The 121896-nt window shown below is 41.2% G+C and overlaps 3 protein-coding genes and 1 non-coding gene across 9 annotated transcripts; 1 reads left to right on the top strand and 3 right to left on the bottom strand.

Moving 5' to 3' along the window:
* Positions 1-2740: 2740 nt before the first annotated feature.
* On the top strand, positions 2741-15423 carry KLRG2 (killer cell lectin like receptor G2). The gene is made up of 5 exons (XM_047096696.1): positions 2741-3488; positions 9316-9417; positions 9853-9998; positions 14198-14301; positions 14804-15423. The coding sequence occupies exons 1-5, from the start codon at positions 2741-2743 to the stop codon at positions 14922-14924; spliced, it is 1221 nt and encodes a 406-aa protein (XP_046952652.1). The 3' UTR covers positions 14925-15423.
* Positions 15424-35950: 20527 nt separating this feature from the next.
* Positions 35951-93899, bottom strand: LUC7L2 (LUC7 like 2, pre-mRNA splicing factor). 6 transcript variants are annotated; one of them, XM_047094683.1, is made up of 12 exons: positions 93511-93592; positions 90475-90558; positions 80649-80719; positions 78980-79074; positions 59768-59866; positions 58662-58772; positions 54623-54766; positions 49211-49387; positions 47109-47200; positions 44396-44425; positions 40904-41095; positions 35951-37246 (listed from the first exon to the last, which is right to left on the bottom strand). In XM_047094683.1, exons 2-12 carry the CDS (start codon positions 90510-90512, stop codon positions 37069-37071), a joined length of 1227 nt encoding a protein of 408 aa, XP_046950639.1. In that variant the 5' UTR covers positions 90513-90558; positions 93511-93592; the 3' UTR covers positions 35951-37068. The 6 variants fall into 6 exon arrangements, with proteins under 6 accessions (XP_046950639.1, XP_046950644.1, XP_046950642.1 ...); XM_047094688.1 differs by lacking the exons at positions 80649-80719; positions 90475-90558; positions 93511-93592 and adding exons at positions 83469-83545; positions 87677-87763; XM_047094686.1 differs by lacking the exons at positions 90475-90558; positions 93511-93592 and adding an exon at positions 83469-83527.
* Positions 93900-101281: 7382 nt separating this feature from the next.
* FMC1 (formation of mitochondrial complex V assembly factor 1 homolog) lies at positions 101282-105062 on the bottom strand. The gene is made up of 2 exons (XM_047094690.1): positions 104824-105062; positions 101282-101772 (listed from the first exon to the last, which is right to left on the bottom strand). Exons 1-2 carry the CDS (start codon positions 104965-104967, stop codon positions 101569-101571), a joined length of 348 nt encoding a protein of 115 aa, XP_046950646.1. The 5' UTR covers positions 104968-105062; the 3' UTR covers positions 101282-101568.
* A 510-nt stretch (positions 105063-105572) lies between these two features.
* Positions 105573-105645, bottom strand: TRNAR-CCU (transfer RNA arginine (anticodon CCU)). The gene has a single exon. It is a non-coding gene; the product is annotated as a tRNA-Arg (tRNA).
* Positions 105646-121896: the final 16251 nt, after the last annotated feature.

Raw genomic sequence — 121896 nt, 5'->3', positions numbered from 1 at the left:
TCATCTCAGCACCAGCTCCCCTGAATGCGACAAAGCCGTATACCCGCAGGCTAGGGACTCTGCTCGGCGAGTGTTTGTGAAATGAAAGTGTGACTGCAGACAGAATCCAGAAAACAGGTGGGAGGGACTGGCCACGGCCACATCTTCAGTCCCTGCAGCTTCTGCTCATACTTCCAGCGGCCGGTGGTGGCTCCACCTGTGGCACTGTTGATGCCAGTGCCAACCCCGGTTCAAATTCAAGATGGAATTTAGATGCCCCTGGGTGCCTCTGAGTCAGGAGCCTAGCCCAGTTTAGTGGGCTGTGGCCAGAGGAGCCAGGCCTTGGGGTATCCCCGACAAGGTCACGGGAGCATGGCTAAATGGTAAGCACATTGTGTTTTCCTCACTGACATTGACTCTGAGCCCCAACACCTGGGACATTAGAGATGCTTGATGTTATAAACTATTTGATAATCATCATCCCAGGAAAAGATATGTAAATAGGAAAGCAAAGTCAGGTTGCTCCTCTCTTACCCCAGGTCACTCCAAAAATGGATAAGCAACTAATGTCAGCAGGGACAGTGGCTACCTCTGAGAGGGGAAAAAGAGGGGAGAGACCTTTCCTTTATATTTTATATACTTCTGGGGTGCCTGGGTGGCTCAGTCAGTTGAACACTGACTTCGGCTCAGGTCATGATCTCGCAGTTCACGAGTTCGAGCCCCGCATCGGGCTCCGAGGTCTGTGCTGACAGCTCAGAGCCTGGAGCCTTCTTCAGATTCTGTGTCTCCCTCTCTCTCCGTCTGTCGCCTGCTAGTACTCTGTCTGTCTTTCTCTCAAAAATAAATAAAAAACATTTACAAAAATAAAATAATATTTTACATACATCTGCATTATTTTAATTTTTATAGTAATCTCCATCAGCTCTAAAAGAACCTTACAATATGCCATCTTTGTAAAAATGGATTTTTATTTAAGAATATGCATACATTCGGGGCGCCTGGGTGGCGCAGTCGGTTAAGCGTCCGACTTCAGCCAGGTCACGATCTCGCGGTCCGGGAGTTCGGGCCCCGCGTCAGGCTCTGGGCTGATGGCTCGGAGCCTGGAGCCTGTTTCCGATTCTGTGTCTCCCCCTCTCTCTGCCCCTCCCCCGTTCATGCTCTGTCTCTCTCTGTCCCAAAAATAAATAAACGTTAAAAAAATTAAAAAAAAAAAGAATATGCATACATTCTCTTTCTAGAAAGTAGAAACATTATAGATAAGATTAAAGTCTCTTAGACTGTCTCCCCAAACTATCTACAGCAGCATCTATTATCACTTTGGTGCGTATCATTTCACATCTTTTAAAATGTATTTTCATGCAAGGATATGTCCCCACATTACATACATGGTCTGGATTTTTGAAGGGATTAAACGTAACATGTATTCTTTTTTTTTTTTTAAGTTTATTCATTTTGAGAGATTGAGGTCGTGAGTGGGGGAGAGGCAGAGAGAGAGATAGAAAGAGAGAGAGAGAGAGAGAGAGAGAGAGTCCCAAGCAGGCTCTGTGCTGGGCCAAATCTCATGAACCATGAAATCATGACCTGAGCTAACATCAAGAGTTAGACACTTAACCTTCTGAGCCACCCAGGAGCCCCTAAACATAACTTTTTCATCTAGCACTTTCTTTCCACTGACTTTTTCTCTCCATTACTTGTCTTCTGGGGTGGGGGTGGGGTGGACATCTGTTCCTAGAATCCCTCTTCCACATTCTCCTTCCTTCCCTCTCCCCTAGGAGTAACAAGTATCTGGTCTTTCCAAATGTTGCTCCTAAAACCAATTCAGTAGAAGCCCTTGGGGTAAGGTTGCCGGATTTAACAAATAAAAATATAGGAGGCAGATTAAATTTTAATTTCAGATAGTGAATAATTTTTAAATAGAAGGACACACAGTGCTTGGGGTGCACTTATACTAAAAACCTAACACTTATTTTTCTGAAATTCAGATTTAACAGAGTGGCCTCATCACCTTAGGAGATTCAGTAAGTGTGGGTGGAGCCCAGCCCAGAATATGTGTATTTTTAAATGGTATTCAGATCACTAGCCAGGTTTGGGCACCCCATATTGCACCACACCAGGCTGACTGGGGACCAGGATTCTCTCCCCGTGGAAAATACACATTCATGCTTATACACCCCTCAGTTTTCAACGAGTTAAGCTAGTAGGAGTCAGGCCTTCAGAGTAGCTGTCCCGGGGACTTTTGCTGTGGCGGAGTCCTCTCAGGTGTGGTGCCCCTTCCCCCACTACACTGTCAGGACAACCAGCTCTGCTCCTTTTCCTCAGGCCGCCCAATTTCCTTTGCACCTGCTGACCTGAGTCCCAGGCTCTCTCACGGGTTTGGCCAACCGCTCTCAGCCCAAAGCTGTAACCCTCAAAATCAGCGCAATGGCAGAGGGCCGTGGGACTGGGTGCAAAGAAGAGGGAGGAGTCAGGCGTGGCTCTGGGTTTTTCCTTATGTCTCTGTTCCCAGCTCTGCCTTCTGGGTTACCCCTCCGCTAGGTCCACTGCCCCTCTCCATTCCTGGCGCCAGGTGAAGGAGGGTCTGGTAGCCTAAGGGGGCGTGGCCAATAGAATCCTAGCCACAGCCAATCCCAGCGGCGCCCTTGGGGTGGGCGGGGGCACGGGTGAGGGGCGTGGCCTGAAAACAATTGTCCAGGCTGGACCAATCCATACCGGGGAGGTGCCTACCTGGGCCCAGGTGCGCTCCGCTCTTCGTCTGTCGGTGATGAAGCGGGCCCGGGCGGCATCGGAAGGAGACCAGGCCGAGTTCCCAATGGAGCCCCTGGGGAGCCAGGTCGCGGAGCCGGAGCAGCTGCAGGTCCCCGCCGACGAACTACGGCTTGAGGGTCTCGAGAGCAGCGCGAATCCGGTCCGAGCCGTAAAGAAGGCGGCGGGCGCGGGCCAGGACCTCGCCGGCGGGAAGCAGCAGCCCCCGGCCCGCCCGGCGCTCACGCGGCTGCCGCCATCCAGCCTGGGCTACGGCGCCTTCCGCCGCCAGACGTCCGCGGACTCCGAGCCGCCGTCGCCCGGCCCTTCCGTGGCCGAGCGGCCCCAGGCCGGCGAGGCGCCGGGGGCCGAGCTGGTGTCGGGGGAGCAGCTGCCTGGCGCCTGGGCCCCGGTGGAACTGCAGGTGGACGTGCGCGTGAAGTCCGTGGGCGCGGCCGGGAGCAGCCGCGCGCCCTCGCCGGCGCCCTCCACGCGCTTCCTCACCGTGCCGGTGCCCGAGTCCCCGGCCTCCTCCCGCCACGCCTTACCCACCCACCCGCTCCTGCCGCGGACCCCAGCGCGGCCGGAGCGCGGCCTCGACGCCGAGGGCCGGGCCAGCCCCGCCGACGGGCGCGCGGAGCCCGCGGGCTCCCCCACCACGTGCGGCGGCCGCTGCAGGGAGCTGGGGCTGGAGAAGGAGGACGCGCTGCTGCCCCGCGCCGAGACGGACAGCGACGAGAAGCTGCCCCGGGCCATAGAGATCATGGGTAAGCGCGCGCCCGCCCCGGGGGCCCGCGCGGCCGGGGAGGGGGCGACGCAGCCGGAGCGCTCCCCTTTCCCGGCGCCCCGCCGACCACCCCGCTGCCCCGGCCCCGCCTGGCCTGTCCCGCCGAGCTGGGATCGGTAACGTTCGGGGCTAGTGGTTGTACTTGAGCTGTCTGCGATGAAAGAGTAAAACCACTGTTTCCACCACCACTCCGCCGTCCCACCGCAAGAACTTTCTCACTCCCTCTTAGTGTGGAAAAGTAGAGGAGGGAGGAATTCCGGGACAGGGGAGGTCTTCCAGGATCACGTGACGGTGGTGGCAACCCGGATGGGAACACAGGTCCCCGGACTCCCGACTCCTGGCTCCTCTCTCAGGCCCAGCCTCCCTTCTCTTGTCAGGGAACCAGAAGGAGCCTGGAAAAGATATAAACAACCCTGGACTGGGAACTGGGAGGGAGTGGTTGGTGAACCCTGGGGGCATGGGAAAGCTTCCTGGAACTAAGCGTTGAAAGGTGAGTAGGGTTTAGGGGTGGCAGAGGCAACCTTCTAGCTGGAAAGCTCAGGAACAGAGGCCGGGAGGGCTAGCCACCTGCCCAGCAGGCAAAATGCCAAAACCTTAGCCAGGTGAGAGGAAGACCAGGCCAGCTAGAGAGGCCGCAAAGCCCGAAGGTCTCTGCCATGTCTCGGTCGTGGGTAGACTTCAGGGACACACATCGTTCCTGGCTTTTGCAGTTTGGTGTGAGCACATTGCCTGATGATGTGTTTTCTATCGCTGCTGTAACAAATTGCCACAAACTGAGTGGTTTGAAACAACACAAAATTATTATCTTACAGTTCTGTAGGTCAGAAGTCTGATGTGGGCTCACTGGTCTAAAGCCAAGGTGTCAGCAGCACCGTGTTCCTTCCTGGAGACTCTAGGGGAGAGTCCATTGCCTTGCCTTTTTGTAGCTAGAAGACTCTGCATTCCTTAGTTCATACCCCTCAGAATATTCAAAGCTAGCAATGTGTGGCTGATTCCTTCTCCTGCCGCCCTCTCGGACTCTCCTGCCCTTCTGCCTCCCTCTTCTGTTTCTAAGGATCCTTGTGATTACGTTGGGCCTACCAAGAAAATCCAGGAGAGTCTCCTCATCTTAAAGCCAACGTATGGGGGCGCCTGGGTGGCGCAGTCGGTTAAGCGTCCGACTTCAGCCGGGTCACGATCTCACGGTCCGGGAGTTCGAGCCCCGCGTCGGGCTCTGGGCTGATGGCTCAGAGCCTGGAGCCTGTTTCCGATTCTGTGTCTCCCTCTCTCTCTGCCCCTACCCCGTTCATGCTCTGTCTCTCTCTGTCCCGAAAATAAATAAACGTTGAAAAAAAAAAATTAAAAAAAAAAAATAAAGCCAACGGATGATCAGCCTTAATTCCATCTAAAGCCTTAATTCCCCTTTGCCATGTAACCTAACATATTCACAGGTTCTAGGGATTAAGAAGTGGGCATCTTTGGGGGGGAATATTATTCTATCTACCACAATGAGTCTTTTAAAGTCAATAGCTTTTGATCAGATTAATAAGAATCTAGGACTAAAGCTTAAGTGCAGGTCAGCCTGGGACGGAGCCAGGAGGGGTCTGGGCAGGAGCCTTCTGGAACGGAGAACGGGAGCAGAGGCTGGAGTAGAAGGTGTCTTTTGGAGATGGTGGGGCAGCCTAGGAACTCCAGAGGTGGTTATAATTTTGGTGGGACGGGCAGGAAGAATGTACTCACCAGTGCTGGGGGCATGGAGGAAATGGGGCCCAGAGGGGATGATGCCCCAGCATGGTCCTGCCCAGCGGGAGGAGCAGGGCAATTGTGATAGATTTTACCTGAAGGCGATGACACAAAAGCAGAGCCTCACTGGCAGGAACCCTCTGAGTCCTATGCCAAACTTTGTATTTGGAGGCTTTTGTTATATTTTTTAAGACCCCTTCCCTCACCCACCAAATTGAATAAATTTTTTTAATGTTTATATTTGAGAGGGAGAGAGAGAGAGAGAGACAGTGTGGGAGCAGGGGAGGGGCAGAAAGAGACGGAGACAGAATCCGAAGCAGGCTCCAAGCTCCGAGCTGTCAGCACAGAGCCTGACATGGGGCTGGAACCCATGAACCGCAAGATCATGACCTGAGCTGAAGTCGACGCTAACCAACTGAACCACCCAGGCGCCCCTCCAAAAAAAAAAATTTTTTTTAAATGTTTATAGTTGAGAGAGAGAGAAGCAGTGTGCAGCAGGGGAGAGCAAATTGAATAAACTTGAAGCCCCGCAAAACCTGGTTCCACCCCCTGATACCCGGATTTGGCTAGGAGGGAGGAAGCAGACAGTGTTTCAGTTGCCTGTAGGAAATATGGCAAGTTAAGATGGAGTTCGAAGTGAGAGAGTAAACAGAGGGTGTAACATCAGAGATGGTCAGTCCAAGATTTGGAAACGGAATTGGGTGGAAGCTAGAGAATGGGCCAGAGGGAAGGACTGTGTGTAATTACCATGTGGGACTGGGTAGGTTTGCAGACCCTGAGCAAATTCCATTTAAGCAGGTCCAGAACTGGAAATAGGGAGAAGACGAGTTTAGAGGGGACTTCAGCAGGCTGCCTGGGTGGCTCAGTCTGTTAAGTGTCAGGCTCTTGATTTCAGCTTAGGTCATGATCTCATGGTTCATGAGTTTGAGCCCTGCCTGGAGCTCTAGTTTGGCTGAGTGCTGACGGTGTGGAACCTGCTTGGGATTCTCTCTCACTGTTTCTCTGCCCCTTCCTCCCTCCATCTCTCTCTCTCTCTCTCTCTCTCTCTCTCAAAATAAATAAAGTAAAAAATAATAATAATTGTTTTTGTTTTTAACATTTATTTATTTTTGAGACAGAGAGAGACAGAGCATGAATGGGGGGAGGGTCAGAGACAGAGGGAGACACAGAATCAGAAGCAGGTTCCAGGCTCCGAGCTGTCAGCACAGAGCCTGACACGGGGCTCGAACCCACGGACCGCGAGATCACGACCTGAGCCGAAGTCGGATGCTTGACTGACTGAGCCACCCAGGCACCCCAAAGAATTGTTTTTGAAAGGGGGTAGGTGGGACTCCTGCCTGGAAATTTGGGGAGGACCCTGGCTCTGTGGGAGGCCATCCCCAAGGTCAGCACTGCAGCCCAGGGTGGAAGGTGTGTGAGACTATGTACCCTGCTGTATTTCTTTTCTGAAAGGTCAGAGCTGAATTTAGTGTTCAGTCACAAGAGTTACACTGACGGAGGTGATTGGTAGATTTGTTCTCCTTTTCTTCTGCAGGCTTTTCTGCTTTTAAGGCTATCAATGTATATGTATTTTTTATTCCAAGCATTTTCAAATCACTTTTTTTGGTAACAGCTTCATTGAGTCATAATTCATATACCATAAAACCCATCCATGTAAAGTGTACAATCCAGTGGTCTTCAGTATATTCACAGAGATGCACAACCATTATAGTTGGTTTTAGAATATTTTCGGGATGCCTGGGTGATTCCGTCAGGTAAGCGTCCGACTCTTGATTTTGGCTTAGGTCATATCTCGCTGTTTGTGAGTTCGAGCCCCACATCGGCTCCACGCTGGCAGTGCAGAGCCTGCTTGGGATTCCCTCTCTCTCTCTCTCTCTCTCTCTCTCTCTCTCTCTGCCCCTCCCCCGCTCACTTGTTCTCTCTGTCGCTCTCTCAAAATAAATAAATAACCTTAAAAAATGTATTTTTTCAATACCCTAAAAGGAAACCCTGTATCTTTGAGCCATCACCCCCAGCCTCTCCCCAGCAACCACTGATCTACTTTCTGTCCCTGTGGGTTTTGCCTGTTCTGGACATTTCATAAATGGACTTGTACTATGTGCCCTTATGCGACAAGCTTCTTTCTCTGAGCATAAACTTTTCAGTGCTCAGCCACGTTGCAGCCTGTATCGGCACTTCCTACCTTTTCATGGCTGAATATTGCGCTGTACGGATATACCGCATTTTGTTTATCCACTTATCAGTTGATGGAAATTTGGGTCAAATCCCTTTAAGAAGCGGATTATGTGTTTAAAAAAAAAAAAAAAGAACAAATTCCTAAAAGGTCATAGATGGAATGTGACTCTTCACAGATCACCGTAACATACTTCCCTTTCCAGTCTTTGAAGCAAGTGTTTTTCCTAATGGAAAAGGGAAGTCAAAGATTTCAAAAGTGCCTTTGCTTTTAAAGTTGAATTATGATTGCAAACATGTTTTCTTAAAAACCTTGGAAGTGTGTCCCAACTTTCTTTGTGTATAAGTTGTGTGTACCATACACACATGTGTGCATTCATATGGGGGGGTGTATCCTGTGCATATGGTTTTAAAAATGGCATTAGTCGTTTCAAAATAGTAAAATATTTGCTGGAGAATTATCTCTGCTGTTTCAGGCTTTGACAAATACGATGACTTGTGTTCTTGGGACCCTTACACTGAATATGTAGCTTCCCCAACCCTCATCCCCGAGATGTGGCTGGGTCCCATGGCCCCTTGCGGCCAAGTGCCTGGGAGAGGAGAGGCCTCTTCTTACATTAATTGATTTCATGCTTCTGTGTCCTGGCAGAGGTCAAATTCAAATTCAGGAGTACTCAGTCACTCGTTTATTTATTTATTTTAAAGTTTAGTTGTTTATTTTGGTGGGGGAGGGGCAGAGATAGAGAGGGAGAGAGAGAATCCCAAGCAGGCCACACTGTCAGCACAGAACCCAACGCGGGGCTTGAACTCACGAACCTTGAGATCATGACCTGAGCCGAAGTCAGACACTTAACCAACTGAGCCACCCAGGTGCCCCAGGAGTGCTCAGTTACTTTAGACGTTTCTGGGTAGAAAGCCGCCGTGAGCTGTCTGAGGCCACGATTAACCATTTACTGTGTTTTATTCCCCACGTTTCCCCCCTGGCCTCCCTGGTTACTCCATCACCGGGGCGGGATGATTCAAATATGTTCTCTCTCTTCTGCCTGCCTATCTCTGGAGTTCCTTTCCCCTCTGCAGCCTCGTTCTAGTTATCTGGTCCCCTGGGTCCAGCTCACAGGAGCTGCTGACAACTCATGTCTGTCTCCTGCTCTATGGCCTGCAAAGCACACTCTGCACGATGCCTCACCAGTGGCCTCCAGTGGCCTGGAGAGATAGGAGAGGCAGGTGGGAAAACACCAAAAACACTTGGGGGACCCACAGAGCCAAGACTGGAAGCCAGGTCTGCCAACGTTTAAACTGAACCCCCATCCCTCCCGTTTGGAGCTTTATCTCCTGGTACCTTGAGCCCCATGAGTGCAGGGGTCTTGCCCTGTCCCTGGTGGTATTTGTGCCCTGTGTCTAATGCATGGTTTGTGTTCAGCAGATGGTTGTCAGCCAATCGTTTGTTCTCCTTGAATGGATTCTTATGTTTTCTATTTTTTAATTTTATTTTATTTTTTATTTTATATTATTTTTTTTTTTTAGCGTTTATTTATTTTTGAGACAGAGAGAGACAGAGCATGAATGGGGGAGGGTCAGAGAGAGAGGGAGACACAGAATCTGAAACAGGCTCCAGGCTCTGAGCTGTCAGCACAGAGCCCGACGCGGGGCTCGAACTCACGGACCGCGAGATCATGACCTGAGCCGAAGTCGGCCGCTTAACCGACTGAGCCAACCAGGCGCCCCTGTCTTCTATTTTTTAAAGAAGCAGAACATCTTCTAGTGATTTCTCCTCAATAATAATTTTCTAACCTAAATTGAGTGGGTTTCTGTGGTGTCTTGGGCCAAGGTGAGGGGGGGTGCTAAGGCAGGCGTGATGCTGGTGTACGAGTCTTGGGTTCTAACCTGTCTCTCCTGGTTGTCCCCTCCCCCAGGGCTGCCTCTGTACATGAAGTCCCTGCGCTGGGCCCTAGTGGTCATGGCTGTGTTTCTGGCAGTGTCCGCGGTCACCATTGTGGCCCTGGCTTCTAGAGTAGGTATGGTGCCTCCTCCTGGTCCCCTCTCCTCCTCTGGCCACCACCAGGGTGTGTAGTCCTGACAGCAGCTTTCTGAGAATTAGAAACACACACACACACACACACACACACACACACACACACACACCCCTGCCCCAGGCAGGTGCAGCATGAAGACATGGGGCTTGTTGAGCACAGAGAGGGAAAGGAGCTCCTTCCTCCCACTGGACACAGACTGTGCTCTGACGAGCAGTGGGTTGACGGCCCCCGCCTCGGGCGGCTTTGGCCATTGCACAAACTCTACAGCCTGCCCAGGTCCTTGCCCATCCCGCTTGCCCTTCCCAAGGCTTACCACTTCCATGCTCCGGATCTGTCCCATCAGTCAAGGCCATGGCCAGACTTTCATTTTTTACCGCGCATCCGTTCAGCTCTTTACAGTGGTCTCTGTGCTTGCAGGGGCCACTTGCCAGCCGTGCCCCCCGGGCTGGATGTGGTGTGAGGAGCATTGCTACTACCTCTCTGCCGAGGCTCGGGCCTGGGAGGCCAGCCAGGCCTTCTGCTCGTCTCACCATGCCACCCTCCCCCTGCTGGGCCACATCCAGGTGAGAAGGGGGCGGGCGGCGGAAAGATGGACGTATCGTTACGGATCACCCATTCCTAGCGCTGGAAGGAATCTCAAAGATCTAGTCCAACTCTGCATTGCAGAAAAAGTCACCTAGGCCTGGGGAAATAAAGTTACATGCGGGAGGACCAGACATCAGGGCTCCCAAGGTCGTCAACCTACTCTTCATTCTAAGACGCAGAGGTGGAGCTGGGAACACGGGCGCAGGCGTGCTCCCGTCCAGCCTGTGCCAAGCCCTTCACAGTGAGGGTTCCTTCGGTCAGTGATTTTTTTTTTAATTTTTTTTTCAACGTTTATTTATTTTTGGGACAGAGAGAGACAGAGCATGAACGGGGGAGGGGCAGAGAGAGAGGGAGACACAGAATCGGAAACAGGCTCCAGGCTCTGAGCCATCAGCCCAGAGCCTGACGCGGGGCTCGAACTCACGGACCGGGAGATCGTGACCTGGCTGAAGTCGGACGCTTAACCGACTGCGCCACCCAGGCGCCCCCGGTCAGTGATTTAATAAGTATCTATTGACCACCTACGCTGTGTTTGGCCCTGGGGAGTCAGTGATGAGCCAGAACAGCCCATTCCTTAAATGTTAGCATTTAAGGAAGTTCCTTTCTAGTCCCATTTTTTGAAGAGTTCTAAACATGAATGAGTTTCATTTCATGGGATGCTTCTTTGTGTGTGTTTCGAGATGATACCGTTGTTTCCTCTTTAATCTCTGTGGTGAATTACGTTGGTCTGCTTTTATTTATTTATTTTACTTTTTGTTTTTTATTTTTTATTTTATTATTTATTTAGAGAGAATCCCAAGCAGGCTCTTCACTTCAGTACAGGCCTCTTGTGCTAGTTGACTTAGCCGTGATGTTTTCTTCCTCAAATACTTCTGGATTTGACTTGTTAATATTTTACTTAAGGTTCCACATACATAACATTCTGTTTTCTTGGACTGTTCCTGCCCAGTCTTGACACAAAGCTGTTCTGTGCTGCACAACAGGGAAGGTGGTTCCTGCCTTCTTTCTCTCAGAGAGTTCCCTGGAGATGGACAGAAAACCATGCTGGAGAAAATGTTTTACAGTGAACATGAGTTATTTCATTACCAGGAATAGCACTGACGTTTCAGAAAACATGGAGAGATGAGAAAGATACAATGTAGATTGAAAACCATCGAATCTCAGTATGGTAAAAATAAATATACAAAGGAAAAACAGAAAGGAAATATGTATAGTAATATCCTAATTGTGGTTACCGCTGGGGGCAAGATTACGAGTGATTTTTTTTTCTTCTTTAAAGTTTTAATTTTTTCTAATCTTCTAAATGTTCTGTGAATAATGTGTGCTACGTAATTAGGAGGAAATGCTAGAGGGACGGTAGCCCTGTAAGCAGGAGGTCAGTATTTAAGCGTTTTTGTCGGGGGCCTGCGTCAGACCTGAGTTCTTATATTTGTCAGATAAGAACATTCTCAGGCCCCTGGTTGCGTCTGCAAAATGGAGGCCAATGGGAATGGAGGTGGGTCCCTAGAGAGTGGCTGGAGCTGGGGAGGGGACCCAGCTGGGCAGTGACCCACTGAGCACAGCAAGTGTCCTCGGAAAGCCTGTCCCTGCCCTCCAGCCTCTAAGCAGACGGGTTGAGTTCAGAATGACCTCAGCCCTCTGAGCAAAAACTTCCCTGTGGCTGGTGGGTCCTCCAAGGGGGAGATGAACTTCACCAAATTGCAAGCTTCAGATAAAGAATTCTTTTAACTTTTTTTTAACATTTTTTTTAAAATTTTTTAATTATTTTTTTTAATGTTTATTTCTGAGACAGAGAGAGACAGAGCATGAGTGGGGGAGGGGCAGGGAGAGAGGGGGACACAGAATCCGAAGCAGGCTCCAGGCTCTGAGCTGCCAGCACAGAGCCCGACACGGGGCTCAAACTCATGGACCACCAGATCATGACCTGAGATGAAGTTGGACACTCAACTGACTGCGCCACCCAGGCACCCCAAGAATTCTCTTAAAACTAAGCATACGAGATCAATTATTTGAAACATAAGTTATATAGGAAACATATCATGAAGTCTGGATAAGCCCCTTGCAAGAAGACAAGGGTGAAGATTTGGGTCCCGGGCCGTTCAAATCTGGAACGTGATGACTGTGGAGCTCTCCACGAGGACAGAAGCTTCGGGAGGCACCGGGCGAGGAGGAGCAGCTGAGGGTTGGCAGGCAGAGGGAGCTGGCAAAGGCCAGGCTCCAGGAGCTGGGACACACACACCCGGGGACATTCCAAGGTGCCAGTGACACACACAGCCCTGGATCAGCAGGTCTCAGCCTCCCCAAGAGCTGATTTTGCTCGCAGTTAGAGAAAAGGAGAAAGTTTAAGTGTCATCGGTCAGCAGACTCACTCGCCATTGGTTTAAGAACGGCTGTGTTTGTGGGGTGGAGGGAGGAAGAAGCCACAGTTGACTACAGAAAGGTGAAAAAAAAAAAACCATGAAAAAATCTCCATCGTAAGATTACGAAGATTAACCAATTGGAGCATTTGAATATGAAAGCTGAAATGTATGAAGGCAGGAAGTAGAGTGGTGCTCGTCAAGCAGGTGGGGGGATAGGAGAGTGTTTAATGGGCCTGGAGTTTCCATGGAGGAAGATGAGAAAGTTCTGGGGATGGACGGTGGTTGCACAACAGTGTGAATGGACGTAATGCCAGCAGCTTGTACACTTAAAAATAGTTAAAATGCTAAAGTTCTTGGTATGTATTTTATTCACAATTTTTAAAAAAGATGTTTGAAGACTAATTTAGCAGATAATTTAGCTCACTTTTAAGATGGAAAATATGGGATTTCGAGGAAATTCTGCTGAGGGTCATATTCCCCCATGTTCCCAAATTGGTGGCAAAGTTGGAGAAGCACCAGCTGAAGGCCGTGGAGGCCCTGGGATTTCGGCGGCCTCATACACAGCAATTCTTTGGGCCATAAGTGACTCAGAAGTTTCTGGAACTTAATCTATGGATGATGCTTTCCCCAGGCCATATTTTTGCTCTTCTGCTCTTCTTTGCTTTGCGTGTTTTCATATTTACATTTTCTGGCATTACATTTTCTACGTACTTGTCACTGTTACCAGCATTGTAATTTTCCATCGTGTTGATGTCCCATAACGTGCCTAGTTATTTCCTTATTACTAAGCAATTGGGTGGTTTCCATTTTTTCTTTACAAATAACACTGTGTTATCTTTGGAGAAGTTCATTTCCTCCCCCTTTATGTTCTTGGGTTTTTCCTCCAAAGTGGAATCACTCACTCAAGTGGTCAGAAGGATGTCACTGCTCCTGTTAAGGTGGCACCAAAGTATGTTCTGGAAGATGCACCAGCATCGCTGCCCCACACCGGGACTTACAGCACTGAAACATCTTTTTCCAAGTTAAAAAAATTTTAATGCAATGTTTTCGTTCACCCTGTTGCCAAAAACAACATGACCTCAAGGACAAATACTCAAAGGAAAAAGAAAAACGGTCTCTAATAGCTCTCCAATGCACTCCCGGCTTTTATCGTTCCTTGCGTGTCTGTGTTTGTGTGCGTACGTGTTTTGTCATGACGGTGATCATGGCGCAGCTGATTGACGTTCTGATTCACTGTAACCCTGTCTGATGACTTTCCTCATACCGCTCCGTGGCCTTTGTACTTGTCTCCTTTTTGTAAATGGTCGTGACATCGCGCCCAACTGGTGCAGGGTACATTACGCTCTCGCTGACAGGTGCGCTCTTGCTGGCCATCTGCTCCCAGGCCCCCTCCAGGCCGCCTCAGCCCTGTCATCGCCTCCTGCACAGTCAGGCTGTTTGCTCCCCGGATGTACTCTGGAGTCTCCCAGCTTTCTCCCCGCCTCTCTGGCCGCTCAGTATCCATCTCGCGTTGCTGGGTGGGGACTGGCATTCGCATCCTCTCTCCCCGTGAAGCGGAGATGGGGTCACCCCCATTTCTGGTCCCCAGTCCTGAGCACAGTGTCTGCCAACCCACGAGCATCCAATACAGCTTTCCACTTCCTGATGTTCTGGGAGAGCCGGGTTGAGCCGAGTCACTTCTCTGGTCACTTCTCTGGCTCAGTAAGTTGGGAATCTGCAGGAGGTGGGGCAGGGGTGGGGCAGGGTGGGGCACAGAATTCCCGGGGAGGAGCCTTACTAGTGTCGGAGAAGGGTGACCAGCTGCTTGTCTCCTTCAGGACTTCCTGAGCAGATACCCAGTCACCAAGTACTCCTGGGTGGGGGCCCAGCGAGGCCCCCAGGGCTGGCACTGGATTGATGGGGCTCCACTACCACCCCATTTGTAAGTGACCGTGGGCCTGGGTGGGCGGCCTCTCTGTCCCCAGTGTGACCAGAATGACATCACGGCAGGCACCGGAGAGGGGTCGAGGCCTTCCTTTCCGCTGACACCTCCCCCACTGTTGATCTGGATCTTCCTTCCGTTCCCAGTTTCAGCCCCCTGCTCCACCACCAGCCTGGGGTAGCTCTTGGGAGACACCCCTCCCCCACTGCCCCGCTCAGGGCCTGGCTTCATTTAGCCCCAGTCACCCCATCCCTTATTGGGCCCCCTAGCGCACCCACCCGAGCAGGAGCGTCACCCTGTTCGGTAGATAAGGGGCACTGCACGGAGGGGGCAGGTGGTTCTCTCAAGCTATGGGGCATCCTCATTCCAACCCCAGAGCCCTTTGCAGACTCTCCTGGCTCTGTGCAGTGGTCACGCAGCCCCCACACCAGCCCTGGCATCGGGCGCACCGGCCGGCAGAGCCCGTCATCCTGAGCCCGGCCCCTCTTCTCACCCTCCCCAGACTCCCGGAGGAAGACGAGGACCAGCCGGATCTCAAGTGCGGGGGCCTGGAGGAAGGCAAGATTGTGGCTTGGGACTGTGCCTCTCCAAGATCCTGGGTCTGTGCCAAGGGGACCAAGTGATTTGGGTTCTGCCCATCCAGAGACATCAGGGCCTGTGGCCCGTCAGTGGAGGCCAGGGTGCCGGCTGGGGTAGCCGCTCCCCTGGACCCAGGCTTCCAGGTGTCCCTGCCCTGTGCTCGAGGGGCCCTCCCTGAGCGAACCCGGGACTGGACTTCTGGTGCAAGCAGATCACGTCCAAGGGAAAGGAGGTTTCCTGTGGCCCCGGGCAGAGTGTATTTTAGTCTCCGGCTCCCGAAGCGGACTTGTTCGGTGACCGTGGGATGGCTTCTTAGCATCTTGGAGCCTGGGTTTCTCCCTCATTAAAATGGCCATTTCCCATCCTATCCCTGTACCTGTTTGGTCACACGTGCACACCCTTTCGGTCTCAAGGACCAGGAGGACTTCACGATCACAGGTGCTGCCCGTCGGTTCTCGCCCGGGCCCGCAGAGCCCGGGGACTTGGCAGCCGCCGGAAGCGCCATCCCCGGGCACTTGGGGGCACACCACCCCCCAGCAGTGTCTGCAGGACAGCACATGTGAACTGTCCCCCCCCCCCCCCCCCCCCGCCCCGGAGGCGGGAAGAGGGTTTCCTCCCGGTCTGGCACAGGGTGGGTGCCGGGCTGGCGGGGTTCCCGAGGCAGGGAGGGTGCAGCTCTCCCGCCCGGGGCCGGAGATGCCACGCGAGCCGCAGAGCGTGGGGTCCCAGTGAGAAAGGAAATCAGAATTGTGGGGACACCGGCCTGAAGAGGTCTGTGTTGGGGTTCAGTGAGGGGCCTTTGGGCCGAGGGAGTGGCCGCAGGGTGAGCCGGAAGGACTGATTCAGTGTCTCCAGCCCGCATAGACCTCTCTCCAAGTGACAGGAGGCTGTACCTGTGTCGCATCTTGGCGCTGAACATCCGACGCGACTGTCCCGTGCGGACCGGCCTTCCTCTCTGGAGGTAGGCCATGCATTCGGGTTCCTGTCAGAAGCCTTGAGGGGTCCGTTCAGACCAGAGGTTTGCGCGGCACGGATGGGCCGACCGGCGGAAAGGGGGGGGGGGTCCTTAGAAACACTGGGGTTTCTCTTGGCTTGCTTATTCCAACTCCAGTTGAACCTCGCAGCCTGGTAACAGGTTCCGCTTTCACACCGCGGAGCCCTTCTCCGCAGACGTCCTGAGTCCGGCGTGTCGGGCCGGCTTAAGGCGGAGGGCCCGGCTCGCAGCTACCGCGGGCCTGCGGCTGCGGGGGCACAGGTGCCCAGGGCGTGGCGGTTTGGTGGCGGGGCCTAGAAATTGGCAAGTGTTGTAGCTTCCCTTGGTGAGGCAGGGCAAGAAGAGTGAACGTGGGATCTAGCGTCCTAAGAAGCTGCTAGTTCCTGCCCAAAGCAGGCAGACCCGGAAATAGCAGTGTTACTATATCATTTAGAAATACAGAAACAAATGCTAGAAGAAAGGACAAAAACAATTTTCTTAAAGTTCGTTCACTTACAGAACCAGGGGGAAGGCGGGCAGAGAGAGACGGGGCCAGAGGATCCAAACAGGCTCAGTGCTGACAGCACAGAGCCGGATGTGGGGCTCAAACCCATGAACCGTGAGATGGTGACCTGAGCTGAAGCCTGACGCTTAACTGACTGAGCCACGCAGGCGCCCCATGACAAAAATAATTTAGAGTGGTTGCCTTGAAACTTACCAGTGGTGACAGAAGTCAGAATAGTGGTTGTCTGGGGAAATATGAACCGAGAAGGGGCACCTAGCAAACACTCTAGGGTGCTGGAAACGGTCTGGGTCTTCGTCTAGGCGGGCTCGGAGGGGGCACACATGTAAATATTCATCAAGCTGCACACTTAAGAGTGAAAAGCTTCTCAGTGTCTCCAAGGAGCAGGAATAAGGTCACAGAGGGGCCAATCTCTTTTGATTTTTAGTGTTACTAAAGCCATATTCACATGTTTGTTTTTTTAAGACCCTGTATTTATGTACTACTATGATTAAAAGAGGAGTTGGACGGGGCACCCGGGTGGCTCAGTCGGTTAAGCGGGTCACGATCTCATGGTTCGTGGGTTCGGGCCCCATGTCAGGCTCTGGGCTGACCACGTGGAGCCTTCTTGGGATTCTCTCTCTTCCCGTCTCTCTGCCCCTCCCCTGCACTCTCTTTCTCTCAATAAATTAAAAAAAAAAAAAAAAAAAGAGGAATTAGACTTTTTGAAAAGGTCCCCAAGATTCCGAGGCACAGCCTGGCTGGAGAGCGGCGGGCTTCAGAAGGGAGCCCCGTGGCCCCCCTTTCTCGCAGCCCATAATTCCTTCCTTCGCCGGGGGCCCTTCTCACAAGTTCCAGCCTGGCCTTCAGAGCCTGTCTTTCCCTTTGTACAGAACAGAAGCTGGCAAGTTAAGCGGCAGGTTGGTCGGCCTGGGATTCCTCTCGAGTCATTTCTCTAGTCTCTTTCCCCACCGGGCACCACCAGCTGCTATTGCGTGAAATCCAGACGTGGCTTGTGTCCCCGAGCTGTGACACCGGCCTCTGGCACGGGCGGCTCAGGCAGCCTCTGGGGTGCCCGTGACTCCTCCCCACCCAGTCCTGAGATTCTGACTCAGTGGGTCAGATTTCCTGGTGAGGCTGATGCACAAAGCCCAGAAATCATATTTTGGGAAACCCTGTCTGAAAGAGCCCATCTCACCACTGGAGCGGGGAAAAAAAGATGTGTAAATGTGTTTTAAGTCAGCTTTATGGAGACAGAATTTGCCCGAAAGAAAATGCACCTGTCTCGAGAGTGCTTTCGGACAAACGCAGGTTCCCACGTGACCACTGCCAGACAAGATGCGGAATTTGTTCCACAGGCCCCAGAAAGTTCTCTCGTGTCCCTTTGCCGCCAATCCTTCCTGACCTCCAGTCCCAGGCACATCCGTTCCGTCTCTATAGGTAGGTCCAGCTGGTTCTAGGAACTCATATAAAAAGAGAAGCGTGTAGTGCGTCCTCTCGTGGTTGCTTTCAAACACTCGCGTTCCTGCACGTGTCTATGCGGGGCTGCCTCAGGGTTTATCTGCACTCGGGTTGGTGACACCCTGCACGGCTGTCTCCAGGGTCTGCCCGTTGTCCATACAGCTGCCGTGAACACTGGGATACGAGTCTTTGGACGTAGGTTTTCATTCCTCTGGGGACCTGAGAGGAAGGTTGTGTGGGCAGGATACGCTGAATTTATTTATTTTTTTGATATCTATTAATTTTGAGAGAGACAGAAAGAGAGCGCGTGCACGTGAGCGGGAGAGAGGCAGAGAGAGAATCCCAAGCAGGCTCTGTGCTGCCAGCACACAGCCCTACGTGGGGCCCGAACCCATGAACCGTGAGCTCCTGACCTGAGCCGAAATCGAGTCGGATGTTTAACCAAGGATATGCTGAATTATTAGAAACTGCCACATCGTTCTCCCGAGTAGCTGTACCATTTTACAACCCCCCGTACCACAAAATACAGGCGTTCCTGACACTCCGTATCTTCACCGACACTGATGTTGCGGCCTTTCTCTGTTCGGCCATTCTGGTGGGCGTGTGGTGCTTTCTCAGCGTGGTTTCCCTTCGCATTTTTTTCCCATTGACATATAGTCGACACGCAACGTTACATTAGTTTCAGGCGTATGGCACTATAATTGCATTTGCATTTTCTTGACGACTGATGCAGAGTTTCTTTTCATGTGCTCGTTGACCATTCCTATATTTTCTCTTGCGGTTCTCATACTGATGGCGAGAGACCGTACTTGGAGAAACCCTACCTGAAAGACCTACGTGCCTGCCAGGACACAGCATTTTGAAAGTGATTTTTTTTTTTTAAGTGTATTTATTTATTTTGAGAGAGAGAGAGAGAGCACGCGCTGTCAGCACAGAGCCCGACGTGGGGCTCTATCTCACAAACTGTGAGATCATGACTAAGCCAAAAGCAAGAGGCAGACCCTTAACCAACTGAGCCACCCAAGCACCCTAAATGGAAAATCTAGGATATCCCTCCACTTTGTGAAATATTTCAAAATGGAGAGTTGGGGAAAAAAGATATGATAAACACCCGTATGCCCTCTCCCTAGATCTGATAACTTAACATTTTGCCACATTTACTCTCTAGTTATGTGTATGTGTTTGTATATAAATTGGTTGAACCATCTAAAAATAAATTGTAGACTTCGACGCTTTGACACTTCACCCCTAAATACGTTGGCATGCATCCACTAAAAATAAGCATATTTTTTTGTGTAATTGCAATTCCACCATTACTATACTTAATAAAATTAACGTTAAGTTCACATTCAATCCATGTTCCAATATTTCTGGTTCTTCCACTAATGTATTTTATTTCATTATTATTACTTTTTTAATGTATTTTAAACAAAGATCTAATTAGGGTCTAAGCACTGTTATTGGTCCCTTTAATCTCTTTAAACCTAGAACTTTTTTTTTCTTTTTTCATAGGCTTCTTTCTTTCTTTCTCTCTCTCTTTCTTTCTTTCTTTCTTTCTTTCTTTCTTTCTTTCTTGTAGGCTTCACAGCCAGTGTGGAGTTTGAACTCACAACCCTGAGATCAAGACCTGAGCTGAGATCAAAAGTCAGATGTCTAACTGATTGAGCCACCCAGAGCCCCAACACTGACTCTTTGAATAGACAAGGCCAGCTGTCTCATAAAGTGACAAATATTCTGGGTTTGACTTGTTTCCCGTTGACTGTGGGAGTTAGGCTGAGATTCGGTTATAAACATTTTTGACAGGAATACGTTGTGACACAGGGTACTTCATGATTTATCACTGGATATCTATCTATCTATCTATTTATATAGATAGATATAGATATATAGATATAGATATAGATATAGATATAGATATAGATATATATCACTCGATAGATTTTTAACACTGATTTCAAGTAATTTGTACCAAAACCTTCTCAAAAAATTCAGGGGACTAAAACAATTCATATATCCCATTTTGGATACATACAGGCTTTTCGCCTGTTATTCTCAGCTTTAGGGTCAGTGTCAAAGTAAAATGAGCCTAAAAGGTTTCAGAAATAATACTGTACTATACATAGGTTTTATTCTACTTTCATTTGTTTGGGCCTTTTTTGTTCCCTCTTGGGATGTTACTTGGTCCCTTCTTGCTTTTCCCAGCCCAAGACATACCTGTCTTAATGTTAGGATGGGAAGTGACTTGGGGTCACCGACAAAAAGGTGTCCACTTTGTTGTGACTTTGGTCACTTGGCATGGCTGAGTTTCCTACCCTGTAAAGTGAGTGTGGTGATATGATACAGTGACCTATGGATCCATTGAGATCATGTTGGTAATGAGACATTCCATTCATTCCACATTTATTTGAACACTGGCTGGGGCTCTGTACCAGGCTCACGAGAGGATGCAGAAAACAAGGTCCGTTCTGTGCCCCAGCACTTGGTCTGACTGCCAACACCACGCCGTGTGTTCAAGCGAAGGAATCACCGGGAACGTTGGGGTTTTCTCTGCCTCTTCGGCTCCACCCTTCCACCCCCTCCACTGTGGAGCGCCCGTGTGGTCTGGCAGTGACCCCAGTTTGGGAGTGGGGAGGGGTGGGGATAGTTTGGGAGGCACTTGACACACCTGAGTCAATCCTGCCAACCTCGCAATCCCAGCCCCCCGGCTAACGTTTGGCTCAAGAGCCCAGGCCTAAGCCGGCCGGAGATGCCATTGCTCTGCTCACTTTGGTTAGTTCCCAGAGGGGAACACAACCCAATCTGGGCCCCAGAGGTAGGAGGAAGTTTTCCAAAGGCTTCTGGGAAAAGATGCCTTGGTCTTTGGGACACAAAACTGGAATGTTTTCTCGTCATGTGGATAGAAGGCTCAAGTGTTAAACCTACAGACGGAGCTGTTAACGTGGAACTCAATCACGTGAGCCAATAAGATCCCTGTTTAAGCCCATTTGAGTTTAATCTTCTGTTACAGGCAGTCAATAGCGTCCAGATTTGGGGGTACACACATTTGGCACCTGGGGGCCACTCTTCCAAAGCAGCATTCGAGCAGATTCTGGTGCTGGTGCCAGCTTTTGTCTCCTCCTATGTGGCCTTGTCTTGCTGGGTCCTTGACTGCGAGCCCAGTTCTGTGAGGCTGAGGGCCTTGCTTTCAGCCTAAGCCCTGTTACACTGGTCATGAGTTTGGACTGGTCTCCATAAGTACTTGCACACCAAGAACATCTGACTTCCTGGGTTTTGTGGGTGCCAGTATCCCCCGCCCCCAAGCCCTGCTGCACCACCCTACTGGTAGGCCCCGTCTGGTTGTTTCCCCCAGGGGGGCCTCTGCTGTGAAAACCCTGTTCCCTTGGCTCTCTCCTGCCTTTCCTAACTCCCCTGAAGCTGGGATTTTTTTATTGAAAAAAATTTTTTTTTCCAAATTAGAAAAAGCAATGGAGAAGAAAACAGGCCTTACTTATACTCTGGGAAAATTTAAATCTCCACAGTCAAGGTGTAATAAAATCATGATGTAAGCAGCTTTGTGTTGTTTTTGTTTTTGTTTTTTTTCCAGATGGGAAGAACAGACAAGAATGTTTTTCAAAATACTTGAGTCAGGATATAGCATGTTGTAGTGGACCAGTATGCCAGACATCAACCTTGAGAGATGTGGCATGGACTTGGGTGGGGGTAGGCATCGGGGAGGAAGGAGTTCAAGGCCAGGGCAGCAGCTGATTACCGGTTGGAAGGGCACGTTTGAGTGGTTTAACAGTCCTTACCAGTAAATTCCAGCTGAGTATCCATCTTGGATATGTATACATTTGTTAAACTCTATAACACTTACTTGGATTTTTTTTAATGTTTATTTTTGAGAGAGAGGGAGAGCGTGAAGTGGGGAGGGCAGAGAGAGAGGGAGACACAGAATCCGAAGCAGGCTCCAGGCTCTGAGCGGTCAGCACAGAGCCCGATGTGGGGCTCAAACCCACGAACCTGAGCCGAAGTGGGACACTTAACCGACTGAGGCTCCCAGGCGCCCCTTACTTGGATTTTTAATGTGGAAAATCCTATAAAGGTTTTTGATTTTTAAAACTGTCACCAACATTTATAACAACTTATGAAAAAGTAACTTTTGAAAAGTAAGTAGCTTATGAAATGGGCCATTGCCTAAAACTATCATTTTACTAGGTACCACACGGAATGACAAACTATCACACTAATTGTCAGAAGTATTCACACCGCGTCGCAGGCTTGGCTGTGACTCCATGGGATAATGGGATCATGCAGAAAGCTACTGTTAAATAGTTTCTATAAAAGCAGACTCTTAAAATCAGACTTGGCGGGGGAAAAAACAGGAAGTTGGAAATGATCAAGAAAAGTCCACCTTAGCTTTAGGGTTATCGGAGGAGCGAGCAAGTCTTTCTTGAAAATAAAAACAAGTCTACTTAGAAATGGAGGGTTTTTTTCCCTTGAGTTTCAGCTTTGGGGAAAATGCCTGGTTACAGCAAAACCCAGGCCCCCATGAAGGAAACGCGAAGCATGATGTCCCCGGAGGACCAAATAAATGTTTTAGCAGCTGTGACTAAACTTCTCTCTGCTACGGTCCCCAGATAACACAACAGGGCTGAGAACTGTGCGGGAGAAAGGTCGTGTAGGAGTGCGGACAGCCTGACTCCGTCTTGGGCCCTCCCACCTTGTTCTCCGCTCTGCCACACAGGTGGGACCACGTTAGAGCCTCTGGCGCACAGGTGACACCACTCGAGGTAACTACCCTGGGTCCTCGCCAGCTCGCTTCTCGTTCCGTAAAAGCTAGGGATTAAGGTCTGGGTGGCTTCGGGGGATATGGCTCAGAGAGCAGCAGTGGAAGATCCCTGCACGGCGCCCTGGACCACCGCCCGTGTCAGTAAGTGGCCGTGAGGAAGACAGTGGAGTGGCCTGTTTCGGTTTTCGCTCTAAAAAGGCCGTCTAAGGCTGGAGGATAGTGACCCTCCTCTACCTTTTAACAGTCGGTGTAGTCAACAGGATGCCCAAGACAAAACGAGCTTGGGTAGGGGGTCCATGCAGGGATGGGGGAGAATGGGTTGTCTGGAGGAGGGGGGGGGAAACACAGGGGGGTGGGGGGAGGAGCCAGACGCCGGGGTTCAAGCCCAAGCTGACCAGCCCTGGCCGCAGGGGGAGACTTGGCTCTTTGGAGCGTTTCAGACCAGTGCGTGAGTATGGGGACGCCTCAAAGTGGCCCCGAGAGTTGTTAGGTATTCTGCCTGACGTGGCGGGGAAGCAAAAGGGCTGAGAAGGGGTGGCAGCTTGGGTGTTACAACTGTGGGATACTGGGGGAGATGGTGGTGGGTTCAATGGGTTAAGTGCGATATAAAAAATAGCCTCAGTCACTGCAACAAAGGTTACGTGCCTCAAGCATGGGTGAGAAATGCAGGCACTTAGCTCGGTTGATTGACTGGATAACTTAGAGCATTAAGATAACCTGGCCTCTATGGAAGGACTACAAGAACTTATACGTGAACTGGGAACGAAACATGCCATTTACATGCAGCGTAAATGAGAGGCCCAGATGAAGAATTCTTTTGCTCTGGTATGAAGAACTGTGGCCTACAGTCAGCCCCAAGGGCGTGGTATAGGACTTCGGCATCTGTCCTGGACCCTGTGGTAAATCAGCCCCTTTCTCCAGTAGCTTCATGTTGACTGACATAAGTGAAACTGAAAGGATCCCTCAGAAGGGAAGTAGGTTGAAAATCAAAGGACCCTGACTACGACAAAATGGCAGAGAGGGGGGCCCATCAAGGTTGCTTATGAACAACTGTGGCAAGATCTAATATTATCTGGGACCCCAAGAGAAAATACACACAGCCCAGTTCAGTCTTGCTGGACCTACTGAAGGCATCACCTAAGGGAAAGTAGCTTATTGCCTTGATGCCACTGCCCTACTGTCACCGACTGCCCCTCTGAGAACTGGGGGGTTAGGCCAACGTTGTCCTCTAGTGCTTTGCTCTCTAGTTCCTGCAATAGGTGGCGACCAGAGGATCCAGTTTAATTCACTATTTATTGGTGTCCCACTAACAGACTGTACTAGCTCTAACAGACAATGGGGCTGAATGTACACTGATCTATGGAAACCCCTCAAAATTTGGGGGAGAAATAAAGGCTACTGATGGCCATGAGGGACAAATTATCAAGGTTAGACCAACTAGTCTCTATCTACAGATCAGCAGGCTTCCTCCCTGATGTTTTCTAGTGCATAGTCCCCCCCCCCCCCCCTCCTTTTCTGGAGTATATTTTGGGTATAGAGATCTACAGGATCTGGATCTAACTACAACAGGTGAATTCAGGTTGTGTAGCTGAGTTGCGAAACCTATCCTCGTGGGTCATGCAAAATGGGAACCTATACAATACAGCTGCTGGTCCCTGGAGAGCAATAAATAGGACGATTGCCTGAGGCTATGGTGCTCTCTCATTATGGAGATGATGTTAACCTGTGATGATTTATCCTCCGACTCAAGCGGCTGTGTACTTAGTCCTGAAGATGGGGGAGGGAAATAGCTACAAGATGCAAGGGCCAGGTTAATTAGTCAAGTTCCTGGGCATCATCTGGTTGTGTAAGACAAAAGGTGGTTACTGATAAAAAAAAAAAACAAACCTTCCCAATCTCTAAAACGGGAAAGGGATTACAGGCTTGTTGGTTTTTTACTGAGTTACTGGAGACCTTTTATTTCCCATCTAATCCAGATATCAAGACCTTTAAGGGATGCCTGGCTGGCTTAGTCAGTACAGCATGTGACTCTTGATCTTGGGGTAGTGGGTTTGAGCTTCACGTTGGGTGTTGAGATCTTAAAAATAAAAAATCTTGAACACCCTTTATATGCCTTGGCTAAGAAGGGAAGCGGACTGGATTGAGTTGCTAACCAATAAGAAGCTTTCTTAAAGGAAAAATGATAGTAAAACAAGTACAGGACCTAGGAGTCTTAATGCTGGATGTGTTGTGAATTTGAGGGAATTTCATATCCAGAAGGGTATGGCTGGGGCTTGCAGCAATGACAAAATGGGAAATCAATTAAAGTTACCCGAGCAAATCCAGTAAGAATCTGTTCTCCTTGTAACAGGACCCCACTGGAAACACTGGTCATATTGTCAAGGCTTTGACTGCAATGTCCTATTTGAGAGAGGTCTGCATTGGCTCAGATACGACCAGACAGCATTAAGGCACTAAGGTTGATTTTATGGAGCCTATGAAGCCCCTTGGAAACAACTGGCCTGGTACCTTGCTTGTGAGTGTTCCCAGGAACCCTATCAGGTGAGTAAGGAGGGTCACTTCCTGGAAGGCTCAAGAAGTTCAGGATATCTTGAGGACCTCGTGAAAGAAGTAACCCAAACCTACAGGTATTGTAGGCAAGTCTGGTGGCAAGTATTTGGTTTGGCTCTTAGCCTTGAAAAGCTGTTGCAGGGGCACCTGGGTGGCGCAGTCGGCTAAGCGTCCAACTTCAGCCAGGTCACGATCTCGCGGTCCGTGAGTTCGAGCCCCGCATCAGGCTCTGGGCTGATGGCTCGGATCCTGGAGCCTGTTTCCGATTCTGTGTCTCCCTCTCTCTCTGCCCCTCCCCCGTTCATGCTCTGTCTCTCTCTGTCCCAAAAATAAATAAAAAATGTTGAAAAAAAAAATTAAAAAAAAAAAAAAAAGAAAAGCTGTTGCAGGCTCAACCTGAAATTCCTTATGAGAAGCTCTAGCAAAGCAGATATAAAAGGACCTAATCAATCACTATTCTTGCTGCAATTGGGTAAATAATTTGGCCAAGTTTGTTAAAACTGGATTTGCTTTACAAACAACTGACTCTTAATTTGGCTACCTTTGACAGAGTGATTTTTAGAGAGGAAAAATGGAAATTGTTTTCATATGTTTTCATATGGGAGTTACATTCTAGTTCTGATTATCCTTGAATGATTGTTTACCTATAAAACTAGGCTGGATCCTGAATTCTTCTGGTTTCCTTGCATATCTGGCTAATTTTCTACTTGACTGCATGTGCTAGGGTTGACTTTGAAAGCTGTCAGGACAGCCTCCTGAAAAGACACCACTGTTTCAATGAACTAACTTACCTGACCTCATTACAAAATGCAGAATAAGAGCTTAGGTCTATTACACCAGAGTTCCAAAATAATGGCTCTATGAAGGATGGGGATTCAACTTAGTACTAGGGAATGTCTGCAGTTAGATGCAAGGCAGTTTCATTTGTCAAAGCTATCTACGTCCCTTTTCAGCAGCAAGTAGCTAGACTGTTCATAGCCCCTATTCCTCAAAAATGAAAAATGTTGAAAAGCCAGAGCTGCTATTAGCTCATGAGGACCAAACAGCTACTGCGTTACTGCTCACGAAAAATTTGCCATGTCTATGGTCTGTAAAACCATGAGTCTTATCGCCCCTAGTCTTGCACTAATGTACCTTCCTCTTGCATCAGGAAATGTCTTCCTGTCCTGGACCATTACGTAAGCTAAAGTTCACAATCCCTCCAACTGTTGGGTGAGGAAAGGACCTCTTGACCAGGTGGCTAGGAATCTCCTGTTGGCTGTTTATATAGTTGCTGTAGCTTGGGGCTGCAACGGATTTCCCAATATCTAGCTCCAGGGTCATAGAGGAAGAATGGCACACAGGTGTTATATGGGCCATAAAGATGTCAGGAGTAAAGTGTAGGAGTGTTGGCAACACCAACTCCATCTTTGGTCTTCCATCTTGTTCTACCCTCTGGTGCACAGGTGGTGACACTTGAAGTTTTTATTTAAATTCCAGTTAACATACAGTATAATGGTTTCAGGTGTACAATATAGTGATTCAACACTTCCATATATCACCCAGTGCTCATCACAGGTGTCCTCCTTAATCCCCCTCACCTATGTCACCCATCCCCCCACCCACTTCTCCTCTGGTAACCATCAGTTTGTTCTCTATACCTTAAAAGTCTGTTTCTTGGTCTGCCCCTCTCTCTCTTCCCTTTGTTTTGTTTCTTAAATTCCACATGGGTGAAATGATATGGTGTGTTCCTCTCATTTCTCTTAGCATAATCATTTTTAGCTCCATCCATGTTGTTGGCAATGGCAAGATTTCATTCTTATGGCTAAGTCTCACATCTATATCTATTATCTATATCTATATCTATATCTATCTCACATATTCTTTATCCATCCATCAATCAATGGACAGTTGGGCTGGGTCCATAATTTGGCCATTGTAAATAATGTTCTTATAAACATCAGATGCATGTACTGACTTAAAACATCAGATGCATGTATTCATTCCACATGCACTGGAATTAGTGTGTTTGTATTCTTTGGTTAAATACCCAGTAGTGTGATTGCTGGATGGTAGGGTAAGGGACCTCCATACCGTTTTCCATAGTGCCACCAGTATGCATTCTCACCAGCTATGCAAGAGGGTTTCTTTTTGTCCACATTCTTGCCAACACTTGTTTTTTGGATTTCTGAGTTTACTCATTCTGACAGGTGTGAGGTGATAGCTTGTTGTAGTTTTGATTTGCATTTCCCTGATGATGAGTGATGCTAAGCATCTTTTCATGTGTTTGCTGTCCATCTGGATGTCTTCTTTGGAGAAATGTCTATTCATGTTTTCTGCCCAGTTTTAATTGGATTATTAACATTTTGGGTGTTGAGTTGAATATGCTCTTTATAGATTTTGGACACTAACCCCTTATGGGATATACCATTTGTAATACCTTTTCCCATTTAGTATGTTCCCTTTTAGTTTGGTTGATTGTTTTCTTTGCTGTGCAAAAGCTTTTAATTTTGATATAGCCCCAATAGTTTATTTTGGCTTTGGTTGCCTTTGCCTCGGGAGACCTATCTAGAAAGAAGTTGGTACAACTGATGTCAGAGATATTACTGCTTGTGTTTTCTTCAAGGATTTCACATTTAGGTGTTTGATCCATTTTAAGTTTACTTTTGTGTGTGCTGTAAGAAAGAGGTCCAGTGTTTCCAACATTTGTTGAAGAGATGGTCTTTTTCCTGTTGCATATTCTTGCCTCCTTTATTGAAGATTAATTGACCATATAAGGGTGGGCTTATTTCTGGGATTTCTGTTCTGATCCATTGATCTCTGTATCTATTTTTATGCCAACACCATACTGTTGTGATTACTACAGCTTTGTAATATAACTTGAGGTCTGGAATTGTGATGCCTCCAGCTTTGCTTTTAGTTTTCAAGATTGCTTTGGCTATTCAGGGTCTTGTATGGTTCCATACACATTTACGCATTGCTCGTTCTAGTTCTGTGAAAACGACTTGACAGGAATTGCGTTAAATCTGTAAATTGCTTTGTGTAGTATAGACACTTTAATACTATTTGTTCTTGAAACCCACAAGCATGGAATGTCTTTCCATTTCCCTTGTGTCATTGTCAATTTCTTTCATCGGTGTTTTAGTTTTCAGAGTACAGGTCTTTCACCTCCTTGGTTAGAATTATTCCTAGGTATCTTACTATTTTTGGTGCAACTGTAAACAGGACTAATTCCTTAGTTTCTCTTTCTGCTGCTTCGTCATTGGTATATAGAAATGCAACAGATTTCTCTATAGTGATTTTTGTATCCTGCGACTTCACTGAATTTATAAATCCTAGCAGTTTTGGGGTGGAGTCTTTCAGGTTTTCTACCTATAGTATCATATTATCCGCAAACAGTGAGTTTGATTTCTCCCTTATGGATTTTGATGTTTTTCTTTTTGTTGTCTGTGGCTAGGACTTCCAGTAGTATGCTGAATAAAAGTGGTGAGCTGACATCCCTGTCTTGTTCCTGACAGCAGAGAAAAAGTTGTTGCTTTTTCCCTGTTTAAGATGATATTAGCTGTGGGTTTTTCATATATGGCCTTTATTACATTGAGTTATGTCCCCTCTAAACCTACTTTGTACCCATTATCCTGAATGGGTATTGTACTTTGTCAAATGCTGCTTCTGCATCTATCAAAATGACTGTATGGTCCTTAATCTTTTATTAATAGAGTGTAGCACGTTGATGGATTTGTGAATACGGAACCACTCTTACAACCCAAGAATAAATCACACTTGATTGTGGTGAATGATTTTTTAAATACACTGTTGGCTCCGGTTTGCTAGTATTTTGTTGAGGATTTTTGCATCCTTGTTCATCAGGGATACCGGCCTGTAGTTCGTTTTTTTGGTTGTTTTGGTTTTTTTTTTAGCCGTGTCTTTATCTGGTTTTGGGATCAGGATAACGCTGGCCTCATAGAATGAATGTGGAAGTTTTCCTTCCTTGTCTATTTGCTTTGCTGGAGTAGTTTGAAAATAGGTATTCTTTTATTCTTTTAGAATTAATAATTCCTTTAATTCTTTTAAATTAATTTGGTAGAATTTGCCTGTAAAGCTATCTGGCCCTGGATTTCTGTTTATTGGGAGATTTTTGATTATTGATTGAATTTCTTTACTGGCCATCAACCTGTTTAAATTTTCTATTCCTTCTTGAGTGTTGGTAATTTATAGGTTACCTATAGGTAATTTATAGGAATTGATCCATTTCTTACAGCTTGTCCAATTTGTTGGCATGTAATTTTTCACAATCTTTTTAAATTGTTTGTATTTCTGTGGTGTTGGTTGTTACTTCTCTCTCATTTGTGATATTTATTTGGGGTCCTTTCTCTTAAGTCTGGCTAGAGGTTGGCCAATTTTATTAATTTTTTCAAAGAACCAGCTCCTGGTTTTATTAAGGTGTTTTTTTTTTTTTCCAGTTTCTTTGTCATTTATTTCTGCTCTAATCTTCTTTCCTTCCTTCTACTGGCTTTAAACTTTGATCTTTTTTTAGCTCCTTTAAGTGTAAGGTTACATTGTGAGATTTTTCTTGCTTTTTGAGGCAGACCTGGATTTCTACATACTTCCCTCTCAGGACCACTTGTGCTGCATCCCAAAGGTTTTAGACCATTGTTTTCATTTTCATGTTACCGTAGATTTTTTTTCTTCCATTTCCTGGCTGACCCATTCATTGTTTTTGCCACCCCCATTTCATTGTTTAGTAGCATGCTATTTATTTAACCTTCATGTGTTTGTGGTCTCACCAGATTTTTTCTTGTGGTTGACTCGTAGTTTCATAGTGTGGTGGTCAAAAAAGGTACATGGTAGGACTTTGATCTTAAATTTGTTGAGGCTTGTTTTGTGGACTAATAGGTTATCTGTTCTGGAGAATGTTCCATGTGCACTTGAATGTGTATTCTGTTTTAGGATGCAATGTTCTAAATATATCTGTTAGGTCCATCTGGTCCAGTGTGTCATTCAAATCCATTGTTTCCTTGTTGATTTTCTGCTTAGATGATCTGTCCATTGATTTAAGTGCAGTGTTAACTACTAACATGGTATTGTTATCAATTAGTTCTTTTATATTCTTGTTTTATGTATCTGGGTGCTCCCATTTGGGTGCAGAAAGATTTACAATTGTTTTTTTTTTTTTTCTTTTTAAGTTTTTTGAGGGAGGGAGGGAGGGAGGGAGAGACAGAGAGAATGAATCCCAAACAGGCATGTGCTGACAATGTGGAGCCTGACATAAGGCTCAATCTTATGAATTGTGAGATCATGGCCTGAGCCGATCAAGAGCTGAAATCAAGAGTTGGACACTCAACCATCTGAGTTAGGTGCCTCTACGGTCTTTCTTATAAAGTCTAGTTTGTCTGATGTAAGTACTGCTACTTCAGCTTTCCTTTGGTATTCACTTGAATTATTAATGTTTCTCCACACCCTCACTTTGAAATGTGCAAGTGTCTTTAACTCTAGAATCTCTTGGGGCACCTGGCTGGCTCAGTGAAGCATGAAACTCGATCTTGCTTGGGTTGTTTGAACCAAATGCTGGGTAATGATTACTTAAAAAAAAATTTTTTTTAATTAAAAAATAAAACATTGGGCGCCTGGGTGGCTCAGTCAGTTTGTGAGTTTGAGCCCCACGTCAGTCTCTGTGCTGATGCTTGGAGCCTGGAGCTTGCTTCAGATTCTGTCTCCCTCTCTCTCTGCCCCTCCCCTGCTTGTGCTCTCTCTCAAAAGATGAACATTTAAAAATTTATTTTTTTAATATACATCCAAGTTAGTTAGCATATAGTGCAACAATGATTTCAGGAGTAGATTCCTTAATGCCCCTTACCCATTTAGCTCATCCTCCCTCCCACAACCCTTCAGTAACCCTGTTTGTTCTCCATATTTAAGAGTTTATGTTTTGTCCTCCCTGTTTTTATATTATTTTTGCTTACCTTCCCTTGTGTTCATCTATCTGTGTGTTAAAGTCACATGAGTGAAGTCCTATGATACTTGTCGTTCTCTAATTTCACTTAGCATAATACTCTCTAGTTCCATCCACGTAGTTGCAAATGGCAAGATTTCATTCTTTTTGATTGCTGAGTAATACTCCATTGTGTGTGTGTGTGTGTGTGTGTATCACATCTTTATCCATTCATTCATTGACGGACATTTGGCTCTTTCCATACTTTGGCTATTGTTGATACTGCTGGTATAAACAATGGGGTGCATGTGCCCCTTGGAAACAGCATACCTGTATCTCCTGGATATATACCTAACAGTGCAATTGTTGGGTCATAGGGTAGTTCTTTTAATTTTTTGAGGAACCTCCATACTGTTTTCCAGTGTGGCTGTACCAGTTTGCATTCCCACCAGCAGTGCAAAAGAGATCCTCTTTCTCTGCCTCCTTACCAACATCTGTTGCTGCCATGAGTTATTAATGTTAGCCATTCCGACAGGTGTGAGGTGGTATCTCATTGTGGTTTTGATTTGTATTTCCCTGATGATGAGTGATGTTGAGCATTTTTTCATGTCGGTTGGCCATCTGGATGTCTTCTTTGGAAAAGTGTCTATTCATGTCTTCTGCCCCTTTCTTCACTGGATTTTTTGGGAACATTTAAAAAAATTTTTTAAATTGAGTCTCTTGTAGGCTCATATAGATGGGTCTTGGTTTTTTTTTTAATCTACTCTGTCACCCTATGTCTTTTTTGATTATAGAGCATTTACTCCATTTACACTGAAAGTAATTATTGGTAAAAATTTATTGCCATTTCATAACTTGTTCTCAGGTTGTAGAGAATTTTTCTGATCATTGAGTCTCTTGTAGACTCATATAGATGGGTCTTGGTTTTTTTTTAATCTACTCTGTCACCCTATGTCTTTTTTGATTATAGAGCATTTACTCCATTTACACTGAAAGTAATTATTGGTAAAAATTTATTGCCATTTCATAACTTGTTCTCAGGTTGTAGAGAATTTTTCTGATCATTGAGTCTCTTGTAGACTCATATAGATGGGTCTTGGTTTTTTTTTAATCTACTCTGTCACCCTATGTCTTTTTTGATTATAGAGCATTTACTCCATTTACACTGAAAGTAATTATTGGTAAAAATTTATTGCCATTTCATAACTTGTTCTCAGGTTGTAGAGAATTTTTCTGATCTTTGTCTTCATTTCATGGTCTCTGGTTTTCTTCAGTGACTGTGATTTCTATCTCTTTATTCTTCCCATCTTTATTAGTTTTTGTGGTTACCATTAGGTTTGCATGTAACACCTTCTGCATATTGTAGTCTATATTAACTTGATAGCTGCTTAAGTTTGACCCATTCTTGACTCCTGTCCTCACACAGTTCAGGTATATGCTGTCATATTTTGCATCCTTTTATCCTGTTGTTTTGTGAATTCCTCGACTGATTTTTCTCAAAAGTTTTTTTAAAATATCTAATTATTAAAGTTTATTTATTTTGAGAGAGAGCAAGTGTGGGAGGGTCAGAAAGAGAGAGCCTAGCAGACTCCACACCATTGGTGCAGTGGGCTCATGACTTGAGACAAAATCAAGAACTGGATGCTCAACTGACTGAGCCACACAGGCACCCCTATTTTTATTTATTTTGAGAGCAAGAGCACAAGTGGAGGGAAGGGCAGACAGAATCCCAAGCAGGCTCTGTGCTGTCAGTGTGGAGCCTGACACAGGGCTTGATCCCACAAACTGAAATCATGACCTGAGCTGAAATCAAGTCAGATGTTCAACCAATTCTTGCAAGGGTGGTTTAGTGGTCATGAATGTTAGTTTTTGTCTGTGAAATTCTTTCTCTTACTTTCAACGTTAGCCTTGCTGGATAGAGCATTGTTGGCTGCAGATTTTTACCACTCAGTATTTGGAATATACCATGCCAGTCCCTTCTGGCTTGCAGTTTCTGATGAAAAAATCTGACAGCCCTAAGGGTTTTCCCATATAAGTAAGAGTCTTTTGTCTTGCTGCTTTTAAGATATTTTATCACTGTATGTTGAAAATTTAATTACAGTATGTCTTCGTGTTGGCTTGCTTTTGATTTTTTTTTTTTTTTTTTTAAATGGGAGTTCTCTATGCCTCCTGGATCTAGATGTCTGTTTACTTCCTCAGATTAGGGAAGTTTTCAGCTACAACTTCTTGAGAGAAATTTTTTGCCCCCTTTTCTCGCTCTCTCTCTGCCCCTTCTGGGACTCCTATAATACAAATGCTATTTTGTTTGGAGTCACTTAATTCCTTAAGTCTATTCTTGTTTGGCAGAATTTTTTCTCTTTTGTTCAGCTTGATTACTTTCCATTAGTCTAAGTCATTAACTTGTTGCTGATTGTTTCAGCCTGCTGTTGACTGCATCAAGCATATTTGTAATCTCCTTTATTACACTCATGTTCTTTTTACATTTTTATCTCTGTCATAAGGGTCTCACTGATCTTTCACGGTTTTCTCAAGCCCAGTATCCTAATGATCATTGCTTTCAATTCTTGAACACGTATATTACTTTTATCTATGTGGCTTAAATCTCTGGCCATAGCCTTAACTTGTTCATTTGGGATAAATTTGCTCATTTTGTGTAAGTCACTGCCTGCTTCTGTGGGTTAGCCAGTTAGGTCTCTGGCTGCTGAAAGTATTGGCGTTACGAAGACGTCGTGTGGTGTCCGGGGACTGGTGTTCCAGGGTGTGTCTCCCATAGGTGCTTTAAGTGTTCTGCTGCTGTTCGGGCTGCTCTGTCCTTCAGGCCTGTCATCTGCAGCAGCTCTCCTTGCCTCCTGTGAGCAGTGTTTGGTCCCTGGCCTGAATGTTCTAGCTGGCCAATTTCAGTTGTGTATTTTGGTCTGCTTGCGAGATGAAACCTGTTACCACCTCCAGTGAAACTGAGGCCCTGCAAAACTGTAGCTGGGAGACATGCAGGGGCAGGGCTTTGTGCTGGTCTTCTGGATAAGGGGGCCCACCAGCCTAGGACTGAAGCAAGCCTGGGAGGAGTTCTATTGGAGCGTAAGGGGGTAGGGCTGTGAGCAAGTTAGGTAGCCAAGGACTATACTTCACTGGTTCCTGCAGGTGGCTCTGAGTGTGTATGCTGAGGGGCATGGGAGGGTAACAGCACCAGCCAGTTCCTTTGTTATTGGAGAGGTGTCTCCGTGAACACTGCCTTTGGGCACACTCTGAGAAGAGCAAATGATCTCCCCACTGGGTTCCACTGGCGCTCTGCTGTTTCCAAGCTCTATGTCCCCAGATTGTTTGCCTACCTTCTCCAAGGGCAGCCCTGATGCCTATGGACTGGTCTCTCCAGGAGCCCAACCTGCTAACGCTCAAAAACTTCAGGCTTTAAACCCCAAAGCAGTGCAACAACTCAAGAAATTAATCCCTTCTCACTTTCCAAACCAATGGCTATGAGGAAACGTTCTCCTTCTGTGTTCCCCTAGTGCTCCTCTCCACAGCAGCCAGGATCCATTTCTCCCCAAACTAGATCTCTGTGCCTCCTACCTTCGATTTGGTATCTTCCTTACCTTTAGCTGTGGCGTTTCTTTTGCCAGTCTCAAAGTCGATTTCTGGGGGTATTTAAGATGATTTGCTAGTTACCTACTCGTGGGATGAGGCAAGCCCAGGGTCCTAGTATTCTGCTGCCATCTACCACCACCAGGTGGTGCCACTTAGGATAACACTGTGACCTTACCATCATGTTCCTTGCTTTAAAAAATGTGGGGATTAAGGTCTATGCAGCTGTGAATCATATGGCTTAGAAATAGGGGTGGAGGACATCTGCACAGTAACCTGGATCATCCATGCACCCACCCAATTGCCTCTTGTCAGTAAACTGCCCTGAATAAAACTGTATAAATAGTAAAGACAGGTTTGCTTTATCGGTCTTAAGTCCTTTTCAGTATGGAGCAAACCGTTTTCTGAAAGATAAGAGATTTATGGTTATTCTAATTCAGAGTGGCCACCCTGGCTTAAGGGTGATGATTGGGATTAAAAAAAAAAAAATCTACATTTCTTAAAGTCCAAATGCTAGAAGTACCTAAGCAACAGAATTGTTCTAAAAAGGATTTTTTAAATGGGATTGACCAGAGAATCCTGCAACTGAAGTGACCCATCATGGTAGCCCAGCCTGGGATGAGGATATTCTTTATGGACTACCACTGACCTGTTGATGGTTGTGTAGCCTGTATTGCCTATAAATGACAACTGTATTAACAACTAATAATTATACAGCAGGTATACAATTAGACAGCAGGTAGTAAATTCTAGCTACACAAACAATGGTAAGTAAAACCTATTTTCCAATGTTTTGTTGGGAGTTTGGTCACAATCTTCTTGCACCTACCATCTTAACCTGTTTGATCTTATTACAGATCTGAAGGTATTAAATCCACAGTACTTGTAAGGATTGAGAATAGAGCAGACCACTAGGAACAAAGTAGATACAAAACAGTTTCTCAGAAATCAAGAATAAAAGAGAATGGGCCACTGACGGAAGATGGGTCTCAGATAGTTAAACTCTGAATAAACTGGAATACATGGAACCAAATATGGTAGAAAACTTTCAGGTAAAGATGCACAGCTTGGTAAACCTGGTGAGTGTCCCTTTTTTAGATGCAAATTTGCCACTTAAAATTAGGTTCCCTTCCCCTCTATGGCCTACACACTTAGGGGACCGAAGACAGTTATTGGAAGGTGCTGTTTGTTAACTGTAACACAGACACTAACTTCACTGAATTATTTTTGTTCCTTGATTTTCTAGAATCACAAGTGATACCTGCCCACTACTGTTTAAAATCACTGGTAGGTACCTAGCTCTTCAGTGCAGAAATTGTTATGCTCATTACATTGATTACACCATGTTTTTATTTTGGTTGGCTGAATGAAAAAAACAAAACCAGAAAAACCCAATTTCTTTTGCAGGTCTAGTCCCTCTCTATAGCATTTGTTGCAGACAGCCCTAAAACAGCTGGAATACAGTCAGCAGGGGCCCGGGCTGGACCAGGCGCAGCAACAGTTCATCTTGGCAAGTATGTGTTTATTTCCTTTGGTGCCTTGCACAGTAAGGCACTGATGATAGAACAGAAGAAATGCCCACATCAAATAGTTCTAGTGACAATTTACTAGACAAGTTACAGTTTAATGATGGTGGTGGTGATTGTTTCATTTTATTATTTTTTACAATAAGGTTGTAGCCTTTATACTCCACACACACACACACACACACACAAAATAAAACAAGTGCTTATGAAAGAGTCCCTGCCCCACCCCCCTTTTCAAAACATCCTGAACATAGCAATTCAATAGAACAGAAAAATCAAGACATGTTGGATTTCAAAATTTCAATAAAAAAGCAAAGTATGTGATGCAACAGGCTGTTCAACTTCCAACTCTAAATAGGCACTGTAAAACAAAACAAAAACTCCGGGTATTGAAATTTCTCCAGCACACTTTCCAGTATAAATGCTCTGTAATCAGCTCATAATAATGGGAACAGAACCTTAGAACAGAAGTCATATTGCTTCCCTGCTCCCCCTTTCTCCTATAATTAGAGGGTGGAGGTATTAGGGGATACAAAAGTCAGAGGAAGAAGAATTAAAAAGAAAAATTCTGAAAGCTGTTGTTTGTGGACTAGAAAGGAAGACAGCATTTTACAAATGTTCAAAAATTCCCAAGGCAAGCAACACAATTCGTTCACTATCACTCCTACTAGAAAGAATAAAGATATCGGCATCTTATTATATAAAACTGTACTTTCAGAATCGCATTACAGGTTCACCAGAAACTATGGATGTAGTTTTAGGCTTCATCAGGGAAAACAAGTTCAGTTCAGATCGAGTTAGATACTGTGCATCTAGCCTACTTGGAGTCTGGAACTGCTCACTGTAACCCCCAATAGCTGTAAACTAAACAATAGTATGTAACTCCATAGGAAGCTTAAGGATTGAGGATATGTACACAGCTAATTATATCTCCCCTGCTTCGCGCTCTTCAGAGCTCCTCCTGTCTTCTGATCTGCCATTAGCGCTCTCATAGGACCGCTTCTTATCTTTTCGGTCTCTGTCACGAGGTGATCTGTCTCTTGAATTCCTGTCTCTGTCACGTGATGCTAAGTCTTGGTCTCTGAATCTTTCTTTTGAGGATCTGAAAAATATTAATTTGAGGAGCAAAATGTGTTGGGAAACCCAATATCCAAATCAAAGAATCGGATAAATATTAAGGTACTGATAGCTGAAGATATACAGACTACATCCAAGAAAGAGGAGCCAGTTTTCGGGCTGAAAAGAGCACTACCCAAGGTGACAAGGGAGATGGGTGAAAACAAGCAGGTAAGGGTCAAAAACCGTAAGCTAAAATAATGACTTCTAGGATATTCTCATTATTTCAGAGGCAATCATAAAATGTTTCTAATTCATGGCAAATGTATTTAATATGAAAATAGTACATAGACAGTATCTTTAAAAATCAAAGTGTTAAACCAATTTTTAAAAAATCTATAAACAGAATACAGGTTCCAAACTGGATGGAAATTTAAAACTTACAACTGAGGTCAGCAAATCTTATTTTCTTTGCTGTTGGGCCAGAGAGTAAATATTTTAGGTAGATATTCTTCTTCCTTTTCTTTTTATCAACCCTTCAACAATTTAAAAACCACCCATAGCTCACTGCCTATTCAAAAACCGGCTATGGGGCCAGATTTGGCCTGCAGGCAATAGTTTGCCAACACTCAACTTAGATAAGGAAGTACTCAATTAATGATATGGCTTCAGATAACCATTTATTATTTTTAAAATCTTTACTCCTCCTGAGTGAGCTCATTCAACCAACAGAAAAAAATAAGAATGGAAGACAGAAAGATGATCACACTACATCTTGATTAACCATAATGGCTTCTTTACACCATCTCTCCATTCCCATACCCAATTTCAATGAGAAAGGTAAGTGGTAACAAACTCTTAGCAGAGATTCAATCAGAAGGAAAACCAAAGGATATGATGGGATCAGAATATGAAATCTATACTTTCAATCTCTAGAATGAATTAATAATATATATTACATATATTTGGTTCTTTACAGGTGACATGGTACTTTTACATAATCATCTCTCTTAACCAGGCTTCAGATTCTAAGTGTGAACATGGGTTAGCTAATACTTTGAGCTTCTAATGCAGGAAAAAAAAAAAAAAAGGTAGGACTGAACCAAAAAAGGTTGAAAGATTAAAATGTCAACTTTGAGCATTCTACTTAACGTTAGAATAAGCTTAATTTTTAAAAGATGTAGGAAAAAAAAAAAATCACAGTGCAAGTCTGGTTACACTGCTCCTCTCCAGAATCTAAGAATGTAACATGGAGAGAAGATGCCTAAGAATTAGATAAAACGGCAGGTAAGTCTCAAAGGTCAGTAATAACTGGAAAATAACCACGAGATGAGCATCAACTAGGATCTTGTGAGAGATTACAATGTCCCTTCCATAAGCATTTTATTTACACTCAACATTTCATTCAAATTACCAATACTAATAACCCAAGTACTTAAAAGATGGGAGATGACAGGATAATTAGATTATTTGGCCACAGCCACCGAACCCAACTAATCTGTGAAGTCTGCACCATGTGTTTGAAAAGACCAGGATGTAGAAAAATGCAAGCCAAGTCCTCATTTATTAAGGTAACTGTTGCCAGGGAAATGTCACTAACAGAATTCAGACCAGTATTTCACAGTTGGGGTGGAGAAACAGTAAATCATTAAGACTTTGAATCAGGACTTTTACCTTGAAATTTAAACTGAAATATATAGCAGTAACTTGACGTTTTATGTACTAACATGTAGGTTTGAATAGCAATTGGCTGCTAATTTTTGGTAAAAACACAATGCTGCTTTGAAAGAGAATAAGTTGTCGAGATTAGAAGTGCTCTTGAGAAAAGCAAAAACTTTTAATGGTTTTACAAAAATAAACCTGTTTATGAACATGCTGAAAACACCAGGGGTGGCATGTAGGATAGTGGAAAAATGTCCTATACAACTTCATAAATGCAGGAACCATTTAGGACTAGGATAACACAATCCCAGGGGAGGAGACATGCCCCTCCCTTCCATCCCCACCACCAACAGACATCAGAGTTCACAGATACCAGAAACAATGACAGGTGGGCAGGTTCACAAGACAAACTCTCTAGACCTTCCAACAACCAATAGGGTGATTCCTTTTTTTAATGCATTTATTGGGCACTGCACTGTGGGTCTACAGTTTTAAGAGTATGAGATGAATGGCCAGCAAGCAAATCACTTTAGGAACTATGTCCCTTATAAAGTCCCTCCTCATTCTCTGCAAGTGTCTATGATAATCCATCTGGAATATCTTTCTCCTACCTGGTTTTACCTACTATCTGAACCCATTTTTTTACTTCTCTGGTATTTCCCTCATCTAAACTCCTGTATTATTTTGATGTATACTTTAGCACTTTATAGGTTAAGTATGAGATCAGTCTGTTTACTGTCAAAGATGTTAGTCTTGTGTTCTAACTTGAAAAAATTGCTCAACTGTTACACTTCTTTTTTTAGTAGGCCTAGTATAGAAGCAAGTATATGACTCTTACTGATTAAAAGTTAACTGAAGAACTACTTAATGTCCTAATAAGAGAACTTAAATCTTTTCACTGGAGAGAAAAAAAAAAAAAAAAAAGGAAAAACAGCTGAGGTGAAGGATAGGTTAATTAACCCATGGTGGGACCCCTTTTATAATGTGTGTATATATATATATATCTAATCACCACAATGTTCACCTTAAATATCTTATAATTTTGTGAATTATAACTCAATGAAGCTGGGGGTGGGGGGAGAGACCTACTTAGAACAAGGTAAGAATATAAGAAAATATTTAGTGAAATCGTATTAACCTATTAACTCTGCTTGTGAGTGATTTCAAACAAAGGCTTCCCTCCCTCCCACCCCACACCCAAACAAAAAATTTTTACCACCTTTATGTGGATTCTCTCATGGGCTTTATGCAGAGTAATTGATAGAAAATTTAAGACTAGTAGGTGCTAGGCACTCAAAAAAGATTTATCACATACATAGTTAAGAGTTCTCAAGAAAAAAGCAATTTTAAGCATGGGTTATGTGCCATAGAAATGACCTGGCTTTTAAAGACCATCTTGTGACCTGAGAAGTTTTGGGAGCTTGGTCGATGTAGCCTGTGTGTACTTAAGGCTCCACCACCACATACTAATCCTTTATCCTGAATATAGTTTCAGGTCCTTAAACACACCACATCCTTGCAACCTTTAAATTTCCATGCCAAGAAAGTCTACCCTCCTTAAGAGTCTAAGTCTGCCCCACCAAGCTAACTGTATATAGCAACGCATACCTAGAGTGCAGATTAAACAATATACCAGAATGTGTCTGCTCTGAAAAAGTGCACCAGCTCAAAAGAAGTTTGGAAAACAGAAGTCAAACAAAGATAAACTCTTTAAATGAAAGGACTTCTTAAAGCCCCTAATGCGCCAATACATACTGAAAAAAATTGGTACTGGTACCTAAAATTGTCCACAAAGTACTTTTTTTTCCCCAAGACACACTAAGCAGAGAAAAAGCAATAACCTCTGCCCATATCGGTTCCAATTTCTTTACTCTGGCTCCTAAGTGTATTATTTAACTACCCATATAATCAGGGGAAAAAATGTTACAAACTCACACACAAATGTGTACATGTTACCAGATGCAAGTCTCAAACCAATAGTATTCCAAGTGTAAACCTTTAATAAAGGTAGTTCCATATCCTCTTATGGACACCTCAGTACCTCCTCCTGGATCGCTCTCTGCTCCTGTCTCTAGAACTGTGCCCACTTCGCTGGTGGCTACGGCTGCGGCTTCGGCTGCTAGAGCGGGATCTGTGGCGATGGCGTTTCTCCCGAGATTTGGAGCGAGTTCTCCTCTTCCGTTCCCGTGACATGGAGCGAGACCGGTGTCTGCGATGCTCTCTGGACCTGGACCTACAAAACCCGTTTGCTTTAGTTTTTAGCTTTCTCAGCAATGCACTTCTCATTTGCTAAAGCCTCTTCTTCAAAGAGAAACAATCGCTCAGTAAGCTTGATGCTAGTTCTATTTCAAGTCAGCTACATCTACACCAAAGTAAAATGCTGGTATGTTAAATAACTACATACTGCAATTTCCAAATGAAACATTAGTTCTTAAAGGTCAATAAATATCGTATAAATTTATATCAAGAATATAATAAAAATTAAATCTATACCACTACTATATGCCAGGGATTGTACTATCTAGATGATTTATTAGAGATTTGTAGTTCATTTAAATAATTTCTAAAATTTTTTTGGTATACTTTGTTTCTAAAGTATGTATCTGATGGACATGGATAAAAAAGGGAGGAGAGGCATAAGAGAGATCAGTGTTTAGGACAATGTAACTCTGAATTTAAAAGGTTGTATCTTATGACCATCAAAATAAGTTTTAATGTCCACAATATGCCTAGTCACAGTGTAATCAACACAGTAAGGCTGTTCTCTTGTAAGCAGTACTTAGCTTGGGAAGGAAAAAAACATGTATAAATCATTTTAGAGAACTTTAATCATAAAAAAAAAAGTGTGAGTACATAGGACTATAGTCAAGGAAAAACATTTTGAAGTAGCTAGAAGGAAAAACACTTCTGGAGCTTCCACTGGGTCACAAAACTCACAACATGTGTGTGTGGTAAGTGACGGAAACCAAGCAGGAAGAAAGATATGAAACTTTGTTCTAACTGTCCCTTTTTAGAGTGATAGCAATGATCTAAACTTGACATGGACATTGCATAACTATAACTAATGGACTTATACACTTAAAATGGCTGAACTTACGGCATGTAAATTATACCTTAATAAAGCAGTTAAAAAATTGTTAAAGTCACTTTAAAAATATGTTTTCTCATAATTTAATAAATTCAAAAGCATATTATTCAGGTGATACAATTTACAAACCGAGCTCATTTTCAAGTGATTATTAAATCAAGTTTAAAAGCATTCAGCTTATGTCAACATTTATATTCAAAAGAAGGCATATAGAGTGGACCCAGCATCAACTACGGTTGAACGAATATTTCCACAACTGAATAAAATCTCTCTGAAAAGCAGCATAGGGAAAAGAACATAAAATTCATTCAATGCAAGTTTAATTAAATGGGATTTAGTCACTCATTTTGAGCTATAATGAATTTATGTCTTTCAATGCATAATTTCATTCCTCTTTTACAAAATTCTAGATAATTAGTCGTTCATTTAAAAAGTATTTACTGGGTGCATCTTGCACTAAGTACTAGGAAGACTGAGCAGCAAATAAAGCAAAGTCCTTAACCTCATGGAGGTTCTATTCCACACAGAATTCCACACAGATATGTAAGCAGTAAATACTGTAAGTCGGCTAGTAAACAAAGGTTATATTAAAAAGGTAAAGATGGACAGAGAAATAAGATTGTAATCTTTTTACAGAATAGGCAGGAAAGGCTTTTCTGGTAAAATAGCATTTAAGCAAAGACAAAATAAGGTAATCAGCCATCTCAAAGAAGGTTGCTTCAGGTAGAGGGAACACAGGGGCAAAAGCTCGGTCGGAGGTAGGAGAAAGTTCAGCATATTGAAGGACTAAAAGATCTGTTGGCTGGAATGAAGTCAGCAAGGGGAATAATTCAGGGTTTTAAGGGCAAAATGACCAAGTACCATATCATTCAAACTAGGATGCTTTCAATGGTTAATTATATAAAAAGCAAGGGCGAGCTATTAATAAATATGCTGACACAAGACATAAACTGGTACCTACTTACCCCAATCTCAGATCGATTACTTAAAAGCTATGGCAAGGATTTCCACTTCTCATTAAGTGAAATGGAATACCTTTTGGCTGACGTAATTTATTTCACTTTTTAAAGGGCATATTCTGATTGATGTATGAAAAACAGATTGAGGTAGAGAAGGGGATTGGCCAAGTATAGAAAAGTGCCTTGGAGTACAATGGTAGAAATTAACGTTCTGGCCTCAATATCTGAAGACTTTCTATGTACAAACAGTTTAAATATCTTTTCAACAAAGGGACTAATTTGCATTAATCAACTGGTAAACAAGAACACTATCAACATTTAATGTTCCTATTCATCCTAGATTTCAGAAACAACAATATAAACTGGCTGACACAACTGGTCCCTTTTATTAGTTTTTTAGTGTTTGGAGCAGAAACACATCACTGAAAGATCCTAAAAAGTACTATGGGGCATCTAAAAGAAATGCAGGTTTTTCTTTCATAACAGCAAATGCTCTAGTATACAGGGAAAAGTTCTTGAGAAATAATTAACTTTAGAGTTAAGAGTACTCCAAAGGTTTCAGAAAGTAGTTATCTGAACAAGAAAAATTGTAAGATTTGACAAAGAATGACAAAGGGCATTCTAAGTGGGGATGGCTCACAAGAACGACTCAAGGATAGGAATGAAAATTGCACACAAAAAATCTAAAAAATGACGACATACACCATGCTTCCCCACCTTTCTCAGAAAAAAATTAGCAACTACTAAAACTTTTAAAGAATGTCTTCAAAAAGACGTCAAATATTAATGTCAAAGCTTTAAAAAGAAAGTGTTCTCTTGTCCTCTTTAAAGATATAAGTGCCCCTCTGAAGTTTTTTGTGATCTCGGTACAAAGTTATAAGCAATAAACATATAAAGTGAAGACCAGGGTATAAACTAATAAACATTTCAGTTTCCCTTCAATATCTCACTATGGATCCCTCTTTCAAAAAGGTATTCACTATTCAACCTGCTTATATTTTCAACAGGTACACCCTACATCCTCCCTCCTTACTTTGATCTGTTTCTTACATGCACCACGAAAATTATTGTCGCATATTTAGCCTGCACTTCTAAAGATTTCAAAGAAATATTCTAAAATATTTTTAGCTTTCCCTTTTTTTGTTGTCCAATAGGCTCTATGCCCAACGTGGGTCTTGAACTTACAACCCTGAGATCAATAGTTGCATGTTCTACCAACTGAGTCAGCCAGGCGCCCCAATGTTTTTAGTTTTCCCTTTAACTCCAGGGCACTGTATATATTACTCCAATAAAATTAGGCTGTAGTTCATGAGTACCTTCTGACCAGTTTCATCTTAAAACAAAATGCCCATACTTGAACTACAAAAGAAATTAAGAGTACTACTCTATTAATTCTCATTCATTTTTAAAAAATATTTAATCTATGAAAACAACATCTGGAAAAAACCCAACTTCAATACTTATGTACATTTTGTGTAAAACTTACCTTTTGGGATTCTTGCTATGTGATCGAGACCTGAAAAAAAGAGTATCTATTTTTAGAAAAAAAGACTAATAAAAAGTTCAATGCACTGTTAAAATTACATTCTTCCTGATTTCTAATCTTTTAAAATGTGTATTTATTTTGAGGGAAAGAGAGTGCAGGAGGGGCAGAGAGAGATGAAGAGATGGGAGAATCCCAAGCAGGCTCCATAATGTCAGTGCAGAGCCTGATGCGGGGCTTGATCCCACAAATCGAGAGATCATGACCTGAGTCAAACAAAACCGAAAGTCAGATGCTCAACCGAAGGAGCCCCCAAGGCACCCCCTGATTTCTTACCTTTTCATTCTATAAATATGAAACACATATGAACGTGTGCAAATTTTTCCAAAATACACCACAAACCGTACAGACTTCCCCACCTTGGCATATGAGATCCCCTATCTAGGATACCTAGCTCTCTAAGAGAATACACTCCTAGGAGGGGCACCTCAGTGGCTTAGTCAGTAAAGCATCCAACTTCAGCTGAGGTCATGATCTCATGGTTTGTGATTCAAGCCCTATGTCAGGATCTGTGCTGACAGCTCAGAGCCTGGAGTCTGCTTCGGATTCTGTGTCTTCCTCTCTCTGCCCCTCCCCGACCCATGCTTTGTCTCTCTCAAAAATAAACATTAAAAAAAATTTTCTTTTTAATTACAAAAAAAAAAGAGAAAAAAAACATGATCCTGGGAGTAAAAACCACAATAAATAACCATTCACTAATTCCCCAGGAAATACTTCCCAGCCTGGAAAAAATTCGTTATTTATATCTCTGTCATCTTTTCTTTCCCTGTGGGAACAGGGTAAAATTTCTATTATCTGAGATATATTCACTTTTGAACTATAACCTCATAACGTAATCGCTACAACACCCAACTCAATCTTACAATATCTTTCTTAACATGACACATGATACCCTTATTAAAGCACTCTTCACATTTCTTGGCATATAATTAACACTCAATAAATAGTAATGGCTAGTACTGTGGTTACTAGGAAACCATGGGTGTCTTGTGGGGAAGACACAGCACAACTGAAGGATGAGCTTTGGACTCATCCTGATTCAAGTTTTAACTCAGCTGCATCACTACCTGTGACCCAGACAGATAATAGATATCTTCCCTCAGCTTTGTTTGCCATTTGCACAAGCAGCACAGCAATGTAAATTTCACAGGCAATTGTAAGGATTAAATGAACGAATATAGGCCAATTCGTAGCACAGGCCTGGTACATAACAGGCACTCAGTAAGTAATAGTAGTTTTTATCGTTATCCTTTTCAATACCATAGCTGGAATCCCATCTTGTATAACTCCGTACTTGCTTGTAATTTCTCATCTTTCATTCTTAGTTCTGATACTTCCTCAAGTTCACAGGTTAAAAAAAAGAAAACTTCAAACACATTTCTGAAATAGCGTCACATTTTACCATCGATGTTAAAAGAAATTTGCCAGTTGGCAACAAAGGAGTAAGATGTGGTACACTTTCTTGTCGGCCATAGATGTGAAAATGCAGTCATGGCAAAGAATTTTTGTTCTCATCCAACTATCATTTCAGTTGAATTATATAAATTAGTGGCACTATATTCAGAATTTTAAAATGAGATTTCTAATGCCATTTATACAGTCTTATAAAGCTAAGCAATATTCCCACAGAAAATCAGTGTACACAAAAGAGAACAGTGATAGAGCTATGAGGTAAAATTTATGGTAAATGAAGAACATATATATCAATGGATATACGACAGCACTCCCCTTAAAAAGGGAAGTGTAGTTTTGTTTCATTTCTTCACTGCAGTGCAAAAATATTACCTGCTACAAGTCATGTAACACAAAGTTAGTTTAAACATCTTGAAAGAGACTATGGTAAAACATGCTCAAAGCCTGGGGGAAGTTGCCATGACCAAGTCACATATCATAAAGGGTTTTAATTAGGCACAAAATCTGCTGGGAAGTATTTAACTTCCAGAGATGTGTAATACAATTAAGGAAACACTATAAATGAGAACTACACATAATTCTTTTGTGGCATATCTGTCCATCCTGAAGTTGTTAAAGAAGTTATGTACGTGAGTTCAAAGAAGGTTCCCACCACGATGCCACACAATTTGCTGCCAATGGGTAAAAGTGGCTCAGAACATTAATGTTTAAATGTTTACTAAATATGAAGAATATGACTTTATCAACTAATGAATACCAATATAAAAATTGCATACATTTAGCTATTATTAAATTAATACAATCTTAAAAGTTTATAGCTCCTAGAACTGAAGAAATATAGAATCAAAGCACAATGTAAGATAACCAATGAAACAAACAAAACCCAAACTAAGAATAAAGCAGATCACAAAAATAAAAATAGTTTTATACCAATCTGGTACAAACGCAGCCATTATGAAAACCAGAGGGCTAGAAAGAGCTTTGTAGTAAATCTTACAAAAAATAAGGATGTGACTCTTTACTCACTCTTCCATACATGTTGAAGGAAATCACCCTGATTTAAATGGCTGTAAGTTAACATTTTTATCAACACTGTTTCACATAGTAATACTTTTAAGAGTAAACAGAAATTTCCCACATGCAGATTTAGTAACACCGAAAATCCTGTATTAATCACATCTCTTTTTAGAGCCAGGGACATTCAACATCAGATAGTTGGACTATTCAGTTCATCACTCCATACCTCCTCAGCTTCTCCCTTTCTTCTCTCTCTCTTTCTTCTCTTCGTTTCAGGCGTTCCTGATTTCTTTTCTCCTGTTTCTCAGCTACAACTCTCTTAAAAGACAATGACAATTCAAATAATAAAAAATGAGAAGCATTAGTTACTGAGTCCATTCTTAATAAGAATTATCCTACACTCTACGACATGTGGTTCCCAATATAGCACAGGTAACATCAAAATCTGTTTAATTAACAGTTCAATTAAAAGTTTTACTGGGTAAAATCATTATGCAAGTCTAGTTTCCAAAATGTTTCTTCCCCCCTTCTGGGGAACATTTGTAAAATTTCATGTTTCTTCGTGACTTAATATTTCAAAATCATTTCTACAAGACTTTTCTCCTTTGAATATTTTCAAGCATTACTTTGTATATTTCAAGTCTTTTTTTTTTTCCAGTAATCTCTACACTCACGACCCTGAGATCAAGAGGAATATGCCATGCCAACTGAGCCAGCGAGGTACACCTATTTTGTATTTTTTAAAGAACATTAAGCACTATAAATCACTATAAGCTCCCATTCTCTATGATTTCCAAAATAAAAATGTCTTCTGTCACTTCCAATTACCACCTCAATTCTGCTGCTTCAAAAAGTACCAGTAAAAAGCTAAATAGTCCTGTTGCTAGCTCTGTATCTGCAAAGATTCCCAAACAGTACTATTTTTGAGTTTTAACTTAGACCCCAGTAACCATGTGAAATAGTGAAACTTAGTCATTTAAAAAAACTTACCCCAAATCATCCCAGTTACTCAGAATACTTAGAAGAGCTCACTGTTAATTACAAATACAGAGACGTCCCTAAGTGTTTCTGACTCCACATTATTTTAAATGTGAAACTATAGATCTTGGGTTAATTTCAGTAATAAAAGTCACTATCCAGTGATTGCCACCTTTGAGCCAGTCTCCTACTCATAACAAAATGCTACAGTGCCAAAATTTTTAAAAAACTAGCTGCATCAGGGGCACCTGAGTGGCTCAGTCAGTTAACTGTCTGACTTTGGCTCAGGTCATGATCTCACAGTTTGTGAGTTCAAGCCCTGCATCGGATTCTGTGCTGACAGCTCAGAGCCTGCAGCCTGATTCAGATTCTGTGTCTCCCTCTCTCTCTTGCCCCTCCCCCACTCGCATGCTTGTCTCTCTCAAAACTGAATAAATGTAAAAAAAGAAAAAAAACAACAAATAAAACTAGCCACACCAGATTCTTGAAAAGTAAATGGACTATATCCATTTATTCTGATCTTTAACCTCTTTAGAAATACCCTGTTTGTTGTTTTCCTGTCTTCTCAAAAGAATTCAGCACAAGTAGGAACTATACTGCCTTTCTCACAATAGTGGTATACATATGTTAAGTGATAATAACTGTCCTTTTTTTAAAGATAGGTTTCATTCTAATTCCTTTCTGAAACAGGAGTAGGAGCATAAAATAAAACTAGAGGTCCTACAAGCTTGTTATGAAGAACTGCAAAATATTTCAAAAAAATACTAGACTCATTTTCTCAATCTTCCTTTAAAGTAAATATTATAACGGGGCACCTGGGTGACTCAGTTGGTTAAGCATCCGACTTTGGCTCAGCCATGATCTCACAGTTCATGGGTTCGAGCCCTGCGTTGGGCTCTGTGCTGATAGCTCAGAGCCTGAAGCCTGTTTCGGATTCTGTGTCTCCCTTTCTCGCTGCCCCTCCCCTGTTCACGCTCGGTCTCTGTCTCAAAAATAAACATTAAAAAAAATTAAAGTAAATATTATACTGTTTATTTTATAGAAAATAGAATAAAAATTTTGGGGGAATTTGTATGAAACAATTAGTTCAGAACTCAGTTTGCAAGATTCCTAATTCAATGTCCTATCCAACACAAAACACTATCCCCCAAAATAAGGGGACAGTATTTAAAGTCTGTTTTTCAGACATCATCCATTAAACCAGCTGTTATCTCCATTTATAATCCTACTCTATTTGGTATGAATTGTTAGCAGAATTTCAGCCAAGATATTACACAAAAAGATAACTAATACATATCAAAACGAGTGATTAAATTAGATAAAGTGAAGGATATTAATTTACCAATGTACCTTTAATTCTTCAAGTTTCTCTCTTATTTCAATAAATCCCAGGTGCAGTTTACCCCCAAAATGATCAGCCAGTCGTCTATCATTATCATGAAGACCTAAATAGGCAGAGCAGACTTCACAGACTCGAAGTTTCTGTTGTTGGAAACTGGAAGCCGGCATAGAATTCCTATAAACTTCCTGAACAAAAGTGAGAAAAACAATATTCATATAAACCTCACTGAGTCATATCACTACACAAAATACACTATGTACATATAAAGAAAAGTTTTCTGATGAATACACAAAAGTATGGCTATTTTGTTATGAAAATCATGGGTTTTCCATTACCCTCATCCTCTGTCCTTGGGACCTATCCAATGGAAGTAAACTGTATTTTGCCAAGAACTACTGTAAGAATTCTACCATGACATAGAACACGACTTTCGGAAAGGCCTTCTCAGTGTTCTGGGTTTTCTTTTCTGCAATTTTTGTTAAAAATGAAACGAAGCAACCCCAAAACTATATACATCAGTGAAGGATCAAGAAAAAAGTCACCCACACTGGCAGAGAGGGAATGAATGTCTTTGGTATTATTACAGTTTCCTTCTACTGCCTTCTTACCCACAGGTCATTTCTTTTCCCTTTGGAAATATGGACAGGGCATACAAATGATAACATTTCCACCAAAAGCAATAGTTCTATAAGCAATGAGAGGAAGTGCCTTAACAAGAGTAAGATGTCTTACACTCAATCATTTTTCCTTACTGAAAATATTCTGGTTATCGTCTGACACAGCCACCTCTCTACCTAAAAAACATTACATTTCTTGGGGCACCTAGGTGGCTCAGTTGGTTAAGCGTCCAACTCTTGATTCGTGAGATAGAGCCCCACATCAGGCTCTGCAATGATGGTGTGGAGCCTACTTAGGATTCTTTCTCCCTCTCTCTGCCCTCCAGCTCTGCTTGAGCATGTGCATGCACTCTCTCTCTCAAAATAAATTAAAAAAAAAACTTAAAAACAAAAAAATTCTATTTCCAAGCCTTTATGCAGCTTTGGCTTTAGAGATATTTAAGTGGACATTGCTGGAGGGAATATATAGAAAAGTTCTTTCAAAGGGAGTCAGTAAGCTGAGAAAAAAAATCACTAATGGCTGTTATCACCTGTGGATCAGAAGTGATGGGAAACAATATTTACAGTTTCAAAAATGTCAATACCAAGGGACGCCTGGGTGGATCAGTTGGTTAAGCATCCAACTTCAGCTCAGGTCATGATCTCACCATTTGAGTTTGAGCCCTGTATCAGGCTCTGAGCCTGGAGCTGGCTTCAGATTCTGTGTCTCCCTCTCTCTCTTCCCCTTCCCTGTTTGCATGCTGTCTCTCTCTCAAAAATAAACATTAAAAAAAAGAAAAAAGTGTCAATACCAAGACACTTATTACAAAAAGGAAAGCACTGTAACTTCACAGTCGAAAAAGAGGCAATATCACCAGAAATGGGACAAATTACTAGCATGTGCCTTCTGATGCATATAACATTACTTAAATGGTACTCCTGTCAAAATTCTAATCAAGAAGAAAATCAGACAAACCCAAACTGAAAAACATTTTACAAAATAATTAGCCTGTACTTTTCAAAACTGTCAAGATCATGCCAAAGACTAAAGTTCCACATTAAAGAGGGCTAGAGGAACATGAACAAATAAATGCAGCATATGATCTTGAACTGGACCTTAAACAAAGAAAAAAAATTTTTATGTTTATTCACTGATTTTGAGAGAGAGAGAGAGAGAGAAAGAGAGAATCCAAGCAAGATCCACACCATCAGCACAGAGCCCAATGCAGGGCTGGAACCCACAAACCGTGAGACCATGACCTGAGCCAGAATCAGGAGTCAGACACTTAACAGACTAAGACACCTAGGGGTCCCAAAGAAAAAAATTTTAATAAAAGAGAACATTATTGGGACAATTCAGAAGAATCTGAATAAAGTCTTCCAATTAATAGTATTGTATTAATCTTAATTTCTGATTCAAATCACTATACTGCATTTATGTAATAAAATATCCTTGTTTTTAGTAAATACACATTGGAGTATTTGGGGATAAAGAGGCTTCACAGCTATAACTTAATGTCAAACATTACACATACAATACACATACAATAGGAGAAAAAAAAGGAAATGTGGTAAAAATGTTAATATTTGGAGTCCACGTGAAGGATATAGGGGCATTCCTTACACTATTTCTTTTGCATCTCTGGAAATATTTCAAAATAAAAGTTTTTAAAAAAGATAAACACAAACACATGATACACAGAGGCAAGTCAACTCAATTTTTGTGCCTTACTATTCCTTTTTCTAGTTATGCAGTAGAAAGGCTTTAGGCATAGTGGCCATATTACCGCCAAAAAATGATAAACATAAAGATGAATCCATATAATAAAGATGGCTGAACATAAAGGTGTAAGTAACTTGTATACTAGATGGAATCATGGAGCTGCCATATCAGCCCTAGACTCCCTAACCACGAGTATTTACTAAAGGAGAACAACAAAACCCTTTTTTGGTTAACCCACTGTAAGTTAAGTTTTCTTTTATGTGCAGTTGAACACAATATAAAATGGGCAAGCACATTTTTTAAAGTACTGTCCTTAGTAAAAATCAAATGCAGACAAAATATAACAGATTAAAGACGTTAAGCCACTGTGTGATACTAGAAAATCTTCAAATACATATGCATGAAATTTCATGAAAACAAAACATGCAAGTAATAATATCACTATGTTCGCTACCAGAGTCTTTGGGGGAAATGAGCTATAAAATACTCTGCATTTAAAAATTGGGGCAACTGGGTGGCCCAGTCAGTTAAGCATCTGACTCTTGATTTTGGCTCAGGTCATGATCTCATGGTTCGTGAGATCAAGCCCTACATCGGGCTCTGTGCTAGCAATGAGAAGTCTGCTTGGGATTTTCTCTCTCTCCCTCTCCTTCTGCTCTTTTGCTCGTGCGTGCACTTCCTCTCAAAATAAACATTTAAAATACAAAAATTCAGTGTTTATTTTCTGGATTGGTATTAATTACATTTCAAGAAATGCTAATTTGAGAAACTTAACAGAAGACCATGGGGGAAGGGAAGGGGAAAAAGCAGTTTCAAACAGAGAGGGAGGAAAACCATATGAGACTCTTAATTACAGAGAACAGAGGGTTGGGGGAGGGGGGCGGAGGAGAGGGGAAAATAGGTGATAGGCATTGAGGAGGGCACTTGTTGGGGCTGAGCACTGGGTGTTGTATGTAAGTGATGAATCATGGGAATCTACTGACAATCAATTCTATTTAAAAAAAAAATAGGTAATAAAAATATAAAATCTAAGTTAAAAAAAATAATAAAGAAATCCTCAATATTAAGACTTCAAAAATACTAAGAAGGTTACACAGCATATTCTTTTCCATCCTATTACCTTTAATATATATTTATATTTAAAGTAGATTCCAGGGGAGACTAGGTGGCTCAGTCGGTGAAGCGTCCGACTCTTGATTTTGGTGCATTTGGTGCAGGTCATGATCTCATGCTTCATGGGACCAAGCCCCACGCTGGGCTTTGTGCTGACAGCAGAGACTCCGCTTGGGATTTTCTCTCTCCCTCTTTGCCCCACCCCTGCTCATATGCATTCTCGCTCTCAAAATAAACACTTTAAAGTAGTTGTTTTTTTTTTTAAAGTTTATTTATTTTTGAGAGAGTGCAAGCAGGGGAGGGGCAGAGAGAGAGGGAGACACAGAATCTGAAGCAGGCTCCAGGCTCTGAGCTGTCAGCAGAGAACCCAAAGTGGGACTTGAACTCACAAGCCGTGAGATCATGACCTTGAGACAAACTCGGAAGCGTAACTGACTGAGCCACCTACTGCCCCTAAAGTAGATTTATTATAGCTAGCTCTTGCTTTTTAAAAAAAAAAAATCCAGTCTCACAATCTTTGCCTTTTAGGTGGAATATTTAGACCATTTACATTTAATGTAATTATTGGTACACTGGGTTACATTTAACATAATTATCGGTACACCACTATGCTATTTATTTTCTCTATGTCCAATCTGTTGTTTGTTCCTTTTCTCCTGCCTTCTTTTGGATTAAGTATTATTTAGGACTCCATTTTATTTCTACTATTATACTTTTTTCCCCTCCAGTGGTTTCTCTGGAGTTTACAGTATACAACTTTAACATCTAAAAAAAGCTAAAAAGACCTTATTAATATCAGATCAAGATTTGAAAGCAAAAGACATTACTAGGACAGTTCAAAATAATAAAGGGCCCAATTATTCAAAAAGACACAACAAACCTAAAGGTGTATTAGCCTAATAATAGTTTCAAAATACATGAAGCAAAAACTGACAAAACTGAAAAAGATAAATCCACAATTAGAGGTAGAGACTTGAATATTCCTCTCAGTAAATAAACAGAAAATCAATAGGATGTGTAAAGATTTGAACAATTAATCAACCATCCTGACTCAACTGACATTTACAGAACACTCCATTTAACAAGGGAGAATATCATTCTTTTAAAATGCAGATGGAACATTTACCAAGACTAAATTCAGGACACAAAACAAGTACTGACATATCTAAGAGACCTAAAATCACACCAATGTTCTCTGACTGCAAGAGAACTAAATTAAAATCAGAAAAGAAAAATATTTAGAAAAAAACAAATATATAATAACACACTCCTGTATAACCCATAGATCAAGGAAGAAATCACAAGCAATATTAGCAAATATTTGCATTGAATAAAAATAAAAATACAACATGTGAATTTGTGGGATACAGCTACAATCGTGTGTAGAAGAAAATTTACAGCAGTAAATGGGCTAAAATCAGTTATCTAAAAGAGGACAGAATAAGAAAAATTAAACCATGGTGTGATACAGTTAAGAGCAATGGACACTATGGTAAAATGGGAGAATACAACCTCATCTGAAGGTATCCAGCTTTCTAAAAAACATCAGGTGGGCAAAACAAAATAGAACTTTGTCTTCAGACATTAGATTTTGACCTGTGCTGTGAAGAAAGCATAAGAGGAGGCTGCCAAAGTACTATGTTTGTACTGAGGTAGGAAGAGAAGAAATGCAATGGTTGCCATGGTGTTAAGCTGGGGGAGGGGAAGGTATCACTATGACATTTATGCACTCTGTGTGTTGTGTGTGTGTGACTGTTCTGTAAGACTACCTAGTTTAGTTCATTTCATTTACTAGTTACAAATTTCAACAGGTCAATGGCTCTAAAGTAAAACAAACCCACAACTTTTGATACATAATCCATTAGTATGATACCAGCTAATTAAAATAATTTTTAATTGGCTTTAACTTTTCAGCAATTTCCAATTAAATATATGTTAAGAAGTACGGACAGTAAGGCTCTAGATAATACTATAAAGAATTTCATTACCTCTGCTTCTCTTTTCTTTGCCCGTGCTTTCTCTACTTCATCCATTACTTTTTGGGATTCTTCCACATTTCCCTCAGCTCCTAGTTGTTCCACCTTGGCCAACAACTTACCAATTTCTTCATTTAATTCATGAACACGTTCTGCCTAGAAAGCAACAGAAAAGAAAATCATGAATAAAAAGCACAATTATCAAAGTTCAAAATATTTCACAAATGCTCAGAAAAGACAAGTTCTCTAAAGCAAGAGGAGTACAAATAATGCTTTCTGAGCATATAATACATGAACTGGTGGGATATGAGGATGTTTTGAGCCTGCGTGCTCTCACTACAGTGAGGTCAGGAATACAAATAATCTCAATTTAAAACTATTACTTCCCAACCTCTGCTTTGGCAGTATATTCCAAGTATAAAATATCTTTTTTCACACAATCTGGCCCTATGTACCTTTCCAAACCATCTCTTGCTGTTCCCCCACTTCACAACACAATATAGTAGTTACACCCAGTTACTCAAATTTACTCTTAATTTCTACCTCTGTGGGGGCGCCTGGGTGGCTCAGTCGGTTAAGCGTCCGACTTTAGCTCAGGTCACGATCTCGCGGTATGTGAGTTCGAGCCCCGTGTCAGGCTCTGTGCTGACTGCTCAGAGCCTGGAGCCTGTTTCAGATTCTGTGTCTCCCTCTCTCTCTCTGACCCTCCCCCGTTCATGCTCTGTCTCTGTCTCAAAAATAAATAAATGTTAAAAAAATAAAAAATAATAAAAAATAAAAATTTTCTACCTCTGTGACTGCAGAGGGATGTCATCCCTCTTCCTGGGATATCATCCCTTATCTCCCCTTGCCTGAATTCACGTATGTCTATTCACTCAACAAGATCCAATTATTCTGTGAAGCATTCCTTTTTATTTCTTGTTTATGTCTATTTATTTATTTATTTTAAGAGACGAGAAAACGCAACCAGGGAGGGGCAGAAAGAGAGGGAGGGAGAGAATCCCAAGCAGGCTCCACACTGTCAGTGCAGAGCCCGATGTGGGGCTCCAGATCATGAACCGTAAGATCATGAATGACCTGAGCTGAAATCAAGAGTCGGTCGCTTAACCGACTGAGCCACCCAGGTGCCCCTCCACGAAGCATTCTTGATCAATCAACACATTTCACCCTACTTAATCATAAACAGAGAGAGCCAAAGCCGCCTTTGTACCATCTTTGTATCTTTTATAACAACTACTTTTATATACATTACCACACCACTTTCAAAATAGCTATTTATATTTCCCATCTTTGTATTTCCAATGCCCAAGAAACAGCATAGACTCAAAAAAAAAAAAAAAAAGGAGTTACAGGAATGAACTGGTGCATACGCTTTAAGTCAAAGATATGACTTTAGAGTCCCAACAGTTTTAGCTTATTGCCCAACCGATTACCAGATGTGTAAGTTTGACCATATTACTTAACCTGAATCAACTTCCTCATCTGAGAAGCAGGAATACTAGTATCTCACAAAGTTGTGAGAAATGAGAAAATGTGCGTTGCACATACACTACACAGCACATTACTGATTTGTCACTATACGACCACAGCACTCCTTCTCCCTTAGCCTTAGTGAATGTTTTTTCACTGGGATTAATTCTTGCCTTGGGATTCTGTCCTTCTCCTCCTCCTCCTCACCATCATCCTGAGAGTGTAGTTAGTTCATTCCTACTGTTTTAATGGTATATGATACATACACCGTCTTTATTTTGGCCACAAAGTTAAGTATTCAGGCTACATGGCCAATTATATTAGCTAAGATTTTAATTTGATGTGGACATCCAGTCCCAACAAACTAGTGTGCCAATAATCTTTACTTCTCAAATGTCTTTCAATCCAAAATATTCATCCCTCGAAGAAATTCTCAATGTTATTATCATTTTCTTACCTCTTTAACAAAAGTGGTATTTTTCTTTCAATATCCATCATAGAAAAATTGGATTATGCCCCAAACTCTTTACCTTTCCTTGTATCCATTTCTTTGTTATGTAACTAGTAATATCATACACATTCTGATTCTGAATTTGGCCTCGTAACTGGCTTTAGCTAACGGGACAGTAGCAAACATGACAGAAGGAAAAGGCATGAAAAGCACTTGTATGACAGAGCTATGACATTTTTTTTACACCTCTACCACTACCATGAGAACATGGCCAGGCTAGCCTTCTGGGTTCAGTAGCCTCTGGACGACTGTAAGACATGTGAGTAAGCCCAGCTGAGATATGAAGATCCTCCCAGTCAAGTTCAGCCTAAATCACTTTTTCAAAATTTATTTATTTTGAGAGGAAGAAAGAGTGTGAGCAGGGAGGAGCAGAGAGAGAGGGAGAGACAGAATCCCAAGCAGGCTCCATGCTATCAGTGGAAAGCTCAACGCGGGGCTCGATCTCATGAATCATGATGTGAACAGAAATCAAGAGTCAGATGCTTAACTGACTGAACCACCCAGGCACCCCCAGCCTGAATCATTGACTGAAGACTCAAAGGCTAAATACTACTGTTTCAAGTCACTGAGTTTTGAGGTAATTTGTTAAGTAGCATTTTTGTGGTGATCAATAATCAATACAAGGCCATATAAACCAGGATAGCACTGATGGGTGTTTTTCAACCATGAGATATCAGATCCTTGCACTTTAGGATCCCATCTTTAGAGAATTTTCAGAAGTTCTCAGGGTGCCTGGCTGGCTTAGTCAGCAGAGCATGCAACGTTTGATCTCAAGGTCATGAATTTGAGCCCCAAGTTGGGTGCAGAGATTACTTAAAACAAAAGACCGTTCCTCAAAGAGGAGAATCCATTTCCCTTTGTACATACATTTCTTGAGAAGTGGATTTAATGCTGTCATCCAAACTATCTGGGTAACTCTGCCTCCATTCTACATTTTCATAAAACGTACCATCTTGAATGGCACAAAATGTTACTAAGTAGTAAGTCATCAAATCAAACTGTAATACAGGGAATTCTTTTGGATTCTCATTAGAACAAATCAACTCTATATATGAAAAATTAACACATTCTAGTTATTAAGGAATATTAAAAAATTATTGCTAGCTTTATAGCTTTATGGATATGATTTTATGGTTATGTTTTAGAGGTGGTATCATGTGACATACTGAATTTGCTTTTAAAATAATGAAATGAGCAAAAAACTGATGACTACAAATCCACTGGGATTTACTGTACTTTTCTTTCTACATTTCTTATTTGCACTTTTAAAGTTTATTTATTTGTGTAATCTCTACACTCAATGTGGGGCTTGAACTCATGACCCCAAGATCAAGAGTTGCACTAAAAATGGACTTACCATATGACCCAGAAATTGCATTCTTGGGCATTTATCCCAGAGAAATGAAATGCTTATTGCAGTTTGATTGGTGTTAACCCAGTAAATGGAAACAACCCAAACATCTTTCAATGTGTGGCTGAACTGTAATATATCCATACCATAGAATACTACTCAGAAAAAAAAAAAGGAATAAACTACTGATACATGCAACAACTTGTATGAATCAAGGAAGCTGTGCTGAGTGAAAAGAACCATTCTCAAAAGGACACATGATTCCATTTATATAATATTCAGTAAAATAACAATTATTGAGATGGAGGTCTCCAGAAGACAGGGGAAAAGGAGGAACAGGTATGGTTACAAAGAGGTAATATGAGGGAGTCTCAAGGTTGATGTTACAGGGAAGTAACATAATTATGATGGTAGTTACCCAAGTTACTTACACATGTGATAAAACTGCACAGAGCTATACACACATACACACACAAGTGCACACATAACTGGTAAAATCTGAATAAAATGTTGTGATTGGAGTGGTATGAGTATCTTGGCTTTCATGGTGTACTACAGTTGTATAAGATGTAAACATCTAAGGGGAGGCTAGAGGAAGAGTTCAGAGAATTCCCTATATATGTCTCTGTAATCTGTGCAAGTAATTATTTCAAAATAAAAAGCTAAAATTAGTGAGATGAAACTATACTTTGTACTAATGAAATTATTGACATTCTTACCTTTGCGGCCACTTCAGCACTAATCTCTTCTTGAGTCTCTGCTAATCTTTTCTTGGCCACTTCTGTTCTTCGATCACAATCTGCAATGAATGACTGCAGATGATCCATAGCCTGCAAAGTTTAATTAAAAGACAATTAGATATTTCTTAAGAAGTATCTTTACTAAAAACTGTATTTTTTAAATGCTAAAATAAAAGTAAAAAAGTAACAAAAGCAGATTCAATAATAAAAATACTACTCATCATCTATCAAACTGGCAAGGAATAAACATAAATAATTCCCAGGAAAGGTAAAGCCCCTGATTTTGGCTCAGGACATGATCTCTGGTTAGTGAGATTGAGTCCCAGTGTCGGGCTCCACGCTGACTGCATGGAGCCTGCTTGGAATTCTCTCTCCTTGTCTCTGCCCCTTTTGCCTTCAAAATAAATAAACTTAAAAAAATCCACATTGCATTTAAGATCCTCCCTCTTTCTATATAAACATATTTACAGACGCAAAAAACAAATATAAAAATTCTATAGATTATTAAAGGGCCTCATATACATTAAAAATGTGTTGGTTTTCATGTGCTTAAATTGATGTTTCTGTAATCATTATGGATTTACTGGAAAGATACTTTTCAAAAGAATATATGCATTGAATGAGTTTTATGCATTGAATGAGTTTTACGCATTTTCTTAAAACACCCAGTTTCACCTTATATTTTTAAAAAATGTTGCTCATTGGGACATCTGGGTGGCTCTGTCATTTAAGCATCGGACTCTTGGTTTCAGCTCAGGTCATTATCTCATGGTTTTGTGAGTTTGAGCCCCACGTCGGGCCTGCACTAGCAGCACAGAACCTGCTTGGGATTCTCTCTCTCCCTTTCTCTCTCTGTCCCTCCCCTACCTGTGCTCTCTTCCAAAATAATAAAGTTTAAAAAAAATAAATAAATAAAGTCTTAAAAAAAATGTTGCTAGTCAACAAAGCATCTTAATTTAGTACTGTCCTTCATATAACCAAAAAGATTAATTTGCTAAGAGCCTTTGCCTGTAGAGATATTAATCCATATTCAAAATGTTTTACTGCAAAAAATAATCTAACCCATTAAAGCAAAAATCACATACATCAAGTTCAAAGAAAAAATCTTGTTCTTTGGATGCAATTTCATAATCTGCTCTTAAAGCCAGGTCATGGACTTTGAGACACTCTCCAAGATCCATTCTCTAGGGGAAAAAAAAAGACATTATTGATAGAGCAAACACATTTTGCAAAAATTCATTAACAATCACAGTTCTCTTCAAATTACATATTAAGTCTCACAGGTGCTTCTTTATTTACGGACTTCCAAATTACGAAATTTCATAGACAAGTATAAAACTTGGTGCCAGAAAAAAATAACATCAATTCTGACCACCAGCAGATGGAAGGAGTGATCACTTTTGTACCTAAGAACACATGGACAAGGAAAACAGCCAGAATCTAAAACAAGCTTCTAGCAGCCCATTAACACAGAAAAGATAACATTAATTTAAAATCAAACTAAAAGAATATGTAAATCAGACTGCCGAATTATAGTCAGTATTCTTTGAAGAACATTCTGATTTTCAAATAAAGATGGAGTCCTCAAAACATGAGACCAGTAACCTCAATCTGGATTTCAGACAAGACTGCAGGTGAACTAGTAAAAAGAAATTTATTAAGACTCAACAGAAGTTCACAAAGAATCAGTACCTAACCCTATTAACAAGCATACGTAGGGGCGCCGGGGTGGCTCAATTGGTTAAGTATCTGACTCCTGGTTTTGGCTCAGGTCATGATCTCAGTTTGTGGGTTTGAGCTCCATATCAGGCTCTATTGTTGACAGCATGGAGACTGCTAGGGATTCTCTCTCTCCCCCTCCCCTGCTCGCTTGCGTGCCTGCTCGCTCTCTTGCGGTCTGTGAGTTAGAGCCCAATGTCTGGCTCTGTGCAGACAGCTCAGAGCCTGGAGCCTGCTGTGAATTATGTTTCTCTCTCTGCCCCTCCCCTGCTTGTGTGCTCTCTCTCTCAAAAACATTAATAAAAAATTAAAAATAAACTTAAAAAAGGTAATATTCAAAAGAATAGACCAGATAAAATTTAAAATAAATAAATATGAAGTCCTATAGTCATATCTAAGAAGACAAATTTACAAATAATTAGCTATGAACAGAAAATTAAGACAAATTTAAAAACATACCAGTCAGGGTGCCTGAGTGGCTCAGTCTGTTAAGTGTCTGACTTCCTGATTTCAGCTCAAGTCATAATCTCATGGTTTGTGGGTTCCAGGCCCTTGAAGGGCTCCAAGCTGACAGCACAGAGCCAGCCTGGAATCCTCCCTCTCTTCCTCAAGAGGCACCTGGGTGGCTCAGTTGGTTAAGCATCTCACTCTTGATTTTGGTTCAAGTGATGGATGGAGCATGGAGCCTACTTGGGATTTTTCTCTCTCTCTCTCTGCCCCTCTCCCGCTCATGCACGTACTCTCTCTCTCTCAAACATTAAAAAGAAAAAATCTTCCTCAAGAGTTAGTGAGTTCCCCGATAATGGAAAGATTCGAATATGGTTTAGACAACCAATTATCTAGGATACTGAGGAAAAGAATATCAGGTACTATCAGGTAGCTTCCTCTTTCCAAGTGAGACTTTATGACAAAAATAATAAGTTCCTCTGTAAAACTATTACCTCAATTTTTAATTACATAAAAAGAATGAATGGGAAAATACAGACAATATCTTCAAAGCGATCCTTTGAGAAATAATAAGGAATATTCACTAGTATAATAAAAGTCCTTATCACACTTGAAGACTAGCACGGATCACTGCACTGCCAAGGATGCTGAGATTTTTCCAAGCTCCACTTGTTACTCTCATTCATAAGTCTATGGGTTAGTTAAGAAGTCTTCTAATGACAATAAACAGCCAACTGAAACTTGTTGATGTGTGGAAATTCAAAGCTGCTTATCAAGTGGCATTTTTAAAAACCTATAGAAAAAAGTTTAACAGTCTTAAAATTGTAGGAAAGTAAGACAGAAATGAAAGAAGTTAACTGCAAAAGAAGGCTGTTACCATCTTTGCTACACCAGTGTGTTTCTTAATCGATATCTTAACATTAATCACTCCAACAACTCCCTTTATATGTGTATTTCTATAGCTATAGTGGTTAATGGGATGCTATACTTATTTCCTAAAATGTTATGATGTCACAGTTGGAAATGCCAATGATCCAATGCAGTGGTTCTTAACCTAGACCCAGGGTAATACAGATGCAAGAATTTGAAAATAGGTCCAAGCCCCACTGTCCAAAGAAAGAATTATAAAAGCCTCTCCGGTGTTTTTAATGTACAGTGTTGGGAACCACTCACTGATCTAGTTTTACTCCCATTCTCCAGACAAAGAATTAAGGCCTAGAAAGATGGCTTTATTCCAGGTACTTACTAGAAAATCTGGTTAAACTGATTTCTAGTCTAAAACCATGCCAGTTCCAATTAAATCGGTACTAACTTACCTTTTAATATTTCTAGGTAACAATCACTCCCTACAACCTCTACATACTGTAGATACTCAAAGCAGTTATCTACACTGCCTTTCCTCTAGTTATCTTCCTATCTTTATCCTCTGCTTAACTATATTTCCAATCTGTTCTCACAAAGATCTAAAAGTAGTGTATAAATCTTGTCTCACTGTGTTTTAAACATCTGTTACCCACCCATACTAAACATTGGCAGGAATTCCCCCACTCTTATCTTTAAATTTACATCATATAACCAACAAAAGGAAAAACCCCAACTATGTGGATCAAGACAAAATGAACACAAAAAGGACACAATTATACCACTGTAGTAAGGGTGGAATTTTGGTAAGAGGAGGAGAGTTGGATGCCTTGGAGGAGGATTTGTGGAAGGGGGAAATTTTTTAATACCTTACTAGAATGTGAGCTTCACAAAGACAAGGATTTTTTTTATCTGTTTTATATACTATGTACCTGTGGCCTGGTATATAGGAATGTTTAATAATATCTTTTGAATGAATCAAACTGGTAAAAGAGGACAAAGAACAACATTTGGCACAGGGAACCCTGAGCTTAACAAGCAAGGGTGGTCAAGATGCAACCCAGGACGTGGGGCTCCTGGGTGGTTGAGTCAATTAAGCATACAACTTCAACATCAGGTCATGATCTCATGGTTCATGAGTTCGAGCCTGGCACTGGGTTCTCTGCTGTTACCTTGGAGCCTGGAGCCTGCTTTGGATTCTGTGTCTCCTGCTCTCTGCCCCTCCCCCACTTGCATTCTGTCTCTTAAAAATAGACAAACATTTAAAAAAGGGGGGGGAGGGCACCTGGGTGACTTAGTTAGGCGGCTGACTTTGGTTCAGGTCATGATCTCATGCTTCATGGGTTTGAGCCCCGCGTCAGGCTCTGTGCTGACAGCTCGGAGCCTGGAGCCTGCTTCGGAATCTGTGACCCCCGCCCACCCCCGCCCCCCCCGCCCCGCATCCCCTTCCCAGCTCATGGCTCTCTTATAAATAAATAAACGTTAAAAAAATTTTTTTTTAAAAAAAGATGCAACCCAGGACAAAAGCTCCGGGTCTGAGCTCTCAAGGGGAAGGTCTTTGCCTCTCCATGGATTAACAACTTGGCTGGGACTCCTTTCCTTTCTAAGTATAAGTAGTTAAAGCTCTTCTCTCTTTTTTCCTATGTGCTACTGTCCTCCAGGAAGTAGACCACCTGGGCTTGATGCTATCCTCGACCATGAGCCCTACAGCTAGGCTTGCTTACAACAGCAGATTTGGGGGCCAAAACGTTAGGAAATGCAGTAGCTGTTTGTTTATTTATTTATCTGTATGTATGTATGTATGTATGTATGTATGTATGTATGTATATGGCCTCAGTGCTTATCCCTCAAGGATTTAGCAGGACAGTAGGTATAGGCAGAATTTTCAGAATTCTAGATACTAGTCATCTGTCTTCCTGTCCAGATCATCATGACTGAGCATGTACATGCATGCAGAGAGTATTTAAAATGAAAAACAAGCAAGCCAAAATAAACACAAGTACCTGCTACTGTAAAAGAGAGTGAGGGGTAAGTATGCCCATGTTAATGCTCTCCAGGACACCAGTCATCAAATTAAAAAGCCACTACAAAGGGAACCATGGTAGAACCACACTATGACCAACTATGAACCAATCCTCAAAAGCCAAATCAATCCCAGGGCACCTGGGTGGCTCAGTTGGTTAATCATCCAACTTTGGCTCAGGCCATGATCTCACCGTTCCCAAGTTCAAGCCCCGAATGGGGCTCTGGGCTAACAGCTCAGAGCCTAGAGCCTACTTCAGATTCTGTGTCTCTCTCTCTGTCTCTACCCCTCCCCCACTCATGCTCTGTCTCTCTCTGTCTCTCTCTCTCAAGAATTAAACATTAAAAAAAAAGGGCAAGATAAATAAAAACCAAATCAATCCTGACTTCTTCACTGATGGTTCAAGAGTACTTTGAACACAAAGTGCACAGATATTTGCCCCTGCTTCTCTTCTGACATAATTAAGCTTCAAAGTGAACAAATAAAATGTTTGGCTATTTATTTTAACTTATAATGGCTCTATTTGTGATGAAAGCCATAGGAAGAGATTTGAGTTTTAAATTTAACAAGTAATTTACTTCATAATTAAATTCTTCCCACAAGTTTATTATTCTTGGTGTTTTAATTAAAAGGCATCTAAATTCTCAGATTGTAAATGGGAAAAATGCTTTTTAATTTTTTTTATTTTAGAGAAAGAGCACATGAGTGGTGGAGAGGGAAGGGGGAAAAGAGAGCAAATCCTAAACAGGCTCCACACTCGGCAGAGACTGATGCAGGGCTCAATCCCACAACTCTGATATCATGACTTGAGGAGAATCAAAAGTCGGACACTCAACTATGCCACTTGGGTACCCCAAAATACTTAAACTTTTAATTGAATAAAATCAGTTCTGCATTTTGTCTCCTCCGTCTTAAATCTACTTCCTCCATGAAGTCTTGACCAAATAACTATATATGATTCTGGCAACTTCTCTTACAACCTCTCAACACTTTGTACTACCTTTCACTGTTTAACAAACTTGATTCTGTTAAGTGCTTTGTTTTTTTTTTAACGTATACATATATTCTTTAACGTTCATTTATTTTTGAGATAGAGAATGCGCGCAGTGGGGAGAGGCAGAGAGAAAGGGAGACACGGAATCAGAAGCAGGCTCCAGGCTCTGAGCTGTCAGCACAGAGCCCAATGCGAGGCTTATACTCACTACTCATGAATCACAAGATCATGACCTAAGCCGAAGTCAGATGTTTAACTGACTGAGCCATCCAGGCACCCCTGTTAAGTGCTTTTTTAAGTGTTGTTTTGAAATTCCAAAAATGAAGGTTATCTCCTTAAGTGGACTTTAAGCTTCATGAGGAAAATGGCTTCTCTCATTTTTCCCTTCCTACATAAAAGACCAGGTTTTACACAACCCATGACTACTAAATAAACTTGACGATTTAACATAAGGAATTCTAAGAACTTGGAAAAACAATGAAATAAGTACACAGAGGTTAAACAGACAGAAGTTTAACAATGATATTTTTGATGTAAAAAATTAGAGACATTTTAAGAGCCTAGGAACAGAAATTTGATTAACTGAATTATGGAACAGCCATATAACACATTATATAGCCAAGAGAAATGATGATCTTGATACTAAGTGTAGTAAAGAGATGGCAAAGAAAAATGCAATAAAAATGCCATTTTTGTAAATTCATGGAAGCACTGCTGTTTGATATTGGCTGAATTAAATGCAATGAACTAGTATTATTCTTAAAGTCAGAAGAAAAAAAAAATCAATGAAGTCACTTTAATTTTGGACCAAAAAAATCTACATAATAGGAACAGAAGCATGTGGAAATTATACATCAAAATCAACAAACATGGTATTATAGTTATACGTATATATTATATACATTTTAGTGTGCTGCCAGGTGTAAACGAACGGCAGTAATAGGTTAATGAATAAATCTGTGATAGAAACTAGGCACAGTAACTACTTCAAGAATTGCAATATTCTTGCTTTGTTGTATTTAGTACATTTGCTCAGGCCCATGAGCTAGATCCTAAGGGGAATTATAAAACAGTATTATCATTCCTTCTATCAAGGAATTTATACTCTCTAGACATCAAACTAAAGCAACGGTTGCAAAGATACACAAAGAAGTACAAAGATTTCATTGCCACACTGTGCACCAAAACCAAAAACTATTAACATATTAATAATCACTGAATAAATACTTTAGGAAACAGCCATATTATGAAATATAGAGACATGTTTTAAAAACATAGACCACTGGGCGCCTGGGTGGCTCAGTTGGTTGAGTGTCTGACTTCGGTCTCACTGATCTCACAGTCTGTGAGTTTGAGCCCTGCGTCGGGCTCTGTGCTGACAGCTCAGAATGTGGAGCCTGCTTCAGATTCTGTGTCTCCCTCTCTCTCCACCCCTCCCCTGTTCATGCTCTCTCTGTCTCAAAAATAAATAAAAACATTTAAAAAAATTTTTTTAATAAATAAAATATAGACCAGTAATTTGAAACTTCTCCAAGTTAAAAAAAAAACAAAAAACTGGGGCGCCTGGGTGGCGCAGTCGGTTAGGCATCCGACTTCAGCCAGGTCACGATCTCGCGGTCTGTGAGTTCGAGCCCCGCGTCGGGCTCTGGGCTGATGGCTCGGAGCCTGGAGCCTGTTTCCGATTCTGTGTCTGCCTCTCTCTCTGCCCCTCCCCTGTTCATGCTCTGTCTCTCTCTGTCCCAAAAATAAATAAACGTTGAAAAAAAAAATTTAAAAAAAAAAAAAACAAAAACAAAAAACAAATCAAACAATATAATGCCATTTGTTAAAACACACTCACACATACTTGTAAATGTACAGAAAAGAGAGTGAAAAAGGTTTAGGTTTGGGATGGGGGATGACATCTAATAGTAATTATTCATATTTTATGTTTTCACTTATACTCGAAGACTATATTGTCTAAGTAATTAACAAAATAAGATACAATGGGTACTCAGCAACACACAAGACCTCCCTTTACATGTCATTATCCATTTAACACTGGTAAATTCCCTAAGTCTGTCCAAACTTGTCTTTTCTCAAACACTTCAGGATTGCTTTATCAATCCAATTACGAACTCTGACTAGATCATGGGAAATTCTGAATACAAATCAACATGTGGAATTTGCTCTATTAGGCAAACAGGAATGCTTGACTACTTGGACAGAAATATGACGTGATAAAATCTGTATTTTAAAAGCATTAACACCACACTACTAGATGGACTGACCAGAAGAAAGAGATCAAGGGTGGGAAAGGCTAATATAAGCCAGAAATAAATCCTTAGTATCAAATCAGAAAAGAAAAGAGAAGGCAGGTAATGGAGGTAAAATAAGGGGCTAAAGAGGAGTAAAACCATTTTAAAGATGGGAAGGATCTCTGAAATCTATTGCACGACTACCTTCCTATAAAAATGGAAATCAAGGCTCAGAGAAATCTTTTTTTTTTAACATTTTTTTTTTCAACGTTTATTTATTTTTGGGACAGAGAGAGACAGAGCATGAACGGGGGAGGGGCAGAGAGAGAGGGAGACACAGAATCGGAAACAGGCTCCAGGCTCCGAGCCATCAGCCCAGAGCCCGACGCGGGGCTCAAACTCACGGACCGCGAGATCGTGACCTGGCTGAAGTCGGACGCTTAACCGACTGCGCCACCCAGGCGCCCCAAGGCTCAGAGAAATCTTAAGATCATAAGGCTAAGATTATAAGCTTAGCAGGAGTAAAAATTTAAGTCCAGTCCTTAATATCACTCAATATTCTTTCAATAACACAATGATTCTCAAACAACTAATTAAATGGAACTACCACCTAATCAATTAACTAACTGGAAATGAAGTGTGGAGAGGAGAAAGTCAGGAATCTTAACCAAGGCTTCAAGTATTTCAAACATGAGCAAACAATGACGCCACCAAAAGAAAGAAACTAAATAAATCGGGAGAGCTGGTCTGTGATGGAAAACATTTGTCTGGACATGTGTAATGTGATATAATAGGACATCTAAGTAGCAGTGTCCAGTATGGGCTTTCTTTATCCAATTAAGTTTTCCAAACAGACAGATTGACATATTTCTCCTTAGAATTACATCTCAATTATTCTTCTAGGAGACCCTCTTTAAAAAATTATATAGAAACCCACATCTGACCTCCCTAAGTCAATTTATTAACAAAATTCTGAAAACTATTTCTAAAGAACAGTACCACCTGCAAGATAATAGTATACTGCCACAGGAAAATTTAAGGAAGGTGAGCAAGAATGCTGGGGAAGAACAGTATAAATTTCTATTATCATACTTAAAATTTAAAAACAAACCCCACTGCTTGGTAATTTTCTCCCCCACTGCTTGGTAATTTTTATTTAACTTTCTAAAAACCTGTGTTCATTAGAGCAATAGTTTCACTGTTATTTAACCTGGTTTTAATTCATTCACTTATTTATACTGCTTAGTCTGTTTAAAATAATTCTTCCTACTTGTCTTTTTATGATGTTGTCTTACACTATTTTAAGAGTCTCAAGAGTGAAAGACATAGAAATATGATAAATAATTCACAGTAGAAAAATAGCAAGGTATCAAAGAATAGATAGCAACAATGGTAAAGTGCTAAAAGGAATACACACCAGCTAGAGAACAAGTGAAACAGTGACATGACAGCAGGACAGAGCGCACAGGAAATACAAACCTGTGGCCATTTGAACCCTTCCATATACCTTCCAATGCCAATGCTATTTTCTAAAACAAATTGCCTACATTTTGATTCTTCTTGCACCTTCACTTTCTCTCTTCACATTTGTAAAATCTCTCTTCCATACATGTTCAATGTTTGAGTTAAGCCCCAGCTCAAGAACAAGAGAAAGTCGTCTAATATGGCAAACCCTTGAAATAACAAAACTTGGGTATGAGTTTAAGTTATGACATATTATCTTAAAAAATAAAAATTAAGTAGGGCGCCTGGGTGGCTCAGCCAGTTAAGCCTCAGACTTCGGCTCAGGTTATGATTTCCTAGTTCGTGGGTTCAAGCCCTGCGTCAGGTCTGTGCTGATAGCTCAGAGCCTGGAGAACTGCTTCAGATTCTGTGTCTGCCTCTCTCTCTCTGCCCCTCCCCTGCTCACACTCTCTCTCTCAAAAATAAAGATTTAAAATAAACACATAAATAAACACATAAATAAATTAAGCTTTTTCTTTCCTAATTCCAATCCTGGCATTCAAACTAACAAGTCCAACATGACTATTGGGTGAAGAGGGAAGGGGCACACTGTGCATGCAGAGTAGTTCCTGCTTTTTACCACTTCCTATTTAGTAACTACCTGTTCCCACTCGTATGTTCCACTTCCAAGTCCATTTTTCCCTGAGTGGATAAAGAAAAATAAAGCTCCTCTTCTAGCTTTTCTTAATATTGGTGGTTGCTGGATTTATTTATTTAATTTTTTTTTTGAGAGAGAGAATCTGCGTGCGCCTGCGGGGAAGGGGCAGAGAGGAGACTGAACCCCAAGTAGGCTCTGCACTTTCAGCACAATGAACTTGAACACAGCACTCAAATCACAAACTGTGAGATCATGACCTAAGCCCAAATCAAGAGTTAGCCATTTTACCAACTGAGCCACCCAGAAGCCCCTTGGTAATGTTTTTTGATGAACATAGCAGAGAATACTTTCTTATCCATTTCAAACCAACATATGCAAAGATATCTAGGTAACACTGAAACAAAAATCCTTGCTTTACAAAGACTATACTGTCGGAGACAAGACAGAGAGAGAACACACATATAAACAAGATGAACTAACAAGTGCCTATTCAGCAGTATGGAGAGCAGGTGCTATATGAAGGGGTCAGAGGCTAAACAGCTACAGGCTTAGGCAATCACACGTACTAAGCCAAGCAGGATTCAAATGTGTAAAGGAGAAAAGTTATCCCAGGAAAAGAAAGAGATGCAAAAATAAGAAGCACACTGGGGAAGGAAAATAGACAACAATGAATAAGTCAGTCTGGTAAATGGGGCGCGTGGGTGGCTCAGTTGGTTGAGCATCTGACGTTGGCTCAGGTCATGATCGCAGTTTGTGACTTCAAGCCCTGCGTCGGGCTCTGTGCTGACAGCTCAGAGCCAAGAGCCTGCTTCGGATTCTGTCTCCCCCTCTCTCTCTGCCCCTCCCGTCACACTCTGTCTCGCTCTCTCTCTCAAAAATAAATATTAAAAAAAAAATTTTTTTTTTAATCAGTCTGGGAAAAAGAGAGGACCAAACTGATTTATCCATTCAAGGAAGAGGTAGATTGGTCTAAGGATTTTACATTGGGGGCCGTATGTATAACAGGGAAACACCCAAAGTTTCTGTGGGGAAGCAACATACGCGAAGTTTATTTCCACTTAGAAATGACTGGCTTAAATTTCTTAACATTTAGATCTCTTTAAATGTCATTTCATCAAAAAAGTTTTCTCTAACCACCCTGAGTAGCTTCTGGACCACTGTCTCAGACTGTCTAAATTACCTAACCATGCGTTTTTTCCTCTGGCAACTTAAATCACTACCTGAAATCACATTATTTCTTTTCACTTAGTGTGTGTCTCCAACATCAGAATGCAAGCTCCTACCACTAAAGGAGAAACCCGTGTTCACTTCTGTATCCCCAACACCGCACATAGTATGTCCTCAATAAGTACTTGTTAGGCGAATGAATGAATGTTGTTCACAGCAATCAGTACCACTCCCAAAGAGATGAAAAAATAAATCACCTTTTGGAGAAAAATTTTTTGTTAATCTTTACTGTAAATCCTTTACCTTCTCCATTCAACCCTCACTAGCCTAGTATCTCTTGCTCCCTTTTTTCTATTTCTTCCTCCTCTTAATTTCAATATTACTTAAATGCCATTACTCCAAACACTGTAATAAATATCATAAAAGGGAAAAAACAGAAAAACCTAAATTTGGAAATTTTACAAATAAAATGATCCAAATAAATTAATATTTATGCCTATATTTTTTGATCCTGTAGACCAGCTATGTCTATGGGACAAAATACATTCAAGATATTTAACTCTATACAGGTCAAAAAACAAACAAAAATGCTTTTACAAGTTCCCTTAATGAGAATCGTCGAACTAAAAAGGATTTTTCTTAAGACATCTGTCTTTGCACATCAAGGTAGAATTCATCAATTTAAAAAATATTTCCAGGGGCACCTGGGTGGCTCAGTTAGTTAAGCGTCCAACGCATGATTTGGGCTCAGGTCATGATCGCACAGCTCAGTGAAATCAAGACGCATGTTGGGTTTCATGCTGACAGCACGGAGCCTGCTTGCCATTCTTTCTCCCTCTCTCTGCCCCTCCCTCGCATATGCATGGGCTCTCTCTCAAAATAAACTAAAAAAAAAAAAGTATTTCCAGTGAGAGAATCTGTGAGTTTGCTTGATGTTTGTAGTTTAATCCCCGTACAACAAATATTTGTTTCGAGTTTTCATTTATTATCATGGGCTTGTTCCATTCTGTGTTCACTGTCTTCATCCTCCAAATGATGCATTTATAACTCCATCCTCTCTTTTTCATTAAATAGCTTCAGAGAGACACTAGTTTCCTCAGACTTGTTAAAACGCAGTTTACAAAACTGTACCTATCTCTAAAACAGATCTGAAGAATTCAAGGAATACCTGGAGGATGATTTGAGGTTCTCAGGTAATAAGCATTTATTGAGAATCATTGTACAGAGAAGTAAATGTGACACTGAAATATGTTAATCATGTACCAAACTATGAAAAACAATCTGCTTAAAAAAAATTTATGTTTATTTATTTTGAGAGAGAGACAGAGAGACAGAGCATGAGTGAGGGAGGGCCAGAGGAGGGAGACACAGAATCCATAGCAGGCTCCAGGTTTTGAGCTGTCAGCACAGAGCCCAACACAGGGCTTGAACCCACAAACTGGGAGATCATGACCTGAGCCAAAGTCTGACGCTTAACTGAGCCACCTAGGCGCCCCCCAAAAAATTGATCTTTACTACTTTATACTGTTTCAAGACTCATCCTATCAGGTTAAGTCCAAGATTTAAAATTTGCTTCAAAAAAACAAACCAAAGGACATAAGTGATTATAAATAAGGCAGCTATGTGGTAAAAGATTTATTGAAGTTGCTGTATGGGTACATGAAATTCATTACACAATTATATTTTTATTTGTAGTTGAAATTTTCTATTAAAGAAGTTAAAAAAAGGGTGCCTGTATGGCTCAGTCGATTGAGCACTGACCTTGGCTCAGGTCATGATCTCATGGTTTGTGGGTTCAAGCCCCACATCGGGTTCTGTGCTGACAGCTCAGAGGCTGAAGCCTGCTTCGGATTCTGTCTCTCCCTCTCTGTCCCTCCCCTGCTCACAAAATGTCTCTGTCTTCAAAAATAAACATTAAAAAAAATTTTTTTTAATGAACTGCTATGGATCCACTTATATGTAGATTTTTTTATAGTACCATACTGTAAATATATCTTCATGACTTTATTAATATTTTTTCTGGTTGATTGTAAGAATACAGTATATAATACATATATACAATACATGCAAAATATTGCCAATGGACTGTTAATGTTATTGGTAAGGTTTCCAGTCAACAACAGGGTATCAGTAGTTCAGTTTTGGGGAAGTCAAAAGTTACACAGGGATTTATGCCTGTGCAGGGCTCAGCACCCCTAGACCTGTGCTGGTCAGCAGTCAACTGTGTATTTGTATTTTTTAAAATTTTTTTTTAATGTTTATTTATTTTTGACAGAGAGAGAGAGCACACGAGCAAGCATGAGTGGGGGAGGGGCAGAGAGAGAGGGAGACACAGAATCTGAAGCAGGCTCCAAGCTCTGAGCGGTCAGCACAGAGCCTGATGCGGGGCTCGAACTCGCAGACTGCAAGATCATGACCTGAGCCAAAGTCAGACGCTCAACCAACTGAGCCACCCAGGTGTCCCTGTATTTGTATTTAGCCATTAATCTAAGTAACAAATTTGCTGAGCAACCTCAACTAAAGTCATACTAAAACTATAACAAGATTCTAGAATACATGGTCTCTGGATCACCTTTTAAAAAAAAAAAATCACTTCAGGGGTGCCTGGGTGGCTCAGTCAGTTAAGTATCTGACCTCAGCTCAGGTCATGATCTCATGGTTTGTGAGTTCGAGCCCCACATTGGGCTCTGTGCTGATAGCTCAGAACCTGGAGCCTGCTTCGGATTCTGTGTCTCCCTCTCTCTGTCCCTCTCCTGCTCATGCTCTGTCTCATAAAAATAAATAAAACATGTTAAAAAAATTAAAAAAAAAAATCACTTCCACAAGCCTCAAGTGTATTATTTTAAGTATATAGAATGAATGACTGCAATATTATTCAGTATGAAAAAAAAAGGTTACTTCCCAAGGTTATAGGTACCCCAAGTTGAATAGTTTAGGATATTCATGTGCTACTTTGCCAATAAAGCTATAAACAATATTGAGGGCTTGGTTTTTAACGTTTTAATTATTCAGTGGGAAGCTTTTTTTTTTTTCAACGTTTATTTATTTTTGGGACAGAGAGAGACAGAGCATGAACGGGGGAGGGGCAGAGAGAGAGGGAGACACAGAATCGGAAACAGGCTCCAGGCTCTGAGCCATCAGCCCAGAGCCCGACGCGGGGCTCGAACTCCCGGACCGCGAGATCGTGACCTGGCTGAAGTCGGACGCTTAACCGACTGCGCCACCCAGGCGCCCCTCAGTGGGAAGCTTTTAATGTGCCTCTGACTTCCTGGACACCAAAGGTGTTTTTGGTTTAGGCAGTTTCTCCAAGTGCTTGTTAAAGAAATGCATATTTTTATAATACTATGAGAAAAAAGAAACGCATACTTTTTTTTAACAGACTGAGAAGAAAATACAAACAGCAAACCTGCTTGATATGAAGACATTATATATGATATACTTCAAAAGCCAAAACTGGTAAAACCTAGGTTGCAAAAACTGGAATTTTCACAAAGTGGGAAGGCTCTAGAAATGTTATGTAAATTAAAAAAAAAAAAATCAAGTCAGTAATGTGGGCTAATGTTAAAAACAATTGTTTAAAAAAATACCAAAGCAGGGGCGCCTGAGTGGCCGTGGGTTAGGCGTCTGACTTCAGCTCAGGTCATGATCTCAGTTTGTGGGTTTGGGTTCCACGTCGGGCTCTGTGCTGACAGCTCAGAGCCTGGAGCCTGCTTCAGATTCTGTGTCCCCCCCCTCTCTCTCTCTGCCCCTGTCCCCCCATGCACTCTCTCAAAAATAAACATTAAGAAAAGAAATTTAAAAAAATACCAAAGCAGCCCTAAACAAACCATTTGTTGATTTGTTTATCTACAAACCAATTTTTCACATCTGCATGTGAAACTACTGCTTTCATATTCTAATCAGCAGCTCAAAGAACCCAAGATACTGCCCAACTCCTCAGAAGTTGCAAGAAAACACATTTCCCACTAACAATCATTAATTCTTGAAACTTAAGTTAGTTCTGTAACAGATTTATTTAGTGTTCTACTTTGGGTAAATCAATTATTCATTCAACACAACGGAGGGACAGTGTTCTAGATGCTGGGGACACCGCGCTCAACAAAACATCCCTGTTCTTACTGTGAAACTTACATTCTAGTGGCTGGTTGAGAAAATTTTGTGGTTTTTCTTTCTTACCACCTATTCTTCTTCTCCATACTTTCATGGGTCTCTTACATAGGTACTACCAAGACTGCAGCAGTTTTAAAGTTCAGGTTTGTATGTATCCAAGTAACTGATTTTAGACCAGCCCTTAAACAGAATAGTTTAGAGAAACAATAAAGGAGTTTCAATTAGTAAAAACTACACTTCAGATAGGGGCGCCTGGATGGCTCAGGTGGTTAAGTGTCCAACTCCTGACTTCGACTCACGTCATGATCTCAGAACCTATTGGGGCACTATAAAATCAACTCAGAATTTTTGAAACTAATAATCCTACCTAATCACTTCAAAAAGACAGAGAAAATTTTTACTTTATCCCTGTCCCTTAATATTTCTCAATTTTAAACTTTAAATTCTATTTCTCAGCAGTAGAATCTCTTTACTTAAACAAACTTTCATGGAAAAGCTCTATACTTAAAATGTGTAAAATTCTAGTTGAAATAGTAAAGACTGGCCTGTCCCCATGTTCTTAGTGCATGAAATGCCTCCAAGGACATTTCAGAAGCATCTACAAGTCACTGCCTTAAGTAAATGTGCTATGTAAAAAATTAACAGAAACATTTTTTTTAAAGGAGATTTAAATAACTCTTAAGATTCGTGTGTATTTCTATAATTCTGTCAGACATCTGACAAGCACAGCTTCTCTGAGCCTTAATTTTTCCCATCTATGAAATAACGACCTTCTACTATAATCATGACGCCTGTCAATCCTACAACTGTACTATGATGGCTATAATAAAATTAGTAGTGGCCATTTCTGATTTTAGGACAGGCACATCATGAGAGTGTACATTTTCTTTTTAAAAAAAATTTTTTTAACGTTTATTTATTTTTGAGACAGAGAGAGAGCATGAACAGGGGAGGGGCAGAGAGAGAGGGAGACAGAATCTGAAACAGGCTCCAGGCTCTGAGCTGTCAGCACAGAGCCCAACGCGGGGCTCGAACTCACGGACTGCGAGAGGACCGCGAGATCGTGACCTGAGCCGAAGTCAGCCGCTTAACCGACTGAGCCACCCAGGCGCCCCGAGAGTGTACATTTTCATCTCTGTAGATCTTAATTTCAAGCTTCTGTTACCATCTCTGCTTTAGATTTAATGCTTCTATAAATTATTACTACTACACATCTTTTTCCTAGATCACAAGGAACCAGACTGAAAGATATGTTTTTGAGCACTTCAATATACTTATTTTTCTTCAGGGAAGGTATGTACCAGAAATAATGTATTTAGGAGAAAAAAGGACAATTTTGTTTAGGTTTCTGTTTTGCCTGACCTGAAAGCAGATGCTGCCTACTGTTTGCATAGTGACTAGAACAGGAAGAAACCAAGCGTGTCTAAAGAAGGCAATGAATGAGACTAAAGCAAGACACTATTATAGAGGAATATGAAAATAACCCAAGCCTTTAAAATAAAGCAGCTTCCTCAGTTATAAAGAAACAGTCGCACTTCTTTAAAAATCATAAGCCAAATAAACATATACACAATTACTTGCCTCTCTGTTGTACACCTGACCTCCTCTTATTAGTTTATGAATTAGTTATACCAGAGTATCAGACTACTGAAAGGTAAAATATTACAGAGCATTTTCACCAAACTAAATTCCAAAAATATTCCATACTAATAGCTGTGAGTACGTTTTTAGAAATCACACTCTCCATCTCCAAAAATGCCAGAGAATACATTTCTGTGTATTCTGCTAAATAATCTAGAGTATTAGTGAGTCATATTCTGTTGGAAGTGACAAATCTGAGCAAAGGGTAAACTTTAGTTATGCAACAAAGAAAAAGCATTATAAAATTAAGAGTTACAATTCAGTTCTTTTCATCTAATTTGTTAAAACAACAACAAAAGAGAAGCAGGCATTTCAATGTAAAGGCAAATGAAAACAGGCTAACAATGTATGAATAGTTAGACTATGCCAGAAAAGGAGTTGTTCTACAGAGACTGGTTGCTAAAGAAGTCATAACTCTGTAATTACAAACCATCTGTACACAGGATGAACTGTTATAAATAGCTCTTTTTCCTAATAAGGGTCATGAGAAAGTCACACTATGGATAGTTTTGAGTTCTCAAGGAGACCACTCTATAACCCTGGATTCTCACAAAGTCCTATAGCCAATCTATAAAGTTCTGATTAATTCTCAAAGAGGTTCACAACTACTTAATCTCATTCTTACATACGACAATCTCTTGCCTATTACACTGACAAAATGAGGTATTTTCATCCACAGTTTCCCTGACAAGTACATGTAGAAGGGCTTTTGTTAACTGTTTTTAATATAATCCAAGCACCATCAATTTTAAGCCTCAGCATTCAATTCTGTACCATAAGAAAAAGTAACCAATTCATACTTTTTTCTATCATCAATTTAAAATGTGTATTTCTGGAGCACCTGGGTTGCTCAGTCGGTTAAACGTCCAACTTCGGCTCAGGTCATGATCTCAGGGTTCATGGGTTTGAGCCCCGTGTCAGGCTCTGTGCTGACAGCACAGAGCCTGCTTTGAATTCTGTGTCTCCCTCTCTCTCTGCCCCTCCCCTGCTTGCACCATCTCTCTCTCAAAAATAAAAATAAACATTAAAAAAAAATTTTTTAATGTGCATTTCAGAGATGTTAACATTTGAGAAAATGTGCATCTTATAAATCTACCAGACAAGAACTTTACAAGAAGGAAAGTCCAAGACCAACCATTCATCTTTTTTTATTTAACATAATGAAAAATTAAGTACTCCCTAGAGTAGAAAACATGCTGAATAAAATTCAGTTTTGGTCCCAGTTTTACTTTAAATCAACAGAACTATGTGATTTTGAGCAACTCACCTACGAACATTAAGGCTGTGAATCATTTACCTCACAAAATAGTTTTAAGAAATAAGCGTAATTGCCTATGTACATTATAAAATGTAAAGCACAACTGTGATTCTTACTAATAATGCCATATCTGAAGAATATAACACTGTGTCCAAGTCTTGCTATGGCTGGTTTTAAGTCTTAAAAAAAATAAAACTAAATTTGTCATTTTGGTAATTAATCCCGTTCTCAAAATCTATTTGAAGTGATTAACTTAGCCATTAAATAAAATGACTTTAGGGGCGCCTGGGTGGTGCAGTCGGTTAAGCGTCCGACTTCAGCCAGGTCACGATCTCGCGGTCCGTGAGTTCGAGCCCCGCGTCAGGCTCTGGGCTGATTGATGGCTCGGAGCCTGGAGCCTGTTTCCGATTCTGTGTCTCCCTCTCTCTCTGCCCCTCCCCCGTTCATGTTCTGTCTCTCTCTGTCCCAAAAATAAATAAACGTTGAAAAAAAAAAATTTTTAAAAAATAAATAAATAAATAAATAAAAATAAAATAAAATGACTTTGTTAAATTTACTACAATAGTAAGTAAGAATCATCAAAGGATACTACAGATAATTGTCGATTTTTCACATTTCAAATGTTTTATATCACAGTAGAAAATACATTACCCAGTAGATACAAGGGCTAACTTATCTGTCATAGTTCTAATTCAAATGCTCAGAATCTAATTTCTTACCTTATGTTATTCTTAAAAAAAAAAAAAAATTCAAGTATTACATGTTTTTAAACGTAGGCTCTCTTTTCCCTTTTAACATAATACAGTTTCCACAGTCTTTCCTACTGGAATAAGACAAAAGTGTTTCCTACTGCATATGCCTTGGTATCTATCTGTTAGAGGTATTTAGTTCTTCCTATTAAGAAGAAACCATTCATTTAGACGAATTTAACTACAAGAACTCATCACTTCTGAAAATGGAAATCAGAAAGCTTTTCATCATTTCAGGCAAATGAGAAATAAAGCCAACTAAATGTTTAGCTGCCATCACAGCTACCCAGAGAAAGGAAGCTCTTACAGTGAGTAACCATTTCAACCACATCAAGTCAGGAAATCAGATCCTTTGTTCCATTTAAACAGGTCCATCATCATGTGGTTTATCTTTCAAATTAAAATGATGAAAAATAAAAAAATGATGATACTCCAAGGTCAACCAACATGACTAGATATAGCATCTAAATTAAACGAGCTTTTACATTAGAAGTCAGCAATATAAAATGAATTTAAGTGACAACATTACTAGCAAATTAAGCTCTGTGAATTTATTTACTAAAATGTTTTCTCCACTATGATTTCCACAATATAAAGTGCACAAATCTTAACATATAATGCTTTGGATAAAAGTCTACTCTGCCCAACGGTAAAAAAAAAAAAAAAAAAACTATTTTAAAAATCATTTATATTATTTTGGAACTAAAAGTGCAACTATAGTGCAGTAATTGCCTCTATATTCCAAATAAGAAAGGCTTTTCCAAAAACTGCTCTGAAGAAGGAAAAAATGATAAAGCACAGCAACTACTTTCGGGAGGAATCCCATTTTTGCAGTTGGGAAACTCAAACAATATAAGGGATGCAAATACCTCCTCTAACAGTGTTTTTAAAAATCACCACATAATAACTTGACAAGGAATTAAGTCTTTATCAAGTAGTTCATTTTCGAAGGATACCAATAATCAAACAATAGATTTAATAAATACGTACAGTTCCAGAGAGGACATCATGGGGGCAACAGTTGAGAAGGTGACTCTTGCACACTCGGTCATCACTGAATTTGATTCGTTGGCGAGTAGTATCTCCTGTAATATAGGAAAGTTAATAACATTCAAGGTTAGACAACTGGAAAATACTTACTTTCTGAGAGCCCTACTATCACTAGCTTTTTCTGTGTGGCTATACACACATATATTTATAAATCAGCTCAAGAGGGATTAGTTTTTTATATAATATCCCATGAAAAAACTATTTTAGACATGCAGCTGCAGTATGTGTACTGCAAATATAATTCAAATAGTCAAAGTGGGAAAGCAATGCATTGTTAACAGAGTACTTCAGAAAAGCATAGGATACAGAGCAGGAATGGACTTTAAAGATTATTGAGTCCAACTCCTTCAAACTGCAGATGAGGAAATTGAGGCCCCAAGAGGTTAAGCGACTTGCAGCAGACCCACTAGGAGAGTTTCTACTGGTATACAATGTTCCCTACTTGACGCTAAGCATAGATTTATTTTGTAATTATTTACATTAATTGAAAAACATAAAAAGTAATCTTGCAAACATTGCATACACACTGCGAATCCCCACTGAACCCCAGACGCCATTTCTTCCACTATTTTGTTCCAGCTGAAGTGTCTCCCATTTGCTGCTGGGATGAGTTAGAGAGGGTAGAATAGCGTGTTTAAGAGTGTACAAACCTGGAAGAAGGACTTACACACCAGTCAAACAAAGGCACATTGCCTAAATGAAACGTTAACTTTAATGCCTCCAAAGGTACCATACCTTCACGTTTTAGGTGGTCTGTGCTATATATGGCCAAACTGGGTACATTTAAATTTATTGTCTTCATATAACACAATATACCTCCTAAGCAACAGAAGCATCCAACCTGCTAATCAAATAGGCCTATCTAACTCAAATTTTAAAGAGTCTAAGAAAAATAAAGGTAACTAGCTCTAATAACAAAATATAGATGTTAGTTACAATTTTTTTGCTTAGAATCTCTTTGGGGGGGAAAAATCTCTTAAGGATGTTTCCTCTATGTAGAATGATCAACCCTAAGAAATGTGTTTTATTTTAGCCTTAAATTGATACCATCATTGATGAATGAAAACCTACTGATGAATTACTGAAGCGAGAACTGTTGGTACCAAAAGAGATTATAAAAACCTCTGTACTTCATGTGATGCCTGGGGCACTCCAAAAACTCATCTAGGAAGTGATCCAATTATTTAATTTGTTTTTTACACGTGAGCAACAAAAAGGTTAAGCCTTTACCCCTTTCACATGGTCTTATTTGAAGAGCTTAATGCAGTCAACTAAATATGTCATTTTCAGGTGGGGTAAGATTTTGTTCAAATTGTTTTAACTCCGTTAAAAAGACTTAACACTCTAATTTGCAATCAGGGTATATTATATTTAAGAAAAATAATTTATAGCTAAAATGATAGCTTCAGAGCAGTTCAACAATAGGTTTTCTAGAGGCTAGTCTCTAGTTAAAGTAGGTTATTTTTGACACCACAATTTGGAATAAATCATTTAGTGTTCACGCCTGCTACTATAATAAAGGTTATTTTGATGGTCCTTTTTTCCTTTTAAACACAACTGCTTTTGTTCCACATTCATTAACACATCTGAAAAGTTAGTGATAACTCACGGCTCGGCGAATGCGGGGCCTTTCTGACACTCCCTTGCAGATTGAAGTAGGCAGGCATAGATACATTGAACCTTTACAAATAAAACAAGGGGCCAGATTGTTCAGTTTGTATAGAATAGACTCTGCCAGCAATTTCAATACAGCATCTAGAAGTACATGTTGACTGTAAAGATTCTTGTATATGAAAACAAAAGTGAACAAAATCAGGGTGTTTTATTTTTCAAAATATTGACTTAACAAGTGTAACCCTACAAAAGAATATGATTGACCACAGGAAAAAGTCCAATGCTGGAACTCTAGGAAATGCTCTGTGGGCCAACTAGGGTTTTTAAAAAATGCTTTCTTAAAAATTTTACCTCATTTTAGACTTTGGGGAGGGCCTAAGTAAGTTCACATTAGAATAAGTTAAGCTCGCACCAGAAAGGCAATGCTATATACTAGACATTTTTTGCTTACTGGCATGTAAGAAAAACTGTCTTATTTAAAATCTCTACCCAAATTATATTAAGAAACTTAAAGATCATGTAGGTTTTAAGTAGGAAAAAAAAACCCTTTCATATCTAGGACTCTCCCTGCTACAATATCTAAGCTTTTTAGTATGTAACAAGAGTACTGTTTCAATGCTATGTCAAACTAATGGCTCAAGATTATTATAAACCAGGCTTTAGAATAAAATCAAGGTTCTTAGGAATCTTACTAATCAAACATTTGTGAAGTAGGGCGACTGTTTTTGCTTCAGAAATCACAACATTAAGATATATGTGCCCTGAAGACACAGCTATCAGGTGAAATATAAACAATTCCAAATATGAATTTAGCAAAGACTATCTCTGATGAGTTTTTACAAAAAGAATCTACTATAAATGCCAAAAAGTGTTTTAAAGTAACTTCTCAGTGCCTCAAAATACTTGCTCTAAAAACATTTGATAACTGCAAACACAATAAATACAGCTATCAAATATCAGCCTATGCATTACAGAAACCTTTAAGACAATGAAATAATAAAACCCCTAATAATTTAAGATACAGAAATATCCTGAGGAACTAGCAACTAAGTATCTGTTTATTTGTATTTTTAAAGCTTTACTTAAGAGTCTTAAGGTTAACATTTTAAAATAATTTGTTTACACTACCAAGCAGTATTTCATTAATTTATTTGGGCATATACCATGGAAGTATAATTTGGCTAAATCAACAAAGAATTTTTAAAATAAAAATACTGGTAATTTTGGTTTCTGTCAAGGTATCTGGCCCAAACCATGTTTTTCAAAAGAAACTAGGTAAAACAGTGCCCATGGGGGGGGGGGGTGTTGGTAGGGGGAAGGGAGACTACAATTAATAAAAAACAATTATGAATCAAATCTTTGAATACAAAGAATTACTTTATGAATTCAATATACTTTATCTTTGGGTCTTCTGGGCCTATATTCATATAAAAATTACCTGATTTATGAAAAAACAATTACCTTCTTACACTAACATTGGATCCAAATCACAGAATCAAACCTATTAGTGAAAGTATCTCCTCTGGGCTAGTCAATGGGGCTACAAATAGGCATATAATTAGAAGCTCTCTACCCTCAAGGAGTCCATGATTCTGAGAGAGAAAGAGGACATTTAACAAGTAATAAAGGTAGCATGACCCGAGTGCCAAATGGGTTTCACTAACAGTAGTACTTCAATACTTCTAAGACGCTATAGAATGGCCACCAAGGATGGAGAGGTTAGAAAAAAGGCTTCATGCAAAAAGTAGAAGCCCAATTTTAAAGAAAAGATAGGACTTAAACCACAGGAAAGAAGAAGAACATTCCAAACTGGAGTATTATCTTTGACAGAGTTTATAGAGGCAGAAAGGCTTAGGAAATGGTAAACACGGCAAGTCTTATTTTACTTTGGCAAATGACTTCAATGTAAGGGAAGAGCAAAGTTGGGGTCAGAATATTGTGTGGGTAATACCTGATTTCTTAATTTTTTTCATTTTTTTTCTTCAATCCAGATTTTTAGTATATAAACAAAATTAAAAAAAAAAGTTTAAAAATTATGGGGCAGAGATTAGATCAAGTGATTTAATAGCAACACAATGTCCTAACCATAAAAGTATGGAGGTTGCTCTGCCCTATAACCTCTACATTAATTAGGCTTTGTACATACCTACAATGCCAAGTTTGTAGAATAAGAAACTTGACTGAGAACTTTGCTGGGCAAAGTGCCTTTCATCTGAATGCAAGCATCAAAATTTCTGTCAATATTTCCTACCAAGCAACTAACTTCAGAGTAACAACTTATTTTACCTCTCTCTTTGATTCAACCCCTTCATGAGCTTCACAAATTGTAATTTGTATTTGGGAATACCTGATTGCAGGGGTACAATAAAAACTGGAATGCCTAATATTCCTCTCAAAAGTTTTTCAGCAAGTTAACAGGGCCTAACATGGCAGTGAAGCAGTTTCACTTGGGGAATGCCAACAGGCCGCTCTAAAAAGAAGGCTCCTGTCCAAACTGTACTCAAATATTGCTATTCTCAAAATCCCCTCCAATCTGTTGGGAGGGAAAAATAAGCCCACTGCAAAATGCCAACACCACTATTTTATGGTCCTACCTTTTCTGAAACAGACTTAAGACCTAAATTGTACTAGCAACAATGAAAACCAGCCTATATCGTATCTGACATCGTTTTACATGGTGCATGCTATTTTACCAATGCCCACCCCCCACCCTCCCTCCAGTACCACCCACCCTCTCCCTCCCATACAAACAATAAATCAAATAAACTTTCATAGATTTAGGTGCTATTTTAAAAACATCAAAATTTTACTTTACCCATTCTCTCCGATGCTCCCTGTATTTTTTTAAGCTGTGAGTGGATGACCATGCTATGTGATCAACAACTGTGAAGGCTAAGCAAAAGTGAACTGAGTTTAGTATTGTAATTAAAAGAACCTTAAAGTCTGTAATATTTGACATATATAATGGTATGCAGAATCCTTATTTTACTGCATATTATCAGGCATTAATGGCAAGCAACTTATAAAAACAACTAATTAATATTTCTTTTGTATAGAATTAGCTTAGAGCTTAGCTTAGGGAAACCAGAGAGAATAAAACTCAACAGCACACAGAGCAAATGGAAGCAACCCCTGGCTTATAAATGGGGCCAGAAAAAGAAAAGCCCTCCCCGCAGGTACACTTATTATGGGCCAAGTGTCACCAATGGCTTAGGACAGAGTAGGCACATTCCCCCTGAAATAAAATGCATACCCCTTCAGTGAGAGGAAAGCAGAGCAAGAAAGACAGGCATCTAACCAAACGCTTAAAGCTTCTCATTTCCCTGTGCCCTCAAATCATCAAACACAGAGAAATGCTTCACCTTCTTACCACCATTTCTCGTATTAGCTACTGAGTCCATATAGTAACAAGGAAACTATATAAAGACCCATAGCCAATTTCTAGTCTAGGGCAGGGAGAAACTTGCCCGGCCTCAGTAAACCCTTGTGTTCAGAGGTAAAAGCAGGTGATTACTGCTGCATAGTGCCTACTACACTGAAGAACCGATTTACTTTTACACCCTCCTTGAAGTTTCTCATCAACTACTAACTTCTCCCACCTACCTTTGCTGTTCCTTTAGAATTCAGCCTTAAAACTCATCTGTAAGAACTCTTTTGTAATTATTCTTTTAAAAAATCTATTACTCCATGTAATTGTTAATAAATACACTCAGTTTAATTCACCGCATGTTTACATACTTCAAAGTACAGAATTTGTTTCATAAAAGGACTCACTACCATGTCTTAGCATATTATGATTACAGATGCTTTGAAAACAGTTAATGTGACTTGATACACGTCAAACTTTTCAAGAATATATTTACTACATAAGAAAATGTACTCAGCCGAAGGTGGCAGTGGGAAAAACCAATTATGGTATTCTCCCTCCCAAATGTAATATCAAGTCACTTCTATCTAACAGAACTTATAAAATCATACTGAGTGAATAGGAGAAAATTTCCTTTACCCCGGAAAATGCAAAAGTAAGGGTACTATATGGTACAGAAAGGCTATCCCTCCTAATCTTTGCATATGATCCTATAGGTTTATAATTACAAATAGGTACTGTTACCCCCACCAGAAGCCCCAAGACAACCCCAACATTTAAAAAATGCAATGCCCATTGTAGAATAAATTTCTAGAACAAGTTCGTTCTTACCAAGTATGATCAAAGATCAATAACGCTAAAACAACTTTTTAAATCTACCAGCCTACTTGTCTATAAAAATCCCTGTAACAAATTATAAAGAATGAGACAGGGAAATAACGTTTGTATTAGGTGAAAAAGCTTGCATGATATTTAAGAGCTAACAGAATGGTGATGGAAATGTGAGAACAGAAATACTAAAGTAGCTACATTCCAAAGGCTCTATTCCACCCCTTGCCACAACTATATCTTCTCTCATTACACAAGCAGAGTCTTGGCCACTGGCAGGGGTAGTGGTGGAATACATACTTCACGAAATCTGTCAATAGATTTCTCCTTTTAGACTTAAGAAACACATCAGAAAAGCCTTATTAATAAATTGTTACCTAAAAATTAAGTTCTCGATTATACAGAATTTGTTATTATGATACATGTCATAAAGGAAAATTAGTCATTAAAAGGTTGCAGCCTGCTAAATTTTGTATTTTGATACTTACTTGCAGAGCTGCAATTCTGATACAGTAACACTTGTACTCTGGGTATCTGGTGCCTTCTATCATCCACAACTTTCTATACACAAAATTAGAAGTAACGAAAGCTATCTCTGGCTATGAAGAAATAGCTGAAAAGAACCAAAGAAAAAGTGATTGGCTAATTTACCAAAAAGACAAGTTCTCACTGGTTGGCTATAGCTATGAAAGCTAAGGAGGAGCCTCCCCAAATAAAAAAATAATGAAGAAATAAAAAAGGAAAAGAAATGAGAATATCAAAGGACAGAAGTGACAGACATCTCAATGATAAAGGAAGTTAAAATGAAAAACAGAGATTACCATGAAGGAGACTGAGCCTTCTAACTACTGAAACGACACAGGAGAAATACTGTGTCACACTGGATACACGCTAAATTCACAAGGATTGCCTCTGGGGAAAGGACTGTGACTCTGAAGCGAAGAGAAGGAACTTCATTTGTAATGCTTTGGTTTTTTTTTTAATTTGAAGAAAACATACAAAATAACATCTGTTTACTCCTATAGGTGTTTGAGAGTCTTTTGTATTTTTAAACAGTATTTGCAAAATTAGGCCCCTATAATCAGCATCACAGAACTCATCACTTAAAATTAAACGTAACTGCTCACGAGTAAATCTTCATTCCCTACTAGACTTTCAGTCCCTCTAAGGTTAGTCTTGTATCACTCTTTACTGCAGAGACAAAAGATAAGAAAACAAATATGTCCATAATCTCTAAGGAAAGGAATAGCTAAATCAACTCAGCAACTTGGAGATATTCAGGAAAGAAAGATTCTATTCTTATCAACAATTACTATACCCTAAAGCACATCAGCCAATAAGTATACAGAACACCATGCCTAGGGGAAGTATCCCTCTAAATACTAAGAGGCAAATTAAATAACATGGGAATTTCTCAAAATACGAACGCATGGTTTCTAGAACCTGAGATGAATCCACTATTATCTTAACAAGCATGTCCCGCTGTTCTCCTGTCCACAATGTAAAACCACAGCCATTCCCCCCCACCCCGCCCCAGTTTCTAGTCCAGGGGTTATCTTTGATAAGCAACTTTTCCCACATCCAGGCACCTTTTCACATTCCCACAGGTTGGTGAAATCCTGCAAAACCACTGGTCACTGTAGACCAAAACACTATTGGAGAGGTGAGAATTAAAGCTAAATGAGGTAATGTCACCCTAGAAGTCTAGATGAACCTCTCTAGGGACTCCTAGAACTCTCCATCTCACAGGTATATATTTCTTCTGGTCAGTTATTTCCACTTCCGGTCTTGGGTACGTACAGTTCAAGCAGCTTTTTCTTTCATATGAACAACTACAATTTTCATTCCAGAGTATGAGATTTGTACAAAAGATGATTTTAGGTGTTGTATGATTTTACCAACAGGATTTCACCAACATTTTAAGCACTACTCATTTAGTGGTGATTCTTTATCACGATTAAGTTTAAAAGTACACGAAGTCCATCTAATGCTTAACACCTAACAAGTTCTAATGTTTAGCACAAAGTGACAACACAGTCTAGGTTATCTCTCTTTTTTTGTGAGTCTAAGTTACCTCTTAAAATACCATGTTGTTCTCACTGTATTTTTCTGCTGACATAAATTTTCATTTTAAAATTAAATTTTAGAAAGTGAGTTGAAATAAAGAAAATATTAAAAAACAGAAAACAGTAAAAAATAGTCAATGTGATAGTGTGACTAATATTCAGGAAACATTTACCTAGAGAACAGGGTTTCTCAAACTTTAATGTGCATCAGGGTCATGTAGAAGGCTTCTTAAATCATACGTTACTGCTCCCAATCCCCAGAATTTCTGGAGTCAGTTGATCTGGCGTGGACCCAAGAATCTGCATTTCTAACAAGTTCTCAGGTATTACTAAAGTTGCTGGTCTAAGGATCACACTTTGAGAATCACTCATCTAGAATAGTGACCAATAAGCTTTTTCTTACAGGGCCAGACAGCAAACATTTTAAGCTTGCATCCATATGTCTCTTGCTACTCAACTCTGTTTTAAGGCAAAATGGCCATAGACAGTATGTACACAAATAGGCACGGCTGTGCTCCTATAAAACTTTATTTACAAAAAGCCAAGTGGGCCACAGTGCCAATCCTGACCTAAAATATAACTGAAAATGGTCTACTGTGTAATCTAATAGTAGGACAGAATAAAGCAGCAGTGAGCAACTAAGTATGATGAAGATACTATCCAATAATTATCCAACCTATCTAACTGAAGGGCAAAACTTTGGAAAGTTTAACTCTGAAAGAAAAAACTGAGGTCTCAAGAAGATAAAACAAAACAATTTACCATGCATTCAGGAGACATGACAAAACACTCAGCAAAGGCAGCTTGTTAAATTCTTTTCGTGTTGAATCACACAGGTCAAACATCACTGCACATGGTTCACAACTAAATTAGAACATATGGATCAATATCTAGTGAGAGTTTTTTTTAGAAAAAAATTCTGAAGACTCCTTTCTCTAGCCCATGTTAAACAGCAAAATATGACATTTATTCAGTGTTTACAAACTACTTTTCTCTATTACCTCAATAACCTTACAAAAATTGATTAACTGATGTATTTTGGCCTTGCCTTCCAATTTCTACCCTAGCAGCTACTAGTGTATGAGAATTTAAATCAAAAGGAGCAGAATGACTTTTCTGTAGGTGCTGAATTTGTAAGAGTCCCATCAGAAATGTACCCTCTCTCACTCCCTCATTCTTTTTCCAGCAAAATGTTCCAACTTTCTTCACCTTCTTAGTCGACTTCTTATTAAGAATGATTAAGGTGGACAAGTACAATCACTTATACTTTCTGATAGATTATACTAACAAAACAGCCCTAGGCTCTTAGGATTCAACCTATTTCATTTCTAGAATTTCATTCTTGAGGAGCATCTGCCTCATTTATCACAGTTTTGCCTACACTTAGTGACCTTCAGTTCAAAGCCATCTATCTTTGTAACCCCACCACTTGCCTGAACTCAGCAACTTCAAGCTTTAAGGTCTGTATGAAATCACCTGGTAATGAACACGATCTGACTCACTGAATGACCATGATCCATGACTTCAATTTGCCCTTGAGTTCCTGCTACCTATCTTGAACATGCAGCTCACCATTTCTCCTTGTAGGACATCCTATCCAAACCAAATCATTTACTTACTGCTTACAGAGCTTATACAGTGATAGACAAAATGATTTTTCTTCGGTTCCAACTTATTTACCTAAGTAAAAGAGAGCATAGGCTCTCTTGCATAGGCTTCCTTGAAGACAGCTAAACAGCTACAGACAACCCAAGGACAATACAAGATTATATGAAATGATACTATTCTTATTTTCTGGACCGTCTTGCAGACAGAAATATTCAGAGTTCAAAATGCAAAATGAGTTAAAGTTTGTTTACAACAGATTTACTATATGGATGTTAGCAGAGCTTTCAATGTTTTGATATGCCTGGACCTCTGATGGAAGTCAAATATTTACCAAAACTCTTACTAGGCTTATGTTTAACTACTGTTTAGCCTTTGTTTTTTGCTAAAATTTCTTACGTTAAAAGAATTTACAAGCTCTGGAGTAAGATACACCCCATTATTTTTTAAAATGTGTGCTTGTACATCAAAGGCTATGCCTCCTTCACTTAAAATGAACAATCCAAGTAGAATAGAAGAATGGCTTACAACTGACCAAGAAATAAATATGGTTCATTATGCTAATGAGAAAAATTAAAAAAAAAATGCTCTCAATGTTGATGACAAGTCAAGGAACACAGATTACAGTAAAGATGATTTTATGAAGAAAATCCACTGAAGAAAACACTACTTCAATCTTGGATTCAATTATTCATTTCGCAGAAAGGCAGCAATGTCATACTGTCCCACAGGTTAAACACTTACGTACCATTAAACTTACATTAAGAACAAGTAAATTATTTTCTGAACTCTATTTTCCTGGCTATCTCCTAGGATGAGTAGTATCCTTTTAATTTTAGATTCCAGAAAACTATTGTGTAATATAACTGATTAGCAGAAATATTAAATTATGATGAAATGTACTCTATTAACTGAGGAAGTACATCATTGTATGGTTAGAAAGATTACCCTGAAAAACAGGTAAAATTATCTGAGAGCTTTAACTTGCCCTCAACATTTCCTAGCCATAATGGGCAACTAATGATGCTATAAAATTCTATTCCATATTCTATATTCTATTAGTCTACTGGTTGTTTGGGGTAGGGGATGTGGGGGTGGGGAGAGGGGTGATGCCATTCCTGGCCTGTTTTAACCTTTCAGAGATGATCTCTATTTAAAGGTTGTTAAGTAATTAAAATGTACAGAGTCCTCAAAACTGCTTACTGTAAATTCCCTAGTTTCCAAACTTAGGATGTAATCTAAATTCATATCCTCAATTTGGTTTAATTCCTATCCCTTGCACCTTGCCAGGCCTTTTTGGGGTCAGGAGCAGAGACTTATAACCAAATTGTATGTGTTGGCAATAGGGCTTTAGCTAAGGGACATCCCTGCAATTAACCTAACTCCGAAGAAATGACTACAGCCTGTGAAAGGACACAAGAGTTCCTCCAACTGTCACAAAGAGTTCTCAAACTGCTGCTCGAATTTTCCTTTGCTACTCCTCCCTACTTTCAAATGGACTACGTTCAGGGAAAATAAATTATCCCTCTCCCTTCTATTAACGCTAACAACTGAAACAGAAAAGTATTTATAAAGTTTAATGTATCTCAAACTTCAGATAAAATAATATACTAATTTATATCTACTTATGGTTCCTCTCTTCTAAAAAGCTTACAATATACTTATTTTTCAATACTTTCTGAGTGTAACATAGGAAATTGTTTGGTTTCCCATTTAACAAATTATTGATTTAACTTGAGGCAAAAAAGGTTAAGCGACTTACCCAAGGTTATAATTAGAGGTACAGCTGGGGCTAGAAACCAGGTCTCCTGAGTCTCAGCCCAGGGCTCTTTTCCTTAGCCCATGATGCCTTATCAGAAAAATCCAAATACAGTCAGACCCCCAGTTACATGGGTATGAGTTACACTGATTCACATATACAAACTTTATATAGTGTGACCAATGTTTCAACTCACGCGGTACCCTGCTTCCATTTATGCAGTATGCCAGGCATCGGCACGATTTTCAGTGGCACACAGGCGGTTGCCACCACCAGGGCCCTAGGCAAAATTGCAAAGAAGGCAAAGTTTGTCTTTGGCCCTCCCACCACCCTTATGCATTCCTCTCCCACCTCCTGGTCATCCCCCTGCCCAGCCTCCCAGCACCATCATGCTGCCCTCTGGTTGTCCAAAGCCCCCCACTTCCACCACTCACCCAGGACTGACCTTCCTGGGAGTGCCCAGTGTTCCAAAATTACCTCTCCATTTCCCTGACACTAAAATTCCTATTTCTAAGAATTTCAATGAAGTTTAGGTAATCTAAATGATTAACTGCTTTAAGTAACTCAGAGTAAGGTCTACTTTTAATAGATTTACATCTCCAAGGAGTTTTAAAAAGAATTAAACACTGATTTGGGGGGAGGGGAAGAAGGAAGAAATATTTTTATTGGTGGAGGAGATGGGGAGGTGAGAGGGAAAGGTTTTCCCAGCGCCCTAGGCCTCTTGTGCCACTTCAGATTCCCCAAGACAGGACACTAGGGGTTGAGGGGCATTATTGCAACTTTGAGTCCCACTATCCCAGAAGACTGTAGTTGTCTTATAGTCTCTGGGGTGATTTAAAAAAAGAGAGAGAGAGAGAAAGAGAGAGAGAGAGAGAGACAAAGCTGCCTTAAATACCTTCCCCTACCTACCTTTTCCATCTCTCTCCCACCTCTTGGATCCCCATTTCCACCTCTTAGTGCCAAAGACACCCAACAGCATTCCCTGTAAGCTGTTCCTTTGTCCAATACAAAGCTTTCCATTATGTGGTTTCAAATTATATGGTGTTATTCAGAAACGTATCCATGTCCCCCTACCCCTGGATAACTTGAAGTTGACTGTATGCTAAAAAAGAACAATCCTAATTATTTAAAGGTCCTGAATCATAAGATGAAATATGTAAACTCATCTAGTAAGAAGGAAAAGAATGTTCTGATTCTTATCTTGTATACATAAAAGAATTAATCTGGATATCTAAAAAAACATTCAATTCTTTTCCTTGAAAGTAGTAGGTTTCTTACTTCTGGCCCAACACAGCAGTGAAAATCCAGTCATTTCAGCTAAATAATATCGTGGACTTGTTTACATGAGTTCATTGGTAAATCCTCTTAGTCTGGAGGCAAAAAAAATCCAGTAACAGACACATAAAAATGTAAATTTGTATACAAAGCAGAATGGATTTTAAGAAACCCATGTTTCTGCTGTCTACACACACAGGAATAGAAAGAAAGGTATTTTTTTATGTAGCTTTGCAATACTAGATTGGCTACCTAGTTTGGAAATTTATCAGGCAACTGATTAACAGTTACTTTGCTCCAACTACCCTCCCAGTAAAATTAGAAAATTCAATCCATGCAGAAGGTACCAAAAATGGTATCCATCTAGGATTAAAAGTTTCATGTAAAATCTTAAATGATTTCTGAATTGCTATTCCAAAAATCAGTTATTCTACCAACTAAAATCCTGAATTAGGTCTCTTCCCAATACCTTCTTCATTATGGAAAAGGAGCAATGTCAAGACATGCTGCAGTTATAAAATAGCCATTCTTATCTAAAGTGGAAAATGAACAGGTTAACAGTCTCTCCAGGGGCATTTTTAATTAATGTTAACTTTCAAGGGTTTACTACACAAAATTCATTTCCTTCCCAATCTTCCCCTCCTCTCTACACAACCACAAACAGGTCTGCCACCTCCACCTATTTGTTTATATGTCCTATGAAGACAAGTTCCCAATGTGGGTTTCTATTAAAATTCAAATGTGAACACTGAAAAGCCACTCTTAATATGCATTGCGAAAAGTATATGAATTCAGTACATATTTTTTAATCTACTCACATATTTTGCTGCAAAGTATTCAAGAAAATCAGAAGAGCAACTGTTAAAAATATAAGTGTGCCTTTTCTCTTACGTCAAGCAATTTAAATAACTTTTCAAGAAAAAAGCATTTCTTTAATGGCTAAGAAACAATCTACCTAAACAAGCAACATATAAAAATGAGCAAGTGTTTTGCTGTTATAAGAGAAAGTACTAAACTACATCTTTCCTCGCAAATAGCATGGATTTGAGCTCAATTTGAGAATACACTGTTATTATCATCACCAAAAAAGCAACAGCATTTCATCTTTTTATTAGAAATTCTTTATGACAAGATATCCAGCAATTAGTGATTTTCTACACAAACTCTGACCTAAGTGCTTAAAAGGATTGTTTCCCTCAATTCTATTTCACTGGGCACCACATTTTCAAAATGGCTCTATTTGGGGCACATGCAAGATTTGTCAATATTTACTGAACAAAGCTTCTATTAAATTCTCTAACAAGATGGAGGTCTCTCGGAAAAAACAGGCCATAACATTTTTTCTTTTCACAAAATGGGGCCAAACACACCCACTTCAAGAAACCATGGTTTGGGTCAGATTTTTTCCATAAGAATGGTTGTTTCTGTGGGGATCGAGAGTGCACTTCTGGGGCTGGAATCACTGTGAAGGTTTCCTCCGGACCCAGGTAAGGGGCGGGGGTGGGGTGGGGGGAGGGGGCGGCCAGTTGTCTCTGGATGCTCGGGAGGGCGGCGGCGAGGGATGATCCCAAAGCTCTGGGTGAAGGAATTAGTTCAGGGGCGGAGGCTTTAGCGGTCCACCGGTACCTCATCAGCCACAAGACGGGATGCCCCACTACGCCAACAGAGACGTGGGCTCCCCCATCCCAGACAAGTCAACATTGAATCTCAAACTCTCCTTTCTGCCTCCAGGCCCCGTCTGACCCCATTGGCAGCAGTTCCCGCCAATCCGCTCGGTCACCGCCCCCCAAGCCCGCCTGCCCAACCCTGATTGGATGGGACGGGAGCCGGGACCTCGTGTTACCAATCTGGGAGCCCCTTACTCAGCCACACACGCAAGCCCAGGTACGCCCGCGGAGCCCCTTCCCCTCGCTTTCCCTTCCCCTCCCCCACCCCCAGGGCACTGGCAGACACTTACCGTCCCGGGAGGTGCCCATCAACTGGTCCAGCATCGCGCGCATCTGGGCCTGCGCCGACATGGCGGCGGCGTAGCAAGCGGGCGGGCGGGGGTGGGGCGCAGACCGGGCCCTTTCGGGCGGGGGGGACAGGGGAAGGGGTGGGGGAAGGTGAGACGCTGTCTCAGTTGTCGCCGCCGCCGCCTCGAGGCGTGTGGAAAGGGAGCTGGAGGGCTTGTAGTAGGAGAGTCCGGGCTGCGCTCCTCACGACGATGCGTAAGTGGAAAGCAGCAGCCCCCGAAAGCAACCCTCGTTCCCTCACTCTCCGTCTGGTCCTGGGACAGAAGCGTTACGGGCTAAGCAAGCTCTCGCCTCCAACACCGCCACCCGCCAGAAGCCGTCAGCCCCCCCTTCAAGCTCTGACGCCGCTCGCCGCCACCGTCGCCGGGACGTGAGCGCGCACGCTCCTCGCGCTTAGTTGTTTCCCGCGGGGGCTCCACCAACTGGCGTCCAACTGTATTTGCTCCACCCGCCCCGCCCGGGAGAGGTTCCGCCCTAACGGCTTTCGGGCGCGTGCACGCGGGCTTTGCCCGCCCCTTTCCCCCAGATCTCGCGAGAGTGCTTATCAAACGACCCTCGAGCTAGATCCGCCCGAGGCGCCAAACTGCACGCATCCTTCTGCAAGTGGGCTAGGGTCGCGCGGCACGCTGTGCTGGCGAACCGGACTCAAATTAGCAAATGTGCCAGAGGGTTACCCCGAGTCGAAAGTAAGTGGAGACCATGCGGATCGGTTCTACTGCGGTTAGCAATCTTAATAGTTAATGCAGGCGTGTTTCTAACGACTATTCACTGACCGATTAACTCGCTTTCAGGGGCCCGCCCAGAATCTCGTACACTCAACCTTTTCCCCACTGCTGCCTTGACCTTCTATAAAAGGAGCCCTGGAGAACTGACGTCTGGGTAGTTTCCCTAAATGAAATAACACCTGAACTTAATACACTGGGAAACAGATGATCTAACCCATTCAGATTATCATTATTTATAACAGGAAGCTGTTAGTCTAAATTTGGAACTATAAAAATTGAGCAGTATCTTCAGAAAGGAAAGGAGGTGATCTTTATTTTTTAAAGAGAATTTCTTTTTTTTCCTGCTTAAGAGGTAAATTTGAAGAATTAGGCCTTTTCAGTGTATCAGCAGCATTGCCAACGGGAAAGAAAGCCTGTGCGTTCATAGCTTGCCATCACCTTGGATTCAAAATCTTAGTCGACTAATTGCTAACTGGAACCTTCAGCATTTTATTTCGTAATCTCATGTTTGTGGATATAAATACATACAGCATTGTTGTGAGGGTTAAATGAGCTAGCAGAAAATGCTTAGCCTGGCATTTTCACATTTTTTTGTAAAATACTAATTCTTTAAAACGAGACCTAGGTACTTCCTAGGTACTTGGGAAGGAAATAACTAAAATTTTTTCATTAAAAATTTATATGCATCAGCCTGGAACTTATAATTTATTCGCAAGATTAGTAAAAAACATAAAATAGTAGCCCTAGGCCCAGTATCACTTTGAATCTATATTGGGCCAATAAAAAATTTTAAATTATGCTGTCTTTTGTAACTGACAAAATAGTTTCCCTCCAATTATTCAAAGAATTCAAAATTTCAGCAACTCCAAATACTAAGAATATTACTGAACACAATTCGCAATAAAAGTGTACAAATTATCATGTCTTAGTGGGAGGCATATATATATATTTATATATATATTTATATATATATAATCTTCTGAAAAACTTAGGAGGGAAGTAAACTAACATGTTGAAATATCTATGTTAATGAGAATTTAGTTTTTATCTTTTACCTCCTACTTTTCTGGTTGCTTACATTTTATTATTTTTTTTTTTTACAGTTCAACTTCTTTATATTACAAGATGAGGACCTGAGACACAACTGGAGGAAATATCCAGTGTCCCAGCATTCAGTGGTTGTTTACATTTTAAATGTATCATAAACATCATATAGCTGGCTTTTTTTAATTTAATAATCATATTTTCTTTTCATTGAAGCAATTATTCATTTATATTTGTGTAATTACTCGTTTGGTCTTAAAGCTCTTCTATTTTGCCTATTTGTTTCATCTAGTTAATTTTCTCTCCTTTCTTGCCTGCTTTTTAATCATCCATTCTAGTAATTTGGAAGTTTCATTTTATTTTTATTCTTTTAGTAGTTACCCTAAAAGTTAAAATAGGCATTCTTAATACCTTTTCACTTCCTCCAGATAACACAAAGAAGACTCCTTTTAACCTCTCCTGAAGTTTTATGCCTGTTATCATATGTGTTTTAGTTCTGTGTTTTTTGAAGCTAAACTTCACGTAATGCTCATCTATTTACCACTTTCTTTTTTCTTCATTCCTTCTGGAATCTCTGCCTTTCCATCTGGAATCATTTCCCTTTTGTCTGAAGTTTAAACTTTAGGACAGGAGTCAGCAATCTACAGCCCACAGGCCAAATCCAGCCCACTGCCCATTTTACTGAATAGTTCATTGGAATGCTGCCAGGCTCATTCATTTACTATTGTCTATGGTTGCTGTTGCACTACGACAGCATTGTTGAGTAGTTGTGACAGAGAACATACTGTATGGCCAGCAAGACTGAAATATTTACTATCTAGCATTTTACTGGAGTTTGCCTAACCTCTTCAGAGTTTGCTTTTGTGTTGGTCTGCTCATGGGGAACTGTCCCGTTTTTTGCCTTAAAAGCTTGCTCTTTTGCTTTTCTTAATTCTAGATGGGTATTTTTATTGGGTATAGAATTCTAGGTTTGAAGTTTCTTCAACATGTGCACACCATCTTTCTGCTTAACTTTGCTCCTGTGAAGTCAGTTTTCAGCCTGTTACTCCTTTGCAGATAGTTGGCTGCTTTAAAATTTTGTTCTTTTTGCTCTTGGTTTTCTGCAATTTTACTATAATGTCTCTGGGTGTGGAGATATATATATATATATATTTTTTTCCTGCTTTTAGGATTCATTGAGCTTTTAGAATCTGTAAACTTGTCTTTTGTCAATTCCAAGAAGTGTTTAGCTGTTCTTAAATACTGTTTCTCACTCATCAATTTCTAGACCTCCAAATAAGTGTTTATTAGACAATTTTCAATGTATTGTCTAGATTTCTTTACTCTGCATTTTCTACCTTGTCTTGACAAGCTGCCTTCTGGTACTTTTGTTTTCTGACAAATTTTATAGTTCACTAGTCTCCTTTCAGCTGAATCTAGCCTGCTGCTAAATCCATAAATTGAATTATTTTTTTCAGTTCTATAGTTTTTATTGAGTTCTTTCTCAAGTCTTCTGTGTCTTTTTTTTTTTTTTTTTTTTTAAATAGTTTCTGGTTCCTTGATAAAATTTTCAAGCCTGGCTATTCTTTGAACTTAGTGAACATAATTGTTTTGTAATCTGAGTTTACTAAATCTAATTATCTGAAGTTTTTTGTAGTTTTGTTTCTGTTGTCTATTATTTCTGCTGTTTTTCACTTTTGGAGTCTTGTTTTCTTGTGTGTCTGGTTATCTTTATGTGCTGAACATGTATCTGAAAAAATATGTATGGGAATAGTATAAGCCTAAGTAAGATCTAAAAAAAAAATTTTTTTTAACGTTTATTTTCTTGAGACAGAGCATGAACAGGGGAGGGTCAGAGAGACAGGGAGACACAGAATCCTAAGCAGGCTCCAGGCTCTGAGCTGTCAGCACAGACCCTGACGCAGGGCTCGAACTCATGGACTGTGAGATCATGACCCTAGCTGAAGTCGGACACTTAACCGACTGAGCCACCCAGGGGCCCCTTGCCTAAGATCTAATATCTTCCTCCAGAGAAGATTTTTATTTTTCTCTGTCGGTCACTGAAGAACTTACTAGTCAAGGACCACCATAATACAAGTTCAAGGTCTCAATTCCTCTTGACCACCAAAATGACAAAACTCTGGGCTGAAAACCTAGCAAGGACTTTTTGCTTACAGTTCATCCTTTAGGGTGAACTTGAGGATTCTAGATGCAAGTGGATGTGGATTTTTAGAGTGCCTACCTTGAAGGGCCCTAGACTTTGCCTTTTGCATCCCTAACCCTACAAACCCACCAAAACTACAGCTCAGTTTTAATACTGAAGCTGTTACTACAAAACTGGCAAATGCCCTGAAGCCAAATATGTGTCTTTATGTGCCACATTTATAAGGGACAAAAGTGGTTCTGGAAAGAGATACAAGAGGTACAAAGTCTGGACCTAGAGTATTAGAGATTCAAGAGATTCTTAGGAGGTAGAATCTAATTAACTCAGTGGTGATTTAACTGAGGGTATGAAGGAGCAGAAGCAATCAAGAATGACTCCCATTTTCTGGCTTGAGCAACTGGCACAAGTGGCAGTGGCAGAGAGATTTATAGGGGAAGATGATGAAGTTCTATTTTGAATGCACTGAATTTAAGATGCCTTTGAATCATCTAAGTAGTGTTGTCTGTGAAGCAGCTGGACATACAGGTTTACAGCAGGGCTTGGCTGGAGTTAGCCTGTTGATGATAATTGAAGCCAGGGAAAACATACCAAGTTTGAGGTAACAACCTAGATTTGAACCTGAGGAACATCAACATATATAAGGGATATGCAGAAGACGAAACTGAAGACAAATGGCTAGAGCAAGAGAAGAAAACAAGAATGTGAGGTCCTCGAAGCCATGAGAAAATAATGGTGAATAGTGTCAAATGCTTCCTAGAGGGGCACATGGCTGGCTCAGTCAGTAGAACATGGGAATCTTCGTCTCAGGGTCATGAATTCATGACCCCTGTTGAGAGTTTACTTAAGAAAAAATATGCTCCCTAGAGATCAAACAAGATAAGGAATGATCCACTGAGTTTAGTGACCTGAAGGTCATTTGTAAGCTTGCAAGGCAGTTCTGGTAGAGGGGCAGAAACCAGACTACAGTGGATTGAGGATAATTGGGCAGTGAAAAATGCAGCAAATGGACACATGCAACATGGATTATTAACCTCAAAATCAGTATGCTACTCAAAAGAGTGCATACTATATGACTGCATTTGGATTAAATCCCTGAGCAGGCCAAACTAATTTCTGCTGACAGCAGGCAAGTCCGTGGTTGCCTGGGAGGTGTGGGGAAAGGGAACTGGATTGACTTCAGAGGGGCACAGGGCAACTTTTGGGGGTTACAGAAAGGTTCTTTAAATTTCATGGGGTGGTTCTTACACAGATGTATTCACTTGTCATTATTCATTGGCCTGCACACTTAAAATGGATATATTTATTATATTATACTTCAATACAGCTTATTTCATATTTTAAATGAAGAGGTAGTAACTGAAAAGGCATTTGTGTAAGAGGTTGAGTATGTTTTTAGATGAAAGAGCCTGGAACATATTTAAATGCTACTATATAATTCAGTGAGAGGAAGCAGTTGAAAATAAAGGAGCGAGGGTAAAAGAGACAGCAAAGTAAAGGAATGTGACAAAGCATGTAGCACATCAAACACTAGAGCAGCAAATTAACACAGTGCAAAAACCTCAGTTCTTGGAACTCCCAAGATAGAAAGTTGAATAGCTTGTGGTCCAAAATCATTTCCTTCTATTTCTAAAACTGAGTTCAACTAATTCCTGTTGGTAAGACCATTAGTAAAAGGTACAGGTTTGAACATACATGGATAGAAATGGCCTGAGCAGGGGCACCTGGCTGGCTCAGTCAGAAGAGCGTGCAGCTCTTGATCTCAGGGTTGTGAGTTTGAGTCCCATGTTGGACATGGAGAATACTTAAAAATAAAATCTTAAAAATCTATTTAAAAAAGATTTGCCTGAGCAAATCAAAGTAAAAAAAACCCTGTCTATAATCCAGAAGATAGGTGGCAATGGGGTTTAGAGAAGGGTTCATGATAAAAGAAGGAAAGTATAGTCAAATGATTAAAATAGTAAGATTTTCTTTTTGTCAAGTACTCCTTATTTACTGTGCAAGTATTTTATGTATTTATTACATACAACCACCTTGTTGGCATTCCCATTTTACAAAAGAGGGAACAAACTCAGGTCAACTAATCTGCCCAAGATAACACAGCTGGTGAATTACAAAAGTGGGTTAAAACCTATCTCTATCACTTCAAATCCATAATAAATATCTTACCCTGGTTAGGCAATTCTGCCTCAAACTTTATTTTTTTTATAACTTTAATGTTTATTTATTTAGAGAGAACACAAGCAGGAGAGGGGCAGAGAAAGAGGGAGACACAGAATCCAAAGCAGACTCCAGGTCTGAGCTGTCAGCAGAGAGCCTGACGTGGGGCTCGAACTCAACAGCTGTGAGATCATGACCTGAGCCGAAGTCGGATGCTCAACTGAGCCACCCAGGCACCCCAAACTTTATTGTATATATGATATCGTAACAACAAAGGAAATCAAAACATCAACATACCCTAGTCCTTTTGCTTTCTTTATTTTATAAAAGTAAGACATCTTCAGATAATGTACTCATACCTGGTGCGCCTGGGCGGCTCAGTAGTTGAGACTCTGACTTCAGCTCTGGTCATGATCTTGCAGTTTGTGGGTTTAAGCCCCGCATCGGACATTGGGCTGACAGCATGGAGCCTGCTGCAGATTCTCTCCCTCCCTCTCTCTCTCTGCCCCTCCCCCACTCATACTTTCTATCTCAAAAATAAACATTAAAATAATAATACACTCATGCTCATGAAATAAAATGGGAAACAAAGTGTGTTAAATTTTTCCAGTTTTTTGATCTGTTAATTGAATAAATGCTTGTTTGACCTCTTAATACTATTGTTTTTATGTTGATCTCTTAGAAGAGGTGGTGTTTGGAATGCTTTATGAATAGTTCTGTTCAGATTGTACTCCTAGCAAGTAGTACTGAGCTATGTATTCAGAATATGGAATAATGCTACGTGTAAGTCACCATGGATGGTGCTTTGGAGCCTACAAAGATGCATGAGACTGGCCCTTACTCTTCAGGAGCTTGAGTCCAGGGAAAAAGAAGCTGTAAGACGTGCCTACAAGAAACCAACCTAGGCCACAAAGTGGTCACAGATAACCACTGGTAGTTCACAGAAAGAGTAATTTCTATTCAAGAATGTTAGAAGCAAAAAGACCATTTAGGAGACTAGTAGTTCAGACAAAAGACTGTTAGTGCTTGAACAAGAAGAGAGGCAATGAAGAGACAGGGCGGCCGGTGGGGGGGTGAGGGGGTGGGATGTCAGAGCCATTGCAGAAGCAAAAACTGCTGATTGACTAGATATGGAGACTAAGAAGAGTCAGGAATACAGAATGAAGCCCAGGTAGTTTACTCGGTCAGCCAAGTGTGTGGTTGGGAGCCCTTTACCCTGATAGAGAATTCAAGATGAATAACAATTTGACAGAATAGAAGGCATAAGTCACTATGCTCATTCCATCTCCCTCTCCCTGGACTTCCTCTCTGCAGCCTGCAGTTGAGTGGTGGTCATATTCCTACACCTAAGGGTCAACTCAGCCTATGTTGCTAGCCTCTAGGAGCATTGCATCTTTACCCCTTCATTAACTCTCCTCAGCAACCCTATTTAATTGAGTATGCCACCTGTTTCCTGTCAGGAACTTAACACACATCATATTTTTGTGTTTTGTACTAAAGTGTGCGTGTGTGTGCACATGTGCGGGCATGCATAAATATAATTGTATGCTTGTATGAGGACAGGAAATAGCTGGAAAGACACACACCAAACTGTTAGCAACATTTCTCACCAGTTAACAGGGATGGGAGAAGGGAGGGACAAGGGAAAAGAAAAGGAAGCTTTTATTTTATATTCTATACCATTTGAGTTACTTAACACAATAGGTTTGTATACTTTAAAAATAAAAATAATAAAGTTTTAAAAAAATGAAGAGCATCAATCAGCCTAATGTAAGAAGTTCGGTAAATTCACTGAGTAAGAATAAAACCTAAGAAACACTCAGTTGACAAAATTAGAGAAAAACCCTAAACTTAGAAACAAATTTAATGATAAATACATAGAAATGATTAAGTTCTTGTATGAAGGCAGCATCCAAGGCATCTCTCCATTCTCATGGCTCCCAGCCCTTCCCTCCAGGTTGCTGGGGCAACTTGAGACCCACCAAGCCAGCAGACTCCTCCACTGAGCGCTCACCCTTGCCATGAAATTCCTGATGAAGGGTCACGTGTTCTCGAATGCTGCGTAGGAGGCAGAGATAGGTGGCAGCTTGGAAATGAAGCTCATGTTGGGCTCTGCACAACTTCTCACTGGTAACCTGGAGAAGCAGCAAGGTCACATACTTTATTAACAGCCCAGCTACAGATACAGAGCCAGAGAGATCTAATAAGCATTCTCTAGAATGGAAGTAAACTGCACAGAGGAAATATAAACATGCATATGTATATACTAATTACATATGTAGAGACACTCTGTTGATTAGGGAACCTGACCTCTAATTAACTGAAGAGGAAGTTTACAAGGAGTTTCACAGAGGAGTTTCATTGAGTGTCCTCATATTTTAATAACTGAAAAAGTCATTTCAACACTCTTGTTTTACAAATGAGGAAACTAAAAGCCCAGAGGGGCTCAATAGTTGGTTACTGGCAGAGATAGGAAACTATAATCATTAATGTCGCCTAAGGTGTATAGAACTTTCTCCCCTTCAAACAAATGAGTCTGATTTTTATATTTCTGACTTTGGTCAAGGTGGTATATGATTATCATTTCAATGAAAAGTAAAACCATTTTGTCTGAAAAATAATAGCTTTGTCCTCAAGGTAACAAAATGAAGCCTTTATATATAAAATTAATATGCATCTATTCATTATAATTTACTTATCCATCTGAAAAACCCATATTCTGATAACTGTTAAGTAGCTAGAAATGATATCCATTCACAAGTCGCCAATAATTCCAAACTTGTTTTTTCTTCATCACAATTAATTCCCAGATTTAGTACACTGTCCTTTATTTGACTAACTTTGCGTTCTGAAGTTGTGAGAAAAGGAAGAAAAGGTGAGACAGAGATGTGTACATAGCTTAAAATACTTAAGGAGCCCTGTGTTTCTCTAAATGTAGATTAACCTCTGTGTACTACTGCCTATGTAAACCCCTTTGACCTTTCTTTACTTGAATATGTAGAGTTGGAATCTGAAAACCAGAAAGTGTGGTTTAAGATCTGCACATCACACATACAAAAAAAGATCTGCAGATCACATATGTGAAAATAACACTCATAAGCTGCTCAAAAAAAGAACTATCTGCTTTAATCAGTTAACTTTTTATAAGTAAAAATCTGTGAATGAACAACACCAATGTCAAACTTTTAAAAAAGGTTAACATCCATTTCTATAATAAACACCAAAACTGATAAAGATTGGAAACAAGAATTCTGTTAGTGTAGGCCATGATTCAGCTAAGCCTGAATCATGAGTCAGGACAGAAGGGTCAGCAATATATAAACAGTATATGAATCACAAGAGACCAAATGAAATCAAATGGAAAAAAAAAAAAAATTTTTTTTTTCTCAGAGGAGAAGGCAGAGGTTCCTCCCTAACTGAACCCCTTCAGTTAAGGGAAAGGATGGAGAAAATGGGCATAGAAAATGGGTTATTGAGCTAGCTCTGAGCCAGCAGGAAACAAACCATTCCTCATATCCTTGCTGTGTTTCTGAAACTTGTAACATGAATTTACACAAAATTTGAGAGCCTCTCAAGAGCAATAATGCCCCCATAAGGTGGTACAGCTATAATCATGTCATCTTAAAAATCTTAGAATGACCTTCCATTACATTTACAATGAAGTTTAATAAGTTCCTGCCTACCAGAACTTCTACTTCACCTACCACACCTTAAGCTTCAACCAGTCTCAAATGTCTGTTCTCACCTCTGGGCTTTTCAGTTGTGCAGCTTCTCGACCTGGACCTCATCTTCCCCAACCCCCATTTGCTTGCAAACTCCAATTTACACATCAGGTCCCTACTTAGTTTCCTCCTGAAATCCTTCTTTATACAAGGACCTCCTGTTGTTTATGCTCTTAGCACTTTCTTATTCCAAGTGCTTTCTTGTAGGGTTCTTCGTAAACTTCTTAAAAGACAGGACCCGTGTGCATCTGATTCATCATTTTAGCCAAGTTCCTAGAAGTCCCTAACACTGTGGCCTTTAAAAAGTTTTTGAATTTTAGCCCCACGTTGGTATAGAGCTTACTTTGATAAAATTATATATATATAATCTTGATATATATATATATAATCTTGATATATATATATCTTGATATATATATATATCTTGATATATATATATCTTGATATATATATATATCTTGATAAAAAGGTAAAAATGTTTGCATTTTAGTTCTAACATAATGCATTCTAACTTCCATAGCTTAAAGATTCAACAGGATCCTGGTTCTCCCTTTTCCCACATTGCTCAAAAGACAGTTTCCTACCCTAAAGCCCAAGATGACTCTCCAACGTACTATTTTGGAGATAGCTTGCAACTTCCTTCAAAGCCCAATCCGTAACTCTAAAGACAGCTATTAAATGGAAGACCGATTATTTGGGAATTTAACTTCTAGTTGTTCCTATACAAGTCCTTGCACGGGGTCCCTGAGCCTCAGTTGCCCCATTTGAAAAATAAAACATCTTCACCCGATCTTGCCTAACGGGAATATGGAGTGTGGAGTTCACAAAGGAATTTCCCAAGGATAGCTTCCCATATGTTCATATTTATCTGCTACAGAAGGAAAAAATATATCTGGTCAGATATCACATTAATGTTGTGATAGCGCAATGTCATTACAGATCTCTCTAGTTCAGCTCCACAGGCACCAATTTCCTTTAAATGGGGAATGAAATACAACATAAGTGAAACACGGTTCCTGCCAAATTCTTAATATTCCTCATCTTATTACAGTTATTTTCCGCCTCAAAAAAATGGTTTTTAGAATAACTACCATGGGAAGGATGAGGAGAGTGGTTGATAGATGGCTGCGGCTAGTGACCCTACACTCTCCATCAAGTGCATCTCTCCTTTACCAACCCCCGCCCCATCCCCTCCACTTCCCAAGGCTCTGACTTTGTCCTCTGCACCTGCAAAAGACCAGCCAATGAAATCCCCGCTCCTTGGTTAGTCCCCGGGCTTAGGCCATAGACCAAGGACTAGGGCCTGGGTAAGCTTGGCCAGAACCAGGGCTGGGTGGGAGGGTCGGTTTCAGAAATGCAGGGGCTGAGGCCAGACGCTCCCTACCCCCCAGCTAGATCTCACCCCCTTCCCCCTTCCTTCCTCAGGGAACGGCCGCTGGAGCACCCGGACACGGGCTTCCGTACCCGATGCGCACGGAAAGCCTTCACGAGGTACCTATAGGCTGCAGTGTCGCGATAGGGTCGGCCAGTGGCCGCGTTCATGTAGCGCAACTCCCGTAGAAGGCCTCGTAAAGTGCGTGCCGGCGACCCTAAGGCCGCCATTTTCATGTCCTCGGAGCGTGGTGCCCAATGGCGCCCTACGCCCCTCTAACTCCCTCACCCCCGCCCAGCTGCTTAATGGTACGGTCGGACCCACACTGCCGGGTCCCCCCTTCGATCGCCGAGTAGTGGAATGTCTCACTTCCCTTCTCCGCACAGCTTTACTAATCAAACGCGGAGAGGCGCCCTCAGGAGTTAAGACAGAAGCAAACGAAAGCCGAGTGTAACTGACTCAAAGTTCCTTAAGAAACACCGAGAAAGGCCGGGCTAGAGGAAAGGAGGGTCTTTGGTGACTGCGTCATTTAAGACGTCATTAACTGACCGCGGAGTCTCGAGAATAAGTGGGCCTGGTGGGAATGGATGTTGATTTGAACTAGAACACGAAAGACACCCAGAGGGGATATCAGAATTCAGAGCACTGACTTTCCAGAAATCTTACGGCACTGTGGTGGCTCAGAAGAAGGAAATGGAATATGCTTATTCTCTCAAGCAGTAGCCCAACACTTAGGAAAACGACACGTATACTTCCCATTTTTAAAAGGTAAAATTAAGTTAGCATATTTCGGTATAGTTCTTTAAGAGTAGCAAAATCCTTTTCAAAACAAAAGTCTCGCCACCCCAGATGGGACTCGAACCCACAATCCCTGGCTTAGGAGGCCAATGCCTTATCCATTAGGCCACTGGGGCTTCTGTGAGCGAGGCGCTCCAACAACGTATTCAATTTTTTTTCCTCTTTGGTACGTCATCGTCACTTAGGTCTCCTTTTAACCTATCCTGAAAAACCACACCTAGTACCACTATGAGGGGTGAGGCATGCTGGGAGTTGTAGTTCAGAGAACAAGAGTCCGCGTTCCAGCTCCAAAGGCTTTACCCTCGAATCAGCACCGATGCGCCGGACGGAGGACGGGCGCGCGCACGGTTTTGCGTACGCGTTTGCCTGCCCGGTAACCCCGCGCCTGCGCAAAAGCGGGCATACGATGTCGCAGAGCCGAGCGCTCGGGGCACATTGGCCGAATCTCGGAGACTCGCCCTCTGAGTTGCGGCTGGGTCGGATTTTTACCGGAAACGGCCGGCCCCTTCCGGTGGTGCGGCTTTCCCACTTAGCTTGGCTCCAGCACGCCGTTAGGTGGCGTCCGCAGCGGTCACTTTCTGTTTCCGGTTGTAGGGGTGAGGCCGTTTCCGCAGAGGCATTGGCGAGTTGTGAATGTGTAGCTTCTGAATTGCCCCGTCAGAGATGAACGTAGGACAGCGGGAATTTATTATTTAATTCGCTAGGAATTAGTTAATTAGAAATAATTAGTAGTTCTTTTTCTGGTTCTGTGTCTAATTGTATAACTTGGGTTTCTTGAGTTATCAGCGACCTTAATTCCTCGTTTAAAATCTCGCAGTGGGTCTCCATTGCCCCGGAGACTTGCCTGTATCGTAACCGTCATCTGTCACTAGTCGTTTCCTCACACTCTTTCTGCGCCAGGTATCTCAACTTCTCTGTCTTCCTCGCCTCCCTTTGTCTTATTTTCTCCGCCTGAAGTTTAGCCATTTGTATTAATATTTACCTTTCGGGCTTCCAGTTTCCTTGAGAAGTCTAGGTCAGACACTGCTTTAGGCCTTTGTGGTCAGTATGGTAAAGCGAAAATGATTTATTTCACCTGTGCATTCCTCTAGATTCTCTAGATGACATGTTAATCTTTCCTTTTACGTGTGGATTACCTGTGTCTCCGTTTCATTATCTTTCCCGTGAATCAGGATGCAACCGCGCAGACTCCTACTTCCCACTCTTAATAGGTCCCTCCTCCTAGGTCCCTGTCTGGAGAACAGTGGCCAACTTTAAGGTAACTTTAAGGTTCATACTCTGGCTGGAATCCTGACACCTCCAGAATCGACCTTAGAGGAAACCAGACTAGAATGACTTCATATGAGTGAATTAATTTCTCCCTGTGGCATTCATAAAATATTTATCAACCTATAATTCACAAGTATCTGATTTTAAAAGGCACATCTGATGGGGGATGGGAGAGTGGGGCGGGTGGGTGATGGGTATTGAAGAGGGCATTTTTTGGGATGAGCACTGGGTGTTGTATGGAAACCAATTTGACAATAAATTTCATTTAAATAAATAAAAATAAAAGGCACATCTCATCTGCAGTAGGGGCTGGGGAGAATGCTATCAGTTATTCTTCTCTGAATCTTGTTAAAGAGAAAAACCACAGGCCAAAAATGGTGTCGTTTAGTTAAGCCCGAAAGTCACTAAACCAAGAATTAACACCTAGCCCCCCCCCCCCCAAATGGAACCTGTAACCAGTCAATGCAGAAATTTCCTGGTCAGCATTGAGACATTTACTGATAGACCCCATCCGTTCCCCTTAGGAGGGCAACCTTGCCTAAAACAATGGATTCTTAGCTAATAATTTCCTTTTTTCAACTCTCTACCTTTAAAAACTTTTCCTTTTCTGTAGCCCTTTGGAACTCCCCTATACTTGCTAGAGGGGATGCTGCCTGATTCCGAAGTTGATTAGATCTTTCAAATTTACTTGGCTGAATTTTTGTTATTTACCAATATAAATTTGTTTAACCAGCTTTCTAAAATGTAGCGAATTTAAACCAGCTCTGAGGAATTGGGAGAATGTTTTGGAAGTAGGTCTTCAATAACTTGATATGTTGTGATACAGGCAATAACTAATTGTGAGTTCCTTTTTACTGCGTGGCCAAGAGACTCTTCTTCTCTAGGCCATTCTTACACTAGGAAAGGGTGAATACTCATGAAATGTTTGTGTATATGTATATGTAGCCATTAGTCTCCAAAGATGGCCCTCCAGCAGTCTTCTCTTTTTATACATATGTTGCTCCCTACATCAAGAGGTGAAGCTTATTTCCTGTCCCATGTACCCTTCCCTCTCTTGAATCTGAGCTGGCTTTGTGACTACCTTTGACCAATAGAATGTAGCAGAAGTGACATTCTGGAACTTCTGTAGAACACCAGGTCTTAAAACCGGCAACTTTCACTTCCTGCTTCTTGTCTAGCTACCATGCTATGAAAACCCCATGGCACAAGGAGGGCTACTGGGATAGACCCAGGTGAGCTCTCGTCTGACAGCACCGATTGCCAACTATGTGAATAAGCCATCTCGAATGTTCAGATGTCCACAGTTTCTGCCAGTGTCAGCTGAAGCAGAGATTTGCCCTGCTAAACCCAGTTAACCTGAAGAATCATCGAAGATGATAAGATGGCTGTTGTGTGGGAATAATTCCACTAAGTTTTGGAATTACTGTGCAGCAACAAAACACCGAATCAGTCTGGAAAAGTTTGTAGAGACGATTTAGCCAAATTTCTCGGTTTTGCAGCTTTAGAAAATCTTTCTATTCCTAGTTACAGGGCTACAACCCCGAAACCCTACAGCAGAGACCAGGCAGGTAACACAAGAATAAATCAGGCCAGGTGGGCGGCTACTTCCCGCAAAGGAGCTGGACGCTTTCGGCTCAGTCTCATTGGTGTGAAGTCGGCACGTGGACCCAGTGTTGCCAGAGCTTCTGATTTTTCAGTAGTTGTAAATCCAGCATTTTTATGCAGTGCCCTGACTTTTCAACGTTAGCAATCGAGTTAAAAACAATAAATTACCAAACAGAACACTTCTGTTGGCCTTACATAGCCTAGGGTTGCAAATGTGTGAACTGCGTCCCGGAGGACTTTGCAGGCAATGTCCCATTTGACCTTCGCCACAATCCTATGAGGTAGTACTGATTTTTCCCACTTAGAAATGTGGGAATAATCTCAGAATAGCTCCATGGGTTAGTCAACATTATTTTTTTTTCTTTTTTTTTTCTTTTTTTTTTTTTCAACGTTTATTTATTTTTGGGACAGAGAGAGACAGAGCATGAACGGGGGAGGGGCAGAGAGAGAGGGAGACACAGAATCGGAAACAGGCTCCAGGCTCCGAGCCATCAGCCCAGAGCCTGACGCGGGGCTCGAACTCACGGACCGCGAGATCGTGACCTGGCTGAAGTCGGAGGCTTAACCGACTGCGCCACCCAGGCGCCCCAACATTATTAACTGGTCTGTGGAAAACCGGTATTTGGCCTCAGGCAATCTGACTCCAAAGCCTATTAAATCATTTTTAAAGTTACAGCAGAAAAAGGATTTTTATTAAAAAGATGCTGGGTGGGGCGCCTGGGAGGCTCAGTCGGTTGAGCGACAGACTTCGGCTCAGGTCATGACCTCATGGTTTGCGAGTTCGAGCCCTGCGTCGGGCTCTGTGCTGAGAGCTCAGAGCCCAGAACCTGCTTCTGATTTTGTGTCTCTCTCTCTCTCTCTCTCTGCCGCTCCCCCGTTCATGCTCTGTCTCTCTCTGTCTCAGAAATAAATAAACATTAAAAAAAAAGATGCTGGATAATTTTCAGAATTTCCTAGTAAGGCCAGAGACCAGGCTCAGAAACCTCACCCACTATCCTGCCCCAGATCTGATCCAGTGAAAACACCACCAGGCATAATTGCTACAGCTTCACAATGCAGACACAATGACCATGGACAGGGACTGGGCGCCAGCACCAAAGCTGCTGCTCCGGGACACTGGTTTTGGCTGGTTTCTCTGCTCTCACTTGTGCCGGAATGGATGAAGTATTTTCCTAAGAGTCCCTTTCTGGGGTGAGTACTTCTGATGAGCATGGCCTGGGTCATGTCCCCCTGTTTTGGTCAAGGGTGGCTGGGAAAAGCGAGTATTTTATCATTCTTTGAATTTTTAGTGAGCATCTGCCATGAGTCAGTCACTCTTCCAAATGCTGAGGAAGCAAAAGCAAGCGGAGTAGGTAAAGCTTTGATACTCAGTGAAGTTTCCGTTCTAGAAAGGGGAAGACAGACAATAATCCGGTAAAGCAAAACTTACCAAATGGTGATGAGTGCTATGGAGAAAAGTAAAACTGGGGCAGGGGTTTGGGACCTGCTGCTTTATAATGTGTTCAGGGATGTCTTCACTGGCTTGGTGACATTTGAGCAGAAACGCAAATGGTGTAAGCATAGTCAGCTTGTGTGTGTGTATGTGTTGGGGTGGGACAGTGCCCATACTTTTTTTTTAAAACTTTTTTTTAAATTTTTTTTTTTAACGTTTATTTTTGAGACAGAGAGAGACAAAGCATGAATGGGGGAGGGTCAGAGAGAGAGGGAGACACAGAATCTGAAGCAGGCTCCAGGCTCTGAGCTGTCAGCACAGAGCCCGACGCGGGGCTCGAACTCATGGACTGTGAGATCATGACCTGAGCCGAAGTCGGCTGCTTAACCGACTGAGCCACCCGGGCGCCCCGCCCATACTTTTTTAAAAGTAGGCTCCATGCTAAGCATGGAGCCCAACATGGGGCTTGAGCTCATGACCCCAAGATGGGGACCTGAGGTGAAATCAAGAGTCAGCCACCTAACCAACTGGGCCACACAGGCACCCTAGTGCCCATGCTTTTAAGTAGAGACCCAACCTCCATTCCCCAACCGTTGTGAGGATACCATTCTGGTCCTTCAAGCTCTGTGAAGGAGGAAGGGATTCTAGGATGTTTTCTGTGGCCAGTGAAACTGTGGGAACAGACCCAGAGCGTTCAGTCTTAACTTTGCAACTGTAGCTGGGTAGCCAAGCCAGTCAGCCACACAGGAATCCGGGGAAATTGTTGGTGGGAAAGAGCCAGGACCAATGAAAGAGGGTATATCTGAGAGAATATATATGTGTAGCTGCTGGCTTCCATCAGTTGTGATACTTTAGATGTGTGTCCCAAGCACTGATTTCTAATTTTTTAATGATAGTACTTTATTATTCATTCATTCATTCATTCATTCATTTATGTAAGTAAGTAAACCCTATACCCAACATGGGGCTTGAACTCACGACTGTGAGATCAAGAGTCGCATGCTCTACTGACTGAGCCAGCCAGGCAACCCCTCTAAACTTTTTTGATGGTGTATCAATAGTGGTAAAAATCTTGTGCCTCCCCCATAATTCTTTGTATTTACTTTTAAACCATACACATGCACTACTGCATGAATGTAGCACGTACATTGAAACTATGCACAAAACAGAATTAAAAGGATGCTTTTAAAAAAATGAAATATACAATATTTGGAAAATATTTTTATTTTATTTATTAACAGTAAAAAACGTCCTAATTTCTCTCAGTAAAGAAAGATTATTGTTTCCTTTATTGAAAACAATGCAATTCAATACGTTTCAATATTTTGAAAATGTTGGTTTAACACATTATTTGGGGCCACAGAATCACATAGTGATAAATATTTCTCAAGATCGATTCTTAAATTTCTCTCTTCATAGCATGAATTTCTTTTAAAGAGGCAGTCAGGGCCTCATTCATCACTTTAAAAACTTACTTTTAACTCAATGAGACCCATTAGGCATGTTCGTTTCTCTCACAATATCAGCTAGGTAGGCGCTGTGACCATCAGGGGTCAGTCACCAAGAGAGAACCCACTGCAGGCTGTTCAAGCAAACAGGAACTGAGTGCAGGGCACTGGGATGCTCGCAGCACTATGGGAAGGACTGCCGGAGTTTGGGGAAGTTGCCACTAACGTTCAGCAGTTCTAAGCAGTCACTAGAAGGTCGCTGCCGTCACCCAGGTCAGAAGAATGCAGGGCGCCCCCTTTGCTCATCAGAGCTGAGCCGAGTACTGACGCGCCGGCTGACAGGTCACCTAGAGGCTGGGGCGGAGCTTCAGCTCTCCCGGGACCTACCCACTTTGCAAGGTGCTGCCAGAGAAAAAAATAACACCACTTTCTCCTCCCACCTACAAAAATCTCACATGAATACCCTGGCAGAAAGAAGTGACATCCAGAACCTGGAAGGCAAAGGAGTTCGGGAGATGTAGTTCCCGTAAGTCCAGTCCCTGTGACACAGAGACAGCATGACACAGAGGGATATGGGAATGAGTGCGGGCTGTCAAAAAACAGACTGCAGACCTCATGGGCAGCACACTCCTGATAGCCTCCTCTCGTCACAGAAAAGGAGAGCAATTGAGAAACACTTCTGTAAACGAAAAATAGCCATTTTTAAGTTTGGCAACTCTGGTAGATACTTTGCAGCAAGCGAATCACTCGGTCTCTTTGTGGTGTACGGGATTTTCATGACTATTTTGCATTACGTAATAGTTTCTTCCATGTAAAGGTATTACTTTTCATCCAATTAACCTAACTGATGACATCCTGTAGCATATCAGCTCAGTACGTTATAATACTCAGGAGCAAATGTGACTGTTAACAGGCAAGCTGACCCGTAGATGCAGGCAGAGAGAGCCGCGATGTATCCCTCTCAACCCCTGCTGCTTGCGGACCTCCTGGCTGAAGGCTTCCTTTCCAGCATGAGATCGGCGGCAGTTCACGCAGCTCTTCCAAGAGATAACAGGACAATTGGCGGTTTTTCTTTGGTTTGGGAAAAAAAAAAAAAAAGTCCAGTCTGTAAAACATTAAAACCCCAGACTTTACCCAATAAGACTCCTCACTGACAAGGTGAGACTGCCGTCGGCTGGAAAGTGAGCCGCGAGGGCTGGAGGACCTGGCCAACATCTCGTCTCCATCCCCCTGATCGGCTGGTCACCTCTTCAAAGGCAACCTGTTCCTGGAACAAGCCAGACTTGTGTAAAAAGAAAGTAACTTTGTTTTCTCGTGAATGCCCCGACAAACCTGAGGTCATGGTTTGGTCTCCCGTGTGCCTGGATGAAATTTACAGCTTTTCCAGTCTCTGCAAAGTAACAAACAGGCCAAAGAGTTGTCATCATCATCATTTCAGAAATAGTCTCTTGTTCTGGCTATCAACAAGTCTCATCGAGTGATCGATCAAAACTTCAAATGTCAGTTAATTTTAAAACTTCTTCCCTTCCCCGGCCCGGAAATCTGAGGGAGAACGGGGGTCACGGTCAGCGTCATTTTGATTTCTCACACAGGACCTCTTCCAACTCGTGGCTGTTCCGGGCCTGCTCTCGTGTGGCCGCAGGGGAAGGAGAGGGGGTAAGTCTCACGTGAGTGGCTGAGTTGTAAGCTGGCGCCGGTGTCCCCTGGGAGTAGGAGAAGCCATGGCTGCTTGTCCCACAGGCGCTTCCTCACGGGTTCTCGAGTCTCCGTCCATCACTGGGGATCTCGCACCTGTCGTCCCCCTGTGGGCCATGCCGTCTCTAGTTCCTTAGGGTGCCTGCCCCAGCCCCTCGGTCTCCAGCAGCCTCCCTGCCACTAATGTCATCTCCTCCCTCCAGGTGTTCCCTTTGGCTGGACTCCTTCTTGAAATGGCCAAACCTGCCTGCCTCTCTCAAGAAGCACAGCAAGCCTTCGGGAACCCAGGAACTTGGGGCGTGCAAGCCATTTGGAGCGCAGTCTTCTCTCCTCTTCTGTCTTCTCAAGGAGCTAGCCGCCGACAGTTTGTCTTCAGACTTTAGGAAGAAGTCAGACACCAGTCCCTTTGTTCCTGGAACTCCGCAGGCTGTATCAAACTCCCCAGGTGGTCCTCTTGAAGCGCCCCCTCATTTGGCACAAAGCAAAGAGGGAGCACCCTCCACCCTCCCCTGCTTGGGGAGAAGGGGAAACGTCCAGCATACAGACAGCTACTTCCAAAGAAATCCTCTGACATTCTCTTCCATAGCCTGAGGTGGATGCCGAGCTAATCCTTCCCAGTATTGAGCTAGTGGTTCCCGGGGTCCATTTCACAACCTCTTAGGGTGGGTGCATAGGTGATCTGGCTCCTCCTCCCTTTAGAATGTGGACAGATTGGCGCCTATGGTTTTGTTCTCAGCCTTTGGGGTTTCTGGTGAAACTGACACAGAAAGAGTCCCGTTTTAGTAAATGAAGTCACCATTGTCAACCCCTCCTCCTTATGGAACTCCTGTTCTTACATCAGGACACCTGATGCGCTGTAGGTGATCTGCAAGAGTCTGACTTATGAAATGGACTGTGAATGTACAGTTCATATAGAATTAAGTACTAAGTAGCATATATATTATAATTTCATATTCAATATTAATGTTTGCATACTATATATTTACATAGATAATTAGCTTATGTGAATGTACAGTTCATATAGAATTAAATACTAAGTAGCATATATATTATAATTTCATATTCAATACTAATGTTTGCATATTATATATTTACATAGATAATGAGCTTATACAAAATACATACAGGACTTTTGTTTTTGACATTATGAAAGATTAGGCGTGCAGAGAAATCTCTCAATATAAAACGCCTTAAGCACTGAGTGAAATTTTAACAAACACATAAAAACACTTTTTCAGAGCATGACAGAGCTGACAGCAAAGGGAGCCACAGTAGCCAGAGGTGAGGAAGGAGGAGGAACAGGAAAATGAGCACTGATTTGCCCTGAAGATATCTATCTGTTCATCCCTGGTGGCCTACAGTCGGGATTTCAATTTACTGTAGACAGAAGGGAAAAAAGGCCTCAGACTAGCATGGTGGGAGTCAGATCAAAAAGTCTTACAAAATGATGGAACCCCTAACATTGGCCTCATTGGTGGGAATGAAAAAAATATCCCTGACTTCACCAAGAAGAGACTTTTCTGCGTGTGTGTGTGTGTGTGTGTGTTTAAGATTTTATTGTTTAAATAGTCTCTACATCCAATGTGGGACTCAAACTCACAACCTAAGTCAGAGAGTAGCATGCTCTACTGACTGAGCCAGCCAGGAGCCCTGAGACCCTTCTGTTTTAATCTCAGCTCAGGGTAGGGTAGCAGGGTGGAGAGCCTTCTTCTAAAGTTCCTAACTACTAGCAATAACCATTCACATGCATTTGTGGCTGAAATTCATCCTATCTCTGAGGCCCTGAAATCCCTAAGCTAACATTTAGTTTGAAGTGGTCCTGGGTTGGTAATGTTCCTAGGAGCTTGGAAGAAGCAAACTCAAATGCCCTTTAGAGGAACATACTTTATAAAAATCTAGGCTTGGAAGAATGCCCAGAGCTGAAGTTATAAAGTGCAGGGATATATACTAAAAAATCACCAAATATACAGAAATAAGCCACTGTGAGCAAGTTTGCAGAAAATAATGACCCATGTGACTGGACCCACAGTGTGGGTCAAAATCTGACTCTGGTACCTGGGACTTTGCTCTGGGAAATGCTCCTGAGGTTCCCAACCCACTTCTTAAAAGCACATGGTAGGGTGCTTGGCCCCTCCCCTTGGTATATACATCACCAGCTAAAAAAGCTGTTTATCAGCCCAGGACAAAACAAGCTCCCAAGTGAAAATCATCAGATATTTGAGGAGTAGAGTCACCACAAAAGAGACAATAACTGGGACGAATCATGCTAGACAAGCCAGAATGGAACAAGACAAAACAAGAACTTAAAAGAAGCACGGTAAAGATCCTTACTAAGATAGGAGAACAGTAATAACAAACAAGCAGCTATAAGAACCAAATGGAAATAGTGGGTATGAAATACGTGATAGGTGAATAAAGCCAAAAGATTGGATAAAAACAAGAATGACTACATAGCTGAAAAATGAATAATGATCCAGATCAGCTCAAGGAATTTTCTCAGAAGGTACTGGAAGGAGATGGAAAATATGAGAGAACATTAAAGAGATGATGATGATGATGATGATGGTGATATGATGTAAATATATGTATGATATGTGTCCCAGAAAGAGAGGAAATAGATTTAGGAAAGGGAATATTTACAGAAATCCTAAGAACTTTTTTTAAAAAAAATTTTAAAGTCTATTTATTTTGAGAGAGAGAGAGCACAGATCACAAGTGGGGGAGGAACAGAGAGAGCGGGAGAGAGAGAGAATCCCAAGCAGGCTCCACACTGTCAGCACAGAGCCCGATGTAGGGCTCAAACTCACAAACCATGAGATCACGACCTGAGCTGAAATCAAGAGTCGGTCACTCAACCGACTGAGCCACCCAGGCGCCACAGAACTTTCAAAAATTAAACATAAAAAAGATTCCAATACAAAGATCTCATGGTGCACCACACAGGGTAAATATGGAAAAACTAAAACTTTGACACGTTCTAGTGAAATTTAAGACCATTCAAGACAAAAATGAAATTCTAAAAGCTAGAGAGAAGGAGCAGCTAGTCCACAAAAAAGAATTAGATTGACATCGATGTTTCTAACAAACACTGGAGACAAAACGCAATCAAGTTATGTTTTCTAAGTGATGAAGGAAAATAACCTGGAATATTATATACAGCTAAACTCTCATTGAAATGTGAGAATGCAAAGATAATCTGTTCAGACATGCAAGGCCTCAGAGAGTTTACAGCACACGGTCTCTTTGGGAACTCGCCTCGAAAAAGTACTTCTATACTTAATGTACTAAGCTGTATACTATAATTATACTAATATACTAACCGCTTAATAAGCACATGAAAAGATACTCAACACCGTGAGTCATTAGGGAGATGCAAATCAAAAGAATGAGGTACCACTTCATACCTACCAGGATGGCTATCATCAAACAAACGGAAAATATCAAGTGCTGGCAAGGATGCGGAGAAATTTAAGCTCTCACATATTGCTAGTCGGAGTGCAAAATGTTTCGGCTACTGTGGGAAACAGTTTTGTGGTTCCTCAAAAAGTTACGCCGAGTTACCATACTCTTAGGTACACACCTGAGACAAGTGAACACATACATCCACTCAAAAACCTGTCCAGTGGTCCCCCTTCTCCGCAATTTCAGTCACCCACGGTCAACCATGGGCTGGAAGCAGGTGATCTGCCTTCGGACACAGAGTCAGAAGGTGAGGGGTAGTCTAATGCTATGTACACTGCCTACGTCATTCACCTCACTTCGTCTCATCATGCAGGCATTTGGTCATCTCCCGTCACCACAAGAAGGGCGAGGGCGGTGCGATATTTTGAGAGAGAGCATCTTCACATAACTTTTATTACAGTATATTGTTATAATTGTTCTATTTTTAGTTATTATTGACAATCTCTTACTGTGCCTAATTTACAAATTCAACTTTATCATCAGTACGTATGCATAGGAAAACACATAGGATCTAGAGGGTTCAGTAGTATCCACGGTTTCAGGCATCCCCTGGGGATCCCCCTCGGAACGTATGCCACTTGGATCAGGGGTGGGGTGGGGGAGTATGGTACCTAAATGTTCACAGCAGCATTATTCGCAATATCCAAAATGTACAAACAGCCTACGTGTCTATCAACTGATAAATGGATAAATTAAAAATGTGATATATTCATACAATGGGATATTATTCAGAATATAGATAACTGTGATATCAGGGCAAAACACATCATAAAGAAAAATGAGGGACATTATATATTGGTGGAAAAAATAGATTAAAGAGATATCACCGTAACGAACATACGTGCACCCAATAAAATTCATGATTCCTTGAAAAATTAGTAAGACTGAAGAAAACTGGCAAGACTGAAGGAGGACAAGGGAGAAGATGCGTATAAATGAAACAGAATGCAAGAGGAAAACAAAGAAAATGAAGATTATAAGAATGAAAAAATTATGAATACATTTCTCAGAAATTTTCTGGAAGTGCTGATCATGTATCAGGGTTAGGGGGAATGTACTTGCTATAATCCAGTTCACACTTATGATCAGCAGTCCCAGAAAATTAGGAATAGAACTTTCTTAACTTCTTAAAATCTATATACCAACAACCTAGAATAAACACCACACTTGAGAAAATTGAGACAAGGAACAAAGGAACAAAGATGTCACTTTCACACTACTGTTTAAATAGTATTAAAGGACCAGTCTAATGCTCTAAGATAAGACGAAAGTGAAAGAATTGGGAAGGGAGATTAAACTGTCATTTTGAAAAGGTTATGTATTGATTTCAGTAATTTCGACACCCGACATGGGGCTTGAATTCACAACCCCAAGATCAAGAGTCGCATGCTCTTCAAGTGAACCAGCCAGGCGCCCTGTCATTTTTTGTAGATGATATGATCATCTTCATTGAAAAGCTAATAAAATAATCAGATGAGTTACTGGAATAGGAGAGTTCAGCAAAGTTGCTGGACACAAACTCAACTTTCAGAAATCAACAGCGTTCCTCGTTACCCACAAAAACCATGAGAGTATCGAATGGAGAAGAATATACCACTCATAAAAGCGACAACTATAAAGTACCTAGAAATCAATACATGAACAATACCTTTACGGAGAAAATTTAAAACTATAAAGTTAATAGAAGAAAGAGCAGGAAGATATATTTGTGACACAGGGATAGGGAAATATCTCCTAACAAGCGCCTCAACATACATGTAGACAAATAGATCAATTTGACTATTACAAGTTAACATTTTCTGTTCAATTCAGGATGTCCTCCACAAAGTTGAAAGAGGGGTCACAGACTAAAATATCAAGCACACCTACAACTGATAAGAGAGTATTATCTATAACAAAAGGATACAACGCAATCGAATAATAAGCGGAGATGAACAGGCAATCGGCAGGAGACGGCCTATAGCCTTTCCTGCAATAACAGGGAATTAGAGGCAACCTAGGTATCCACCTCCAGAGGAACGGGTATGTAGAACGTGGTTGATACATAGTATGGAATACTACGCGGTGATAAGCAGCAACACACAGGATGTACACATAGCAACATGGACAAATTTAAGAAAAGTGAGAAAAGTAGGAAAGAGCAAAATGTATAGGCCCAGACCGTTCGTACAAATGAAATTTGTACACGCACTAAATAGCACTATTTTAGAAGTGAACATGCATAACAAGGGGCACATATCAAGAGGGTACCTATGAGACACAGGGCGCTGGGGACTAAGGAAGGAAGGAGAAGCTGAATGTATAATAAAATGAGGGAATGAGTTGCTGTACTGAGTGATGGTGAACCATGTACTATGATTGGAGGCACGTGATTAACGCACTGCTTTGCACGTGAGGTACAATAAGGCAAAAATAAACCAACACACGACACACACATGGAGTTTGGAAGTGCAGCGGCCACTTGGCCACGAAGGGAGAGCCTGTGGCTGTCAGAGGGCTATCTGTGAAATCTTGGCACTTCGAATGCCAGGGCAGAGACACGGCTAGACGGTGAGGACGCCGAATCACTGGATAAAGCTTCCCCTACTCCAGGCTCACCTCTACACAACTCAGTTCTACGAACCAAAAGATTCTCTTTACTGTTGTGTTTAACAGACTTTACTTTTTAGACAAGTTTCTGGTTACTTTTTAAGCCAGGGGTTTGACATCTGCAATCAAAGAATTCTGATATTTATCCACTCCTGTACTGTAAGCTTTTTTTTTTTTTTTTTTTTAAGAAAGATTAAAAAAAAAAAAACCACTATGGTTTCACCTCTATAGTTTGGGAAGTTAGGAGAGCAAGAGGAAGTATGAATTTAAGAAGAAAAAAGGCAGAAGAGAGAGAGAGAATAATGTAGCCACCATTAATTAGCTCTTATGTGCTAGGCACTATGCTAGGTGCTTTCCATAGCCAGTCTCTTAATTCAACCACACACCCCATCGTTGCTATCATCACTGTAGAAATAAGTTAACAGGCTAAAAGGTAAGCATCTTGTCTGAATTAGTATCACAGCTTCAGAGCGGGGACTCGTGAACCCATCTAATGTCAGCCTGTTTTCCTTCATGCTATGCCACCTACTAGAAAAAAGATAGCGGGGAAATGGTAAAGGGACAGACACAGGGCACAGAAGAGGTAAATATACAGACAGAAAAAAACAAGCCATGTCAAGGCACACACTGACGAGGAAGGGCCATCGTTTTTGAGGCAAGGACACGCATGACACATCAGAGGGGGCTGTCTTTTGAAGAAACTCATGATCTCCCTCGCGTGTGACTCCACCCTTGGTGTACCCAGAGTCACCTCTTCTGCTTTTATTTCCAATTTTCCAAATTCCTTTAAACAAGAGATTGATTTTCCCAGGCATTTCTCAAAGCTTTACTTGGATGAGAAGCAACGTCAGAGATTCCAGACCCTGACTTTCAAATCTAGGATGTTAGGTCATTACTACCCACGCCAAAACGAACTTCCGTGTGATGTACATACACAGGATGTTACAGTTTGCCTTGTGATAGTAATCTAAGTGCTCATCAATAAAAATAAATACAATAAACCGTGATGATACCGTAAGTATGGAAGACTGTGAGCTGTCAAAAAGAACAGAACAGACCCCTATGTACTGATGTGGAATGATCTCTGAGACAACTGGAAAAAATGCTAGGTACTGTGCAGCAAAGTGCGTATGCTGAATTTATGTTAAAAGAGTCAGGTACATATTTATACTTATAGCTGGAGAAATTCGTAGCAGTGGTTGCTCTGAGGAAAGAAAACAGGGACTATAGCCAGGAAAGACACGCTTTGCACTCTGTATGCCCATGTACTTGGTACTTTTTTTTTTTTTTAACCAAGTACAAGGATAATCTTTTCCAAAGAAAATTTTTATTTTAAATCAAGCAGTTCATTGTGCCTTCCCTCCAAAACAGAGCCAATTTGGGGCTCTAGCAGGATCTGAGTAGAAGAAATAAGGTCTTTTCCCTTTTCCCAGTGATGAGACAGGGAAGAGTCTCTTTCCCATTTGTTTCTTTCTTCAACCAAGCCCACCTGTTTGTTTCTTAAAAACAAACCAACAAAAGCCCTTTCTCACATCATCCACGTTTGTTGAAAATACATTTAAGTAAAAGGATACACAACAAGCACTCACACCACGCCTCTGGACTTGGGAGTGTTGGTTTTTCTATTTTTCTGCGCCAGTGTGCATTTATATTTATGTCTGCTCTTTCTTAATGCCTGGATATCTTGGTCATTTCTTATTAATTTTTTTTTTTACTTAGTATTATTTTTGTTTACTTAACCAAATCCTAACATGGCATTAGACTGTTTCAATCGTTTACATCACTGTACAGAAATCCTTGTACCATCCATTTCTCCCTTTGAATAAACTTATAAAAGCAAAGTAACTAACTCCAGCACCAATTGGTTCACTTTGCCTTTGAACTCCATCCCTAGGAACTGTTCCATGCACCCGTTTCCTAGCCAACCACTCTCCTGTGGCAAAGCTCAGGCCTGAGACAATTTCTTGCCTACATGGACAGTGTCAGAAGTGCTTCCTGCTGCACATACTCCACTATACTCCTTTGAAAAACCCCTTCTGGACACCTGGCCCTCGTTCAACTCTGGAAGGCTGGGAGCATTTCTGGATTACTTGTTGGCTCTCTAAAGGTTATTCTGAAATCCCTAACTCCTTGGGCCAAGTATCTTCTTAGAAACTTTTCCAAACTACAGAAATAGTAATAAAACAACTAGGTTGAATGATGATAAAAGCTAACATTTACCTAGTACTTGCTACGCGTCACCGTGCTAATAAGTGCTTTACATGCCTAATGTTAATTGGAGTTACATGGAAAAAATTCCATGGTCAAAGAAACTCGGGGAAATTACAGATTTAAAAATATCTTGCTTACAATAACACCTTTAAATATGTTAATATACTAGATGGTGACAACATAGGTGAATGTAGTTGAATAACGATAGATATCTTTAGGGGCTATTACTGCCAAGAATCTGCTTTGGCGTATCTGTCTTAAAATATTGTTTTTTAGTGAGGGCATTTGCAGCCTACGCTCTCCCCCATGCATGAGGACCATCCTTTTAAAAATTCTTCCTCTTAATGATAACGCACCAAAAATATGCATAAGTAAAAGGAAAAAAACACTCATATAATCACTCTATACTTTGGGGTATATGTCTTTTCTGTATTTTCTATGCATATATACATATTCGCTTATAAATGACAAACTGTTGAATTTCTCTCACATGTTGCTTTCTATGTCATCTTTTCCCCACTCTTTTACCAGAGTTCTAAGATTGAATTCTTTTTCTACTCTTTATCTTAATAATATTTTCTCCAGAGGTCTTCTACAAGTAAGGATTGAAAAGGTGATCACTTCTTGTTTGGGGGTCTTTTTTTTTTTTTTTTTTA

This window comes from Lynx rufus, unplaced genomic scaffold, assembly GCF_022079265.1.
Source record: "Lynx rufus isolate CCGP_SWC_20201006 ecotype Redwood Valley unplaced genomic scaffold, mLynRuf1.p SCAF_4, whole genome shotgun sequence".
In the NCBI taxonomy this organism is placed as follows: Eukaryota; Metazoa; Chordata; class Mammalia; order Carnivora; family Felidae; genus Lynx; species Lynx rufus.
Note: the sequence above shows the minus strand (reverse complement) of the source record. Positions and strands in the feature narration are given on the sequence as shown.

What these genes read in the sequence shown, in the direction of transcription:
- LUC7L2 (XM_047094683.1), bottom strand. Translation starts at nt 90,512, where the DNA reads ATGCCTGGCATACTGCATAAATGGAAGCAGGGTACCGC. An exon ending in ATTTTTTCTTTGAACTTGAT is followed by an intron (nt 58,773 to 59,767) that starts GTATGTGATTTT and finishes TAAACTTTGCAG; the next exon opens with GCTATGGATCATCTGCAGTC. An exon ending in AGAAACTTGAAGAATTAAAG is followed by an intron (nt 47,201 to 49,210) that starts GTACATTGGTAA and finishes TTGTCTTTTAAG; the next exon opens with AGAGTTGTAGCTGAGAAACA.
- KLRG2 (XM_047096696.1), top strand. Translation starts at nt 2,741, where the DNA reads ATGAAGCGGGCCCGGGCGGCATCGGAAGGAGACCAGGCCGAGTTCCCA. An exon ending in GGCCCTGGCTTCTAGAGTAG is followed by an intron (nt 9,418 to 9,852) that starts GTATGGTGCCTC and finishes CTGTGCTTGCAG; the next exon opens with GGGCCACTTGCCAGCCGTGC. An exon ending in GCTCCACTACCACCCCATTT is followed by an intron (nt 14,302 to 14,803) that starts GTAAGTGACCGT and finishes CACCCTCCCCAG; the next exon opens with ACTCCCGGAGGAAGACGAGG.
- FMC1 (XM_047094690.1), bottom strand. Translation starts at nt 104,967, where the DNA reads ATGAAAATGGCGGCCTTAGGGTCGCCGGCACGCACTTTACGAGGCCTT. An exon ending in AGGCTTTCCGTGCGCATCGG is followed by an intron (nt 101,773 to 104,823) that starts GTACGGAAGCCC and finishes CTGCTTCTCCAG; the next exon opens with GTTACCAGTGAGAAGTTGTG.